The following is a 142,555-nucleotide window of genomic DNA, read 5'->3' as shown; positions in this document are numbered from 1 at the left end:
TTTTACTTATACTATTTGAAAATATATTATAGATTAATAGTGTTATAAATTAATAAAGTATTATATTTCTAACATAATTTTACTTGAGTTTTATACCATATATTATTAAATAATTTACTTTGAGTGAACCAAACATAATTTAACCAAAATAAATTAAAAGTAGTGTAACCATTAATAATCTGAAAATAAGATGAACCAGACTGCGTATAAATATTTTCTGAAAATTATTTTTTTCTTAAAGAAATAACTAAATCCTTTAGTCTTTCTAGTGTTGGCTTTATTGAATGAAAGTATATAATTCCCATCTAATCAAATATCTTCTTAGTTTCCACATAGTAGCAACGATAACATCGTAAAACATATATATAATTACCTAATTAAATGGAACAAAACAATATGTTGGGTTTATATTCCAGCCCAAAACAATCAAAGAATATGTCACCAAGCAAACAATTATACACACCAAAACTGCAGTGTTTCTTGTTTTGACGCTTAGAATGATTTTTTAAAGATTTAAAGAGAGCTGTGAAAATCAGAAGCATACCCTAGTTTCATATAACAATCCCCAAAAACAGAGGAGAAATCCTAATTGGCTTTCACAATGATGACCTCGAATGTTATTTTCTCTCTTTTTCTGATCAAAAATAAAAACTCATACGATGATGACAACGAATGTTTATTTCTCTACACACAACAACTCGTACACTTGGGAAATTACAGTAAAAATGACCACTATTGCAAAACTTATTTATCTCTATATTCTCTACTATAAATAGAGAAAGTTGATCTGAAAATAACAATCGTTGCATAAAAGTATCCCTTATTTTTCCACCTGATTCTTCAACTGCTTATTTTTTTCTCTTTCACATACACACGACTACGATTTCGATTTTACACATATCGATCAGTGGCTGCTCATAAGTGGAATACTGGTTAAAAAACATCGTAAAATAGTTAACTTTTGTTGGAGTCCAACACCACATGTTTCTTCTCTTTACCGCCATTTCATCTTATGTCATCGCCACCATCTCTGTCAACATTCTCCTTGCAATCCTCCAAACCCAACGTTGCGGCCTATTCCTCGGCCGAGTCCTATAATTTATAACCTAAGTGCACATCCTCTGTTCCAGCTAAGAGACATGTCTTTCCAGAGACATAGATATAAGAGCCACCTGAAAAGTCCAAGTTGGCATTTCCTTTCTTGTATGAGGTCGTCTAAGTCATTATTGGCTACAAATGTTCGGAAATAATTCACTATCATTTAACTTATATACGCTACCAAAATAGTGTCATATGCTTAAAAATAAGTGCTAATGTGGCAATAACCTGTTATTGCAAATTCCTTCACCGCATCATGTATCCGATTCTGAATATCTTCGAAAGGCCCAGATTCTAAGCTTTAGGGATGAAAAGTAAGAGGTTATTAATTTAAAAGAAATATACGTAATGACGACATAAGCATCTAACTTTAGGAAATAATAATGTGATTCCAACTATAGTGACTCCATGTAACTTTAAAAAAAAGTATCTTACCACACCAAAGAATCGTTGAGGAACCCCTAGCCTCTGAGATGAGGGTAACATTTATTTCTGCTCCCATGTTGTCTATGTCCCCTCTGGAAAAAAAGGAACTAATTACTAAGTTCATATGTATAAAAATGACTCTATACCAAATGTCTATTTGATACAGAAACTGTTGCAGTATGTTTTAGTGATGGTGTAATGTAAAAAAAGAAACAATACCTTTGGTGAGAGAATCAATAACTCCACTGAACTCTAAATACTTCATGAAAGCTTCTTTCTTTGCTTCTTTCTCCTAAGTCATGTAGAAACAAAAAAAAAAGTCTATCAAAAACTAAAAGAAACAGAGCTTTAAGGCTAAATCATCCTCTTCTTCGATCTCTTTTGAAAAGTGTTTACCTTTTCGTTTCCAGCGATGTCAGGTTACTGTTACGGCTGTGGAAATCAACAGCCACCTCCTCAGCTACCTTACTCCTCCGACGGAAACAATCCACCGTACAGTCATCAACTTCCTCTCCTTACGCTGTTCCCTATGACGCACCAAAGCCGCCATCCTCATCCACGCCACCGTCTGCTCCATCCTACGGCGCACTGGCTCCTTCTTCTCTTAAGAAAACAAATTGTCGGTTTGCATGTTAAAATCAGCGAAGACGGCAAGGTTGAAAGGTCGAAGAAAGAGAACAATGAAACCCTTAATCTACTAAAACAATACCTTTGGTAATTGCAGTATGTTTTCAGTTGGGTTTCATCGCCATGGCTTAAGTTTACTGAGAGGCGGTTTTCGAGTTTAGATTTGTAGCAAGCTAAGAAGAAAGATTTAGAAAGAATGAAGAGAGGGAGGTGAAAGGAAACGATTAATTGCAGAGGAGGACGGGTAACGGAGATGGAAGAAGGTGAAACTGAGAAAATGATTCAATGGAATGAGTTAGTAGACCGATGTTTTAGAGGATTAGGGTTTGTCAAGTGTTTTTCACTCGGGCCGTGTATGAGGCACAGAGAATTGATTTCCGGAGATCCAAGATCCTAAAAGCACGAGGCCTGATTTCTTTTAAGAATTGGTAAGCATAGATGACGTGGCAGAAAAGATTTCTCTTATTGGTTGATTTAATTGGCTGACATGGACACCTTCTCTTTTGAACATATTCTTTTTTTATTACTTATTTGATTTTCTGCGAAAACGAAAAATGATTAAATCTGAATTCATATATCCTGGATAATGCATAGAGATGGAAGACATTAACGCCAAATAAACTAAACATTCATTGGGTGACCAATCTCAAACCATTGACCTAAATTTCAATAGAGAATCTCCAAGTTGTCTCTTAACTTCTTTCTTCGATTGTTTTATTTCAATGTCTAAATCCAAACCATTGACCTTAGGTCAGTAGTTGTAAAATCTATCCGCGAGTTGATGGCACAAATATTATTTATTAGAGTTGTATTTCTTGTTGAAGACCATCATCATATATACGAACTCTTTGCTAGCATATTAAAACATTTTATACTAACAAAGGATATTATCAAAGGAAATTACTACAAATACCACATCTATACTACCACTTTTCATGTCTACATTAATCACTTTTATTTTCACTTTTAATGAAAGGTAAAAGACACTTATATCTCTAGGATTAACTAATCTAGACTTAGGAGGTGGTATTGGATTCGGGAATTTGAAAGAATTCACAAGTAATAACTTTTGTAGTATTTTAAAAGATTTTATGAGATTTTAATGCAATTGTCTTATTCTTTTTTTTACTTTTTATCATAGAATTTAAAAGAATGTAAATAAATTTGATGGATTACAAGTGATAATACATTAACGCTATGAACTAATGATGGCAACAAAATACAAAACTAGTAGCTAAATTCTTGGGCATTTCTTTTACCAAAAAAAAACTTTTGGGAAAATTTTACCTTTTATAGATAGATTTTTTTTTGCTTTGAGAAGTGATAGATACATGATAATATATATAGGAGAAGTAATCTAAAAAAGTTTATACAAAAGATAGATAAGAACTAGTTTATAATTGTTTTATGATTGTGCTTGATTGGAATTTATTGTAGAGAATCAAACAAAATGTTTTTTAAAAAAAAGTTACGTACTATTCTTGATGACAAAAATGAGAAATGTGAGAACACGTTCACGAACATGCCAAGTATTCACGAACATATGGTTCGGTTGACAAGATTAATGCAAGCACGGTTGCATGCCAAAGATGTTGCTTGATGATGAACAATTTCATCAATATTGACAGTCTCCGTTCTTTGAAAATAAGAGAGAGACAAATCTCATCATAAAAGCAAGGAATTGATTCTTTGTTTTTTTACATTACATTTCCATTAAATTCTTTTCAAATAACATTCCTATTAATTCTACCAAATATTGAATAACATTAGAATTTAAATGAATTGATAAAATACATAATATACATAATTGAATAACACAAGAATTTGAAAGAATTGGTAAACTACACAATTGAATAACACTAGAATTTAATGGAAACTATAATTCCTTCAAATTCGATCAAATCTCTAAATCCAATACCCCCACCTTAGGGTTTATAGTTCAGGGGTGGGGTAAGATTTTTGGAATGTGAAATTTAGGATTCTAATAAATATATAAATAAGTACTTAAAAATATATTAAAAAAATTAAAAAAGTAGTTTCAAACATAATTTTCGATTTTCAAAAAGAAATTTTGAAAAAAAAATCAAAAAAAATTCAAAAAAAAGAAAAAAAGTTCGAATTTGAAAAAGTATAATTCAAAAACATAAAAAAATTATTACTTATTTTATTTTTTTATTTATTTAAATAATGATTTATTATATATATATAAACAATGGTATAAGAGTCTTTTGTCATTTAATGAAGAAGATATTTTTGAAAATGTTTATTTAGTGATAGTAAAGATGAAAAGTGGTAACATGAAAGTGGTAAACATGAAATTTTCCCTATTATGAAGCAGATATATTAGCATTTTCCAAGAATTTAGGGTTTATCATATTTAAAACTCCTTGTAGAAGTGTGAATATTGGTTTTTTCCAGTTATATTTTGTGTTATATAGATTGTTACTTTATTTGTTATTAATAGTTTTAAAAGATAAGGAGTTTTTAACCAAAACTCATATATTCTTTCAAGTTTAGAATCAGAGCATGTAATATATTACGTCTTAACTCTTAAGTAATTCTCAATCGAACCATCACTAACTTTCGTTCTGGTTTTATAATTGAACTAACGATATAATTAATTATTATTACTTTAATTATTCAACATATTTAAATAATTAGGTGTTTTCCTGCACCATGTTCAGTAACAAAAATTTTAAATTTAAATTATATTTAAAAATAAAATAATTATTATTTTGTATTTTATTATTTTTACCCATATTTTAATATAAATTTGATTTAATTGAACACAAAATTATTTTGCTTATTTTAAATTATATTTAAGATGAGATATGTATATATTTAAAATTATAATGTTAGATAGATTTTATTATTTATTTCTTTTGGATAAAATATTAAATCAATTTATATATAATTAATGAAAAAACTGAAATAAAAGTAAAAGTTGTATAATTATCAAAAAGTACAACTAAACAGTATTTCTAAAATTGGTAGAAAATATAAAAGAAGCTAATAATATTAAGATTAAAAAATTATAAAAAAATTGAATTTTTTTAGTAATAAATTTGTATAACTAAAAATTTATTATTCGATGTCATATTTGAATATATTTATTTTAATGATATATAATTTATTACCATAGTCTAAAAAATTTACCAAAATATAAATAAATATTAAATGTAATTGTCTATGTCATATTTAGTTATAAATCATGTGACACGACATAGTAGAAATGGTGTAAAACACGTAAAAATGATTGTCGAAAAAATATGTGTTAAAATCACTTTGCAAATAATGTCTAGACTAGATAATTCATTAATTATTTTGACATATATATATACCAGTAATTAAGAAAAATATATTGTAGATATCATTCAGATTTACATCAGAAGTAATAAAATCAAGAAGGTCGTTTCTAGTTATATATTGTTTTGTAAAATATTATGGAATGTATTCATATATAGTTCTGAGCGTATATTATATATAAACCGTTATTAAAAAGACTAATAAAGCTCGTCAATATCTCTGATCTGGTTTTACAGAGACATGTTAGCTGACCTTTCTTCTTTCACTCGTTTTCTGAAAACATGTAAAACTTTCTTCTCCTTCCTTGCAAATTTATGGAACTGTTGTGTTTCTAATATTATTTAACTGTGCGGCCATATGAACATAACTAATTACACTGGAACTCAAATAAACAAACTTATCTCAAATTAGAAGAAAATGAATTAATACAGCTGACCAAAGACTTTTATTGTCTAAATAAGACCAACGTTTAATAATCTTCCTTCGTCTTATTATAGATGACTAAGCAATCATATCAATTTTCCACATCGAAATATTTAAATTTCTTCACTAGTCTTTGAAAAGAAATTCAAAGATACTAGTTATCGCAAAATAAGCAATTTTACATACAGGGCTGGTCCCATAGTAATCGAAATGACTCGAGAAAATAACAAAATTATAAGAAAGAGCTAACTTTATCATTTCCATGTATAGTAACTACTAATTAGTTTTTCTTAATCATGTGAGACGTGTTAATTTTATATCTCATTGCTTACTGAATTAAAAAATAACCACATTGCGACCACGATTGTTTACTTAACTATATAATGGAACTGTACACATATACTCCCTCTATTTTATTATAAGTATCGTTTTAGGTTTCTGCACACGGATTAAGGAAACAATTAATTTTGTACATTTCCTATAAAAAGCACTATTACCTATACATCTAACCATATTTCAACCAATAGAAAAATAAATTTTGCATAAAATTAATAAATTTTGCATTGAAAATCAAAAACGACACTTATTTTGTAACGAAATTTTTTTTTAAAATGATATTTAATACGAAAGGGAGGGAGTAGTAGTTAACCAGAAAGTTTTTTTTTATTAAAAAAATTAATGAATGAAATGATGAAAGTTGAGTTGATCAAACGTTTACTAAGATTTTTTCTGTAATATAAAAAGCTAGAGGAGCTCGGATCCCGAAGAGAAAAATAAAAGTTGGAAACTTATTAGATCGAGACCAAATTAATTATTCAAGATTGAACCCCATGAAATAAAAATGATTTAATATTGTGCGATCAAAATAAATAAATTTTCTTATAGTTATGTACGGCACCACAAAAGAAGTATACTACTATTGATTTGAGAGAACTAATAAATTGTTTGGTTTGGAGAATTGGAGACTGGAAAGACGACAATTTGCTAGCTTATGTATTTTTTTATAAAAGAATTTGCTAGCTTATGTAGATCTTATTATATAAAGCTTTATTAATAAAGTGGACTAGCTTATTAAGATATACTGTATCTAATGTTTTCTCTTTGTGATTTACCGATAATGGTATATGAGTAAAGCTCGTATGTATAAATTTATAATCATAAATAGTAAAAAATATTTCATTATATATTTATTAACATTTTACAAGAAAATAGAGTAAATAGTGCATGTGTTTTTTTCAACGCCATGCAGCGTTACGTCACTGATGAAACTTGGCAACTATGTGAAGCATTTGACATTTGTATATATGTTTGGTTATAAAATTAAATTAAAAATGAGATTGGAAAAAAGGATTTTTTGTTTTTGTTTTTAACAAAGTCCATAGTTGACAAAATCATATAAACACCGTGTGTGGCCTGCGTATTGACCGGTATACGCACCCTTTGGCCTACCATATGAACAAGGTTTACACATATATATACAACACTACAATTGAATGCCTAGTATTTTCCCTCTCTGATCATGTTACATGATTTGACTTTAATTTAAGATTTTCTTTTTGAATTATTAATTAGTATCCTATAAATTTTGTTTCTATAGCCTTTTTGTTGACGTCATCTTGTTTTCTTCTAATTAAGATTCTATACGAACTTGAAATTTATGAAAATGAATACATTGGATAACATGCATGTTTGAAACACCAAGTGAGGAAATAACTTAACTAACAATGGATGTATATTTCTGGTTGATAATATGATTTATCTAAAGGTCTAAGTATCCAGAAATATTATTTATACAGACTTCAATAAATTGAAGGCATTGGTGACGGTAAGCCTAGGAATAACCACATATTTGGACTACATATGTTTTCCTGTGGCAGGGCAATAAACACACTAATTAAACAAATAATAAAAGATTAAACAGTTGACGAATGGTCATGCGATGTGAGGCCAACAGATAGGAGAAGTCTTCTTCCATGAAGCTTCAAAGATATCTCCCTTCAGGCCTTCACATTATACAATCTCTATTTCACGCCGTACAATTAGGCTCTTTCTTATATATATATTAGTTTCATTTATTGCATTTGGACATTTTAACAGTACTCCTATTAAACAACCAAGGTACATGTAGACGCTTATCTATTGTTGGTTCAATTAATAAAAAGGAAGTATACTTCATGTGAAAAACATCATTTTGATAACGATTCACTAAATTTGATCAATTTTACACTTGTAATTTTACTTAACTATTGGCGTAATAAAATTTACTGTAAACATTATGGGGTCTTTTTTTCGATTTTTTCATAGTGTTAAACATATAAATAGGATATAATTACAAAAACTCTACTAATTTGAATTTTCATTGTATTCTAGTTGTAACCATGTTTTTTATTGTCCCTAGTAAAACGGAGAAGCAGTGTTATCAACAACAAAGTCAGGAAATAATTAATTGATATTTCGTTAGTTACTTAATAATAAATAACACAGGCATGATTGGAGGAAAAAGTCTCCGAATTCAATAAACAGAATAAAAAAGTGAACATGTTGAATTGTTGACGCTTTGGGTCCTCTCCAAGAAACTACACAAATGGCTATAAGTAAAGGGTTTTCATAAGGCTGTGAAAGAAACAAACAGACAACAAAGGAAAAAACAAAATTCAAAGAGGAAGACAAAGATCTTCTTATATTTCTAAAATGGAGGTTATTCTGAAATTACCTACTTCTGATTCTCTTCTTAAGGATAAAGTTCTTGGATCTGCTCAAATCCATGAAGCAACTAAGGTAACCAACTCATATGTGTAATAAAGTTCTCCATGTATACGGAAGACACTCAGATTTGTATTTTGTTGTACGCTTTTATGTAATTCTTGTATCTTGAGATAAATATTATATTCCATAATTACTTTGCTTATATCGTAATTAATAAAAATAAAACTCAAATACTTATTGTTCATTTTTTTTTAACGCTAGATAATTATGCTATTACAACTATGAGAAATATTACAGAAGATTCTACCGCCGATAATTATATCTGTCATATGAGAAATTATATATTAGTTCTAAAGATCATTTCGCACAGGATTGAATAATTCGGTAGTTAGGGTTAGTATGGAATCTACGGATCACCATAATTTATATATGTAACAAATAAATTCTTGGAACAATTTATATTTATTTGGGAAATTAATCCGTTTTTATATTCGATGATCTTAGGTTGAGGAAGATCATCAAGAACTTGAATCTGCCAAGGCTGAGATGAGAGAGGTGAAGGAAGATAACGAAAAGCTTAAAGGGATGCTCGAACGAATTGAAAGTGATTACAAAACTCTCAAGCTCAGATTCTTCGATATAATTCATCAAGAAGAACCTTCAAACAACCAAACACAAGATCAAAACATGATTGATCTTCCAAAGGCGACGACAGATTTGAGTTCTTTAGATCAAGAACGCGAGCTTGTGTCGCTTTCACTCGGAAGAAGAAGTTCTTCCCCGAGTGATAACTCCTCGAAAAAGGAAGAGAAAACAGACGCGACCAGCAATAAAGTCAACGATGACGAAGAGTTGACCAAAGCTGGCTTGACCTTAGGGTTCAATAGCGGCAACGGACCTGACCCCAGTGTCGCGAATCCAGCCAATTCTAGTCTGGAAAATAACTTGGAGGACGCCCCAGGAGAAACATGGCCGCCGAGTAAAGTTAGCGGGAAGAGAAGCTCTGCTGCACCAGCCTCCGGTGGCCATGTTGATGGAGAGGGCGGCCAGCAAAATCCTGTAAAGAGAGCTAGAGTTTGCGTTAGAGCGAGATGTGACACACCAACGGTACGTCCTTTAACCTATATATATACATTTTAATGATCTTTGTTTTTTGTCGGCACCCATCTTCTAAGACCAAGTGGTAGGCGGATTTGAGTCGTTCCGAAGAAACGCGCTCTATCCGACTGGGTCTGATTTATATGGGAAAAAGAACATCGCTACATTTTAATGATCTATAACTAACTTATTATTGGATGCCAAAAAAGAAAAAAAAAACTAACTTATTATTGATTATTTTTTATATGTCACCACTGATTAGGAAATGTTTTATTATACTTTGTATAGATGAATGATGGTTGTCAATGGAGAAAATATGGTCAAAAGATTGCGAAAGGAAATCCTTGTCCACGAGCATACTATCGCTGCACGGTTGCACCTGGATGTCCCGTTAGAAAACAGGTATATATCTTTTTTTTGTACATATCTACAGAATAATCAAATTCATCTATCGTTTAATCTTGATTTTCTAATTTTAAAAGAATAATTAATAATGAATTTGTATAAATCTATTTGGTCCTGTTTTAGTTTTAGTTTCATATTCCTTATAAAATCTATTTTAAATTGTGAACATTCCTAGACAAACCAAAGCAATTGCGCATGTGCATATACTAAAACAGATCATCTGAGTACTAACTATTTGTCTTAAACTATTTTGATGTTTTAGGTCCAAAGATGTGCAGAAGACATGTCCATATTAATCACAACCTATGAAGGAACGCACAGTCATCCTCTTCCTCTCTCAGCTACCACCATGGCCTCTACTACTTCAGCCGCCGCCTCTATGCTCCTCTCCGGCTCCTCCTCATCATCAACCGCAGAAATGATCGGAAACAACCTCTACGACAATTCAAGATTCATCAATAACAACAACAAGTCCTTCTATTCGCCCACTCTTCATTCTCCATTACATCCCACCGTCACTCTAGACCTCACCGCACCACAACATTCTTCTTCTTCATTGCCTTCTTTAAATTTCAACAAATTTCCTAACTCTTTCCAAAGATTCCCATCCACAAGCTTAAATTTCTCCTCTAATTCATCATCATCAAATTCTTCTCTTCTCAACCTACCTGCGACTTGGGGTAATGGATATTCTTCTTATACTCCATACCCTTATAACAACGTCCAGTTTGGTACGTCCAACCAAGTAAAAACAGTTCAAAATAACCAGTCCTTAACCGAAACCCTAACGAAAGCCCTTACTTCTGACCCAAGTTTCCACTCGGTGATCGCAGCTGCGATCTCATCAATGGTAGGATCCAACGGGGAACAACAGATGGTCGGTCCACGGCATCCTACTAGCGACAGTGTTCAAAGAACAGCCGCAACGGAAAATAATAAAGGACGTGGAGGCTATTTTAGTAGCTTATTGATGTCTAACATAATAGCAAATAATCAAACGGGTGCGTCATTGGATCAACCATCGTCGCAACTTACTTCGCTATCTATGTTCAACAACTCGTCCTCTTCGTCTTCTACGACTAGTTTCGTGAACAAGGAAGAGAAAAGCTAGGAATTGTATCAAAAGAACCTCCATCGTTTATTTTTTGGGATGAATTTTTTCATTAGGTGTTATAGTATTGTATCATGTTCGTCGTTTAAGTGTTTTCATCTCTTTTTTTTGTGAGTTAGGACGCTTTGACGTTTCTGATTAGGGAAACTCAACCTTGCTAGGCCTAAAATAATGGGCCAAATATCTTTGACATAAAAAAAGAAAACGTCCAACTGATTACGTGGTGCAACATACAAATGGTGTGTACTGTGTAGTGCTTATCTTCTAAAGTTTGGTGATTCATGCAGCTTTAGCTGTAAAGATATACGTGATGTTATTTGTGATTACAAACGAAAATCTAGAACACACAATCCGGTTTTATCTCCTAACTTCTTTGACGAATCACAAATTCGTTAAAATTTCCTATTTTTGTCTTATAATTTCTAATAACAATCAACCTATAAATACTCACCAAAAAATCCATCTTACTCATTACTTTCAATTCTTGTTTTTTCTTTCACCATGGCGAGAGTTTCTCTTTTGTTATGTTTGGTTATATTGGTTACATTAGGAGTTGTGGTAACTTCATTTGCCAACAACGTTGAAGTGCAATCGGAACACGTGGAGAGCAGCAAGAAAGTTACTAAAGCTCATCATATTTGTAAAGACAAAGAGAAAGGAGGAAAAAAAGTAAATGGTGATCACAATGCCGGTTCTGATGGCAAAGAGAATAAAAAGGACGAAAAGAAGAAGCATGATGTGCATAAGAAGGAAGGTGAGCATAAAAAGAACGAGCAGGATGTGCATATAAAGGGTGTTCAACATGAAAAGAAAGACGATGATGATGATGTGAAGAAGCATGGGGATAAGAAGAAGAGTGTTAAGCATCATGAAAATGATAATGATAGTGATGATGATGAAAAAAAGCACAAAGATAAAAAGAATGGTGAACATGATGAAACCGATACTGACGATGATAAAGATGATGACTCCGATGATGATGATGAAGATGAAGTTGATGGAGATGATAAAGAAAAGGAAAACATTGGGTTATATGAGCTCAAAAAGGGAAATCTAACCGTCAAGTTCACAAATTGGGGTGCTTCAATCATGTCTCTCCATTTCCCGGATAAAAATGGTTAGTGAACTAATCATTTTGAGTGTTGGCAATCAAATAAAAACTCATATTATATACATTTTAACTAGATTTTATTATGATGACTTTGACAAATTTTCAGGAAAAAGTGGCGATATTGTTCTTGGTTATGATAGCGTCAAAAGCTATGAGGTGCGTAGAAATTAGTTTCCCTTTATGTTTTTCTGTTTGATTTTAATTACTACTATTACAACAAATTTATTTTGTTTTTACTATGCTAAATTAATATACTAACTTTGTTTGCAAATCAGACCGATAAGGTCTATTTTGGAGCAACCGTGGGCCGAGTAGCGAATAGAATAGGAAAGGCCCATTTCAAATTGAACGGAAAAGAGTACAAGACTGTTGCCAACGATGGCAAAAACACACTTCATGGTAATTAGTTACGAGTACTATAAGTTCTATAACATATTAGAAATCAGTTAATTATGATTATTTGAATATAATTTATGTATAATTTAGGTGGGAAGAAAGGGTTTGGCGATGTTGTGTGGGCAGTTACAAAGCACAAGTATGATGGCAAGAAGCCTCACATTGTATTCACTTACACAAGTCCTGATGGTGATCAAGGTCCCCTTTCTTTTCAATTGTTTTATTAATTTTTACCCGATTTAAAAAAAAATATATATATATATATATATATATATATATCTGTAAGGAAAATTTTATGATTACTAGTTTATTTATTTCTTTATGTAACAATAGGGTTTCCCGGAGAACTCATTGTCACGGTGAAATATAAACTTGTCAAAGACAATGAATTAAGTGTAGTAATGGAGGCAGAGGCTAAAGATCAAGCAACTCCGGTGAACTTAGCTCATCACACTTATTGGAATCTTGGTGGTCAAAACTCCGGAGATATTTTGTCCGAGGAAATACAGATCCTAGGTTCAAGTTACACTCCTGTCGACGGCGAACTCATTCCCACAGGAAAAATATCCCCGGTGAAACGAACACCGTATGATTTTCTTCAACCCCGTCCTATTAAAGATAATATGAAGGATCTTAAAACAGGGTGAGTACATATACTTTTCTCAAGTTAAAAAAAAAAAACTTTTCTCTAAGTTATCTAATGGTAAACATCTTTGTAATTGTTGATTTTTTTCTTTGTAGATATGATATTAATTATTGCTTAGATGGTAAGGCGGATAAGATGAGGAAAATAGTGGAACTCGTTGATAAGAAATCGGGAAGAAAAATGGAGTTATCCGCAAACCAACCCGGTTTGCAGTTCTATACCGGAGGAATGTTAAAGGACATCAAGGGGAAGAATGGAACGGTATACCAAGCTTTCGCGGGATTATGTTTAGAAACACAAAGTTATCCAGACTCAGTCAATAATCCGAAGTTTCCTTCACAGATTGTTGAACCAGGGAAAAACTACAAACACAATATGCTCTTCAAGTTTTCGATTGTTTCATAGAGTACCTTTGTAACTAACCAATAATCACGAAGAAGAAACTAGATTGGAAGTTAATAACAGCTCTCGATCTTTCAAATCTCATCAAACTATGACGAATGTGCATAATTCATCTGTTTGTAGTTTATGCACAAATTTGAAACACTTTATTCTTGTTTTAGTATGCAATTCTGATTGTATATTTCATATGTCATAGGTAAAATGTGGACCGCAATTTGATATTATTATGTTCAAAATATTTATTTTCTTCCCGTAACCGTATAAGATCATAGAGGAAAACCCATGAAGACCTCGAAGGATTTAATAGTTTTTTTTTTTGTTAAAGGGTTTGGATTTAATAGTTGTGTCTAAGAGCCACATTGCCATCACGAAACAAAAACAAAAAGAGGCACATTAACAGCTATCAATCTTAAGAAGATTGCACCTACAGATCCCTACTCCCATTTTTCTTTTCAAGGTTAATTCATTTATTTCAAACTATATGCTGAATGAGGATGTCAGAAGTGTGCATAAGATTTTGTCATAAAATGGTGTTAAGAAAGAAATATCAATATTCGAATGTGATCTTATACTTCAAGTTTCAAGATCATATTAAAGTGCATTTAAATGCGATTATGGCGGGTCAATCTATTCATAAATAATGACGGTATTCACTAAATCAAATGATAGAAAACAGAGAATTTAGGAGTTGACATATCCCTAATCCATCAACATAAACATGTGCACTTCACCAAAATTCTTATACTACCATATAAAACATATGATGACTCCATGGTCTCACATGCCATCATCTAGCTATATATTCCATTAATTACGTATGTAAGTACGTACGCATATCGAACAGTATCTGAATATATTAGTGTAGTTGGCATATGAGTTTAGGATCTGACAATAAATTTATAATTTTTCAGTAACTTTGGTTTCGCACAAAACAGTGCGTTTCAGATTTTTTGGTGAAAGGTTTCGCTCCAATGTTTATCATACTATTTATTTGAGTATTGCTACATCATACGAACACTGCATGAATTTATAACTTATATGTATATTGTATTGTTTTAGATGATTCACTTAAACTAAAACTTTCACGATCTCAAGTCTGAGTAGTTTCTGTTGAAGTGAAGTAGTGGTGGCAGTGAGGTCACATGGAGAGCCCACGAAGAAAGAAATATTTGGTACTCAATTTGTTTTCTTGTGTGATACTGATAAACAAGTATATGTACATTTTATTGTATAATTTAAATTTATAAATACTTCAAATCCAAAAGCATCCAAAGATCCGAAAAGCTAGCTAGATGACTGAACGATTCTCCTAAACACTGTTTCGAATCTGTTCTCTTTTTGGATTTTTCTTCTTCGTCTTTGGAATGTGTGTTTCCAATAATCTTCCTCATCTACCGGCTACCACTATTATTATTATCTACAATATCGTTAATGCTAACTTCCATTTTACAGGTTCCTTTTTGGTCTTGTAATAACCGGTAGAGATTCATAAACTTTACTAAATTGTTTTTAGTTCAAATTTTTACTAAAACAATTAATAAACTTAGTATCTATAAAGTTATTTTTGTTAGAAATGTTTAATTGTAACCAATAGATAATCCTTCGATAACCTACGAAAATTATAAAATAATGCGTCTTGATTTGTAGCCGTAATATGGGATTATTTACAGTAAAATTAGCAAAAAAAACGTGCCTGATTCATGGTGCATGGATCTGAAGCAATGTTCCAATGTTTTTTTTCCACTTATAGTTGATACAAAAATTTAAAAGGCAATAATTTCAGTTTCAGCTCGCCTTTTATTAAAACAAAAAGGTTAAATCAAGTTACGAAAGTACAAAGGTACTAAACTGTGCTTGAATAAAATGTAAATTGTACATTGGGTGTATTGAATATTGAGTCTATCTACCCGACTGACTACGTGAAAACACATTACATAATGTTTGAACTTTAAATATTAGGTTTACGCCTAGTTCATAAAAATTATATATAGTGACATAATAATTCGTTATGAGTTTGTTCTTTCAAGTTTGCAATTTAGAAACACTGTAAGAAAGGGCAGAGCACAGAAAATAATATTGTAACTACAAAAATATTAATCAAGCACATCATGTACTTAATGATAGACAATTTACAGCGTTATTAAAATTAAAAGTATGATCTGATGAATGAAATTATTTGATATGTTTATGAATCCATATTGTCTCTTTGTAAGTCGTATTCGTTTTTGTAGTTTTCACCAGTTACCAAAGAAATCCTCGTTTGTTTTTTATTCATTTTTTTCTAAATATGTGCTAGTTTTGATAGATTATATTATGATTGCATGGTAACTATCTACGGAAATATTACTTTATATATCTGATAAAAGAATACACGAGCACACGCGCGATTACTTCAAACAAATTAAAAGGTAGATGGAATCATGGAATGCATGTATATGTATATATATATCATGGCTCATATTGTGTCAATAACAGAGCTGGATTCCCACTCAAAGGCACATGGATCTGAAGTTTTTATTTTTGTATCAAATCTTCTTGTCAAACATGTATATGCAATTTATCATGTTTTAATTTTTATTTTTAGCTATGTATTCCAACCTAGCAAAATACTCCCTCCGTTTTTTTATATAAGTCGTTTTAGAGAATTTTTTATGTTCCAAATTATATGACGTTTTCGGTTTTTTATGTAAAATTTATTAACACTTAATGTTATATGACCAATGAAAATATACCTTCTATTTTATTATTGGTTGATTTGTGGTTAGGTAAATAATTAATGATGTTTTTGTTTAGAAAATATAAAAAATTAATGATTTCTTAATCTATGTGCACAATTCTAAAACGACTTATATTAAAAAACGGAGGGAGTATTATTTTTTTTATATATATATATATATATATATATGTTTTGCTGTACTTATAGAAAGAAATAAGAAGAAAATCATTTTCGTTTGACACATCCACTTCGACAAAAAAAAAAATCTTGGCAAAATTAGAGGATAAAAAAGATGTTATGCGATCGACAAAGCCTTTTTGTCAAACAAATTAACTTGAAGCTATTAGTAAAACATAATCGTCGCTATCCATCACAATAACTTAGCAATGAACTTTAATCATTACTAACGAAAATCTCTAATTAATATATACACACATTACATATAGTACTTGATAAAATATTCGGAAGAAAGAAATTTTATTTATTCCAATTAAAGGAACAAGAAATTATAATTGTAAAATTGTGTTGAATATTCCCTATACACCAATTTTCTACAAACCCAAAAGAAAGAGCAGAAAAAGGTAAAGAACCGACGTAATTTAAATTGAAACAGTACCAAGTAATTTTAACATACACAATTAAAAAAATCTATGAAATTTCTTTTGAAGATGATAATGATATCAACATGAGTATGATGATGATGTTGATCAGGATTATGATGTTCCTCTTGGAGTACAATAGAATCAGTTGAAATGATGATGATGATTGTGATGTTGCTGCTGCTGGTCAGGCCATGTCCAATAACTACCCGACGTCGTTTCATCAATACTACTGAACATATTGCAGAATCCTTGATCTTGAACCATCTGATGATCAATATGGGCCGAGGTCGTGGTCGTAGTTGCGGATCGGATTGAAGAAGGGAAAAGATCTTTGATCATGTTCACATGATTTATATCTGAATTGTTATTATCATTTTCTGTGCTTTCATTGTTGCTCCATGACGCTTCTGCTATTTCTCTCTTGATCTTTGCTGATTCTTGACGGTCTTGTTTCTTCAATGCCACTAACTGTTTTGTGTAACAATATCATCACACGTAAACCAAAGTCAAAAAAATAACTTATCATAAATGTCAACTCTACAAGCACATGGGAATTCTATTGATTATAAATATATGTACACATGAATCTTTATCAAATAATTAAATGTATAATTAAGAATAATTAATGTCTTTTGAACAAACATCTTTGCGTTGGATCAAGAGCCAATCTAATTGAATTTTATTACTATATATATACTATTATACTAAAGCGACTCTAAGATGGGATGCAAACTACGTGTTAATCCATGAATATTTTCTTTTTGTAAAACCCAGTTACAAAAAAAAACCATTTTCTTTTTGTATACGCTTGATGAAGACAATAATTCATCACTAAAATTCGACAAATTTTTTTTTTCCTAGGAAAAATTCTACAAACTATCAGCACACCTATCTATATTCATGATTAGTGTTGTTAAAAATATTCGTATTAGTTTAACCGAAAATCGTTCGTTAGCTTTTAGAAAAAACGTGATGAAATACTAGGAGAACTTCAGTTATAAGAAAATATTAGGAGAATTAGTTTGTTTATATTTTTAAAATATACCTCAGCGTGGAGTTTCTTGTTGTTGGCTAGAAGAGAATCATTGTCCGATTTCAAAACATCGAACTGTTTCTTCAGAGAATCGTAGTCTCTTTCGAGCTGCTTTGTCTTCCACCTAGCTCTCCTGTTCTGGAACCATATCGCAATCTGCCTAGGCTGCAACCCTAAAGCCTTAGCAAGCTGCATCTTCCTCTCTGGCTCTAGCTTGTTCCCTAGCTCGAAGCTCTTCTCTAATGCCATAACTTGCTCTAAACTGAGCCTCTTCTTCTTCTCTCCTAACATCATATGGGACCCATCATCTGATAGATTGTCTTCCTCGCCCACCTGGTCCTGATCATGCATGTTCGTCGTGGTCGGACTTTTTTGAGTTAGATGATGGTGATCTGATACTCCCGTGAACGACATCGATCTGTTCATCATGTAGTTTCCTCCTCCTACACCGAACAAGGACAACAAAATTTACCAACCCTTTTCACACTATTATGTACGTGTGTGTGTGTGTAGAAAGAGAGAGGAAGAACTTACCATAAAAGAGGTGTGGAGGGCAAGAAGGGAGAGAGGTAGGGGAAGGTAAGTGATGAGTATTGTCTTCATGGAGTTGCTGAAACATGAATCCATGCTGTGGAAAGGCCATCTCCAATCTCAGTCTTTCTTGATTATTAGCAATATTGTTCCTTTCCTCCTCATACATATACATATAAATGTGTGTATACACACACGCAAAACCGACCACTGATTAAGAATTGCTAGCTGATCAATCTTAGTAATTTAGGTTAGGAACACAAGATCTTGAAGTTTTCTTATGAGAGAGAATTTAGCGAGAAGAATGAAGAGATCAGTTCATGAGAGGTTTGTATAGGACCCACCTTTTATACCATTTAAGCTTTAGGGCGTATGCTGATCTTTCTTTTGATTTAACTTGTATAGGACACTTGGGAAATTTAAAATTTGAAATATTAAATACCACATGGATCTTTGACATATCCCACATACATGTGTATATATATTGTGTTATTCTTTTGCTGTTAACATACAGCTTAGCTTATACATATATACAACTACAGAACCATACTAAACATTGATTTAACATTTATCAATTGTATTAATTATTTTATCACCCAATTACTACCCTGATAATCATTGTTAGATCTTTAGTTTCGTCTAAATATTACTCTCTCCATTCCCGAAAGTAAGATTTTTTAGAATTTATTTTTGTTCCACAAAAATAGATTTTCTATATTTTTAAAGTGTTTTTGTATATTTTTGAGAAATATTAATTGTGAATACTTGAATTGATTAATTTTTATTGGTAAATAGTTATTGAAAAGTGTATTGAAAAATAAATTGTAAATTAAATTGTAAACATTTATTATATTTTTAATAAACGTGAAACTTTAGAAAATTTTACATTCGGGAACGGAAGGAATAGTTCGAAAAATCTAACTAAATAAACTGAAATCATGAAAATAATCAATGCACGTTGGAACCTTAAGAAATTTATGACACATATTAGTTTCAATCCTTGAATATAGGCGTAGCATGAGAAAGAGTCATCCACTAGTATTGTTAGATTGTACATCAGGCATGGATTTTAATTTTTCAGGTGTAATCAATATTTATAAATTATACTCTACTCCCCAAATATCTAACTTCATTTTTTTGGAGAATATCTAACTGTAGTTGTCTGTTTTATAATGTTTGCTAGTGTGCGTAGTTCATCGGTTGTATATTCTTGAATTTTTCAAATTTATTATTAGTTTTTACGTACTATTGCTTACATATATTAATTTTCTTAATATGACTGAAATTTTTTACAACCGGCAGACTCATTGGTTTCTGAAGAACATTCCACAGTACAGCTTAAACACACATGTGTTCTTCATCTCGCCAGGTGCATGCTTTCACACGACGCACCAACCAACGTATTTCCTAACATAACTAAACGTATAGTCTTTATTTTAGATTCAAGGTAATATATATAACTAATTAAATTTTATCGAAAAATAAATACATACAGCATTTCAAATATACGAGTTATAAAATGTGAAAACTAAACTATGTTTATAAAATTTGGATCAAAATAAGTATATTACTTTTTAGAAATCTCTTTGTATAATACTTTTTTAGTCGTTACCTAAACACTCTTTAAAAGTTTCCTTCTAACTCATAAAAATAGGAGCCTTATTGAGTATATTGAGTCTAATACTTGTATAGAAACAGAGGCTCTCTATATACTGTATACTTGTGTATAAACAAACCCCCCCTGTACATTCTCATTAATCTAATATACATACATTTTAAGTTCTTGTTCTCTCGTTCTCAATATCCTTGATATGGTATCAGAGCATAACAACTTTTCCGCCATTTTTCTTCTTTCTTGAGCTTCGATTCATATCATGAGTGCTTAGATCTCACATCTCTTCTTCGATTTCGTCATCTGTTGGTGCTTTGTGTTCTGGATCTGATTGCTTTCGTTTGTCTCGTCCTCGTGATTCGTCTTGCGTGCTTCTGAGCTTCGATTCATCTTCGTCGAGCTTCGATTCGCATCGCCTTCGTCTCATCTCTTTGTTCGTGTTTCCGATTCAGCTCAAATCCTCGACCTTGTCATCGTCTTGCTCCGTTTCTTGATTTCATCTGATGACGACTGGAGATTCTTCTCGTTCGATTGTGGATCAGTACGAGAACCCTTACTATCTCCATAACTCGGATCATGCCGGCTTGGCACTTGTTACGGATCGTCTTGCCTCTGGAGCTGACTTTCACTCATGGCGTCGCTCTGTTCGTATGGCGCTGAACGTCTGCAACAAACTCGGCTTCATTGATGGTACAATCTTGAAACCTCCTGCTGATCATAGAGACTCTGGTTCTTGGTCTAGGTGCAATGATATGGTCTCTACTTGGTTGATGAACTCGGTTTCCAAGAAGATAGGTCAGAGCTTGCTATTCATGTCAACTGCTGAGAGTATTTGGAAGAATCTCATGACTCGTTTCAAGCAGGACGATGCTCTTCGCATCTTTGAGATTGAGCAACGTCTCAGTACTATTCAGCAAGGCTCGTTGGACATTAGTACATACTATATGGAGTTGGTTACACTTTGGGAGGAGTATCAAAACTATGTGGATCTTCCCGTCTGTACGTGTGGCAAGTGTGAGTGTCATGCAGCTTCGTCTTGGGAACAGTTGCAACAAAGGAGTCGTGTTATGAAGTTATTGATGGGTTTGAACGAGTCTTATGAAACTACTAGGCGTCACATCTTGATGATAAAACCTATTCCCCCAATTGAGGAAGTTTTCAACTTGGTTACTCAAGATGAGCGTCAGAAGAACATCAAACCATCTACACGGGTTGATAACATTGTTTTTCAGAACTCAACGAGTGAACTTGATCAGTCTACGTACTCTGGACCAGTTGAGAATGCTGCCTATGCTGCTGTGAACAACAACAACTATCGCTCTAGGCCACGACCTATCTGCACTCATTGTGGTATAGCAGGACATATCGTGCAGAAGTGCTTCAAATTGCATGGATATCCGCCTAGACATAGGTTATACAACAGTAATTCTCAGCGTTCTAATACTCAGTCTGGTTCTTCACAACGATCATCTCAATCCAGGCCTACGCAATCACTTTCACAGCAGAACAATGTTGCTAATGTCGCGACTGCTTCTTCGGTTGCTTCTCCTGCAGGAACTTTGAATCTGAGTGCTTTTCATCCTGATCAAGTTCACCAACTCATTCAACAGTTACAGTCTCATCTGCGACTTCCTGAACCTGTTACTTCACAGTCATTTGTTAATGCGTCAATCACATACAACAGTTTCATGGCTGCTCAATCTTCAAGTGATACTGTCTCTCATACTTTCCCTTTTCCTTCCACTAGTCTTCGTTTTGAACATCATTCTTTAACTTTCCAACACCAAACACTTTCCTCTTTATCCACACATTTGCTTTTGGGTTCTTGGATTATAGATAGTGGTGCCACTACACATGTTTGTTCAGACTTAGCTATGTTTAGTTCAGTCTCTCTTGTTTCAGGGGTCACAGTTTCTCTTCCAAATGGAACGAAGGAACCGATCACTCATACTGGCACAGTGCATTTGTCTGACACTCTTGTTTTGCTTAATGTCTTACATGTGCCTTCTTTCCGTTTTAATCTCATTAGTGTTAGTAGCTTGTTACAACAACATCGTCATTCTGCTCATTTTTTATATGATTCTTGTCATATACAGAAGCATACTCAGGGCTTGATGATTGGTAGAGGTTCTGTGATTCATAATCTATACATTCTTGATCAACATAATCATTCTCCGTCGTTGAACTTCTGTGGATCCTTGAAGGTTGATGGTTTTCTTTGGCATCAACGCCTCAGACATCCATCTTCTGCCAAGTTACAACATCTCTCTGCTGATATTGCTTTAGATAAGTCCTCTCTTCTTAAGTCTTCTAGTTGTTCCGTGTGTCCATTAGCTAAACAACGTCGTCTTCCATTTCCGCATCAGAATAACATGTCTGCGGAACCATTTGATCTTATTCATATAGATACTTGGGGTCTCTTTTGTATTGAGTCTGTTGAGGGTTACAAGTATTTTCTTACAATTGTAGATGATCATACCCGTGTAACATGGATCTATATGATGAAATATAAAAGTGATGTTTCCGTTATCTTTCCTTCTTTTGTTAATCTTGTGTGTACTCAGTATAAGGACAATATTAAAATGATTCGAAGTGATAATGCTCAAGAACTTGCGTTTTCTAATCTGATAAGAGAGCATGGCATATTGCATCAATTTTCATGTGCTTATATTCCTCAACAGAACTCTGTTGTTGAGCGTAAGCATCAACATCTTTTGAATGTTTCACGAGCTTTAATGTTCCAATCTCGTATGCCTTTGCAGTACTGGAGTGACTGTGTTCTTACAGCAGTTTTCTTGATTAATCGAACACCATCTTTACTTTTAAACAAGATTTCACCTTATGAGAAACTCACGGGAAAGAAACCTGATTACAGTTTTCTTAAGTCTTTTGGGTGTTTGTGCTATGCATCAACTTTACAGAAGGATCGTCATAAATTTTCTCCTAGAGCTGAGCCTTGTGTGTTCTTAGGTTATCCATCAGGTATCAAAGGTTACAAAGTTCTTAATCTTGATACTAGAACTGTTTCTGTTACTCGTAATATTCTTTTTCATGAGACTGACTTTCCTTTTATGAAACTTGATAGTGATTCTCAGCCTGAAAATGTCTTCTCTAAATTAATATTGCCTTTACCTGTTCCTGTTGCACTTGATTCTGTCATTCCTGATGTTCCTGTGCATTCTCATGCATCATCTTCTACATTACCATCGGTTTCTTCAAGTGTTCATGTGCCTGGAGATGTTGTGGCTTCTGGAACATCAGCTACTGAACTTGACAGAGCTAGGCCAAAACGAGCAGGTAAGGCACCTACTTATCTCTCTGATTATCATTGTTCTTTGATCTCTATGGACTCCTCTTTGCAAAATCATTACGTTGCTAATGTCATTTCCTCACCTTCACATGAACCACTTTATCCTCTCTCTTCTGTCCTTTCCTATGATATTTCCTACAAAGATGATGGTCTTACATGTTCTCTTGAGACAGTACCTACATCCTTTAAGCAAGTCGTGAAGTCTAAGTTCTGGACAAAAGCGATGAATATAGAGTTTGAGGGAATGGAACGTAATGAGACTTTCTCTGTTGTTTCTCTGCCCCCGGGTAAAAATGTTGTGGGTTGCAGATGGATCTATACAATCAAGTACCATGTTTATGGCACGGTGGAGAGACCTAAGGCGCGTCTTGTTGCCAAAGGGTATACACAGCAAGAAGGGCTGGATTATACATACACTTTCTCTCCCGTTGCCAAGATGACTAGCGTGAAGCTTCTTCTTAGTCTTTCTGCTTCGCATGGTTGGAGTTTGGATCAAATGGATGTCATTAATGCCTTTTTGCACAGTGAACTTGATGAAGAGATATATATGAGCTTACCGTTGGGTTATACTCCTCCACCTAGTGTTGTCCTGCCTCCGAATCCGGTTTGCCGTCTTCACAAGTCGATTTATGGCCTTAAGCAGGCGTCTAGGCAATGGTATAACTGTTTCTCTTCAGTTCTCTTTGCTAATGGTTTCTCACCATCTCCGGGTGATCACTCTCTTTTTGTGAAGACCTCTGGATCGTCCTTCATTGTGTTGCTTGTCTATGTTGATGATATCCTAATCACCAGCAATGATCCTCAAGCTGTTCTTGACGTTAAGAAGGTTCTTCATCAAGCATTCAAGATCAAAGACATGGGTCCAGCTCGGTTCTTTCTTGGACTCGAGATAGCACGAAACTCTACGGGCATTTCTGTTTCTCAACGGAAGTATGCTTTGGATCTTCTTGCTGATACAGGGTTGCTCGCTTCGAACCCATGTGCAGTTCCTATGGATCCATCCATTCCTTTGAGTGCTACTACTGGTGTTTTGTTGACTGATGCTACATCTTATCGTGAGCTAGTAGGACGGTTACTATATCTCACGATAACTCGGCCTGATATAACATATGATGTGCATCGTCTGAGTCAATTCCTCTTGGGTCCTACTGATGTACACTTTCAGACTGCTCAAAGGATCCTCCGATATCTGAAGTCCAATCCAGGGCCAAGGTCTCTTCTATGCAGCTAATTCAGAGACTTGCTTGAATGCCTTTGTTGACGCAGATTGGGCTTCCTGTCCAGATACTCGACGTTCTGTTACTGGGTTCTGCGTTTATCTTGAAAAATCTTTGATAAGTTGGAAGTGTAAGAAGCAACATATAGTAAGCAGAAGTAGTACCGAAGCAGAGTATCAGAGTATGGCTTTGGCGACTTGTGAGCTTATCTGGTTGCAGCAGTTGCTTACGGATTTGAATATCAAAGTTCAACACACGGCTAAGCTCTTCTGTGATAACAAGTCAACGATCCACATTGCCACAAACCCTGTGTTTCATGAACGAACGAAACACATTGAGATCGATTGTCATACTACATGTGATCAGGTCAAGAAGGGATTCATCAAGCTTATACACGTGATCAGTGCTGACAATCATGCGGATATCTTCACCAAACCGCTTCATCCATCACCTTTTCATCACATCCTTGCTCGAATGTCAGTATCAAGCCTCTTCTCTCCATCACTACCATCCATTTCATCATCTTCACCTTCCGTTTCATCACTTCCACCTTCCGTTTCAGAGGCTTGAGAGGGGCATATTGAGTATATTGAGTCTAATACTTATATAGAAACAGAGGCTCTTTATATACTGTATACTTGTATATAAACAGACCCCCCTTGTACATTCTCATTAATCTAATATACATACATTTTAAGTTTTTGCTCTCTCGTTCTCAATATCCTTGATAAGCCTTTAAGAGCATCATCCCCAAAAGACACTCTATAACTTCAAATATGAGGTTTTTTGCTCTCCAAAAAGAAGGGTTAAAACCTCTAATTTGAAGTTTTGAGAAATGAAACTCTATATTTGAAGTTTCATTTCTCAAAACTTCAAATTTGAAGTTTCATATTTTTATTTGTATTTTGGTCCTTACAATTACACATCACGTTCATTATTCTTAAATATTTTCTCGTTTATCGTATTGATCCTAAAAAATTTTATATCTCATACAAATTTCAATTTTTTTTTACACATATTTAAAATATTTTTAAACTAGATTTAGACAACAACAATACAAAAGAAACTTAACAACAAATAATCTTTTCAAAAATTACATGAAGACATAACTACTACACAAATTTAAATATTACAACACTAGTAGTCATGTAAATTTGATCCAGAACCTCCATAATCTCCAAAATATTGTCTAAACAAATTTTTTGTAACCGAATATGGTTGTTGTTTTGATGTCTATTTCGTACGATTCTTTTTTATTAGATCGAATGTATTCACTGAGTTGTGATATCATTGATAGAAGTTAAGTCTTTTAGCAATATTTATTTTTCTCTTTTACTTTTTTGTTCAGATCTAATATATTTACAAGTTTAAGATCACTTAATTTCAATAATTTTTAGTTTATGATCTACAAATTAAAAAAAATAACGAGAGTCATTTTTTACTTAGAAATACACTAGTTGATCATATATGCATTACAAAAATAGTTTTATGAAATAATATGGTATTTTTATGAAGTTTAATATTAATTATGTTATTTATATTTAAATTTGTATTTTAATAAAACATTTTATTAGTTAATACTGCTGTAATATTTTTATATATGTGCTTAGTTATTTATGAATTTTTATGAATTTAAATTTAATTATGATAAATATAAGGACCATAAGATAAAATGCAAATAGTTTTGAAGTTTTGCTTTTGGAGAAAACACTTTTGAACTTCAAATATAGAGTTCTGAAAACTTCATAATAGAGTGTCTTTTTGTAGATGTTCTAAGCCGGATTTGGCTAAGAAAAAAAACACAAGTTTTATGTTCAAATACAACTGAGTCTGCTATAAATGGATTTAGGTTAAGAATTAATTATTCAACTGATTTTGATTTACACAAGACCACTGATATATATATATATTGTTTTAGTTTTCAGATAAGATGTCAAACTTTTCAATTTGGATCAGACTAATTTGGATTACGTAAGAAAAGCTACCAAAATAGATCAGATAGTATACATATATTTTCTGTAAATATATGCGTTATTATAAATGTTGATTGGCAAAATGATGATGTAGATGCTCTTTCTTTCACTCTACTATATTTTGTTGGTAAGAGTTTTTTTTTTTTGCGAGTATCCAAGGTAGATGTGAAATTCTGAAAGATAGAGAGACCCACCATTAGTGTTTCCCAATTGTCATATCTGTGTGGTGGCTTTCGCAGTATCAAACAATTAAACTAATATTATTCCTTTATTTGTTAGTATATGGTACACTATATTATAATATAGTATTTTAAATATAAATTTAAGAATGGGTCCTACAACATAGTGCTACAGACCTGTCCTACAACAAGGTCTTTCACATGCTTGTATTGGGAAGATTTGAAAAGAGTATTAACACCTATCTATCTCTATCTATCCTCTTTGGCAATATGCTTTTATTGCAGAAATTATTGAATGTTTTTGATTATCATATAAACAAAATATAAATATATGACCTGAAGCTTCTCCAACTAGCTCCACTGCTCCCATGTGCTCTGCTTCCTTTCCTTCGCTCTGCCTCTTTCTTGGGATACTTCACGACTCCACTCTTTAACTTTTAAAATATTTAATATTTAACGGGTTTATTTACTTGGTTATATTATATGAAACGGGTTTTTGTTTCATCTTCTTTTCTTGTTTTATTTATTGACCCAGTCATAAGTGGTTTATATTTAAAGGCAGTTTCTGAATTTTTATTACACTTAAAAACAGTTTAAACTACTCAGGTAGTTTATCTCAACTAAAACAGAACGAAAAACTGGATTTTTCAACTAGTGGGATCCATCAATTTCTCTTTCTTCTTCTTCTTTTATCGTTGTTTTTTTTCTTTCTAGCCAAAAATAAATTTTATAATCTCTTAATCTTCCCAAACAAGGAGAAGAAGACACGAAGATCTCAAACACTTCAGACCCGTTATAATATATACCGCCAAAGCCCTTGTACTATTCAGTTCATCTCTCTTTGTGCTTTTTAACTCATCTCCCTTGACAAAAAACTCACTATTTTTAAAATCTGAATTTGAAAAATATTTTATAAATGATAAAATTAGGATCTTGAAGTGTGACATATTATTAAAATGTAAAATAATGAAAGATTATGTGAAAGAAATCAATGGCGGCTGTAAAATTTTTGGAGAAAACCCTAAAATTCTGGGGAAGACGAAGACATATTTACTAAAATGCTATTAATTAAAAAATTTGAAAATAAACAAAATATGTACACATTCACGGGTCGTACACATGCATAATAATGTGTATGTACACTATTATATTAATAATTTGTAAACACATCTAAAGGTGTTTGCGTATTTAACATTTGTACATGTGTACATAGTGAGTAATCTTTAGATATGGTGTAATATTGGTAAATTTGTACATGTATTTGGTAAGTGTCCATATGGACAACATGGAAACCTCGTACATATGTACATGGTGCTAAACTTGTAGTTGTGTTTTACAGGTGGGATGTACATTACATATGTGTATATGTGGACAGTAAACAACGATGTTGTGTAATATTAGTAAATATGTACGTGTACATGTTCAGTGTCCATATGGACAACGTGCAAACAACCATTTGTACATGTTTACATTGTATATTACTAAGGCAATGTGTACATTATATATTACAAAGACAACTTGTGTACATGTATACAAAGACAACATGTGTATATTGTATATTACAAAGACCAAATGTGTACATGATTACATGTGTACAAAGACAACATGTGTACATTAAATATGAATAAAACACAAAATCATGTGTGCACCTATTGTCATGTACACCATTTTTAGTTTGACTTGAACTATTTATTATGTATTTTAGTATTGTTGTAGTAAGCAACCACCAATCTACCTATATGTGTACAACCTCTTCACATATATTGGTTCATTTTCGATGTACCCGTGTACTCGTCAAAAAGTGTACACAAAAATAATCTATATGTGTACAATGTTTACATGTGTACATTGTATATTACTAAGGCAATGTATCGTAGAATCATGTATTCTCATTTTGTTTAAACTTTCCACATGTACAATGTTTTAATGCTATATATGTGCTTTACATATCCAGTTTAAAAGTAATGTACACACGAAATTAGATGTACACATATACATTTTAAAAGTAATGTACACACAAAATTTTTATTTTGTTTTTTTATTAATAATAAAAATTTACGAAAATGCCCTAGTCTTCTTCCTTGGTCACTGTCGACCAGAAAACCTAATTTCCGTCTCTCTCACCTATTTTTCTCAATTATTTACATTCTTCACTTGTTTTTTTGATGTATTTTGTCCAGATTTGATAGATTTCAATTATGATGTATGGTTTTACATTCAAAAGTTCGAACATAACTGTTTTTTTTTGTTTCTGATTTGTTGAACATTTTGTTTCAAATCGCCACGGCTGAGTACCACCATTAGAAATATAACTTGACATATTTCAAAAGACAGATATAATAATAGAGATAAGAACTAGCTAAATTTTTCTTGAAAAAAATAATCCGAAGAAACAGATTTCATTTTACAAAAAATGGTTGAGAAATTAAGATGAAGAAGATGAAGAACAAAGATACGTGGGATCCACTTTGTTTTGTTTGTTAATAAGAGTTTATGTTAAATAAAGTAAAAATAGAGTATTATATTTAGCTAAAACAATAAATACTTAAATCGAGACTAATTTAGTTAGTTTGTAACAAGAAGATGAGTGTGGTTAAACAAAACTACCCTAGTAGCAACAACTGTCTTATGTTAATAAAAACTTACAACTGTAATGTAATATTTTCATATATTTATCATCTCTTATTAACGTAGTGCTATTAATCGTGTTTCTTATCTTAATTGACAGAAAACAAATTGATTGGGATACTATATAAAGCATTCATGATGTTTGTTTAATTTCTACTCTCAACTTCCATTTTGTAAGAAAAAAAAAAGTAAACTCCTTAATCCGAGTTCAAATTCGTAGTTGCCTGTGGAAGCAGTGGGGGTCTCGAAGGACGAACAAACAATTAATATTGCTTTAAAGTTTATTAAACGATGCTAACACACAATTTTGGCCAGTGGGCTTGATCGTTTGTGTATCTCTCCTACTAGTATTTCGCTACTTGGTGGCTTTAGCTGCGAGACCCATAAAAGTTGTTTAGAGCTCACCGCGTCGGTACGCGCCTTTTTTTTATTTCCTTATTTGCATTTGAAATTACGCGAGTTAATGGGCCTAATTATTTGGACCCTTATGCGACCCCATAAATCATTAATAATTTACGACTTCTGTTTTGTAGCCCAGCACAATGTATAACACATCCTTGTTTTTAAAATTATCATCGTTAAATTTGTTTATAAGCAATTCTAATCGAAATTTTGATTTTTTTGTTAATGTCTTTTTTTTTTTTTTTTTATTAACCTGGAGGGATATCAACCCTCAGGGGACTAACCCCTCGGCGCGAGACAGCTCATTTGTTTCTATGGGAATTAGATACCCAATTGCCTGGCCAAACACTTGGACATATCTGAGGGGGAGGATCGAACCCGCGGCCCTTAGGAGCAACGAACTCGCTTCGCGCCACTCAACCACAAGCGCTTGGTTGTTTTTTTTTTTTTTTTTTTTTTTTTTTTTTTTTTTGTTAATGTCACCGTTTATTTTCTTAAAGAAGTGAACTAGTAAAATTTAGGCATAGAATAAAGAAAAAAATAGACAGTTTTTTTAAAACAAATTTTTTTTACTCGTCATTCATATATAATTTTTTTTTGAGCAACCATTCATATATATAATTAACATCTGACTAACATCAGTTTTAGAGGGGTTCTATTTGCTATTTGCTATTTGCTATTTGCTATTTGCTATCCAATCGTTCGTAAATCGTAATTAATTTGTTTATTGGATATAATTACAAAAAATAAATTAGGTTTGAAAAAGTCAAATAACGCGGAAAATGTGGGAAAGGACAAAGAGGTACTACATCGAATGACCTTTTTGACAATACCGTTAAACAGTGATAACGACCTTAACCGTGATGTAAGTTCTGTTCATCTCCCCTTTCTCACCTTTTGAGTTTTAAATTTTTACTTTTCATTTTTTGTTATTATTTATTTAAACTGAATCAAAGGAGTAAACACAAAAAAAAAAAAAACAAACGAGAAATTTAGATGTTTCCTTTGTCCAATGGTAAGAATTATGTCGGTAGTTACAATAAAAGTGTAGGGCAGAGCAATATTCACTATTTTATGATCCATAAATTACGTATACATATGTTTTGAAAACTTCAAGCCAATGTTTTTCAGTCGGATACCATAGTATAATTCAGTGTCTATATCTTAACATTCCGCCTTAGTATTCATATTATATAGTCGCCATTGTAAGTTAACTATGATAAGTAGATCTTGATCCGCGGGTGTTTTTATCAATTTTGTATATATAGATATTTTCTTTACATCATTATAGGTATATATTTTTAACGCTAATTATATACTTATATAATTATTTCAAATACAATAATTTTGTAATTTACATGTTATAAATAATCAATTGTTTAAAACCTTCACATGTATTTATCACTTTTTATTATATATTTATCTTATTGTATTTGCATTTAGTTATTAAACAAATTAATATATGCATGAAAAAACATATTTGAAAATTATTTTATATTTAATTTATGTTTAATTATAATCCGCCCTTCAAAGCTGAATTTCTTTTTACCAATATTTTTACGCTTATTTATTTTAGATAATATATTATTTTATATACAAAGTCAAATAAATGTTAATGTTTAGACATGTATTATATAGTTTGCTAATGTTAAACTGTTCTATCATCGTATTATACCTTTAACATAAATATTTTATATTTACCATATTTAGTTCAATATAATAATTGTATTTAACATGAGGATTATTATTATAAAGTAAATAAAAATAGGATAAATGTTTAAAATTTTCATTATATAAACGATAACTTAATATATATTAATACATAATAATAGTTCATTGCTAATTATAAAATTAGTGAAAATGTTTACATAAAAGTTTTGAAAATTAAGATATTATTAAAATATGTTTCAACAGATTTATTAGAATTTTTAAAATATAATATATAAATTATATTTAAAATGAAAAGATATCATGACTAAAGTAGTCACAAAGATTTTGTATTAGTTTAAATTAAACATATTAATTATACATGAATTATATAGTTTGCTTAATGTTAACCCGTCTTATTAACATATTATATTTTTATTTTTAGAGTCATATATTGATATTGTTTAGCTTAGGTTTTTGTTAGTTTGATTATATTTTAAATATTGAAAATAGTGTATAATTAGGATATGCGGGAATCTATTTTAAATATTTTTACATATAAACCTTAACGAATATGTTAAAAAAAATTGAATACCCTGGCACTAATTGTTAAGATTTTTACTCAAGTAATACAATTAAATTTTTTAAATATTTTGCTTTAATATGGTTAAAGTTTTTTAATTATTTTTCTTTAATTTAACCCACTGTTATTTATAAAATACAGTAAACTTTAATGTAAAATATAAGAAAATATACTGACAAACATGTATGTCAAAATAATTATAAAATACATATTATATATTCACAATGAGTTGTATGCATTGAGGAAAAAATAATGGTTGTGCTTTAACAACGAAAGATTAAATAAAATAACCACTTTAAACATATCATATGAAAATTGGTCCTAAATGTTTGTATAAAATACGGTTAGTATAACCACCTTGCAAAACAATTGTTATGCAATCGTTTAGATATAATGGGCCACGTGATGTATACATACAATTAAAGGCTCAACTTTCTGAAATAAAATTGTTATACACTTATTTAGTTAATTTTCTAGAGGACAATCCATTTTAAAATATCACACATGAATAAAGTCATGACTTATCTATTAATAGAATAGATTATTTAGCGTTTAAATCTGATACTATGAAGTCTGAACAAATATTCCAATATCTTTTTGATTTTTTTTGGAGCATATTGATTGTGCATGCACCACACAGTTAGTGTTAGGCTGTTTACTTTATTTAATAAACACTAGGATAAGACCTACGCAAAATTTTTTATGAAAATTATTTAAGAAATATCGTAAGGAAAAATAAAATTTATATTTTGATAGAATAAATGTTTTTGGCCCTTAAAAAAAATTTTGAATTTTTTTTGTCAATAACATAATTTGTTTACTAATGAACTGAATCCATTTTTAAAAATATTTTAGGTAAAAAATCACTTATCGAATAAAAACCTAACATTTAGGCCGAAAAAGCTCAGGCGTACTATTTGGTTACAATGAAACTATGTCACCTCGGTTTTATATCATGATTTAACAATTTAAAAATTAATTATGGTTATGAGAAGTTTACGTTCATGTGTCAATCCTATCTATCTTCAATATTTTTCTCATTTTTGTGTCTTTTTTTCATTTTGGTTATTGCTCGATATAAATATTGATTTTTGAGTTTATTTTCATGTCTTTATTTTGTTTTGACCTAAAATCTAGAAAAAATTTAAGATTTAAAATTATTAAAAAAATACATACTTAGGTTAAGATCTGCGTCTTATGCAGAATAATATTTTATAATTTATTACTTATTTTATGTTTTTTACATATTATGAAATAATAAAAGAGTAATTATATATTAAATAACTAAAAAATCAGTTACTATTATGCCCTGTTCGGGAACGCGCTAGGCGCTAGTCGGGCGGTCGGGTTGGGCCTAGCGCCTAAAGAGAAAATCGGGGATTAATCGGAAAATTATGCGGGGCAAAATTTTTAGATGGTTTACTATGTTATAAAACATGTTAATCTTTAATTGTGTATAACATTAACACATTTTCATGTTTAAGATTGTATAAAACACACAAATAGAATATATACACTTAATATAGTGTAATTTTCATCAAAATTATGAATATAAATGATATTTATAAAATTTTAGATCAAATAAATAAATAAAAATATTATTAAAAATAAAAAAAATAAAAAATAAATAAAATAAAATAAAAAATAAATAAAAAAATAGATTAGGCGGCCGCCTAGGAGGCTAGGCGGTCATTTAGGCGGCTAGGCGGTCATTTAGGCGGTCTAGGCGGAAAAAAATCGGATATCCAATTTTTTAAACCGATTTGGCATAAATCGGGGCGGAAAAGTGACGCGTAACGCCTAGGCGGCCGCCTAGGCGGCTAGGCGGCCGAGTTTTAGAACAGGGCTATTATGTAATAAATTAGCGTCGCATATAAATCAAACGATCGCTCTTGTTTATTCGCAATCATTTTAAGATAAATAAATCAAAATAATCAATCTTATTTGTGGTATATGATATATAATTAAATTTAAATGACATAAACATATAATATACTTTTAATATGGATATTTATTAAATGAGGTTTCTACTCATATGATTTTATGATTATTAACATATTTGTGTACCAAAATTTTACCCCAACGATTTTTTTTAAAATGTGAAATGTTTAGTGATTTCAATAATTTATAATCATTTAAAAAACAATGAAGATTTCAAAATTAAAATATTAACTTTTAAATATATGTTCAATGCATATATCAAAATATAAGTATCTATTTTCATGTGATGTATAAAGTAGAACCTCTATAAATTAATACTCGATAAATTAATAATTTTTATAAATTAATAAATTTTGCTGATCCTAACTTGAGCAGGTTCAAAATTTGACACAAATTGATAAAATAATAAGATAATATTTTTTAAAAAAATTTCATGTAAATATATGGTCTCATTCAAATTATAAATTAATAATTATATGTATACATATTTTATATAAGTAAAAACCTATTATTATATTGTTATTTTATATTCACAATGAAATTATCTTTATATTTTTTTAACACTTAATATATTTTTGATGGTATTTAGTAATATTATATCTAAAACCACATTTAAGTTCTAAGCAAAATATATTATATACACCAAATAATATGATAAAATTAATATAAATATCAAATTTTAAAAAAATAACAATTAATGTCTATACACTAAAATCAAATATATTTTATCTTAGAATAAATATATCTTAAAATAAAAAAATATAAATAAAGTAACTTTTGTAAATTATTGTCTCTATAAATTAATAAAATTTTAAAGTCTCAACATTATTAATTTATAGAAGTTCTACTATAGTTTAATTTAAACGATATGAAATATGTGAAATATATATATATTAACATAAACACCTATTAAAATAAAATTATTTATTCATATGATTTTATTATCATTGTATCTTATTATAGAAAAAAATTTAAACCTTGATTACAAAACGTTTATGTGAAACTTTTAATAGTTTTAGTAATTTATTCTAGTTTTGAAAAATTCAAAATACAACATATACAAAAAAAATCTAAATTTTTATTATATGATTAATGTAATTGTGTAATTTATTTTGATAATAAATAATTAAAAATGATAAAAAATATACAGATTGTTAGCAAATCTTTATTATTTAAAATCATTAATTGTCATATATATTTTAATCACATTAGGTAATTTCATATATTTTATTTAAGAAAAAATATATTATAATTTTCATTTGATAAATGAATGGTCTATAATGGACATACTATATAATATAACATTCTTTAGCAATTTAATTTTGGACTAACAAAATTCTCAATTGATTCTCAAGCCGCCACGTAAACAAAATTAGCATTCTAATTACATGATAATTCAGCAGAATATTTTTTTAATTAGTACAAACTACATATTATAAATTTTTAAATGTTTCTCTATTAATATATAGAGGATATGACTAACTTCTTTTAACTATACACTTTTTCTCTTCAATGCGGACATTTATCAAAGTTAAACCGTATACATTGGAAAATTATTAATTTTATTTTACGATATTAGTAAGGCATCATTATATTTATACGGTTCACCATTAATAACAGTTAGAAGTTCTCTTTGTTTTAGTATTGTACGCATAAAAACGAGCAAAACATAAACATAAATTTTCTATAAAAAATTTCACACTGAAATTTCATTATAATAACAGAGAAGGATACAAGGTTGGAACGGAAAATTAATCATAATATGATATAATTCATATAAAACTTTGACCCAAATAAATGATACAGTTCATGTATATATATATATAATATTTTTTATATAATATTCATGTATATATAAACACCTAAATATAGGTATAAAATTTAATGTAGGTTTCAGTTGAAAGGGACCATATAGGATTCCATCCCCACGCACACCAACTTTACTGTAGGAATTTATAATTTTGTTCGAATATCAGTAATTTTCAAAGCCTTTTCCATGATCAATAAAATAAAGAGCAATCGATATTAGTCGGTGTGAACAGTAGATAAATCATTTCAGGTATAGTTACTTTGATTACCCGTTGGAAAACAATAGGTCCAAATCTAAAACTTTATGTCCTTCGAAATAATCAAACAAAATTCTACTGTAGGTAATCTTTATCAAATATTTTAACTAACCTAGAAAGTCAAAGGTTCATGTCAGTAGGTCTCCATTTCCTATATTTTCTTGGTGAAGTTTCTCGTTCGTTGTTAAACTACAGAATCATATCCACACTCAACTGATTTAACCACTTTACCGTTAGGGCTTTTTGCAGAATTGACCTATAACTTAAAGTCAAACACAAAACTAACCTCTTTTTTTTTTGAAAATTGGTTTTGCCCTATTCACCCCACAAGTTCATATAATTTACGAAAATGCCATCAATTTTTTTTTTCTTTTTTTTTTCGAAAATGACATTTTTACTCTCTCAGCCTCATTATCTTCAAGTAATTACAAGATTGTCATTGTCATCAATGCCACAACCACCATGAACAACCAATTTGAAGCTCTTAATGCTCCCAAAATCGATTTACCCTTCTTCTTTTTCCATTCTTGTGAACTAAACACAACATATCTCTCACTTTCTCTCCACAATGAGCTAAAAAAACCCAAGATTTTGATTCTAAATTTTTTTTATGGTTCATAGAGTCATAGAAGCTAACGATTTTGGGTGGGTTACTTTCGTTTGAGATTCTGTGTGCTTGGAGAAGCCTTATGTATGCTAAGGAACTTATCTCACCAAGTTAAGGTATGACATCGAGTTTTTTTCCAGATCTGTTCGTTAGACGACTTACTTGGGAAGTCGTCTGGCTGTAGACAACTTACCTGGAAGTCGTCTGGTCAACGCAGAGGTTATTTTTGCAATTGACTTTGAAATCTGTAACCTGAGACGACTGAAAGTTAAGTCGTCTGTTTTTGTTTGGTTTCAAAAAAATTTCCAAAGAACCTAGACGACTTACATTTCAGTCGTCATAGGTTAGTTTTGCATTTGACTGGATAATTTCAGAAGTTTGACTTCCCCAGACGACTTACATTTCAGTCGTCTGGCGAAAATTAAAATAATAATATTTTTTTAAAAGTAGACGACTTACAGTTAAGTCGTCATAGGTTAGTTTTGCAATTGAAAAAAAAAACTTCAAAATTTAATTATACACAGACGACTTATACTTCAGTCGTCCACGAGACGACTTACTTGTAAGTCGTCCAGGATTTTTTTCTGAGATTCTGGTCAAACCTCGTAAATCCTGGACGACTTACATTTCAGTCGTCTCGTGGACGACTGAATTATAAGTCTCTGTATATAATTAAATCTTGAAGTTTTTTTTTCAATTGCAAAACTAACCTATGACGACTTAACTGTAAGTCGTCTACTTTAAAAAAAATATTATTATTTTAATTTTCACTAGACGACTGAAATGTAAGTCGTCCAGAAAAGTCAAACTTCTGAAATTATCCAGTCAAATGGAAAACTAACCTATGACGACTGAAATGTAAGTCGTCTAGCTTTTTTGGAATTTTTTTTTTAGCCAAACAATAGTAGACGACTTATTTTTCAGTCGTCCGAAATAACAGATTTCAAAGTCAATTGCAAAAATAACCTCTGTGTTGACCAGACGACGTATAGTTTAGTCGTCTGGACAACTTAGATTGAAGTCGTCCGTGTCTTCTCCGCTAGTTTTTAAGTCTTCTACGTTAGTTTTTGAATAACTTTTATTTTTAAGAATGATAAGTAACTTCAAGATATGTAAAACTCATATTTACAAAATATGTTCTCTCCCTTAGTTTTACTAAATTTGACTAAGTTTTTCAACGCAAACTTATAATAAAATATGATATGCTTTGACTAGTTACTATTGTTTGTTTCCATCTCTTAAGTATTATTCTTATAGACAATAATGATGACTATTGTTATGAGTTGGAAGAAGGGTTAAAATACTTCTTAAAATGTTGTATCAATATAAAGCTACCAACATTCTTGTTTATTAAGATGATAAAAAGGCCATTGGAGTTTATTATTGCATATGAGAGATCCAAAGATAAGAAAAAGGCTACTGAAGTCTATTATTTTATTGATTTGTAAATGTGTAAACACATTGTTAGCACATTTAATACATCTTGGAAAACATTATTACTGATTTTACAAAAAATTCACAACTAAAAGAGTAGACATGCAATTCACAAAACAGACCACAAACAAAACTATTATAGATCATTCCTCTACAAAGACAAGCTTGGATTCCACTTGAGTAGACAAGACCACACGACTTTTAAGAAGTCCAGACGACTTCCAAGAAGTTCAGACGACTTTGTCAGAAGACTTTTAGGAAGTTCAGACGACTTCCAGACGACTTTACAGGAAGTCCAGACGACTTTACAGGAAGTCCAGACGACTTTACAGGAAGTCCAGACGACTTCCAGACGACTTCCAGACGACTAACAGGTAAGTCGTCCCAGAAGTCTTCCAGATCTGAAAAGCCTGCATATTAAATCCAGATCTGAAAAACCTGCATATCCAAAAACGTTCAAATGACTTAGAAAAAATGAGTGAAAGATTAGATAAATCTACCTTTACAGAACACACAAAAATACATATCTAAAAATAATAGATCTACCTTTAAATTAGTGGAAGATGAGTACCATCTAATTAAAAACCTGCAAAAAAGATAGATTAGTAAGAAAGACATGAGACAAAACTGGAAAATTCATATAAAGTTTGGTGTTTTCAAGTCAAAGAGATTAGAGTGGGTTTGGAGAGTTTTAGTTTGGGAAAAAAGTAAGAACTTTATACAACAAGAAGTTCCCAAATGAAGAAAAATCAGACATAAGAACTTACCAAAACGCTCAGATCTATTATGAAAGGGAGACTTCGTCAGAAGACTTCCATGAAGTTCAGACGACTTCCTGGATGTCCAGACGATTTCCTGGAAGTCCAGACGACTTCCTGGAAGTCCAGACGACTTCCTGGAAGTCCAGACGACTTCCTGGAAGTCCAGACGACTTCCTGGAAGTCCAGACGACTTCCTGGAAGTCCAGACGACTTTGTCAGAAGACTTCCAAGAAGTCCAGACGACTTCCAGACGACTTCCAGATGACTAACAGGTAAGTCGTCCAAGAAGTCTTCCAGATCTGAAAAACCTGCATATCAAATCCAGATCTGAAAAACCTGCATATCCAAAAACGTTCAAATGACTTAAAAATAGAGAAAATGAGTGGAAGATTAGATAAATCTACATTTATAGAACACACAAAAATACATATCTAAAATTAATAGATTTACCTTTAAATTAATGGAAGATGAGTACCATTTGATTAAAAACCTGTAAAAGAGATAGATTAGTAAGAAATACATGAGACAAAACTGAAAAATTCATATAAAGTTTGGTGTTTTCAAGTCAAAGAGATTAGAGAGAGGTTGGAGAGTTTTAGAATGATGAACATTACATTTTTGTTGCAGCCATTTGAGAGGAGGAGAGAGAATGTGTAATTTTTTCTTTATATAGGGAGACAAAAAATCCACTTAGATTAAATATTTTTTACTCAGACGACTTAAATTTCAGTCGTTTGGTGAAAAAATTAAAACAGACGACTTACATGTAAGTTGTCCAGAAGAGTTTAATATTTTTAGCGGGAAATTAAATATTTTTAGCGGAAAACTAAAATAGAAGACTTTCCAGACGACTTACAAGTAAGTCGTCTGGTTTAAATTATTTAAGCGGGAAAATAATTTTTTTAAAAAATTTTAGGCGGGAATATTTGGACGTCATCTGTTTTAATTTCTTCACCAGACAACTGAAATGTAAGTCGTCCGAGTAAATTATTCAACAGACGACTAAAATATACGTCGTCCGAGTAAATTATTCAACAGACGACTGAAATATAAGTCGTCCACACCCTAAACATAACCCCAAAACTTAATTATCTAATTAAAGACTTCATAAAATCAAATCAAACTTGAAAAGTGTTTACTATACACATAAATAAACACATATAGGTGAAAACTAATTTTTGAAAAAAATATTTTAGTTTTCCAAAATCTAACCCTAACAATACATACAATACTACAACATATGTTTGCCAAACTCCTAAACCAAAGTATTTCATGATTCACTACTTCCACTCATCTATCTTCAAAACAAATCAATTTTATCATATCTTAATTTATATAACTTAAAACTGTTTATAATTACTTGATTTTTATTTTTCACGCATCAAAATATTTTTTTACAAGATTTATAAATTATTTTTAAAATAAACCTGTACCAGACGACTTCCAACATCTCAGACGACTCAGGCGATTTACTAGGGCTATATTCGTAAAAATGGCTTCTGTTTTTTTGTTTGGTCACAAGTGGCTGAGCTGTAATTTCACTAGGCTTTTAGGTTAGTTTTGCATTTGATTCAAGTTTGAGTATAAGTTTGGGGTTAAAATCAAGTTGTGGGTTAGTTTTGGCAAAAACCCCTTACCGTTATTATAACAAAAAACCTAAAAATAGTTGGTTTATGAATATTTTACGGCAACTACTTTGACGTTGCATCCCGTATATTTTTTTTAGTGACTTGATAATAAAATAAAATGTATACAGAAAGTGTAGATCGTATCAACGGCCAGATGGAAGTCCACACATTCTGTAAAAATTGGTTAATTATGAAAGAAGATCGTGTTACAGTCACACTTACATTCATGTCTTGTTAGTTACATGTATTCATGTAACTGTTTATGTAAGACTTGCGAAAGTAACTTAATCACTACGCTAATTTATGCAAAATTTGTGGCTCATGATCCCAATCCTCCGACAAATTTAATATTAACGTCATCTATATTTCACATCTGCTCACAAAAGACGACAAAGTCCTTTTAAGATTTGATTTAAGTTATTTGTAAATTTGTACTAACTATATATATTTGCTAAAGATCGCCTTACTTTATTATGTCCTTATTGCAGCATTAATAAGCAAGATTCTTGTGATCCTGTCACTTGATATTTCGACCAAAGAGCTCACACATCTTACTTTTGGTCGAGGAGCTCGCACATCTTGACTGTAGATTGTTTACAAATTAAATGAGAACCGCAAAAAGAAAAAGAAATCTACCTATACAACATCTGATAACTTTTTGACCGACAAAACTGCCATTCGGCCGATTGTTTTCTGTTCATGTTGTTATTTACGTTGTAAGTCGAAAATACTGTGTATATATATATTAACGAATTTATAGTGGTTTAATGGTTCAGATTTCTCTGTAAGAGTCTTGTTATGAAGGTACTTAGGGTTCGATTCATTCGACGCATGTTTTGAAGTTTAGTTTGATCTTTTGGTAGTGACGATCTCCCATTTCATTTGTCTAACAAGGTGATACGAACGAACACACGTACATGATACATGTAATATCAAATTATACGAAGTAAGCTGTAATATAAAATTAAACTAATAAATTAAAATGTGATTTATTATAATTAAAGCGTAATAGTTGCATGCGTGATGTTAATTACCAAAAGAGGGTCAAATATAAACCCTGGCTACGTTGACTTGTAATATAAGAAACATATAATAAGAAGAGACCCCGATGGATAACCCTCACAACGAGATTATAAAATGATATATAAAGCACAACTAATCAGGCGTATGTCGTAGTTATTCATTAATCAAGCTCCTAATAATGGCTGCTTGTGGGCTATTAGGATCAATGGTTTCCAGAAGCTGAGACAGACGATCACTGAGATCATTGGCTTCTTTGTTCAAGTTTCTTATGTAATTGCAAGTCTCTTGTAACACCTTCGATGCTGATACCTGTATATTTTAAAGAATGTACATTTTATAGTCAGAAATCTGATTATATATTCAAAGCAAGTCTTATCATGGAGTAATGATGTAGTATGATTTTTTTTTGGAACGACTTGATGATGTAGTATGATATAGATGATTATTGCTATGCATACTACAATATCATGCATTTTCATAAAAATAAGTTTAAGATGAATGCTCATAACTTATAAAATTAAAACAGAAACTAACACATTGTTTAGCCCTGACATACTAAACGAAAAAGATGCTTCCATTTATAGAAACAGGCCTCTTTCTTATTTTTCTCAAGTTCGTCCTTTTCTTGTTTTTATAGAAACCAAGTTAACCAAATATATAATTCGAAAAGAACAAGTCGGGGCTGTACATACATGTATTGAATTGATAGTCCGTGAACCGATATAGTCGTCTCACATTCAATGCATATAATCAAAAATATAGGTACAATTAATTAGAATTAGCTTAATGCTGAAGTTAGGGGAAATATGTTCCCCTTTCCTCAAAGTCCGGTTAATGGTCAAAAGTCTTTTAGAGACTTCAAATGCAATCTCCCACATGAATTACTATATTATGACTGTAGCTAGGGAACTGTTCCAACATGTTGTAAATGTGAGTGTCTATTGAACATAGTACGTAACCCTAAGTAAATTAAATATCATATCATAGTACGTAACCCTAAGTAAATTAAATATCATATCATAAAATTGAAACTTATATATGTACATGTATAGTACGTAACCCTAAGTAAATTAAATATCATATCATAAAATTGAAACTTTAATTACCGTGCTGGAACGACGGTTCTGGCGAATCTCTGGAATAGATTGTCGGAGCTTTGAGATAAGATCAGTGATCTGATCATCGCTAATCCTCGATGATGAGCTTGCTTGTCTCGACCTCCTGCTAGACGACATTTTCGTTTAAACTTTTTGCAGAGATTTGGAATATATGTGAATCCTAGAACACTCTCTTTTCTTGATCGTTGTGGGTTAAAGAAGAAGTATAATTGTTTGTGTTTGTTAAGAGAAAGGGAGAAGAAAGGAGGAGAAAAAACGGTGTTATATAGAGGGCTAGGACCACTTGTACAGAGAGAGAGAGAGAGAGATAAATAGAGAGTAATACAATAAATTTAAATTGGGACGTTGGTATGACGAAGACAAGTGCATAAGAGAGAGAGCAGTGGTTTAGAATTGGAGTCAGTCACGTGATTTGCAATTTATTAGATTGTGATGTGTATATGTGATAACTAACACGAGATCATTACATATAGAGCTAATTGGTAAATTGTCATCTGAAATCTGTTATAAAGCATAGAAAAACAAATGGAGTTAGAAAGTATAGAAAGACAAATATTTAGTGTGGAATCGATTTATAATTTCAGTCAATAAAACAAAGAACATTAATATATCATCACTTGAATTTATAATATTATACTAGTGTTAAGTGCCACAAAGAGAAAACACAATAGCATTTCAGGGGTTCAAGGCAAACATATTAAATTTTTACTATAAACTGTTTCTGAAAATATAATTACTATACCAATAAAACATATATCCAAATTTTAATATTTTAGAGAGGAGGCAAAAATATAACAGTAAAAAATTTATTATAAAACTATATAAGTGATTGTGAACATCGTCATCATATATATGTTAACTGAAATATATATATATAATGTAGATGTAAAGTTATAAGTGATAAATTAATATAAATGTAAAAAATATAATATTAACCAATAAAATGTTTGATAAAAATATAGACAAAAAAAAGCAATATCATCAAATACAAAGAAATTACAATAATAAGTAAATTTAAAATATAAAATATCATGACACAAGTATGAAGCAAAATAGATTAAACCAAATAGAGATAATTATCAGTAATTATTAATTACTGAAAATATATAAGTAAAATATATTTGATAACTTTTTCAAAAAAGAAAATATATATATTTGGTAAACTATTTTAATAAAATAAAAAATAAATGTCGGTACCCCTAAAATGTGTTATGTAAAAAAGGTCTGAGAGAGTAGCCTTTTTCTTAAGACATGGTGAGAGAATCAATTCCATGTTCAATCCATATACGGAAAACCAAGAAGATCTTGTGTATCAGTTATAGATATGGGTATAATAAAAACGAGGTTCACCTTTAAGAGGAAATTCAACTCATTTTCTCTGACCACATAGATCGTTAAATAAAAATATTAAATTAAAAAAATAGCTGAAAAAAAGAATGACGTCAATTTTAGCGACGATAACGCCCGCCTGGTAAACCCTAAATCTTAAATCCTACAGCCTAGACCCTAAATTCAAAGCATATATCCTAAACCCAAATCCTAGATCTTAAATCCAAACCGTATACCTTAAATCCAAATCCTAGACCATAAACCTAAATCGTAAACTCTAAATCCAAACCGTAAATCTTAAACCCAAACCGTAAATCCTAAACCCTAAACCCAAACCCTAATCCTAGACGCTATAAGGTTTGGTTTTAGGGTTTACGATTTGAGTTTAAGGCCTAGGATTTGGGTTTAAGGTATATGATTTGGGTTTAGAGTATATGATTTTGATTTAGGGTCTACGATTTGGGTTTAGGGTATATGGTTTGGATTTAGGGTCTAGGATATGGGTTTAGGTTATAAGATTTGGGTTTAGGGTCTAGAGTTTGAGTCTTGAATTTAGGGTATAAAATTTAAGATTTAAAATTTATGGTTTAGGATTTACCTAGCAGCGTTAGCATCGTTAAAATTGGCGTCATTCTTTTTTTCAGCAATTTTTTTCTAATATAATATTTTTTATTTAATAATTTACGTGACATTTTATAGAAGGTGATGTGAATTTAAAGATTCACCCCCGGAGAGTAAACCTAGGTTTTGTTCAATAAAAACGATCACTTACATGGGTCGCTTTAGACGAACGTACGGTATCTAACCACTAGGGAGGGGACGGGGGGGGGGGGGGGGGGGGGGGGGGGGGGGGGGGGGGAGGCTAATCTTTTTTTTTTTTTTTATCAGTGGGAGGGGCTAATCTTAGTCCAAGATCTATTTCACGTGTGTGTATGACTCAGGTATACTCAGTAGATGCTTAGGATTATTTATTTATATCTCTAATGAAATTACATCACCCCACCGAACCTAATTACCCCGAACTTTTCGTAAGACCGATAGTTTTCCTAAAACACATGGTGACGAACTGACGACGATGATATGCAAAATATGAATTATTAGCGATACAGTCTCGAATATTGAAAGTTGGAAAAGACATTTGGCGTGTTGATCAACTCTATTAATTTTGTCTCTTTTAAGTATTACCCTGCTAATGTAATGCGGCTGCGGATAAATTGGCCAAAGAGGCTGTGTTTCCAGAGGCAAAGCTAGGAATTTTATCTACTGGGTACATTATTAATAAGAAAAGAAAATGAGACATAAAAAGGATTCGAGCATAAATTATTGGGGGTGCACACCCTAGCGTTTTACCATCTGGTCTACCAAACTCTTAATGGTTTACCTTACAAAATTATCAAGGGTGCACATGCACCCATAGTACATAAGGTGGCTTCACCCCTGTTTGTTTATATTTTCAAATTCCTCCTTGATGGAGGTGTAAACTATAGTTCTGAAAAGAGAAATAAGGTTAGACGAGAAAAAAAAATATAAGAGAGATAAATCAATTTATTTATCAGAAATTAGTTTAGTTAAAATTTTATTTAATTAACATGGTATTAGAGTTCGATTTATGAAGTCTAACCAGATCCATAATTTATCTAAACCTAAATTTTATTTATTAATCTTTGTCTTAATATTATGAGGTTGATGTTCAAATGCTTATCATCTCAAAAGTGCGTATATAATATAAAAAATTATGATATAAAATATTTTAAATCAAAAGTTAGAAGAGGTCTTATGTAATACATAAGAGAAATTAGCCAATCCAATTATCATCCGTCGATTTACACTAGAAGTCCATCTAATTTAACATGAATGAAAGATGATGATGATGAGTAGATGCATGATACATATTTAGAAAACAAGGAGATGGTGTGATGAATTGGACATTAAAGAAAAATGTTTGCTGATGAGCATACAAAAGTGGGACTATTTCTTCTTCTTTTTTATCAAAGGTGGGACTATTTATATTTTAATATTTTGAAGTTAGTTTTGTTGTAAACAAAACAACTTTTAAGCTCCCATGCGATGACATGACACTCGTTTCTCCCCCTCTAATCAGGAGCATATCCACCCTTCACGCCCCTCCTCCCACATGACACTATTTTGTATATCAATCTTTTTTACAGTTACGAGATAACAATTTCAAAATCTCTACGTCTTTTTGGAAGACCGAAAGCTTTAGTATGAGACACATATTATAACTTATATATATTAGGGGTATATAAATAAATTTTAAGTTGATTTTATTAAAAAAATGAAGGTGTAGCACTATCATATCTCTTTTTCTCACCTGGGTCCGCTTCAAGTTAAGCGGACCCAGGTGGGGGGGAGGCTAATCTTTTTTTTTTTTTTTATCAGTGGGAGGGGCTAATCTTAGTCCAAGATCTATTTCACGTGTGTGTATGACTCAGGTATACTCAGTAGATGCTTAGGATTATTTATTTATATCTCTAATGAAATTACATCACCCCACCGAACCTAATTACCCCGAACTTTTCGTAAGACCGATAGTTTTCCTAAAACACATGGTGACGAACTGACGACGATGATATGCAAAATATGAATTATTAGCGATACAGTCTCGAATATTGAAAGTTGGAAAAGACATTTGGCGTGTTGATCAACTCTATTAATTTTGTCTCTTTTAAGTATTACCCTGCTAATGTAATGCGGCTGCGGATAAATTGGCCAAAGAGGCTGTGTTTCCAGAGGCAAAGCTAGGAATTTTATCTACTGGGTACATTATTAATAAGAAAAGAAAATGAGACATAAAAAGGATTCGAGCATAAATTATTGGGGGTGCACACCCTAGCGTTTTACCATCTGGTCTACCAAACTCTTAATGGTTTACCTTACAAAATTATCAAGGGTGCACATGCACCCATAGTACATAAGGTGGCTTCACCCCTGTTTGTTTATATTTTCAAATTCCTCCTTGATGGAGGTGTAAACTATAGTTCTGAAAAGAGAAATAAGGTTAGACGAGAAAAAAAAATAAGAGAGATAAATCAATTTATTTATCAGAAATTAGTTTAGTTAAAATTTTATTTAATTAACATGGTATTAGAGTTCGATTTATGAAGTCTAACCAGATCCATAATTTATCTAAACCTAAATTTTATTTATTAATCTTTGTCTTAATATTATGAGGTTGATGTTCAAATGCTTATCATCTCAAAAGTGCGTATATAATATAAAAAATTATGATATAAAATATTTTAAATCAAAAGTTAGAAGAGGTCTTATGTAATACATAAGAGAAATTAGCCAATCCAATTATCATCCGTCGATTTACACTAGAAGTCCATCTAATTTAACATGAATGAAAGATGATGATGATGAGTAGATGCATGATACATATTTAGAAAACAAGGAGATGGTGTGATGAATTGGACATTAAAGAAAAATGTTTGCTGATGAGCATACAAAAGTGGGACTATTTCTTCTTCTTTTTTATCAAAGGTGGGACTATTTATATTTTAATATTTTGAAGTTAGTTTTGTTGTAAACAAAACAACTTTTAAGCTCCCATGCGATGACATGACACTCGTTTCTCCCCCTCTAATCAGGAGCATATCCACCCTTCACGCCCCTCCTCCCACATGACACTATTTTGTATATCAATCTTTTTTACAGTTACGAGATAACAATTTCAAAATCTCTACGTCTTTTTGGAAGACCGAAAGCTTTAGTATGAGACACATATTATAACTTATATATATTAGGGGTATATAAATAAATTTTAAGTTGATTTTATTAAAAAAATGAAGGTGTAGCACTATCATATCTCTTTTTCTCACCTGGGTCCGCTTCAAGTTAAGCCGTTTGTTTAAGTTTGTTGTGCTTCAAATTTAACATAATAGATTAAAAAACATGTTATTAACTAATACCGAATCTTTACGGGTAGGTTAGGTAAACACTGTATACAGTATATTGCGTCTCACTAGTCATGACTCTTACCAAATATCTACAACTTCCAGAATCAAAAATGTCATGGGTTTCTTTATTTTGAAACTAACCAAAAACAAAACAAAAGAAACTTTAAAATATATATATAACTTATATATGATTTCTAAGAATCTCATATATAAAAACGTGTTAGATTTAAAATATCATATAAACATATGGTGAATTCGCTTGTCGCCTATTTTAAACGAAACATTCATAAAATTAGCATTGTATTAAAGTTTAGATTATGTATTAAAACAAATTGAAAACAAGTGTTAATATAACTTGCGCTTTGAGACATATTATATCATCCAAATAAGTTTTGCAAGACAAAAGAAAACATTATGAAAATTGCAAAATATAATTTTCATAATCAGGGCATCTCTAGTATGAACGATACTAGTGATGCATACATATATATGCCCTGATTATGAAGATTATAACCTATGAAATGTGAAAAGAAAAAAAAAAAAACTAGCTAAAGTTTAATAATGTTTTGTGACATTTCTCTAGACACTACTCATGTTCTAAGGCACATGGCACTGGAAAGTTATTCAAACTTCTGCTAGTTCTATCTAGGTCTTCAGGCATTACATAAAAATTATCCAAACTTTTGGATACTGACATGGCAAGCTGTGAATGGTCAGAACATAGAAGAAGGATCTTGTTCGATCAATTAATAAATCATGATTAGCTTCTCTCAAGATTTGAGGACTAATTTGGCAGGTCAAATAGAAATTGACTTATGAATCTTATTATCTTAATTACACCTATATCTTTTCGTCTTAAATTTTTGATAGATATGATATAGGCAAAATCATCAAGGAGAGGGACGGGTGTTCTTGGAAATATAGACATTGATTGTGAATGCTTGTCTTAGTCTGTTTGTAGTCTAAATGTCTATCAAATATGTGCCACAAAAAAAATTATTTTATTTAAATTTTTATTCTTAATCTGATGTCTCGAATTTAAATTTTTGTTTCTTGTAACCAGCGACACACTTCTGTCATAGGTATAGTAAGAAATATTTATGTCTCCAATTTCTGTCTATAATTTGTATTTGTAGTTCGTACTTGTTACTAATGCTAGTTAAGCATGTCTGAATTCAACAAATATATAGATGTAAGGAGTTCAATAACTGCAATATCTTCTGATAAAAATAGAGATAAATGTATTACAATATTACAAGAATAGCCTAACTTGCTTTAAACCACTAAACTAATTTATGTAAACTGCAAACTAAACAAATCAATTCGCATAATGGACAAGAAAGACGCACACAGAGCTGTGAAAACCGTCTAAAATTTTTCTTGTAAACGTATTTTTATAGTATCCTCCCATTGATATGTCATCAACAAATAGATTTGGGGAGACGTGCTCATCAACTTGTTTTTTTTTTCGTTCTTTTAGATGGGCCTCTACATGTCCAGTCCAGTGGACAATTCATGCCCGTTTCGTTAACCCTATATGACCACTTCAATGGGCAATGGGCAATGGGCAATGGGCAATGGGCAATGGGCAATGGACAATGGACGTTGAAATGTTAATATCAAGCCAGTACACACACAATAATTGCTGTGACTAAACAAAAGTCCAAAGCGTTCGTAAAATATTGTCAAAAGAATATTAATTAACTATATCAAATGTTGTTGTTAAGCTGTATTATTTTCTCCTACCGTATCATTGTCACTTTGTCAGTTTAGAAGTTCAGTTTCGCAAGCAAAATTTGTTTCATTTTTAATTCTCCTACCTACCAGCCATTGTATACGTGTAAATAAATAATTCGGAACGGCTCGTGTTGCGTTTACTAAACATAATATAGTTTTTCAACTTTGTGGTTTGCTTGTCAATTTCAAGTTAGTTAATATTGACAAATTACTATTCTTATTAACTATCAAACAATTTATATTTATTTTAAACACCTAATTGACGAGATGGCCTATAATTACCAAAGTTATATTATGTTTATACTGTTTTTTTTTTCTTGTTTGAGACTGTATTTGGCCGCCTTTTTCAGTTGGCAATAGTAAATATACATCAAGCAACCCAAAATCCATATACAAATGATATTCCACAAATAATAATTGATAAAAATTACAAAACGTTCCCATACAACTAGTGTACTTTTGTAACATCTATTGATAATTTAAACTACAATATTCACAACTCCCATGACAGTATAAACAAGATCATGTTAGTATAAGTAACAACACCATCATAGTCAAAATAGAACGCTTATAACGATATGGCTGCTTTGCATATGAATATCTCTTGTCTCATCTTTCTTCAAGTACTACTGCTCTTGCTCTCTTTGTTTGCTCAAACCAATGCGCAAGGGTTGAAAGTCGGGTTCTATGACAACACATGCCCGAAAGCTGAGGGTATTGTCAAGAAGTCTGTCCTCGATGCGATAAAGAAGGATCGGACAATTGGAGCTCCTTTGCTCAGAATGTTCTTCCACGACTGTTTCGTTAGGGTAATGTTCTTTCTTGATGACAACCCTAATTTCCAATTCATATTTTTAGTATTCTGTCGACCTAATGAATGAACCATGTTTAGGGATGCGAAGGGTCGGTCTTGCTAGAGCTAAAGAACAAAAAGGACGAAAAGAATGCGCCTCCTAATCTCAGCCTTCGAGGGTTTGAGATCATAGATAATGTCAAGGCAGCTGTAGAAAAGGAGTGTCCAGGCGTTGTTTCTTGCTCTGATGTATTGGCCCTTGTCGCTAGAGACGCAGTGGTTGCGGTTAGTATCAATTTATATCTAAATATTAAGTGACATATAGTTATCTAGTATATTTTTTTATTTTGGTTGGGTTCACGAAATCTATATGTCTGTTACGAAGTTCACATGGTGATTTTAAACTCTAGAAATTAGGTTTGGATACAAATTTAGTCGCAGATTTATGACTGATCTCAAAATAAATATACTCCAAAAATTGTAATATAGTAATATTTCTAATATGATATCCCAATCATTAATATATTTTCAGCTCAATGGACCGTCATGGGGAGTTGAAACGGGAAGAAGAGACGGCCGGGTTACAAACATCAATGAAGCCAGAGCGAACTTACCATCACCATTTGATAATATCATTAGCCTTATCGCCCAATTTCGTTCCAAAGGCCTCGACAAGAAAGACCTCGTTGTGCTTTCAGGTATGTTATATAATCAATAAATTCATAACATATATTAGAAGTTAGATTGTTAGAATAGCGTATCATATAATTAACAGTCCATTTTTCTGAACAAACAAGAAAAATATTGTGTTAGCAGGTTCAATTAACCAAGTTATAATAGAGCTGACCTGAAAATGGAAAAACTAGCTACAGTATAAAATATTTACCAAGTTCAGTTCAGGTCAACTCTGTTAGAACTAAAATAGATAGTTCTGATAGACAACCAAACTAAGTCTTACGGTTAAAAATATTCCATAACAAAAAAAAAATTATGCTGAATATGTATGTATTTACATGTTGATAGGTGGACACACGGTTGGGAACGGACATTGTCCTCTGATCACAAACCGACTCTACAATTTCACCGGAAAAGGAGACAGCGACCCGAACCTAGACACGGAATACGCAGCCAACCTCAGAGGAAGATGCAAGCCTACCGATACCACGACGGCTCTAGAAATGGATCCAGGAAGCTTCAAAACATTCGACAAAAGCTACTTCAAGCTTGTGTCTCAAAGAAGAGGGTTCTTTCAATCTGACGCAGCTCTTTTGGACAACCAAGAAACTAAGTCTTACGTTCTCAAGCAAACAAAAAGCTATGGATCTACTTTCTTTAAGGACTTTGGTGTCTCTATGGTGAAGATGGGTCGGATTGGGGTTTTGACCGGTCGGGCCGGGGAAGTTCGGAAGAAGTGCAGAATGGTTAATTAAGTCGAGATATTCTCGTGAAATTGTGATTATTTGTGAAAAATTGTTTGTGTATTTTCTCTGAAGAATCATATGTATGAAGTAAACGTATTGAAATGGGAAATAAAATAAAACTATAATAAATATTTTTTGACTTGAGTATAAAGTTTTTTTTTTATTAGTAAATAGCTTCTTCGCATTAGTCGATCTTATCTTCAACTAAAAGTATTTTTTTGAATTCAAACTCTAGTAGGTGGCCCTAATTTGTATCTTATTTTTCAGAGGGCTTAGTCATTTCTTTTTGGCCGATATAACACATGATATGTATGAACGTAGTTGATAATTACAGGCGTATAGAGAAAGATATGTAAACAAAAGTCTAGCATAAAGTTTCATGAACTCATATATACATTCACGGTTTATATACAAATGACATTATGACAAGAGAAAGGCTCTCTCTAAAGAGTTCTTCCAGTAACACAACGAACAAGAAAGAAAAAACAGAGAACTTAAAAAGAAAACGCATCAGGACAGAACACCTGCACACAACAAAACGATTAAGCAAAGTTAATTGGGCAATTTTCTCAAATAGACCTTTTTTTTTTGTTTATGTCACAAAAATAGACATAAAAAAACAAAATAACCAAAATAAAAAAATTTATTTTGAAAATTTTAATATATTTTTAGTTTTTAAAATTTGAAATCATACCCCCTACCAAACTTCAACCCTAAATCCTAAATCCTAAATCCTAAAAATACAACCTTAATTAAACATTTTGGTTAAAGCAAAAAAAAATATATATATATTTTGGTCATTTTGATATTTAGAGTCAGTATTTGTGATAAAAAAAAATTTAGGTCTATGTAGGGAATTTCTCAAGTTTAGTTTAGTTAATATCTGATTTGAAGAATATATTTATAATTAAACCAAAAAAAAAGAATATATTTATAACCTAAACACATGATCAGACGCATAGAGAAAAAACCGAGAAACATAGAGACGAACCTTTGATCGATGGGACATGGGAGAGTCATATCACTGAATCGCGTTAAGGGATTTCACTTTGCCACTGAGAGGTGAACACGGCAAGTTCGGCCTCGAGATCAAGAAGAAACTGAGACCATGTGGACGATGAAGATATCGACGATTCTCGAGAACGCAATGATCCTCCTCTCTGATCTTCAAGACCTGGCTGTGCACTCTCTCCTTAGCCGTCCAACGTCCTACGGATCTTGGAGACTCAGTCTCAGCTTCGGACGATCCGCTGCTCTCTGTTTCAACTTCCTCCACCATCTTCCTAGCTATCGCCTCCATCTCCGGCCACGCTTCAGCTTCTCCTCTCATACTCATCCTCTATATATAAAACAAAAAGAGATTTCGGGAAAGAAAGATTCGAAATTCGAAATGTGAAATTTATTGTGAACTGTGAAGACATGTGAAACAGAGCTTACTGGTACTATTTATATACCGAAGATAAGCTTGTTAACGGGATGAAAAGAAAACAGTTAGTGTTGACGTGTCGGTATTGATGACGTCACGAGAAATTTACACCGTGGAAGTTTTGGCACGTGGAGAATTAGTGAGCTGGTCGGTAAGAGAAATGGTATGGACCGGGTGGTCCGGATCTCTCTATGTGTTGTTTGACCGATTGAGACGAGACGTGTGGAAGAGGAGGAAATCGGATCTTAAAACGACCTAATCAGGCGCCGTTTTGTTCGGCATTTTCCCAAACGCTAGTTCGATAACTTCCAAAGGTTATTGCCATGTCATCCCCAAAAAATCTCTTTAGATTTTGTTATAATGAACATGTTCTAAGCTCAATGTTCCTTTAGGGTACAGATGGAGGTTAGTTCTGATATTTTATTTATTAATACCAGATATTTTCCTCTCATATCATTAAATTGAGTTTAGTTGTAAATAGATTTCTGAAAAACTAGTTAAGTAGACTTGTTCCGGCATAGATGGAATCAAACCGGAAGATTTTGAATTTTACTTTTAGATTATTTATGCAGATTTGTTGTTGTATTCGAAACGTGTGGTGATGTCAGTATAGTTTTCTTAGTATTGATAAAAGTTATAATGGTCGAATGATTGGTAATAGAAAGGTAATCAATCCATCGGCAGATATTCAAGTAGTGTAATAAAGTATATTAAACTGAGAAAGACGATACTCGAATGTTTAATATGTGTAAAGATGGGATTGATTTGGTTGTCTCCTGGCTCACATCGAAGGCTAAATGATACCACTATTTTCATTTACGTGTCGGAATAACCGACCATCGCATGAATCTTGAAGTATAAAAACAAATTTAACGGTACTTAAAATTGTTTTACTATGGTTAGATGGTCTCCACGTGGGTCGCATGTAACACGTGTGTTAAGACAGTATGCTGAGTGTTAGTAAACAAGCGTATTTATATAATACCGGCCGGCGATATCACTAAGATTTTTAAGAATAGTAAACTCCGGTTTAAATGAATTAAAAATTTAAAGCCAACAGTCAGTCAACTCTAACAATACAATGGATATGGGCCAAATATCTCAATATATGGGCTTAGTTTTAAAAGAAACCTTTAGCCCCAAGAGATATATTCTAGAAATAGGCGTTCGGATACCCTTTTGGATTCGGTTCGGGTCTATTTGGGTTTGGGTTTTCGAAATCATAGATTTCAACTCTATTCGGAGATTTCTAAATTTTGGTTCGGATCTTTTCGGTTTCGGTTTCGGTTCAGGTTCGAATACTCATTTTAATGTTTTTTTAAAAATGCATTATATACATTATTTTTTTAAAAAGTCATCAACAAAATAATATATTGCATATAATTTTGAATAACATGTCAAAATATGTAAATTTAACATATAAATTGATTTGGTTTGAATATTTGGATAGAGAATCAATAGATATTTTTGGTGTTTTGGGTGTTTTGGGTATATTTCAATCTATTTCGGATACATTCAGATACTCAAAATATTGTGATTCGGATCGGTTCTCTAAATACTTATCCGAAATCTTCAGCATGGCGCAAGGGGTACCGTTAGGAATGGATCTCATAGGGCGGTTCAGGGTGACACAGTCAAATGTGAATCCTCGTAAGGCAGATAAAATTGTCAGCTGTAATGTCGTCTATGTAATATTTCACAATGACAAAAAAATATATATACATATATCTAAATTTTAAACTATTAGGATATTTAATCAATTTCAAAGTTTAATATTACTTTTTTGGACCAGGTTTTTTTTTCAACAAAGAAGCAAAACTAAACTAAGTAGATTCCTGAGCCGATAACCATCTGGGAAGAACGGAGTCAACATATACCATAGCAGAAGGCTGAGTCCTAGCACCTCGTGCTAGCTTATCCGCCATTGTGTTTTGTGCCCTTGGAATATGCTGAATAGTGAAAGTGGAGAAGTATTCCTTACATCTTAGAAAATCCTCCATGTGAGTAGTGAAAGCCGGCCATTCTGTTGGAGTAGACACCATCTTTACCAACTGTGAGCAGTCTGTTGCAAACACTACCTCCGAGATATGTAGAGTCTTCATGCATTCCATCGCCAATATCAAAGCTTCACATTCTGCATGTAAAGGTGATAGACTCCTTGCCCTGTAAAAGGATCTTGTTCCTTCCATGCACCATCAATATAACATTCCCACCAAATGAAGACCCTCTTTTTATACCCTCTTTAGTCTGGGCCTCAGCCCATAAGGTGTCTTCTATCTCAGCAGTCGGACCAGGTTCTTCGAAATTTTTTTGCTGAGCCCTAGATATGCCATTAAGATATCATAGACCTATCTGATTTATTTTGGATACCAGTATAAAAGAGACTTATAAGACAAAACTTTTGAAGGGATGATGTTTGTAAGTTGTAACAAATAAATAAGCAGAAGTTCGACATTCGAGCGAAAGTAAAAACATAAAACAATCCACCGGAAAAGAACAGACTACATTGTATCATAACGCAGATTGCTTCATAATAGCTAAAACAGGTGAGAGTTGGATTTACTCTTCGTCATCACCGTCTGCATCACCACCAGAGGCTTTCTTGGAAGCAGACTTCTCATTCCTTCTCTTCACTCTACCGGGACGTCCACCACCGAAGGGACTGGTCAGAGCAAAGTCGATATGCTTCTGTGAGTCAAGTCTCACCATGAATGAAGGAATGTTCACCAACTGCTTCCCAACCCTACCGAACCAAAACCACCAAGATTAAGACAATGCCGGTACTGAAAAGTAACAAACTTAGAATTGAACAAAGACAAATACCTGATATGCCTCTGCCTGATGAGGACACGGGAGTGATGGATAGACTTAGCCATACCAGACTTGAACACAATGGTCTGAAGCCTACGCTCAAGGAAATTCTCAACGGTCAACGCCAAGACGTAATCGAGCTTGTTCTGGCTCTCATCAAGAAGACCGTAACGGTTCATCTTACGGAGGAGTGCCTCACCTTCGAAGATCCTCTTGGGATTCTTCTCGTCGAGAGTCAGAAGATCTCTAGCCGCGTTACGGATACGGCTAAGAGAGTACTGCACTCTCCAGAGCTCACGCTTGTTACGGAGACCGTACTCACCAACTAGCTTCAGCTCGGAGTCGAGACGCTCCTTCTCGAAAGGACGACGTGGGCCCTTGAATGTTTTTCCATCTATTACACAAACACACATTCCAAAATAAACAAAACTCTTAGCAACATAACAACACATCTTCGAAACGGATCTGTGATTCTTTAACTACAGATTCGCAAACACAATGACAGAAACATACGGTAATTAACAATCTATCAGTAAGTTCGAACATATAACACACTACGCTGATCGAATAGAGAATGAGAACTACAGAGGGAAGGGGAGGCTTACAGTTGCGGTAGTAGCAAACGTGCACCATGTTGTCGCCTCCTCTGTGATTACAACCGGCGGTGTTAGAAGCTAAGGCACGAAGAGAGAAATGGAGGTGAAAATTTACATACGGCTTTATAAAGGTGCTTGAAACCCTAAAGCTTAAGGTCTTTACTGGGCTTTTCTGACTATATGGGCCTGTTTTACTCGTATATATTTATTGGGCTTTTTTGCTTGATTTAGAGTGATGTATCTACTGTAAGTCTGTAACCCAAACCCAACATTGTTTGTGGATTTAAAGGCTTCACCATCTTATTTATATCAAAGTGGGTCTATTTATAAAAATCTTTTGGAGAAAGTGAAGGAAGGTCTGGTCAAACCGCTACAAAAGTACAGTTCAGTCAGTCGTACGTTGCGACTGTGGAGGACTATGTGGCTGCTGGTGATGAGAAAATTTAACACTCTGTATTTAAGTTTTTATTTGCTGTAGTTTTTCTGGAGCAAGTGATTGTGTTTTAAATGTTGTAAGATTTGTATGCTTTGGTTGTAAATTGCAGCTCTCTTCCAAATGACGAAAAAAAAACACCAAAATAATCTATTTAACAGCACAAGGTAATCTATAAACTAAAATAAATACATCTGCTTTCATGGATATCATGTTGTTATTAAAACTTTAGAATTTGGAGGTTAATCTTTTTATCTTTCTCGTATTCTGTCGAAAGCTACACCTCTCATATCACCACTCTAACAATAGTAAACTATTAAGAAAAAACACAAGACAGTTTCATGTGAACAGAACACACAGATCCGACCCGTTGACTAAAAATAAAATAAGCGTAAAGCAAAAACAAACAAAGAGAAACCAAAAGAACTAGCTACCAAACAAACGACGATGTTGCCATTATCTTACTTCACGTTGAAGTAAACGACCCGTTTGTCGGAACACTCTCACGACCGTCTCCTCCTCCTCCGTCTCCGTTAGCTCTTCTAGCTCCGCCACCGCGTCCTGGAATCTTGTTGTTATGCATCCACACTTTGAAAACACTCCTCTCAACTCCTATCTCCCGACAAAACTCCACCACATCCACGTCATCCGCTTTCGGCATCCTCCACCCAACTCTCTCCGCGAACTCGAACATCTTCCCCTTCTGAAACTCACTAAACTTCGTCCTAAAACGCTTCCTCGACACCGGAGCCGCCGTGGCTCCTCCGGAGAGTGCAAGAAGCATATAAGAGGACGAGATCGGCGGAGGAGAAGCAGGATCATCGTCGTCTTGACTTCCAACTCCCACCGGAGGTAGCGGCGGCGGAGGAAGCTGGTGACGGTTATGAGGACGAAACTCTATCCTCGGGACGGCAGCTGAAACAGCAGATAGATCGTCTTCACGGCGGTGAAAGTTACGGTGGCAACCGCAGGCGTCGCATGTTAGTGAAGTCGGGTCGCTGGTGTTAAACGTCGGCGACGGTATAAACTCGCCGCAACCGTCTAAAGCGTGACCGCCGATTCCAGCGGCGTGGTTCTTGAGACACTCTTTTTAAGCAGCAACCACCACTTGAGACGCATGATGCTGGTGGTCGTGGTGATGCTTCCCATTGGAGAAAGAAATAGGCTTCGCGGGCTGTATCCGGGTCGGAGCTTGGGTCACGGGTTGCTGCGAATCCAGGTGGGATACTATAGTAGCTGAAGTAGCTATTACATCCATGAGTTGAAGATATTTAGGGTTTTCAAAGTTGAAGAAGAAAAGATGAGAAGGGAAAGAAAATGAAGATTGTGCACTAAACCAAACTGTTTGCTTAATGTAAATCTGAATTTTTTTGGGAGTTTGAGATAAGTATTTGAACCGATATTAATCTAGAAAGTGAACTTAATAAAACTATATGTGTAAATCTACTCCCATGGGAGGAAGAAGAGATGAGATGTTGAGCACTGTTGATAATGAGAAATCCAAGTTGTGTGGTTGAGATTCATAATCATTATGGGTTGTTTTTTCTTTGGCAAAAAAACATTTAACTATGGTTTGTTTGTTGACCCCACCCTAGGGTTAATAATAAAGATAAGTGTAATAAATGTAGGCTAGTAAATAGGGTTCGTAGCACAGCATCTAATGTGAGTCATGTCTTTTTCTTTTTGCTAAATTTGAATCTACATGACGTTGACAACCAATTATAAAATATACTAAAATTTATATCAATACAGTATTAATCTTTTTGCTACCTTTCAATTATTATCGTAATGTACTACTGTAAATAAATGTATATTATTAATTTATTATACACATACGCTACAATGTATGTGCCCAAATGCATGTACAATGAAAGTATGGGCCGTATTCGTAATTATTTGTTTGGAATAGTCTCCAGATTTGAACAATGACATATTATAATTTCATGCCAAACGAAATAATTTATACTTTAAATTTTAATTTGCAATGATGAAAATGTAAAATAGCAGAGAAATAATTCAAGAACATATGTTGATGTGCGTGACAACTTGAGAAGAATTGGAGGAAACTGCTTTAATTGCTTAAACAAGTTGGCTCTTAAATCACATTATGCAAAAAAAAACAGATATACTACTGAAACTGAAAGCGATTAGATATTATCCCAGTTCAGGAACGCGGTGGGTGCTAGTCGGGCGGTTGGGTTGGGCCTAGCGCCTAAAGAGAAAATCGGGGATTAATCGGAAATTATGCGGGACGGAATTTTTAGATGGTTTACTATGTTATAAAACATGTTAATCTTTAATTGTGTATAACATTAATACATTTTCATGTTTAAGATTGTATAAAACACACAAATAGAATATATAAACTTAATATAGTGTAATTTTCATCAAAATTATGAATATAAATGATATTTATAAAATTTTAAATCAAATAAAAAAATAAAAATATTATTAAAAAAATAAATAAAAAATAAAAAAAAAAAAAAAAAAAATAAAAAAAAAATAAAAAAAAATAAAAAAATAGATTAGGCGGCTACGCAGTCATTTAGGCGGTCTAAGCGGTCATTTAGGCGGTCTAGGCGGTCATTTAGGCGGTCTAGACGGAAAAAATCGGATATCTGATTTTTTAAACCGATTTGACATAAATTGGGACAGAAGAGTGACGCGTAGCGCGTAGACGGCCAATTTTTAGAACAGAGGATATTATGGCACTGATTTTCGATATACATACAATCGCGGACTCGTATATGTTTATATTGCAAAAGCCTGGGGCTAAAATGTAGGCCCACTGCCAAATGGGTCGGAGATATCATTTATAACAGAGCATCTCTAACCCCAATGCAAAATTTACTCCAAAATGGGATGAATTATCCAGTTGTAAACAAAGAAAAAAATGCATTACTCCATATATTCAGTAATTTTTTCTTTTTTTGTTCACAGCTGCATAATCCACTCCAAAATGGAGTAAATTTTGATGTGGGACTGAGGATGCTCTCAGTAGAATTTCACCAGCAAAGAGATATTCCATGCAATTGCAATGTACTTGATAACAAAATATTTGATACCACCACCGTCTTTTAGTCAAGAGAAAGTATTATCTAACAAAATAAGACACCTTTAGATTGTTGAATCAACTCTTTTCAGGAAGACGAAGCTGTCTCCATCCCAGTCGACTTGGCGGCAGCAGCTTTAGTGTAGATAGGGTGAAGAACATGACCTCCCTTGGGATCAACATGAATCCACTTCCGTCCAGTTATCTTGTTTTTCTCGAACCTGACTCGTCCTTCCTTCAATGCAAACAGAGTATGGTCCTTCCCGATCCCGACATAGTCTCCCGGATGAAACCGAGTCCCACGTTGACGGACTATTATGTTTCCAGGTATCACATTCTGCAAAACCAAACACACACACACATACTGATTTGATTCTCTGAATCTTCCAAAATAGCTCATTATTGTAATGTTACCTCTCCTCCGAATTTCTTGACGCCGAGATTCTTGGGTTTAGAGTCACGTCCGTTCTTGGTGGAACCAGCAGTTTTCTTAGTAGCCCAACGCTTCAACACCAAACTCAACCCACTCGAAGAACAATCTTTAAACAAGAACAAGAACACAAGTGAGTTAGCCAGACAAGAGATGAAACAAAAACAGACATTTCAAAAAACAAAGGGTATTTATATACCGGAGATGCCACTGCCACCGTAAGCAGGAACCTCGGTGATAAGTTCCCTCAGACTAACTCTCCTGCATAAGGATGCTGCCGAGTTTATAAATTTCATTTCTTCAGAAACCTGCAACCAACAGAGAGAGAGAGAGAGAGAGAGAGAGCACCTCAAACACAAAGCATTCAAAGGATAATCAAATACAAATACTCACACTGTCGCACACAAATAACTCATTGACCTTTCTCTTCCACGATTGAGTAACTGATTAAAAACTATTACATCTCTGATTGAGTCAAAACCCCCAAATCGAAACCCTAATTATCTGAATTCGCGATCAAACCCGAGATTTTTGGATCTTCGTTAAAGAAACGTCTCGGGCGTCAAATGCCTAAAATAACCGACCGATTTGAGTCTACACGGACGATTTTTGCTACCCAGAAGATATCGACGGTACGGTGATAAGAAATGAAGATACTTACCGGAAAATTTTGGATTACGATACTCTGCGACGGCGACGGAAGCGCGATTAGTTGGACGGAACAAGAGGGAAAAAGGGTTGAACTCCAAAAACCTTATTTGCAAAAGTGTCAGCTAATACGCGGAGAGGGTCTTTACGTTTCAGTGTTTTTACATTTTGACCCCATACATTTTAATTTCGACAAAACTGAAAATTATTATCTTGGAGATGAAATTAGGACAACGGTGCGTTCATATGAACCACAAACTTGCCAGGCGTTTATCAATTTTTGTTAGTATACTAAACATAGATCTAGGCCGCATCCATTTAGTGGACAAATTAGATATAAGAGATTTTTTTATAACAGTTTTTTTACCACCTAAATGTAATAATTTTGAACATTGAATTTTATCATTACTCCACTCTGCGATAAATATTTCATGGTATTTATAATTCAAACAACTGGTAGCCTTAGACCAGGATTAACCCTGATTCTTAAAAAGGATCTTAAGATAAAAAGGAATTTAAATAAATGAAAAATAGTAATTAGCTTAAGAGTTAGATCTTAATTAAGAATGGGAAGAATCAGATATAGCGGGACACGTGTAAGAGAACCAGCGTTTGAAACACAAGTCTCTCTCTCTCCGGTTGAAACATGCACAACCCAATTCATTCCACCTCTCTCCTCTTCCTCGTTTGATTTCTCGACGATTCAACAGAATCAGTCGATTGATCTCCTCGACGATCCAAGACTCCGGCTCGCTGTCTCTGTGCATGTGATTGACGAAGAATCACTCCGGTTCTCTGTCTCTCTCGAGGAGGATAAACTCCGACTCTCTCTCTCTCTCGGTGGATCTCCAGTTGAAGCTCAAAAGCGACGGCGGCTCTCTCTGTGTCTCTCCCGACGAAGAATCACGCCGTCTCCATCTCCGCGGCTCTGATCGAGGGCGGATCACGCCGTCTCCATCTATGCGGCTCTGATTGAGAAAGATCACGGCGTCACTATCTCGGCGGCTCTGATTGAGGGTGAATCACGGCATCTCTGATTGAGGGTGAATCACGATGTCTCTCTCGGCGGCTCTGATTGACGGTGAATGACTGAGTCTCTGATTGAGGCGGCTCTGATTAAGGGTGAATCACTCCTCCTCTAAAGCTAAGTTATTTTGTTTATATGTTCATTCATCTTCAATGCATTCATGCCTTAGTTGTGATGGTTTATGTCTATTTGATTGAATTCTTTCATTCCGTTTGACATTGTTTGACATTGTTTGAGTAATTCTTTCCTTTTGTTTGACATTGTTTCAGTGTTTGTGTGTTAAGACGGAGTGATCAAGAGCGTGGATCAAGAGACATGTCTCGGTTCTTCAATGAAGAGGAGTACAACTTCAATAAAGGTACAACTCCTCCCTTTGATTTAGTTTTCGGTCTGAACTTGGCATATGGCACTACTTGTGTTAGAATATGGTTCGCGGTTGGTAATAAATGCTTGTTGATTAGCTAGAAATCGATAATGCCTCTGTTTGGTAATAAATATGGTTAGATATAAATGGATGTTACGTGAGATAAATGTGTTAGATAGTAGTCTAGTCTAAAGCGTTGGTTGTGGAAATGAGTTAAGCTTTTTTGTTAGATATATGTCTACTCTCAAGCGTTGGTTGTGTTGAATGAGTTCATATTTTGTGTTAATTGTTCATATCTTTCTCTCTTGTCTCTTCTTTAAAACACAAGCCTTCTTCTCTCCCATATCGTAAACACATTGAGCTTCTCTTTCTTTCTTCTTAATTCATATTCCAATATGGATTATAATTCTAAGTTTGTTGATCTGCTGACTTCTCAACAACGAACTGTGTTCGGTTTTGCTCAAGATAGTGTCGAACTATCTTCCTCTCAAGTCCCTTATTCTGGAACTCAAGCTCACGAAGCTTCAAATATCGCCAATATGATGGGTGTTCGAACTAGAATTCGTGATAGACAAATGCATCAACAACTGAAAGCTGATTTGGTTGAACATATATGGTGTAAATTCGGACGTGATGAAGACAACAACTGAGCTCCGATGTTTCTTTGAAATTGTTCTCGTTTATTGTACTAATCTATGTTTAAATGTTTTTTTTAATCTATGTTTTAAATGTTGTCTTTTAATATGTTTTATTTCATAAATTTTTTTTATCTTTAATAAAATTTAAAAAAAAAATTTAAGAATCACAAATTAAGAATCTACCATTGAAGCTCAAAAACAAGGAGTATCTTAACTATGGATTCTTAACTAATATTAATTACTAAAAAACCATTAAGATACCTATTTTGGTTCTAAGGGTTAATCATGCTCTTAGTTGCAATATGTAACTGACTAAATGTTTCGGGTAGCATAAAAACAATTATCATACATATATGATTCCTTAACAATTGGACCAAACGTTTGACCAAGAAAAAAGCAATTAGACCAAACAAATATAATATAATAACTAGATATCGATCCGTACAACCGCGCGGATGTTTGTTTGCAGTTTTATATACCTATAAATTTATTTTAGATCATTAGTAGTATACATTTTTAAAAAGCTAATCATATATTTAAATGTTTATATAAATATTTCAGATATAAAAATTTAATAATTTAATAGTTTATACGTTGTAGTTAATCAGTTGTTTAAAACCGTCATATGTATTTGTTGCTTTTTATTGTATTTGCATTTAGTTATTAAACAAATTAATATATGCATGAAACAACATATTTGAAAAATATTTTGTATTTAATTTATGCTAAATTCATACCCGCCTTTTAAAGCTATATTTCCTTTTAGCAATATTTTTTTTTACTTTTAATCATTTTAGATAATATATTATTGTATAAATTCTTTTTAACTTTATACATGTATTATATATTTTTCTAATGTTAAGTCGTTATGTCACCGTCTTATATTTTTAAATAAATATTTTATATTTATGAAAGTAAATTTTATAAATTTATCAATTTAATATAAATTTACCTTTTTATCTCAATATAATAATTTTATTTTAACATGATTGATTACGATTATAAAATAGATAAATAGAGGATAGAATTTTTAATTTTATAAACGATAGTTGAATATATATTAATGTATAATAATAGTTCATTGCTAATTACAAAATTAGTGAACATATTTACATAAAATTAGAAAATTAAAATATTGTTAAAATGAAAACATATCATAATTAATGTAGTTACAAATATTTTATATTATTAGCTTTAATGAAATACATGTTAATTTTTATACATGTATTATATAGCTTGCTAATGTTAACCCGTCGTACCAACGTATTATATTTTTGAACATAAATATTTATAATTATGAAAATTAATTTGATATAATTTTATCATATTTAGCTCAATATAATTATTTTATTTTAATACAATTGATTATGATTATATAATAGATAAAAATATGATAAGATTTTTATTTTATTTTATAAATGCTAACTGAATATATTAATGATAATAATATTTCAAAATTAATTACGAAATTAGTGAAAATATTTACATATAATTTTGAAAATTAAGATTTTGTTAAAATCTTTTCAAACAGATTTGTTAGATTTATTAAAATATAATTTTATATTTAAAATGAAAAGATATCAAAAGATATTATATTAAAGTAGTTCAAAAATTCTATGTGTTATTTATTAGCTTTAATAAAGTACGTTTAATAAAAGAAATTAAAGGATAGTCTAAATTAAAAAATCACACCTAAAAGAAGTCATGACTTTTTTTTTTTTTTTTTTTTTGACAGCAGAAGTCATGACTTCTATTTTAATAAAGTAGATGAAACAACTGTTAAAATATAAAATAAACTTAGTGTTTTTTGTTTTGTTTTGTAGAGGCTACTCTACTGAAATACAGTTGAAGAAATTTACGGAAAAAAAGAATTTCATGGGACATAGTCGGTTTCTCAAATTTAACCTAATAAGATACGGAATAAAAACAAGAACCAAATTTTAACCAGCTCAAACCATTAGAGCATGATTATTGGGGGTTTTTAGAGTGGAGTTTTTAGTGGAATATAAGAACCCGTCTCTTAGCTTTTAACTAAAAAAAGTTAAGAACCGGTTCTTAAAACTCTTATTTAAAAACAGTTCTTAACTTTTTTAATTAAAAATTAAGAGACGGGTTATTAGATAGAACTCCACCCTAAGAATCCTCGATAACCATGAAAGGCCTAAACTGTTTTAGCGACAGATTAAAAGAGTTTACAAATTCTTTGACCTAACGTGTTGAGCAGCAAGGATAATTATTTTTTTTTTTAACTCAACTTCAAACTTTCCATTAACCAAGGATAAATTATTTAAAGAAGATTATAGATTATTTTAAAATTTTAACCCTCTAGTTGGTAACTTGGTATATAATATAACATTGCTCTCTTCAGCCAACACCCAACACGTTGGATCCCCTCTTATAGCAGAAGCCCTCGCCTGTAGATCAAGCCTCCGACATGCGACCTCCATCGGTCTTGAAAGCCTTTCGGTCTTCTCGGACAACCAAACGCTCACACAAAGAGATCTTTGGTATCGTGGCTGATATCAAAGCCCTCGCAGCTTCGTTCTCATCTATCAATTTCTCTTACGTTTCTCGTTCAAAAAACCTGGATGCCGACTTGTTATCGAAGTCGGTTCTCCGTAACTCTTCGTGTACTGTTGATCCTGTCTTGAACTTCAACATGAACCCGTAATGGGCCGTGTTTCTTGGGCTGGGCCCCTTTTATATGCAATTATCAGTTGATAAAAAAAATTGGTCTTTTGTTTTTAAAACTGATTTATTATGATATTACAATTATGATTCGACAACCGACAATACTACATGCTTTATGAGGACTTACGCATAACTGAATCACCTGAGCCGTCCTATGAAAATCCACGTCTGACCAGATTTACTTGCACCATGTTGAAGATCTCATGTAAGTCTTTTTTCCGTAGTCTGCATAATTGTTTTAATAAATCGATATCTCTGGGACTTGAAACCTGGATTTCCTGTAATCTTCAAAAAATTACATAGTCTGGGATTCGAATTCCATAGTCTGGGATTCGAATTCCAGACCTGGGTGTAGAACCTTAACCACTAGGCTACGGTGCTTCAAAAAAAAAAAAAAATTAATCGTGAGCGATATAACATTGCTTTCGTCAGTTTTATTCTGATTTCCCCGTATCTGATGTATTAAACAACAAATTTAATATTTCACCTTTCATTTTCAAAATGTTTTAATATTCCATCTTACAATACTAAAAAGAGAAATATAAAGCCATCTGAGCTATGCCAGGTCCTTTAATTAAATCAACAAGCGAGTAATTTTTATTCTGCCATGTCATCCATGCTTTGGTCTAAATGGATATTTGTGGGCTGATAAGAAATCTAAGTGGCCCATATCAAGCCCACATCTCTTCTAACCTTAAGGATCGAACGTCACACTATCCCTTATCGTTTCGTGTAAATCGACGTTATCACCACTTTTGAAGTTTTGTCTCTTGCCGTTTAAGAAATTCTGACCCGTTACAAATCCATGGCTTTACCACCTTCTCCATTTATCGTCCTCATTTACTGCTTTCTTCAACTTAAAAAAAAAACACATACGAAAACCTCCTCACCTTCTCCCCTCTTCCATCTACCGAGAAAATAGCAATATAAATCCAAAAAATACCTTCTCAATCTACTCATACTGTGAAGAAGAGAGGCCTCTATCCCAAACTCAACATCGATTCCGCCAGAACTATCAATTATCACGAGGTTATCAACCGCTTTCCTGATTGTTTTGATTTTTGTGAACCAAAAACAATCTCATCTGATTTTAGGGTTGTGAAACAAAGATTGATTGGAATTAATATTTTCTGAATCAATTTTGATTGTGCTTTCATTTAAGGGAAATATAGCAGAATCAAGGACGAGAGTCAGTGTTGCAAAGCGTTCTGGAGCTGAGATAACATTCTCATTTAGACAATTAGAGAGAGAAAGACAAGCGATATAGAGGATGAGGCTGAGCTTTTGTTTCTTGATTTTGGTTTCTGGTCAGAGAAGCATTGAATACTGTTTTATCTCTGAACCTCAAGACCAGCGATTGGCTTCGCGTTATCATCGGAGTAGAGTCATGCAAGGCCATGCTGGAGCTAATCTGGTGAGCTATTAGGTTTTATCACTGTCCATTTTCAAATTCTCTTAGTGTCCTGTTTTAGAATTTCTTTGTGTATAACTTCTGTATGTAAAGGATTTTACAGGGACGAGAGCAATAGATGAAATGTATGTTGATAGCAGCCACATCCGCAGACTATTTATCAAAACTTCAATAGTATGCGTTAGTTTTAACAAGGCCTTCTCTATAACCGGATTCTTATCAATGGAAACAATGATAGCTCTTTCAATAGGTAAGGGAGTGTTCAAGTTCATGTGAAGTTTTTTTACAATAGTATTTGGTTTTGCTGTTTGTGTTAGATTTTTGATGTAGTTATGTGTGGCTTGAGTTGTTTTCTGTGTGTTTGAGTTTGCTTTTGGCAGTATGTTTGTGTTCTATTTATTTTATGTGTGTTTAAATAGCTTTGATAATGTTGCGTCTTAGATTCTGCTTTTGGATGGTGACAAGATACAAAACAGAAATTGTTGGCAGACTCAACCTGCTGATCAAACCAGAGGACTGGCTTATCCAGTTTGAAGTAAGAGAAAGCAGAGAGAGGTACATCGCCTTAAACATTGTATCACTGTATGCTTTTGGGTAGCAAATAGTTTCTGGAGCTTTTACTCTTTGAAGCTGAAAGACAGCGCTCTTGAAGCCAAAGAACCTTATCAGTTGAGTCAGTTAAAACAGAACGTAAATACAGAGGAATAAGATGTACAAGGCTAAACCAATCGTCCTTAGGGATGTTCAAGATATTCTTAAAAGAATTTTGAGAAAAATCTCTTTATCATTGATATTATAGGCTGATCAGCAACCTTTCTGTCCTCCTGTAAATTACAAGTATAGTTAACACTTACGGATTGTGGTCCTTGTCGACATTTTGGTTGTTCATAATTGTGATCGTGAGGCATAGACTAATGTTCACACATCAATTAAGAAATCAGCTCAATTATGGAAATATGAGTAAATACAGTGATAAAGAGTTACCTTTACATATTGTTGGAAGAAATTGTATTGGCTTTCCCATTGCCATAAAAGTTTCCATGTGTTTTGACATATCTGTGTGACCATCTCTATACAAGGTTAAACGAATGTTACAGTAATAATACATTTAATCACAGATAGTGGTGTGAGTTCTTAATGGCATTGAAGACTAATGAAAGCCAAAGTAGTAAACCAATGTTGAAAGCCAAAACAATGTCGGCACGAAAAAGGAAATAAACCACACATCACAATACAAGAAAACAAATATCCCGTTTTGGGCAAGAGAGGAAGTTCGCCTTAATTTTGTGGCATGCTACTTGGCTAGAGAATAGTCTTTCTTTTGTTATTTGTAGCTTAATGATCATATATTCATCTCTCAAAAGCAAAGAACCTTTATTAGTAAGTAAGCAACAAACAAAGTGTAAACAAATAATCTTTAGATCTTCGAATATGACCGATCGAAAAAATATTTAAGTTAAAAAAAATTAAGCTACTCATACTCGAGTAGTTTTGTTGTGTCACTCAAAACCCTTATTAAAATATAAGTTATTAGTGTGTTTTTGTTGTAAATGAAGTGTTGGGGAAAAAAATTCTGTTATAAATTACTGTCGACCAGAAGGTCCATATATATACAATTGTATTAGACCGTCATAAGGTCATGTTTATCCTAACAAGATAAGGATAAGGATAAACACTATGTTACAGATATACATGGAATATATACTAGATAAACACATAGTCTCTGGTTGTCTTTATCATGTCCCGGATTGGGCCTGCAGTACGGACTGGTCCATGGTCGATCATCATTTGGTTTATAACACTCCCCCTTGATCGACACACCCGGTACAGGTTCGTTGCATGCTTAATGTTGCCTCATTAAAACCTCTCCTGAAAAACCCCAAAACCAATGTGGCAAAATGGGAAACCAAGGACAGGAAAAAGAGTACAACACATGAACTCCCCCAGATGAATGCATCACTATAGTAGACGCATTCCCATCTGGTATCCGAGTCTTCTTGAACGTTGAAGTTGCCTATGACTTGGTGAAGATGATCAGCTGGATTCTCCTTGAATGAACTTGTAAGTCTTGGACGTTGGTATGTCTTTTGGAACTCCATTAAGATGTGGTCAGGATGTACATCTTTGCTGCTGATCACTCCATGTCTTGGTTGAACTGATGGTGCTTCAAACGGTGCTCGGATGGACTTTATAATCTGCAATAAAACTTTACTTGCAGGTCCTTTTTCATGTCCCACGGATTCTCTTTGGTTATATGGCTTTCCCAAAACGTGGACATTCAATATATATTGAGTCATAGACCCAGAACACATACGAACAACTTTACTTCATATCTTTCGTTCATTCGGACTTATATCTCTTCGTATGTGCCAATGGCTTTATCCATTGTAACCAATCATTCTTTATTTTCTTTTGTCGATCCATGTTGAGCTATAGACCTTGTCTATATTCGTTCATAATCATGAGTGTCTAAGGTCATACCATCAATAATTATTTGCTGCAATGAAACTCATCACACAATGAATTCGCAGTCATACACTCATGTCCTTTGTACATGGTTATCGATCTTTTCTTGCTTTAGCAATGCTTATAATCATTAAGCCACGACCAGACATCCTTCTGGTCACTATCCTGGTTTATGGTTCTCACTTAGACGTGCTGACTTAATCATACACACACACACACGGCTATGATTTTTCTACAGACTTTCCATATGTAAAACATAGCCTGTTTAATCAATCGATAACTTGTATTATTGAACCTTTGAACCATTAAACCTTTTTCTCTCAGTTGGTCTTTATTATGATCACAAGGAATTATAATATTTTCTGTATGGACTGACTGCACTAAGTAAATACTTAGTCTTTCATATTACTTACAGCTGCTGTATATTACAATCCATAAACAACTTAGGAACAAAGCTTGTTCTATGAGAATTTCTTTCTCATATTTCTATGGTACGTTGATACCTTTATCCAGTGATCCATTTGCTGCTTACTACACCATTATTTCTTTAGTAAATATCCAGACAAAATCAAACTTGATTTTCTGTAGTAGCATCCACCATATAGGAGCATATCTCTTTATAAATTGTTCCTTGGTCCTTGTGAGTATCCTTGTGTAATCAAGCTATACTTGAACGTTATTTAGAAGGAACATGGACACACTATACCATGTGGTCATGTCCTTTAATCTCACGGAATTTCTTATCTCACAAGATCCATTCACTGGTTTCTTTCTTAGATGGCTTTTCTGTATGTACATGGTTACTACGCCCATCTGTCTTATAATTACTTTGAATTCTTTGAACACCCCACGTCCCTATATAGGTTTTATGAGTACTCTACGTGGGTTCATGATCCTCAGGTTATATCCTTCAAATCCCAAGTACTACAATCTTTTATGAGCTCTTATGTATGTAAATACATCTTTGGTGTTAACACTCTTTATCTTTAGTTTCATACTGTTCCAGACATGATCTAATTAGATTTTGAGATCTTATTATCCAAGACCTTTATACCTTGCAGTTTGGCGTCCCAAACTACATGGTCTGGTACCTTAGATGTGTGGTTGCGCAACCTTATTTCTCTGTCTGAACTGGTTTCTCTTATGAACTCGGATTTGTACGATTCTGAGCACCTTTCATTACTTTCCGAGGTTCCTTATTATTTGGAACTTATTTGTCTATCTCTAATAGACATTGTAGCAACTTGATTGTGTCTCTTAGACATCTAATTCGTGGTGCTTAAGCTGGTATGACATAGTCATTTTTTCTTTTCGGGTCAGTGTGTCTGGCATATATTTCTGCTAGCTTTTATATCTTTTGATCATATTCTTTTAGAACGTCTAGATCATAATCTTTGGTCTGAGGATCTTGCCAAGACAACTATGGTTGATACCATTATATTTCTCTTTTACTCTTTACTCTTTATCAGCCTGATAACTTTCTCCTTTCAAAGTTGGATAATCAGATTACTATCTTTTGTAATCTGTGTTCTTGGCCACTTGATTAAATCATCCATGTTTGGCACAAGATACATTATAGTTTCGTGGAGGAAGTCTTATTTATCTAATATATATTCCCAATCCTCATCTGAGGTTCCATCTTAAATGGCACACATATATGTGGTGGAATATTCGTATTTTCTTAAGATGGTTTGTGTATATGTCTGGTTTATGACCCTTAATCATTCAGAGGTGGGAATGTCTATGCTTACATGTATGGCCTGATGTAAATCAATATTTATATACATAATGTCCTTAAGCTTTAGGCTGGACGTGGGTGATGTACCATTAGTGAGGGCTTTAAAGCTTTCCAGCCGTGTATATTATGGTTGTAAACCATGGAATCCGAATTTATGATATGATCATGGACTGTGGGTTTTAGTCCTCTCTCCCCCTCATGAACATACTCATAATTTCGTAGTGCTTAGGACAGTGGAGCCTTAATTATTTTAGTGATTTTCCTTTTGTGTACTTATAACACATTGTGAGATTTTATGGGATCACTTTTGTGCCTTAATTAATTTTTCATCATGTTTTGGATCAAGATGGCTAATCTGGTCATGCCATAAGTGTTTATTTCGTGGTGAACCATACTGGTTACCATGGCTTTATGCCTCTTTCATACTGATCCTTAGCATAGAATAAATCAGTAGAAAATATGGGTATAGGCATTCATAATGCTTTTAGGCGATTTTTCAAAAATCTGAAAGGAATCGTATTTTCTTTGCTCACTGGTTCAATGTAGAATGTTATAAATCTTTATAACTCAATGGGTCTGAATAATGTCGTGTCTTTTGCCATTGTCAGTACCAATTAATTGATTTCAAGTGATTGTAGGAAGGTAAAGTTGAACCTATACAATCAAGATGAAGTTAAATCTATGCGAGAAATCAATCTATCAGTGAACTGACTCATTAGTCTACACCCAACAATTGATTTTATGTGATTGCAGGAAGGTAAAGTTAAACCTATACAATCAAGGTAAAGTTAAACCATGCATGAAATCAACTATCAGTGGACTGATTATCCTTTTATTAAGGTTTTATTTGTTATTTAATCAAGAATCATCAAGCAAGACCAAGCAAGACCAAGCAAGATAATATATAAAAACAAAATCGTTTTTATTATTTCAATAACATAAATGAATAACAAATAAATCAAATCAGATATGAAAACATAAATCAGAATGTCGGAAAATTATTCAATGTATAATCCGACCTCATGGTCCATGAGTGTCCACTCGGAATCTTCCTCAGATCTCTTCTTATCAAATGTGGCTTTATTAGCTTCAGGGATTTTCATCTCACTGTCTAGTACTTCATAATATATCTCCATGATGTCATTAAACCGTCTGATGTTAACCATCCTTTTCTGCTTCTTTTGCTCAATGTCTAATAAATATGAGAACAGGTCATAATAGGTGGTGAGGTCATAATAGGTGGTGAAACCTTTGGCCTGATGTGATAACAACACTTCCTTTGAATGGAATGTGTCACGAGTTTTGTTTAACAAATCCTCGTTTGTTACCAATTCACCACATAGTCTAAGACTATAGGTGATTCTCATAAGATCAGAGTGATAATTGTCCACAGATTCATAATCCTGGAACCTTAGAGCTTCCCATTTTTTCTTGGATTAGTGCAACAATGGCTCACAGAATCTAGAATTCAAAAATGACCAGAGATTATGAGGATCATTAACATATCCAAACTCGTCTCTTAGGTCCTCACAGAGATGGTGTCGCATAATCATTATGGCTCTGTGTCTTTCACACGCAAGGGTGTCATTGCCATACTTGATGCACTTCCCAAGTCCTCTAGACTTCAAGACGGCTGAAGTGTTTATAGCCCAATCAAGATAATTATCTCCAGAGAGATCAAGGGCTTTGTAATCTGAGGGTATGAAACTCGACATCTGAAATCATTATTCAAAACAGGTCTTAATCAAGTAATCTTTTTGAAATTTTTCATGCTTCATATCAATGCCACACACGGACCAAAAGAATTTTTTTTTTAAATGATGCATTTTCTTAAAATCATACGGTTTAAGGTGTGGATCAATGTATTTTTCAGATTTAAGGTCCTCTTATTTCAAACACAAGGTTTCAAGGCCTTTAGGGATTCTATCTTAGATGATCAGGAAAATGTTCCATATTTTCTTCATCCCATTGGATCGGATCATTTAGTATAATGATTTTTTTTTTCAGTTCAGATCAGATTGCTTGAAAACTATGAATGATCTATATCCCTAACAGTCGAGATTTCATGTTCAGTATGCAATATTAGTATGCAAACAATATGCAATCAAGCAAACCAATTCAATCATGAAATCAGGTTAGAGTTTTTGAAAAATATACCATATATTTATTATTATTTTTTTCGAAAAATAATCAAATCAGAAATTATTGTGACTTAAAAAATAAATCAGGAAGATTTGATTTATTCAAGCAATTTATTATATACTTTTCGATTTAAAAATAAATATATTTTCTCAGATATATCTCTGATATTTCGATTTTAAATATTAAAAAAATATTTTTTTCAATCCTAATCAAGTTCTAGTCGTTATCAATCATCAGGAAAACAAATTTCTCAGACAAGAACAGGAGGTAAAACCTCGGATTAATTTATGAAACCATGATCAGATTTTCAAAAAAAAATTATGTAACATGCAGTCCTTAACAGTTCTAGTTGATTCAGATCAGATAAGAACATTAAACAGGACAATAATGATAAGTTTAAGCAAGTAACAGTCGGCTTCTTTCAACATATAGCAGTCAGGTTTTTTTAAAAAATTGTTTAATTTCAATCCTAAACAGTTCTAATGTGAAACTATCATCAGGAAAAGTTTTAAACAATTTTAAAATCAGTTTCAGATTAAGAACAGGTTCAAAACAAGTTCAGGTTCGAGATTTTAAAGAGTTTATGGTTTCTGGTTTTATTTTATTTGCAGAGACATGTTGCTAAATATAGCTACATGGCTGCGGATGGGGGTATTTAATACTTTATGGGTTTTAGATGAGTTTTCGATGATACCTGAAAACTTTTGATGGGTTGATCGGTCTATCAGTTAGAGATCTTCCTGGTTAGCTGATGGATTGCTCGGAATTATTTTTTTTGTTGCTGCTTGTTGGAATAGGAGACTGGTATATGGTTGAGAGAGATTTTGATTTCTAGAACAAATTTTCCGCTTGTATTGTAGCTGAGCGTGGGGGCGCGTCCGAACTCCGATTGATGCGGGGTTAGCGGCGTTGGCTTCGTCTCGTCAAGAGCTTTAATTTGGTATCTGGCTCTTCGTCTGGATCCACCGGAGTTGAGGGATAGAGCTGTTTGAAGTTTGTCGGGAATTAGGGTTTTTACTGCTCGGATTTATTTCTGGTTTTTAGGGTTAGGGTTTATGAGAGAAACGTCGTGCTGATAACGTGTTGTAAATGAAGTGTTGGGAAAAAAATTTCTGTTATCATTACTGTCGACCAGAAGGTCCATATATATTCAAGGTATTAGACCGTCATAAGGTCATGTTTATCCTAACAAGATAAGGATAAGGATAAACACTATGTTACAAATATACATGGAATATATACTAGATAAACACATAGTCTCTGGTTGTCTTTATCATGTCCCGGATTGGGTCTGCAGTAATTAGACCGTCATAAGGTCATGTTTATCCTAACAAGATAAGGATAAGGATAAACACTATGTTACAGATATACATGAAATATATACTAGATAAACACATAGTCTCTGGTTGTCTTTATCATGTCTCGGATTGGGCCTGCAGTACGGGCTGGTCCATGATCGATGATCATTTGGTTTATAACAGTTTTTTAATTGTAACGAACACTTTCTATTTCCCATTCATATTTTAACTTACTAATCTCTTCTTACAAAGTGATTCACATATTAAACCAAAGTTGTGATCCATTAGAAAAGAGAGAGAAATGTATAAAGAGTGACTATGTGTTGTTTAAAAAAAAAATGAGTGACTACGTATTGAATTGTTTTATTGAAACTATGAGGTGTGTGTGCGTACGTTTGGATTAGTAGTGATTAATAACATATTTTAATGAGAATCCCAATACGCCAGATAAATAGATAAATGAGAATTTGAATTATAACTACAGTTTTGTTAACATTTTATTCATTTTCACCTTCATTGTTCCATATATATTTTTGATATTAAAAGAACAACAATTTTAGTTTAATTTTCAATCATTTAAAATTCAATGGACAGTTTGTATTTGTATTTGTATATGTATTTTATATATTAAAGAACAACAATTTTAGTTTAATATTTTTATAAATTCATAATGTATATGTATTTTATATATTAAATGTAAATATATTTGTTTGAAACCCGGGCGTAACCCGGGAAAATCTCTAGTTGTTATAAAAACGTGATATTTTTGTATGAGTGGTCAATTTAATTGTCAACATAAGAAAGTCAGGATAATAGGAAAGCAAAAGGGTTTGTAAATTTTACCGGATCACTGGAAACTTTCATATAGAAAAAGTGGTCAATTTAGTGGGAAAAATAAATAGCTGTTATGAACAATGTGGATTGCTAGTAACCAAAGGCCCAAACCGTTGTCCATGGAGAGAGAGAGTCAGCGACCCAAAGGGAGAGAGAGAGGCCGACTTTAGACATAGGATAGTTTCCTTTTCTCTTCATGTTTATCTTTAAGTAGATTTTCCTTTTTCTTTTAGGATAATGATTTGTACTCTTTCCATTTATCTATTCCTTGTAACCCCTATATAAGGGAACACTTTGATTGAGTAATGATATACAGAACACACACGATTTTCACCTTTGTTCACAACACGTTATCAGCACGATAGCCTCTGAACCCTGAGACCAAAATCGAAACCTAAAAGCCTAAACCGGCGACTCAAAACCTAAACCCTAATCTTGTTCATCCAAGAACTCAGAAGATCCATCTTGAATCCCAAAGCTTCTCAGATCACGTTCTAGCTCAGAAGAACCGCCATCCAGCTCGCGATCGAACCCGAAGTCCGCGATCGACCCTAGACGATCCGATCCCCGCGCAGCTCGCAGCCGAGACGCCTCCAGCCCGCGATCGACTCCATCCGCGACCCGATAGGAGGCAGCAAGCGTCCATTCTCCTCAGCTCGAAGTCTCATCCATTCTCAGGTGGTCCGGTTCTATACCTCTACGAAACAAAGGTATACACATAATCTGAGAACCTAGATTAATTAAGAACCCTAATTCCATCATTATGGAAACAATGTTCTTGATGAAACCCTAAAAGAAACCATAAGATTAAAATCGACAAGTCTTAAAACTAGAAACTTATGTGATTCCAATTAGAACCTGATTGAATGTTGGTTGATTAAATCTGAAATATGACAAACCCTAATCAAGGAATCGAAAACCCTAAACCCTAAAAGAAGCTAGTATCCGATTTTAAGATTGATCTTGCTTGTTTGATTTCTTGTTTGATTTGAGGTTTAGGAATGATTGGATTGCTTGAATTAATCTAACTGAGCATACAAATACTTAAGGCCTTGAAACCTTAAAACATAAGTTGATAGAATTTAAAGATTGAAAACCCTAGGTATCATAAGGAGAGTTTAAATCGCTTTACATGAATCCGAACATGATAAATGCATTCATAACTGATTGAAACAAGATCGGCCAGCATATAGATCACACGAGCTTAGGTTGATTGCATTAGTAAACCTATAGGGTCGTGTGGCTCATGATTGATAGCACCATGGTCGATTAGCATTGTTTTGAATATCATAAATGCATAAGACGTGTTGTGGCCGAGCTTGCTTATATCCTGCGGCCACGTGATCACATTACAAATCTAAAAATTTATATGATAATGTGAATCAGATGTCGAAAATAGCAAACAGAGACTACGCAGCCCTTAATCTCTCCGGAGACAATTACTTGCAGTGGGCGCTAGATACAAGGATTAGTCTAAAGTCCAAGGGACTCGGTGATACTATCATCGAGGACAACAATGAGAATGAAAAGAATAGATACATGGCCATAAGCTTTATGCGCCATCATCTCATTGAAGGTCTTAAAGATCAGTACATGACAATTGAGAATCCACTGGATCTTTGGAATGCTTTAAAGCATAGATATGATCACCAAAAGATGGTGTTGCTTCCAAAGGCAAGGCACGACTGGATGCATCTCAGATTCATGGACTATAAGTCGGTGGATGAATACAATTCAGCCTTGTTCAAGATAGTTTCAATACTAAGGCTTTGTGGTGAAGAAGTATCTGATGTGATGATGCTTGAAAAGACCTATACGACTTTTAATCAGTCGAATTCTGTGTTGCAACAGCAATATAGAACAAAAGGTTTTGCCACATATACTGATCTGATCTCATGTCTTCTCTTGGCCGAAGCAAACAATGAGCTCCTAATGAAGAATAGTGGAGCCAGACCGGCCGGGACAGCACCATTACCCGAAGCCCATGAGGTTGAAAAGAAAGATCCCAAAGAGACCTACTACATCCAAGACAACAGGAAACCATACGGCAATGGCCGTGGTGGGTACAAAGGGCGTAGGCGTGACAATCAGAACGGTCGAGACAACTACCCAACCGGCCGAAAAGGAAACCACAATAACCGTGGTCGTGGTTCCAATTACGGTCGGGGCCGAGGCAGTTATGGTCGTGGACGAGGTGGCATATCCAAACCATCTTACACGTCCAAGTCATTATGTCACAGATGCGGGATGGACAACCATTGGGCCAAGAACTGTAGAACTCCGAAACACTTGTGCGAACACTACCAAGAGAGCCTCAAGAACAAGAACCCGGAGGCAAACATGATCCAAGAAAACGGTCATGATGACAAAGAATATGGATATGATGCTGACAATGAATCCGACAAAGATAACAAAGATGACCAAATGGATTTTGAGACATCCGATTGTCTAAAGGACTAGTTTTCGAATCACATTGTCTTATTGCTTTATGTCTTTGATTTGGTGTTTTTATTTTATGTAATGACATTTATAATAATAAGAATTTCAAAGACCTTATAAAGTCTCTAAAGTTTAGAAAATTTTATTTATATAATGAATGATGAGATGAATATACTTGTGGTGGATAGTGGCACAAGTCATACAATACTTAGAGACAAAAGGTACTTTATGAATCTCACAATGCAAAGTGCAAAGGTACATACCATTGCGGGTGAGGCTAGCCTGATTGAAGGTCACGGCCAAGCATATGTGTTAATGCCCAAGGGCCCTCACCTAGAGATCAAAACCGCCTTGTATTCCCCAAGCTCTAGAAGAAGCTTATTGAGTTTCAAAGATATAAGATTGAATGGTTTCCATCTTGAAACATGGGAAGAAGGAAACAAAGAATTCCTTAACATAACTTCGATCACCAAAGGCAATAAAAAGATCCTAGAGACTATGTCCGCAATGTCTACTGGTCTATACTATGCAAGGATCAGTATGATCGAGGCAAATGCCTCCGAGCTATTCACTTTATGGCATAACCGGCTAGGCCATCCCGGAACAGGAATGATGCAAAAATTAATGATGAATTCACAAGGGCACACGTTTAAAGGAGTGATCCCACGAAATCTCACATGTACAGCATGTGCACAAGGGAAATTCATAACTAGGCCATCACCATCCAAGGTTAATAAAGAAACCTTAAACTTTCTGGAAAGAATCCAAGGAGATATATGTGGACCAATACACCCACCTTGTGGGACGTTTAGATACTTTATGGTCCTCATTGATGCATCGACCAGATGGTCGCATGTATGTCTACTATCCACTCGGAATCTAGCCTTTGCACGGCTGCTTTCTCAGATGATAAGGCTGAGAGCACACTTTCCAGACTTTCCTCTTAAGACTATACGTCTAGACAATGCTGGTGAGTTTACGTCCCAAGCGTTTAATGAATACTATATGTCCATGGGGGTAAGAGTAGAACACTCCGTGGCACATGTCCATACACAGAACGGCTTGGCCGAATCTTTCATTAAACGGATCCAACTGATAGCCCGACCATTGCTTATGAAGTCTCAACTTCCGGTATCAGCATGGGGACATGCGGTTTTACATGCAACGGAACTGATTCGCATCAGGCCATCTAGTGAGCATAGATATTCACCATCCCAACTACTTACGGGTCATGAGCCAGACGTGTCCCACATCAAAATATTCGGATGTGCCGTCTACGTTCCAATTGCTCCACCACAGAGAACTAAGATGGGACCACAGAGGAGGATGGGAATATACGTAGGATATGAATCCCCAAGCATTATAAAGTATCTTGAGCCAACAACCGGTGATTTGTTTAAGGCCAGATACGAAGACTCACAGTTTGATGAGTCCACATATCCGTCCTTAGGGGGAGATAACAGCCGGTTGATAACAAAAGATTTGGAATGGTTTAGACCATCAACATTTTGGCAAGATCCTCGGACTAAAGATTGTGATTTAGAAGTCCAAAAGATTATACATCTTCAAGAGCTAGCTAATAGACTGCCAGATACATTTGCTGACCCAAATAGAGTGACAATATCACACATCCCGGCTTGTAATGCACCTATAAGATTAGACATCCAAGATGGACAATGTCAAGTGGCTACAGAGTCTAAGCAACATTTAAAACGTGGTAGACCAATTGGTTCCAAAGACAAACAGCCTCGGAAATCCAAGAAAGGTGCTGGATCCGAGAGCATCAAGGAAACCGTCCAGGACATAGATGGATCAGTCGAGCCGACCAAAATGGTCGAGCCAAGCGTACCGACCACACCCGATGATCCGGCTGTTCCTCAAAGTGAGGTCTGGGACGCTGGGCTTCACGGGACACAAGAGCCGGACAATCAAGAGATCTCTATAGACCATGTAATGTCTGGAAAACAATGGAACAGAAAAGATATCAACGTTGATGATTTATTTGCATACAAGGTAGCACTTGAGATCATGGATAAAGATGATGATCTAGAACCCACGTCCATACAAGAATGCATGCTAAGATCAGATTGGATCAAATGGAAAGAAGGTATAAACGTGGAGTTAGAATCATTGAGAAAGAGAGGCGTTTTTGGCCCTATAATCTTGACACCAAGAGATGTCAAACCAGTGGGATGTAAATGGGTCTTTGTAAGGAAGAGAAACGAGAAAGGAGAAGTAGTGAGATACAAAGCACGACTTGTAGCACAAGGATTCTCACAAAGACCAGGAATAGACTATGAGGAAACTTATTCCCCTGTGGTGGATGCGACTACATTAAGATATCTAATCAGCCTGGCCGTGAAAGAAAACATTGATTTACGCCTAATGGATGTAGTAACTGCATACCTATACGGACCACTGGATAATGAAATACATATGAGAGTTCCAGAGGGTATTGAGCTCAAAGATAAGAGAAGTTCTCGAGAACAACATTGCATTAAGTTGAATAAAGCCTTATATGGTTTAAAGCAATCAGGTCGAATGTGGTACAACCGATTATCAGAGTACCTAACGAAAGAAGGTTATAAGAATGATCCAATAAGTCCATGTATATTCATAAAGAAATTCGACAGCAAGGGCTATGTTATAATGTCTGTTTATGTGGACGACCTGAATATAATAGGAACCCCTGGAGAGATTTCCCAAACCGTTGAATGTCTAAAGAAAGAATTCGAGATGAAAGACTTAGGGAAAACTAAGTTCTGTTTGGGATTACAGTTTGAGTATAAAGCAAATGGCATCCTTGTGCACCAAGAAACTTATACAGAAAAGATACTCAAGCAATTTAATATGGACCAGGCTCATCCCTTACCGTGTCCTATGGTCGTGAGGTCCTTAGACATAGAAAAGGATCCATTCGGACCTAAGAAACCGGACGAGGAAACACTCGGATCGGAGGTGCCTTATTTAAGTGCCATTGGGGCCTTAATGTACTTAGCTAGTCATACTAGACCGGACATAAGCTTTGCCGTGAGCTTACTATCTAGATTTAGTTCATGTCCGACCTTAAGGCATTGGAACGGAGTGAAACATCTGTTCAGATATCTGCAAGGAGCAAATGATCTTGGTTTGTTCTACACCAACCGGCCAGGAGAGAGCATGGTCGGATATGCAGATGCTGGGTACTTATCTGACCCACACCAGGCTAGATCTCAAACAGGATATGTGTTTACACATAGTGGAGCCGCAATATGCTGGCGTTCAACAAAGCAATCCTTAGTAGCCACATAATCTAATCACGCCGAGATCATAGCCATGTATGAGGCAAGCCGTGAGCTTGTCTGGTTGAGGAACATGACCGGCCATGTCTTAAGAGAGAGTGGTCTGGCCGTGGGAAAAGAGAAGGAGGAGACAATGATCATCTACGAAGACAATGCAGCGTGCATTGCTCAGCTCAAGGAAGGATACATCAAAGGAGACAGGACAAAGCACATCCTGCCCATGTTCTTCTTCACCCACGACTTGCAGAAGGCAAAGGAGGTTCAAGTAGTTCAAGTTCGATCAAGCGACAACTCAGCCGACCTCTTCACCAAGTCTCTGCCAACCTCAACATTCAGGAAGCTGGTTCATCAGATAGGTATGCGCCGGCTGGAGGATCTTCAGTGATGCCTTCATCAGGGGGAGTGTCATGCATTGTACTCTTTTTCCTGTCTACGGTTTCCATTTTTTCCCACCTTGGGTTTTTGGTTTTCCTAGAGAGGTTTTAACGAGGCAACATCGTGCATGATACGAGCTCATATGGTTATAGCATCCAAGGGGGAGTGTTATGAACAATGTGGATTGCTAGTAACCAAAGGTCCAAACCGTTGCCCATGGAGAGAGAGAGTCAGCGGCCCAAAGGGAGAGAGAGTGGCCGACTTTAGACATAGGATAGTTTCTTTTTCTCTTCATGTTTATCTTTAAGTAGATTTTCCTTTTTCCTTTAGGATAATGATTTGTACTCTTTCCATTTATCTATTCCTTGTAACCCCTATATAAGGGAACACTTTGATTGAGTAATGATATACAGAACACACACGATTTTCACCTTTGTTCACAACAATAGCCCTTCTCACACTAAATTACTGTTTAGTGCTAAAAATGCTATTGACCAAAAGTAAACATTAATAAAATTATCATGCGTAATCATCGGCTCTACTACATAAATACAACTAGACCCTGATCCGCGCTGCGCGGATATGAATTTTCAGTTTTTAATTATTTATTTTATTAAATGATGTATTTGTAATATTTTTTCATATTATATTCATTAAGTAAATTTTTTTTTGCATCTTAAACTATCTATTTTTTTACGAATGTGTGATATCATATAAAAAATATAAAAAAAATGAGTGTAGAGTTAATTAGATAATTTTAAAAACAGAAATTGTTTTTTCGTGTGCGATATCATATAAATAATGATCCGCCCAGTTAATAAAAATCATGATTATTTTACGTGTAATTTTTTTTTATTTTGACCATTTCCTTAAAACTATATTAAATTTTACATATTTTAATTAGAATATTTTTAATATCTTTACCTTTTTATTTGAAATGCAACTCAATATTTTTTTAACAATTATAACAAAATATTTAAAAAATATTTTTAGAATTTTTTTGAAAAATATGAAAATTACATTTTAAATTAAAATTATCCTAAAATATGATAAGTTTTGATGTAAACGAAACCTCAAATTATGTCAAAAATAATGATATTCAATGATAATAACAATTTTAATTGATTATTTTTTTTAAAATACATTTACAAAAATATTGTTTGAAAGAAAATTCGTTTATCTTTCAAATATAAAATAAAAATATATAATTAAATAATAAAAAATATAAATAAAAACCATAAATTTAGCAAATGACAACTGAGTTATATTATGCTAAAAAAATTTTCTAACAATTTATCAAATGACAAATGAGTTATGAGCAAATAATACCATATAATTTTTAAAAACATAGCAATTCTTAAATATTTTTTGAATAAATAATTATTTTTAAATTTAATCAACTGAAAATAATATCCGTACAATTGTGTGAGTCAAATTATAGTTTTATTGATGCATGTTATATATTAGTGCTGCATGTTTTAGGTAACATTTTAATGATGCACGTTTTTAAAAATCTCCATTATTAAAAATATGCACGTAAGGAACAATACTTGGGTTCACCCCTATGGTGAATCCTCTAATTCACCTCACTATTGATTACCAATCAAATTGCCATGTATGATTAGTCAAAAAAGATATTAAAACTAAAGAAAAAAAAAGGAAAATAGCTTTAAAAGAAAAAAAAAAGGAAGATGTAGACTTAACGACGTTCATCAAAACATCTCGTGTCTTGCTGCTTCTTCAAACTCAGAGGCTTCTTGACAATCCCTAATAAAACACAGATTGTAGTTTTCAAACAAAGGTTCGAGATCTGTGTTTTGATCGGTATGGCGCGTTACTCTCTTTTATCCTTATTCAAATTTAAGAATCGATGTTTTTAGATTAGGTCAATTCCCCAAAACAACATAATTAACCTCAAGTATAGTTATTGTTTGTTATCAACAAGGAAGAAGAAGATGGAGAAGAAGAGCATCTAGTTAAAAGATATGTTTTTTATTGGAATTGAACTTTTGATTAAATCTACAGACCAAGCGGATGTAAGAGAAGGGGAGATTGTTTGTTTCTAAAGAGTATGATGATCGTGGGAATAAAGGGGAAATTTTACCTCATCGAAATCAGCAGCAGAGCCAAAGGGAGCAGACAATGCGTCCTGGATCTGTTTCATGTTATCGGTTTGCTCATTGATCTCATCCATCGTCTTGTCAACATCGTCAATGTTTCTGCCAAAACACACATCGCACACTTAGTCTGCTGCTTAAATAAATAAAAAAGGGGTTAGGTATATATATAAAACACGTACGTAGCTTTCTGCATAGCTTTCATAGTAGCAGCACCAGTCCTCAAAGCATCTACAGTCTCTGTTGTTGCTTTGGCACCTTCCAACATAATCATCTGTAGTTTACAAGAAGAGATATAAAGTCATCGCTTAAAGTAGTAAGCAAACTTTCATCAAAAGTTAAAAAAAGAAAAAAGGTTACTTGATCATGGATACGGAGCTGAAAGTTGCCAAGCTGTTCAACTTGTTGCTCATATAATCTCTTTCTTTTCAAACATTGTATAGCCGCTGCACAATAACAAGATATTAAGTTCTCTTGAATCTTCTACTAAACAACAGAGAACACTAATCCCACAAGCACACACAGTCTCTTTAGTGACCAACGAAGAACAAACCAGACCCATTACACAAGCACACACAGTCTCTTTACTCCCTTGTTTCTTTTCTTGTTCTTGTAGAGAGAGAAGAGAGTAATCTTCTTCTTCACTCTTAGGTTTCTTGCGCCTCAAGTCTTTTCTTGTTCTTCTTCCTTCTTTGTAGCTTGTTCTCTGCTACTCTTCTTTGTTCTTCTTCTTGGGAACTTCTCTTACATCCGCTTGGTCTGTAGATTTAATCAAAAGTTCAATTCCAATAAAAAACATATCTTTTAACTAGATGCTCTTCTTCTCCATCTTCTTCTTCCTTGTTGATAACAAACAATAATTATACTTGAGGTTACTTATGTTGTTTTAGCGAATTGACCTGATGTAAAAACATGATTCTAAAATTTGAAAAAGGATAAAAGAGAGTAAAGCGACATACCGACGCAAAACACAGATTATACTTGAGATTGTTTGAAAACTACAATCTGTGTTTTATTAGGGATTGTCAAGAAGCCTCTGAGTTTGAAGAAGCAGCAAGACACGAGATGTTTTGATGAACGTCGTTAAGTCGACGTCTTCCTTTTTTTCTTTTAAAGCTATTTTCCTCTTTTTTTAATTAGTTTTAATACCTTTTTTTTGACTAATCCTATATGGCAATTTGATTGGTAATCAATAGTGAGGTGAATTTAGAAGATTCACCTTAGGGGTGAACCCAAGTTTTGTTTGCACGTAAGGATAACTCATGAGTTTTTTTGGTTGATTAAATGACATTATGTCCAAATTTATTTAAGGATATTTCATTAAGGTAACTGAAAAAGACAAACAATAAAATAGGAAGTTTAAATTCATTTAAGCATATTTCATTAATGTAACTGAAAAGACAAGTAATAAATTAGGCAGTTTTATTCGTTTTAGGATATTTCATAAATGCAACTGAAAAAGACAAGGAAAAAAAAAGAGTTTAATTAATGAAGTAAGAATATTTTTAAATGAGTACTTCTCTTTTAATAATATAAATATATTGCATTTTGCGTTTTCATTACTTGCAACGTTTATATCTCCTTGTCTACTCTTGATCTCATTTTCTCTCTATCTCGCAGACATTGAAGGAGAAGAGTCAAAGATAAAACAAATTATGAACGAGAAGGAAGATTTCATATCGGAGCCATTCATCGTAAAGACAATTATTGATGAAGAAACAACGCTTCATGATTATGAGTTCAATAATAATTCACAGGGCAATACCTCTTTCTCCAAGACTTGTTTCCATGCCATTAACGCTTTATCAGGTTTGTTTTTGCTTTTTCTTTTGTGATTTTGTTCTAAAGTGTTGAACAAGTCTTGGAAATTTCGAAGTAAAGAATTTGTTAACAGTTTCTATTCTTATTCAAGTTCTATAACTCACGACCAAGGATCCAACACTTAGATTTCCAGTTGTCGACATGTGTTGATATACAAATAACACATATATATGCATCTAAACATGTTATGTTTTGTAGTTTATTTCATTATAACATAACTCATAATATACTTTATATAGTCTGATAGAAAATAAATAAATTTAGCAATATTCTAGATTCTCTTAACTCAAGCTTTTGACTTTATCTTGTAGACTTGTATCTAGATTGGTGCGTATGTGTTCAATCCTGTACAAGCTTCTTAAATCAAATCATATCTTGATAACGATCTTGAACACAGTTTCTTTGCGTGTGTATTTATAATTTGTAAAATACTTGTAATATGTTCACATATGAACACAATTCCAAATTACAGTTGCATGTGTGCTTTAGACAATCAGGCCTTGTTCGTTTGTACATCTGGAAGATACATCCAGATGGTCCATCTAGATGTCTTATCCAGATGCTCTATCTGGGTGTTGTTCGTTTCTTCATTTAGTCCATGCATCCAGATGAATCATCTGAATGCAACTATGTTCGTTTGCTTTTCATTTTTTAACTTCCACCTACATCCAGGTGTACTTGTTAATAAAATGATTAAAATATAATTTTTTACGATTCGGCGGAAAAATAGCATTTTTACGGTTTTGGCGGAAAATATTTTTGCGATTTTTAAGGAAAATGTGTTTTTGGCGAAAAAGTGCATTTTTGTTGTTTTGGCGGAAAAATACGTTTTTATGGGTTTGGCGGAAAAATACGTTTTGCGGTTTGGACGGGAAAATTGTGTTTTGCTGTTTTGGCGGGAAAAGTGTTTTTTGACGAGAAAAGTTTTTTTCGCGATTTTGGCGGGAAAGGTTTTTTTTTTCGCGATTTTGGCGGGAAAAGTTTTTTTTGCGATTTTGGCGGGAAAAGCATTTTCGCGATTTTAGCGTGAAAAACATTTTTGCGGTTTCGAAGAGAAAATACATTTTCCGATTTTGGGTGGGAAAATACATTTTTCCGATTTTGGTGGGAAAATACATTTTTCCGATTTTGGCATGAAAATGCGTTTTTCCGATTTTGGCGAGAAAATGTGCTTTCCAGTTTTGGTGGGAAAAAAGCATTTTTCCGATTTTGGCGGGAAAATTCCATTTTCCGGTTTTGGCGGAAAATTGTGTTTTCCGGTTTTGGTGGGAAAAGGCGTTTTTCCGGTTTTGGCGGGAAAATGCGTTTTTCTGGTTTTGGCGGGAAAATGCGTTTATCCGGTTTTGGCGGGAAAATGCGTTTTTCCGGTTTTGGCGGGAAAATTATGTTTTCCGGTTTTGGCGTGAAAATGCGTTTTCCGGTTTTGGCGGAAAAATTCTGTTTTTCCAGTTTTGGCGGGAAAATTCGTTTTTCCGGTTTTGGCGGGAAAATGCGTTTTTCTGGTTTTGGCGGGAAAATTCCATTTTCCGGTTTTGGCGGGAAAATTGTGTTTTCCGGTTTTGGCGGGAAAATTGTGTTTTCCGGTTTTGGCGTTTTTGGCATTTTTCCGGTTTTGACGAGAAAATTGCGTTTTTACCGGTTTTGGCCGGAAAATGCTTTTTGGAGTTTGGCGGAAAAATGCATTTTTTGGGTTTTGACGGGAAAATGCGTTTTTTTTGTTTTGACGGGAAAATGCGATTTTTCGGTTTTGGTCGAAAAGTGCGGTTTTACTGGTTTGGGCGAAAAATGTGTTTTTATGGAAATGTGTGCTTTACGTTTTTTTGCGGAAAACACATCTTGCGGTTTTTGGCGGAAAAATGTGTTTTTCAGTTTTTGCGAGAAAATGCATTTTTTGGTTATATCAGAAAAATGTCAATGAAAAAAAAATTGAATTTCGGGTTTGAAAATAATATTTTGATTTTAAAAGGTCATTTTTGTCATTTTTCTTTTTGGACTGAACTAGATGCATCTGCATCCAGATGCACCATCAAGACTCACCTTCATTTGGATGAGAATTTGAGATGACTTTTTAAAAATTCAGCTGGGTGATCCATCTGGATGTAGCATTATAATGCACAAAACGAACATCGATTCGCATCTTCACCCAGATGATCCATCTGGGTGAGCAAACGAACATGGCCTCAGTCATTTACTCGACCTTTGTTGTTTGTTCTTTCTTTAGGTGTTGGTATATTATCAGTCCGTTATGCATTAGCATCTCTGGAGGATGACTAAGTTTGATCATACTATTCACCATAGCCACCACAGCTCTCTATTGTGCCATTCTCATTAAGAGATGTATGGACATGGATCCACTTAATTATTAGATCTTACCCGGACATTGGCTACAAAGCCTTTGGAAACGCATGACGTTTCGTTGTCTCCATCTTCATGAACCTCGAGCTTTACCTTGTCGCAACTAGTTTCTTGATCTTAGAAGGTGACAACCTTAACAAGCTCTTCTCAAACATTGGATTCAACTTCATGGATATAGAATTTGGAGGCAAGCAAATGTTCATCGTCCTTGTAGCTCTTATTATTCTTCCCTCGGTTTGGCTAGACGATATGAGGATTCATTCTTATGTTTCCGCGAGTGGTGTCTGTGCTTTCTGTGTTGATTCTTGCTTCTATCTTTTGGGTTGGAGCATTTGAAGGAGTAGGGTTCAAGAACAATGACTCAAAGATCTTTCGTATTAATGGAGTCACTACCTCCGTGAGCTTATACGCGTTTTGTTATTGTGCTCAGCCGGTTTTCCCAACTCTATACACATCCATGAAAAACAAACGCCAATTCTCAAACGTAAGCTATATCAAAACATACCATTATATAATATGATGGCTATATTCTCAAACGTAGCATAGCTTCTTCCGTTTTTTTTATGCTTCTTCAGTTTTTTTGGTGATCTCATGAGTTTGGTCGGAGCATTCTTGAGCGCAACTGCGTCAATTATATTGCCATGTTTGTGTTACCTGAAGATCTCTGGCAAATACCGAAGACTCGGTTTTGAAACGCTGGTTCTCATTGGTATTATACTAATCGGAATCGTAGTTGTGATAACCGGAACTTACCAAGCGATCAAGGACATTTTTGGGCAGTTTTGAATATTTAATAGGTGAACTCTAGTTTGAGTTTGTATTATTATTATTTATTTACTAGGGGAAGTACGCGCGGAATTGTTGATAATTATTTTTCTTGAAAAAATGTTTTTATTTTATTTTTATGTGTGTTATTTTGTCATTTTAATGTCATTTTTATTAAAGGTGGTATAGTACACTATCAAAAAATGTTACAGGAATTCACTAAATTGTTCGTTTTGTAAAGTTCATATTATTAGATTTAAATCATATTTAAATAATAATATTTTAAAAAATAAGTCAAATGTAAATATAATTCAAACCGAAGAAAGGATGGTTAATAATATAATATGAAATATCAATATGGTTTTTTAGTATTTGTTCCGTCCAAAACCTAGCAATTATTGGTTTCAATATCACAATACTTATGTTTTCTATTTTATGTCAATAAGTTTACTGAGTAAATTTAAGTCAATAAGTTTACTGAGTAAATTCATTCTAGAATAAAATAAATATATAATTTGTAAATAGAATAATAGAAAATAGTAAAAACAATAAAATAATAAAAATTTATGTTATTCATTAGTTGTGAATAAATTAAATATTTAAAATATATTTCTATTATTTTATTTATTTCTTTATTCATCTTGAATTTTAGTGAACAATGAAATAGATTATCAAACTTTATATAATAATAGTTAGTGCGGAAAAGATTAGATAGTCCACAATTATTTTATTTTATTGTTATTAACAATATGATTTTTTGGATATTGTAATTTTGTGGTCGTTTATTTGTTAAGAGCATTATTTAGTGCTTTTAGTGTGTTATGTAGTAGTGGGTGATAAGTTAATATATTTTGTGTTTTTTTTCAAGTAATGTGTTGTTGTGTGTATAGAACTTGTTAGTAGTGAATTGAGCATATAATGTAAAAGCATATTGAATTTCAATAACTTTGCATTTAGGCATTTGTCGATTTTAAGATTAATGATTTCAACGTCAAAATTGTATTTTATTTTTTTCATATTTTTGAATATTATAACTTTTAAGATGTTTTTTTTCTCTCCCCATATTTTGATCTTGAGCCGTCACTATCTCTATTTTTCGTTTACCTTTCTAGTGTGTGGTGCTTCTCACCATCACCGGAAAAACTCATCTTCTGCTCTTGTTCTTCCTCGCCTTCTTTGTCGGTGAGATTATACAGAATTTGTTGTATATCGACTTTATGAGTTCCCAGTTGTGTGGTTATTTCTCACAATGTTGTAGGCTTTTCCAGTTAATCGGAATCGTAGTTGTGATAACCGGAACTTACCAAGCAATCAAGGACTTTTTTGGGAGGTTTTGAATATTTAATAGGTGAACTCTAGTTTGAGTTTGTATTATTATTATTTATTTATTTGTATTACACACTAATCAAATCTTTGATTCGAACTCTGTCACCGGTATTTAACGGTTTATCAGTGTATTCAAACAAGATTGCTCCGTTAAGGTTTCCTTGTGATATCAACAATCTTGTCTATGACTTCTCTGTTATTTCTCACGTGTTTATTGGTGATCACGTAAGACTTATCTATTATTTTCTTCACGCATTGATCAATTTCCTCGAGTTTCTCCGACATGGAGCTTCTCGCGAGCATCCTTAGAACGACGTCGCTTTGCATGGCTGCTAGATCGGTTAGAGCCCACATACCAATCTCCGACATACCAAACATCATCACCATCTGTAAACCAAAACAAGAAAATCCACTAGGTATTTCCGGTTTAGGAGATTATGTTATATATATATATATATATATATATATATATATATATATATATATATATATATATATGTACATGTCTTGCTGGTAGTGCACCAGAAAAAAATCAGATATTCGTAAACGATGAAGCTAGATTGTACTGGTAGTGCACCATACACAAGAGGTTTTCACTGCGATGGTGATTCCTTCTCGAAAACAAATCGCCGTTCGGAGTCAGCATAGTCGCTTCGGTATGACTAATCTCATCTCCTGCTACAGGTCTTCCCGATATGCAGTTCCTTCTCCTCACCTCATTCACGTCATCCTAATCGAAGTTATCTCTGAATCTACGGAAGCGATAAAGAAAGATACCTTCGTCAAGAGGTTGTGGCCCTAACCGTATATGGCTTATAGGGAAGGGGATAAGTGCATGTCGGTTGTAGATTGCCGGCAGATCATCTTGAGATAGCCAATCAACAGTGGATTGCTGGAAAACTTCTTCAATTCCATCATTGAAGTCTTCGTCTTGCAGATTGATCGCCATCTGAAAAGTGGAACTTTTGGATCCTTTTGTTTTGTTAAGGAAAGAAAACAGAACTTGTTTCAATTTGTAGCTGTAGATTCAAGAATTGGATCAATTAATCAATAGAGAGTCTCACTCACTCTACCTTTGTCAACATATTGATTGCAAGAGTTTGGTTGACTCCACAATAGCTTGGCAATGGATTGGGTCTTAGGTTTTGGGTCCAATAACGGGTTTGGATTTTGGGCCTAATAATTTTTTTTTGTCAGATATTAGAAAAATCTGACTTTATCACTACAAGCAAACATCAATTTTGATACTACTCTTGCAACTGCATTTGGTGGTTACAAGATTAGGTGACCAGTTTGTAACTAATTTGTAACTATTTTGCAACTACTATAAATAGGTTATATATTAGTTGCATATTCGCGACCAAAATGAGTTATAGCAATTTAGTCGTTTATTTGAGGCACATTTGTGACACTTTTGTAACTATTTAGCGTAGTCGCAATATAGTAGCATCATTATGACTAATTTACCACTATTTATGTAATTGCAAATCTGTAGTTACTAATTAGTTACAAAATAATGTAAATCCATAGTTGCTAAATTGTAGCTATAGCTTTGCAACAATTTTGTGACTAATTAGTTTAGGTAAAAACAAAATAGTCATGAATTAGTTGCAAATTTTCATACATATATTATCAGAGACAATTACATATAATACTTCAAATGATACATGTACATTATCTGCAAATTTTCATATATTTCAACCATGTAGTTGAGGTAAAATGTACTTTGAGGTTTAGTAGCAATATTAATACAAATACTTGATTTTGACCGGGTATTTTTTTCAATTTATATACATAGATATTTATTTTAGATCATTGGTGATATACAATTTTAACGTTAATCATATATATACATATTTATATAACTATTTCAAATACAATAAATCCATAGTTTATATGTTATAATTAATCATTTTTTTTAAATCGTCACATGTATTTGTCGCTTATTATTATATATTTATCTTATTGTGTTTGCATTTTGTTACTAAAAAATTAATATATGCATGAAACAACATATCTGAAAATTATTTTTTGTTTAATTTATACTAAATTCCGACCCACCGTTCTTCAAAGATGGATTTTATTTTAGCAATATTTTTTACGTTTATTTATTTTATATAATATATTATTGTATATACAAAATTTTAAGATATGTAAATTTTCTATACATGTATTATATAGTTTGCGAATATTAAGCCGCTCTGTTATCATATTATATTTTTAACAGAAATATTTATATTTATGAAAATAAACTTATCAATTTAATACAAGTTATCATATTTAGTTCAATATAATAGTTTATTTTAACATGATTTATTATTATTATAAATATATAAAAATAAAATATAAATTTTATTTTTTATTTTATAAAAGATAACTGAATATATATCAATGTATAATAATAATTCTATTTAAAATTAAACTATATCATTATTAAAGTAGTTACAAAGATTTTATATTATTAGCTTTAGTGAATATGTGGAACTTACTGACATAATTTCTGGTTTTATTTCTAAATTTAAAATTTATCTATGAAAATTAAATTAAATTGGACCTACATAATAGAGAAGAAATATTTTGAGATACTGTTAAGAGCAACAAAAAATATTTTTAAAAGAGAAACTATAATATATTGTACTTACAAACTAATTTTGTAGTAAATATTTTTATTTGAAACAGAAAGGATATTTATTTCTAACAAAATCTTTTAAAGATCTTTATAAAATGTATTTTGAAAATTAATCAATTTAAATTTTTATTATCGTTAAATTATAGTTAAAATATTTATATAATTTAATTTTCGTTCGTCAATCAAACATTAATTTAATTTGAAATTATAATTATATTTTATGATAATTAAAATTTAAGTTAATTAATTTTCAAAAATAAATTTTATCCTCATTCTGAAAAGATTTTCTTAAACAATATTTATTTGTATTTTAAATAAAAGATAATGATATTAAAAGATATGATGATTAAGTTATGTAAAATTTGATAAACTTTCTATAGGATGGTCCAAACAAAAAAATCACACATGAACAAAGTCATGACTTCTGTTTTAATATATAAGATTTGTAACTTTTTTGCAACTCGTAAATGTATTGTAGTCACAATATAGCAAAACCGTATCATTATTTACAATAATATAAATTTAATTATATAATATACTCCCTCCGTTTCATAAAGAATGTCATTTTGACATTTTTCACACAAATTAAGAAAATAATTGAAATGCATTAAAGTTTTTATTAATTATACATCTTCAACCGATACTATTTGAGATAAATGAAATTATTTATAAAATTAATGCATTTGTAATTAATTTTAAACTGAAAGTTGCATTAAAATTTTAAAATGACTTTTTTTTTGTAACAAAAAAAATGTTAAAGTGACACTTAATATGAAACAGAGGGAGTATACCATTAGTTAACAATCTAATAAACAAAAAAATAATGAATTTGAGTACTATCAGAATCAAATAAATGCAAGAAGCTAATCATATCTTGCATAAATTAGTCACTCATAAAATTTAAACATGGATACAAATGTTTGTAATGCATTCATGTGTTTTTTTACTTGGGTTAACAAAAAAATACTTAGGATATAGGGTATAAATTTGTCACTACATGGTAACCATTATAACTAAAAAAGTTCCAGTGGTGACAGGGGTGTTCAATCCGGATATCAGTTCGGTTTCGGTTCGGTTTTTTCAATTTTTCGGTATTTCGGTTAGTAAAATATAACTACCATTCTAAATCCATATTTACTTCGGTTCGGTTCGGTTTATATACCACCGGTTTTCGGTTTATTCGGTTTTATACCAAAACATAATTATTTAGTTTGAGATCATATTATATAAATTTTAGAGTCATATTGTCATCGCAGTCATTTATTAAAAATATATTATATTTTCAAATAAAAGAACAAAAAAATAAAAACACTTATACCTTCAAATGAAATAATCAAATCTAGAATTAAAATCAAAGCTCAAAATTTTGAAAAAAAAAAAAACAAAAGAGAAGTACGAAAGAAAATGTTTCCACTCTTCCGTATCCAGTGTTCATCAAAGTCATGCTTCATCGAGTGAAACTCTGTTAGTTTATAAATAAGAAAAAAATTGTGAAGATTTTTGTATAGTTATTATCCATCAAATTTATAACATTCACTTCAATTTAATCAATGATAAAAGAAAACAAAATGATTAAAAGAAGAAGACTAAGAAAATAAAAAGCCTCAGTTACGATGAATTGTTATTTAATTATATTTTAAGTGTTTTTCAAATTATGATTCTTTATTACTATAAAAATATGGTAATAATTATTAACAAAAGAATAACTTATATAACAAATATATTTTCATGTGACGTTATAAAATATGTACATATTTACATGTTTTTACTTTTGATCGGTTTTGTTCGGTTTATTCGGTTAATCGGTTATAAACCAAACCATATCCAAATCCTACGGTTTTTATAAAATCATATCCATTCGGTTTATATGGTATATACCAAAACCATACCATATTGTCTATTTCGGTTCGGTATGGTTCGGTTTTACCATATTGGAGAGGCCTAAGTGGTGTGGTGTCAAATCAATGTCATAACACGTTGTGGTCTTAAATTAGTCGCAAAACTTTACTAACGTGACACGATAGCGTTTTCACTCGAAAATTGTAAATTTAATATTTTCTTACAAGTGATTTCTATAATTAAAATTAATAAACTACTTTCTTTGATAATTATGCTAATCTTCAAAGATGGCAAGAACTATGTTTCTGGATCGATCGATCACCAGGTGAGCTGTGTTTCAAAGATGGCAACAAAGTCCACAAAGTCTTATGAATCATACAGATGTTCTGTAAGACACACTAATCACTTTAACATCTTCGTTTTATGGTTTAAAAACTAATAAAATGGCGCTAATCATCCTGAAAACTGTCTACATCGGTGCACTAGTCACCCTTAAAACTAATAAAATGGCGCTAATCATCCTGAAAACTGTCTACATCGGTGCACTAGTCACCCTTCTTGAAGGATCCAGACAGAGATTGGTACTATGATTGATATAAAAATCATAGTCTTGCAACAAATATCAACCCTTGATCATTTACAATCTCCTTTTCCTGTGTCTTTTTTTGTTCGGTATAATTTCATATATAAACCAAACACTTGGAGGGTAAAAAGGCAAACACACATGTCATAGTTTGATTGTTCTACTCGAGAACTATTAAAAGCATATATGATAAGAACCCCTAGACCTCTATGAAGAACCGAACTCTTTTTTACTTGAAGCGAAGTTCTTTAGTGAAAGTAACAGTCCCCATTTACCAAATATGATAAAACTCCCAACCAGATCATAACCAGAAATACAGAAATGCATAAGAACACAGAGTATAGATAAAGTGTTTGAATCATTAAACATGATAGCCAGAACAAAAAGCACACAATCAAGAAACACGAGAACACATTCAAAATTTTGAAATTGTTCTTCACTAGAAACCATTTTCTCTGCAATATCCCTCATTGTAAGGTCTTTTATTTAAACACATGGAGATTAACATCATATTAGTTTTGTGTAAGAAGTTCTTGTGAAAAATCACTAAACTCCAAAACGAAATAAAAAAACATGTTTATAAGCTAATCAAAGTATAATCATCATTGTCATCATCACAAACTGTAATGATACCATCTTTTATCTCAAAAAAAGATTAAAACCTTTTTATTTTTCATTTCTTGATCTTCCTTAGCTGCTTCTTAGGACCAGGAACCTCCAACCTCCCAACCGAACACCCACATTTCGCCCTAAAAACCAACACCGCCCTACCATTAATCGGAGCCATCTTCTTCAGCTCCGCCTCCAACTCACGGTGGTAATCACGAGGCAACTCAAACAACCCCTTCTTGCAAACCCGGAAGGTTAACCCTAACCCTCTGTATCTTTCTTAATGCTGGATTGGATATCTCTGCGAATATCTCTGCGATGGCAACCGTCCCATTCTCGAACAAGTCAACTTTCTTGACTTCACTTTCTTCAAGATGGTGCAGGAACCTCGAGTATGACATTCTGTTGGAAGCGGCTTCGATGGGAGCTTCTGGTTCAGCTTTTTCCGGATGAGCCAAAAAAGTTGCTAAAGGTGGCGTAGAACCCAAGGCAGTCATATCAGTAGGGCTCTCTTGGTGAGTTTACGGTCTAAAGTTTTTTTTCTTGATATGATGGTTATGCCTGTGGAGGGATTTGGATAAATGAGTAGGTTTTGGCAACTCTTGGGACTTATTATTGCAGGTTGGGATGGTAGAGAGAGGGAGAGACAAAGCTGATGATGAAGATGCCATTTTCATCATCAAAGCCACTGCTTCCGTTCTTTTGGAATTTGCTTCAAAGACTATTACGTTTTGAGGTTTGAGATTTACGAGGAGTGTCCTGGCTCCACTTATGTGGTCCAGACTAGCCACGGGGTAGGCTTAGAGCCTTTGGCGAGGAGTTACCTCAGACCACATGTTGTTCTCCTCGGGCCGAGGAATCCATGTGAAAACCTCGGTGGCCAGCGGAAATCGAACCCGAGACCGTATTGGGGCCGAAGCTCCCTCAAATACCACTAGGCTAACCCCGCTGGTTTGGTTTTTTGATGTTTTGGTTTGTGGGTATAATATTCGAGAATTTATAATATAAACATAAAAGATGATTTAGCTTACAAAAAAAAAAACATAAAAGATGATATGATGAGTGATGACTCAGACGAAGAGGATGTTTCTAGTTTCTTTTGTCTTTCTCAAGAATATATAATCGTCTTCCCGAATGATCCAGAGAGTGTACTATGGAACAAGAAAATCTTTATATCTTAAATCTCCAGGTATATTAAGATTGGGATACATCATTATAGTCTTGCAAAAAATCTCAACGACCCTTGACAATTTTCAACTTTTTCTCTTTTCTTTTTCTTTCAGTAGGATTTCATTTAAACTACACACTTGGAGGGTAAAAACACATGTCGAGGTTTACTTGATCTAATCAAGAACCACTAACATTCATGATAATACCCTGGACTTTTTTGAAGAACCGATCTTTATTTTTTTTACTACAGGAGAAGTTCTTTACTCCGTTTAGCATAAAACTATCAACCAGAAATACAGAAATGCATAAGAAGAGAATGCATAGATAGATAAATGTTTGTATCATTAACTAGGCATGAAGTCAGAACAAAAAGAAAATAATAAAAGAAACAGGAACAGATTCAGAACCTAAAATCTAAATCGTTGTTCTTCACTATAAACCATTTTTTCTCTGCAAAATCCTCACTGTAAGGTCTTTTATTTAAACACATGGAGAGTAACATCATATTAGACTGTTTAAGATATGTGTAGCACCAAAATTAGGAATGTCTATGAAATAGTGAAGCCACAAACACCAATCTTACTCCTTTAGAGTGATAAAACATTAGACAAAGAGAGGGCACTCATACAAACCTGCAGAGGTAAGAAATGAGTCTTAAAGGAAGATGATGTGAAAACGGAAGTCAAAATAGGGCAAAAAACATAAACAAGGATGAAAAACAAAAAAAAAAACTTAAAAATAGATGTGTTACGAAAGTCAAAAAAATGAGGAACCGTAATATTTGAAAATATAAAAAGATGTGGGGTCCGCTGCACTATTTGCATAGTGAATTTTTTCTCCATATAATTTCGATCGTTTAGAAAATCATCCTTCAACCTTCTCTTCTCTCTATAATAAACTCTTTCTATCAATGTTAAAAATTCTACGGGTATAAATTTTGCCCTTATTCAAATTCTCGCGATACAATAAAATTCCAGTTCTTTTTATAACACGTTATCAGCACGATCACTCTGCGATTCGGTAAAATTTATTTGTATCATTTATACCCTGTTATAATGGTCGGTATACCGCCTCTACTATTATTTATATCATGTTATAATAGCCGGAATACCGCATATATTATTTACTAGTAATTTAATTTATTTATTGGTCGGCCGAGCCGCCTTATATTCTGTTTATTATTAATTGGTCGGCCGAGCCGCCGTATAATTTATTTATTACTCTGCATTGATCGGCTGAGCCGTCGCATGATTTGTTGTCATAACATAAATATTTCATTGCCATAATTTTTACTTTTATGAAATTTTATAGATTTGATTGACTGTTTAATACGATATTTTCAGACTGATTTTTAGTGCACTCGATTTAACCCCAACGGTCACAAAGAATTTTTTTCAAAAATTTCCCCTTTCTCCAACGGTCATGAACAGTAATTTTCATCTATAAATACAACTCATTTTCACTCCATTTCATCATCCAAAACATTTCATCTTCTCTCAAAAAATTTCAAATCGCTCTCCTCCGATTTCTCATTTCAAGAAAGATGATTCGCGCACTTTTGTTTTTATGTGCCATTTTTATTTGTTTTTCTATTTATGGTTTATTCGTTGGAGAATTTACTGCGAGTGAATTTAAGATGAATATCGGTTTAATTTTCTTTACATCGCTTCTCCTTGTAATTGCTTGCATGATTAATGTAAATGGTTCCTTTTAATATTAATAATATTCTAATAATTTTTTTTATTTATGTGCTTTAGAAATACAAATGGCAAAAATCGAGAAACTTCAGTTTCCGGCATTGGAAGTAACTGGGACAAACTACACGGCATGGGTTACAAACATGGAGCTTCATCTAGATTCCGAGGAAATACTCAGAACAATAAAAGACGGCAATATATCAACCTCTCATGAAAAGTCTAAGGCCGTGATATTTCTGAGAAGGCATCTAGATGAAAATCTTACGCATGATTATGCGAGAACCAAAGATCCCTTAGATCTTTGGAAAGCTCTGAAGGAGAGGTTTGATAACCAAATAAAAATTACTCTCCCCCATGCACTTGATGAGTGGAAAAATCTACGATTTCAAGATTTTGAAAAAGTGGAAACGTACAATTCCGCTATATTGAGAATAGCGGCGCAATTAGATTATTGCGGTAAGCCTGTCTCGGAAGCATAAATGCTCGAGAAAACTTACCAAATGTTCCACAAAAATCATTATGTTCTACAAGAACAATATAGAAATTGTGGGTATACGAGGTTCTCTGAACTCGTTGTGGCGCTTATGATAGCGGAGAGAAATAATGAACTCCTCATTAAAAACCACAATGCCCGACCCACGGGAACCAAAGCATTTCCTGAGGTAAATGCAACGGATATAAAAAATCCGGAAAAAGGAAATTATTCCTATCGTGGGCGTGGTCGTGGCCGTGGTCACAATCGTGGTTTTGGTCGTGGTCGTGGTTATCGATTTAACCGCAACCATGAAAGGAGTAACAACCCAAGAGGAAGGGGATCCAACACATGGAATCGATCTGATCGGGTAAAAGGGAAAGAAACCCAAGAAAACCCTACTCATAAAAATGAGAACGTCTGTTACAGATGTGGATCGAAGGGACACTGGTCTCAAGTATGTCGAACTCCTCGGCATCTATGCCAATTGTACCAAGAATCTATTAAAGGCAAGGCAAAGGAAGTAAATCTCAATGAACACCTTGTGGGTACAACATCGACATACCTCGAATCCTCTGACTTTATGGGAGATTTCGACGAGGCCACTCATCAAAATAATTGAAGTGCTTGTACTGATCAAGCTTAATAATGCCTAGTGATGCCATAAAATATTATGTATTTCACTTTCAAAATAATGTTGTATTTCAAAATATCTAATGTATAATTATTGTGTACTTGTTATTGATGAATAATATGTTTACTTATGAAAGTTTATTTTCTTTATTAATATTAACTGTGTGTTACAGAAATGGATAAGAAAGCAAATGGAACAACAACTAAACAAATTGGTAGAGAAGTTTGCATACCAGATAGTGGCACAACGCACACTATACTGAAGGATAAGAGATATTTCTCTACTTTAAAGTCAGTAAAAATGACTATAAACACAATATCAGGTCCTACAGACCTGATCGAAGGAATTGGCAAGGCGAACTTTATGTTGCCTAATGGAACAAAGTTTTCCATAGATAATGCCTTATATTCTCCAAATTCTAAGAGAAATTTGTTGAGTTTCAAAGATATATACCGTCAAGGGTATAACACTCAGTCTGCAACTGAGAATGGAAAGAAGTATTTGTATATAACTTCTGAAAAATCAGGCAAAGGCCTTGTACTGGAAAAATTTCCAGAACTTCCTTCTGGATTGCATCACACTTATATTGATGCTATAGAATCACATCTTGTGATAAAAAGAAATCCAGAAGATGTTACATTATGGCATGATCGCCTTGGTCATCCAGGCACTACAATGATGCGAAAAATCATTGAAAGCTCACATGGTCATTCAATAAAAACCCAAGATATATACCAAAGTAATAAAATGACATGTGATGCGTGTGCTCTTGGGAAATTAATCATAAGACCATCACCAACCAAAGTTGACAAAGAATCACCAAAGTTTTTGGAAAGAATCCAAGGTGATATTTGTGGACCAATACATCCACCGTGTGGACCATTCTACTACTTTATGGTATTAATCGATGCATCGAGTAGATGGTCACATGTTTGTTTGTTATCATCTCGAAATATGGCATTTGCGAGATTTCTAACTCAGATAATCAAATTAAGAGCACAGTTCTCAGATTATCCAATTAAAAGAGTTAGATTAGATAACGCTGGTGAATTCACATCCCAAGCTTTTAATGATTATTGTATGGTATCAGGGATTGAAGTAGAGCATTCTGTTGCTCATGTTCATACACAAAATGGTTTGGCAGAATCATTAATTAAACGGCTGCAACTAATTGCAAGGCCATTGATCATGAGATCAAAACTCCCAACCTCTGTATGGGGACATGCTATTTTGCATGCAGAAGCACTAATTCGGATAAGACCAAGTGCATACCATAGATATTCCCCATTACAGTTAGCATTTGGAAAAGAACCAAATATCTCTCATCTAAAAATCTTTGGTTGTGCGGTTTATATTCCAATAGCACCACCGCAACGTACAAAGATGGGACCGCAAAGACGGTTGGAAATATATATTGGCTATGATTCTCCATCAATAATAAGATACCTAGAACCACAAACTGGTGATGTGTTTACGGCACGATTTGCCGATTGTCATTTCAATGAGAAAGAATTCCCAACTCTAGGGGGAGACAATAAACAAGTAGGAAAAGAGATCAAATGGAGTGTACCATCGTTATTACACCTTGATCCTCCTACGAAACAGTCAGAACTAGAAGTTCGACGTATCATGCATTTACAAAATATAGCAAATCAGCTACCTGATGCATTTGCTGATACCAAAATGGTAACTAAATCACATATACCCGCTGCAAATACTCCTGCTCGTATTGAAATACCACAAAATGGTGGAACGGCAGTTGATACACGTGAATCAGGAACACGTTTAAAGCGCGGTAGACCTATTGGTTCAAAGGATAAACTTCCTAGAAAACGTAAGGAATGTGAAAAGCATGATACTCCCAAAATAACAGAAAATATTTTGGACGAAGAAAATTGTGAATCTAACGACAATATAAAGCATCTTGAATCTGAAGGAAATCATGAGATTTCTATCAATTACATCCATAATGGAAAGATATGGAAACGAAATGAGATGGATGATATTGATGACGTTTTCTCATACCTTTTAGCAAAGGAAATAAATGAAGAAAACGAAGATCCAGAACCAAAGTCTGTATATGAATGTCAAAAGAGACATGACTGGATAAAATGGAAAGATGCAATTCAAGTCGAATTAGATTCGCTTAACAAACGAAATGTATTCGGACCTATTGTGCTCACACCCAAAGATGTAAAACCTGTTGGGTACAAATGGGTGTTTGTCCGAAAAAGAAATGAGAAAAACGAGATTACAAGATACAAAGCTCGTCTCGTAGCCCAAGGTTTCTCTCAAAGGCCAGGAATTGATTATGAGGAAACTTATTCTCCTGTCATGGACGCAATCACATTTAGATTCCTGATGAGCCTAGCGGCCAATGAAAATTTAGAAATGCGTCTCATGGATGTCGTTACGGCATATTTATATGGATCATTAGATACTGATATCTATATGAGAATCCCAGATGGATTTAAAATGCCAGAAACGTTAAGTTCCAAACCTAAAGAGTTATGTGCAATAAAATTGCAAAGATCATTATATGGGTTAAAACAATCTGGACGAATGTGGTATAATCGTCTCAGCGAACACTTAACAAAAGAAGGATACACGAATGATCCTATATGCCCTTGTGTTTTCATAAAGAAAACAACATCCGGATTTGTGATAATCGCGGTGTACGTTGATGATCTTAATATTATTGGAACTCAAAACGAAATCCAAAAGGCATCAAACTATCTGAAAGGAGAATTTGAGATGAAAGATCTCGGCCAGACAAAATATTGTCTAGGATTACAAATTGAGCATTCTCGAAAGGGTATATTTGTACACCAGTCTACATATACCAAACGAGTATTGAAACGCTTTAACATGGATAAAGCAACTCCTCTTAGCACCCCGATGGTCGTTAGATCACTTAATGTTGAAAATGATCCGTTTCGACCATCTGAGGAAAATGAAAAAATACTTGGTCCTGAAACTCCATACTTAAGTGCAATTGGAGCTCTTATGTATCTTGCAAATTGTACTCGACCTGACATATCTTTTGCCGTTAATCTTTTAGCGAGATTCAGTTCGTCTCCTACGCGAAGACATTGGAATGGAATTAAACATGTCTTTCGTTACCTTCAAGGAACAACTGATTTAGGCTTGTTTTATCCTAAAAGTTCAAAAGGTCAAATGATTGGTTTTGCAGATGCAGGTTATTTTTCAGATCCACACAAAGCTCGATCCCAGACAGGATATGTTTTTACAATTGGAGGCACCGCCATATCTTGGCGTTCTCAGAAGCAAACACTTGTTGCTACTTCTTCAAATCACGCTGAGATCATTGCACTCCATGAAGCAAGTAGAGAATGTGTATGGCTAAGATCAATAAGCCGACACATCTGTTCAAGCAGTGGGATTGACGAAAATACGGAGCCAACTATTCTATATGAAGATAACGCGGCATGTGTTGCTCAAACGAAGGAAGGATATATCAAAAGTGATAGAACCAAACATATACCTCCGAAGTTCTTCTCATACACTCAAGAGCTCGAGAAGAATAAAGAGATTGAAGTAAGATATGTTCGATCATGCGACAATGCAGCCGACCTCTTCACAAAATCACTCCCTACCTCGGTATTCAGAAAACACATCCATAACATTGGGATGCGCCATCTGAAGGATCTATGACTGTTCGTTCGAGGGGGAGCTTACGTAGTTGTACTCTTTTTACCTTACTATGGTTTTTCCCATTGGGTTTTCCTGGAAAGGTTTTTAACGAGGCAACAAAGACGTTAAGCGAGAGCGGATAGTGACACCGGCCCCCAAGGGGGAGTGTTACGAAAGTCAAAAAAAGGAGGAGTTTCTTCTCTATATAAACGATCGATTTCGATCGTTTAGAAAATCATCCCTCAACCTTCTCTTCTCTCTATAATAAATTCTTTCTATCTGTGTTAAAAATTCTACGGGTATAAATTTTGTCCTTATTCAAATTCTCGCGATACAATAAAATTCCAGTTATTTTTATAACAATATGAGTATTATTGAGTAGTACACTAGTCTTTCGATGAGGAAGGAAACAAAACAAGTAAAATAAATAGGTGGGGGAGCTAATTAATTAAGTTGCACTAAGCTTGGAACATATGAGCAAAGAAATGCATCACAATAACGGTCTGCACATTCTCTGACATCTGCTGCTTCTTTCAAGGATCCATCTACTCCAATGATGTAAGCTACTTCGCGAGTGGGGTTTCGTATATCTGTGTCTTTATCAAAAACCACGGCGACTTTCTTCTCCTCGTCAATGAAGAAACTCGCAGATGCAGGAAACTACCACTGAGGGTGAATGAGTTGTTTGATATTGGCCGATAAGAAAAACTTGTTGTTCCAGGACACGGCGTTAGGGTCATCACCAATCTTAGTGGAAATCCAGATCTCAAACGTCAATATATCCCAGGTCTGGAAGAAAACCACAAGCTGATCTTCTCTAACACTAGATAGACTCACGGTATCTTGAAAATAAGATACACGCGGTAGAGACAAAGGCGGCCCGAATGTCTCTCTTGTGAAATCGAAACAGACTAAGAAACCATTGATAGATGGTCTTTCTGAAGCAAACCAGTAGGTGTTTCCCTTTAAAGATAGGCCATGTTCACCATAACTTATCATCCACGTTCGAGGAAAGAGGTCAAGAATCCTCCATGAATCAGAACTGAAGTCGTAGATTTTGAACTCGACAAAATGAGAGAGAAAATCAATAAATCTCAAGACTTTGTGGGACTTACTGTTACGGTCGTAACCGAGAGCATACGTATAAGAACACCTATACTTGTCCACTAAGTGGCAATTATGTGTGTGCTCGATCCACCTGATTTGCCCCCAATACGGGTTCCAAACCACGAGCCTGGAGTGACCTTTGGGGATGCATAACAATAAACCGTCGCAGTGAAAGATTCCACACACGTCGAGTTGATCTGAACCGTCTGGGCCAATAAGTCTAGCTTCACGCTCCACTACACATGATTTGTTGGAAAGATTGAATCTCATCAAAAAAAACCCTATAATCCATCATCATGACCACAAGACGGCCCTCCTTTGATTCTTCTGATTGATGAGCAAGGTGCTTCTTTGCAAATACGCCACATCTGGACAACTTGTTCCACTTTTTGCAAGTAGATCGGATAGGTCTCAGAGATGTCACCGGAATTCGACAGAGTACCTCCTCAGCCATATCCTTTGGAAGATCACACATCTTCATCTGAAAGAGAACCTTGTCTTAACCCAAACTTCCTTGTTGTCGGAACAAGTTAGGTCAACCTACAATTAAACCAATCAAAAAGCAACTTACTTGTCCTCGTTCTGTCCTGAGATTGCAGATTTCTTCCGCCTCTCGATATATATAACAATTGAAGACGCAGAAACTCTCAAGTAAATTGATTCGATTAAGACCGAAGAAAAAAACACAAACCCAAATTAATTAGGAGAGAAAAACTTTATTTTTTCTGTTTGTGACCGACACAGAACAAACAGACCCAAAAATCCCAATCCGGTTTGGTTCATGTCCTCTTTGGGCAGGTAGATTTTTATCTTACCACCATGAGAATTTACACTTTCTTGTCTTTGACACTTTAGTATGAAAATTTTATAGGTGAAAGTCTAGTTTAAGTTTGTAGTACCAATACTACCATAGTATTATTTTATTTATTTGTATTATTACACACTAATCAAATCTTTGATTCGAACTCTATCCTCGGTTTTTAACGGTTGATGAGTGTATTCAGACAGGATTGCTCGAAACTCGTCTCCAGTTAAGGTTTCCTTGTCCAACAAGACATCAACAAGCTTGTCTATGGCTTCTCTGTTATTCCTCACGTGGTTCTTGGCAATCTGGTAAGCATTATCAATTATTTTCTTCACGCATTGATCGATTTCTTTGGCAAGCTTCTCGGACATGGAGCTTCTCGCGAGCATCCTTAGAACGACGTCGCTTTGCATGGTCGCTGGATCGGTTAGAGCCCACGGACCAATCTCCGACATACCAAACATCGTCACCATCTGCGAATTGAAAACTAAGGATTAGAGAACCGACCGGTTATTTCCGGTTTATAAAATTATGTTTTATATTTCTTTACCTGTCTTGCGATCTGTGTTATTTGCTGGAGATCGCCCGCAGCTCCGGTGGTTATCTCTGGTTCTCCAAAAATTACATCCTCGGCGGCTCTGCCTCCTAGTCCTCCGACGATTCTAGCGAACAACTGCTGTTTAGAAACCAACGTGGGGTCTTCTCCCGGTAAGAACCACGTGAGACCACGTGCTTGACCTCTAGGAATCAATGTTACTTTCTGAACCGGGTCGTGACCCTCAGTCAATGTCCTGAACCGAATAAAAACCGATTAATTTTGACGTAAACTGACCAAACCGAAGACATTGCATTAGTAAACCGGGACTTACGCACAGACTGCATGTCCAACTTCATGGTACGCCACAATCGCTTTGCTTTTACCGTCGATCATCTTCGTCCCTTCCATTCCGGCGGCAATCCGATCAATGGAGTCGTCAATCTCTTTAGGGGTAATCTTCTCTTGTCCTCTTCTTCCGGCGAGAATCGCAGCTTCGTTCATGAGGTTCGCCAGGTCAGCCCCACTAAAACCAGGAGTTCTCATGGCGATCACGCTCAAAGACACTTCTTTGTCAAGTTTCTTGGTTTTGCTGTAAACTTTTAATATCTCCTCTCTTCCTCTGATATCCGGTAAACCAACGGAAACCTGTTCCAACCGATCCGGTTTGCTTTAGTTTTAGAATTTATATTCGGTTCAAAGGTCCCGACCATAACTAAATGAAACATTCGCATATTGCCTCCGAAATATTAATGTTTATTGCGAGCCCCAACTTAATTAAGTTAAAATATATGTAATTCCAAGACCGGTTCTGGTTCGGTTAATATGTCCAGCCTGTGGGTTAACCAAACATACCTGCCTATCGAATCTCCCTGGTCGGACCAAAGCAGCGTCTAAAATCTCTGGCCTGTTCGTTGCAGCTATCACGAGCACTCCGGTATTCCCCGCAAACCCGTCCATTTCAGTTAAAATCTGGTTTAGCGTCTGCTCACGTTCGTCGTTTCCTCCTCCTAAACCGGTTCCCCTTATTCTCCCAACAGCATCAATCTCATCAATGAACACTAAACAGGGTGAGTTAGCCTTTGCCTTGTTGAACAAGTCTCTAACCCTAGATGCTCCTACACCAACAAACATCTCTATGAACTCCGAACCAGACAATGAGAAGAACGGAACTCCAGCTTCTCCGGCTATGGCCTTGGCCAGGAGAGTCTTTCCGGTTCCCGGCGGTCCTGTCAACAAGACACCTTTTGGGATTTTAGCACCCAAGGCTGAGAATTTCTCTGGTGTTTTCAAGAATTCTACTATCTCTTCGAAGTCTTGCTTGGCTTCGTCTACTCCTGCAACGTCGTCGAATGTTATCCCTGTGTTTGGTTCCATCTGAAACTTAGCTTTGCTTCTGTTGCAAGAAAACATACATGAAAGGCTTAAACTTAGGGTTTAAATGTTTAATATCAGCAAATTGATTTAAAGGATGTTACCTTCCAAGGCCAAAAGGCAAGTTGGGTCCACTAGGGGTTCTAGGAAATGCTAATAGCAGAGAGCCAAGTAAGACCAAAGGAACCCCAAAATTCCCCAAGAAGTTGAGCAAGAAAGCTCCCCAGTTCACATCTACCGGATGAGCAGCGAAGTCTACGTTCTTCTCCTTCATCTTCCTGAGTAGATCAACCGGTAAACCTGGAAGGTTAACCCTAACCCTCTGGATCTTTCTTAACGCTGGATTGGAGATCTCTGCGATGGCAACAGTCCCATTCTCGAACAAGTCAACTTTCTTCACTTCATTCTCTTCCAGATGGTGCAGAAACCTCGAGTACGACATTCTGTTGGAAGCAGCTTCGATGGGAGCTTCTGGTTCAGCCTTTGCGGGATGAGCCAATACTAGAGGTGACGTAAGCCCCAAGGCAGTTAAGCTCAGCAAGGCTCTCTTGGTGAGTTTAGAGTCTGGAGTTTTAGTTTTGAGAAGAGGATTATGACTATGGCTGGATTTAGATAGATGAGTTGATTTTGGAAACTCTTGGGACTTATTAATACAGGTTGGGATGTTAGAGAGAGGGAGAGACAAAGCTGACGTTGAAGAGGCCATTTTCATCACCACAGCCAATGCTTATGTTCTTCTTTGGGATTATGCTTCAAGGACTCTTGCTTTCTGAGATTTGGTCTTCTGATGTTTTGGTTGGTAGGTTCAAGAATTTATATAAACAAAAAGTTGAGATGATGAGTGATGACTCAAACGAAGAGGATGTTTCTAGTTTCTTTTGTCTTCTCTGGAACATATTATTGTCTTCTTGAATGATCCAGAGATTGTACTATTGAAAAAAAAAAACTTTGCATCTTAAATGTCCACATACTATTGGAGATTGATATAAATCATAGTCTTGCAACAAATCTCAACCCTTGATCATTTCCAAAACTCCTTTTATTGTCTCTTTTTCGTTCAGTAGACTTTCATATGATCCATACACTTGGAGGGCAAAAAGGCATATACACATGTCGTAGTTTACCTGATCTCATCAAGAACCACTAATATTTATCCCAACCAGGTCATATACCAGAAAATACAGGAATGCATAAGAACACAGAGCATAGATAAAATGTTAGAATCATTTAACCATGATAGCCAGATAAAAAAAAGAAGCACACAATCAAGAAACATTAGAACACATTCAAAACTTCAAAATCGAAATAATTGTTCTTCACTAGAAACCATTTTTCTCTGCAATATCCCTCATTGTAAAGGTTTTTTATTTAAACACACGGAGATTAACATCATATTAGTTTGTGTAAGAAGTTCTTGTGAAAAATCACTAAACTCCCAAAAGAAAAGAAAAAAACATGTTTATAAGCTAATCAAAGTATAATCATATCATCATCACAACCTGTAATGATACAATCTTTTATCTCAAAAAAGATTTTTCATTTCTTGATCTTCCTTTGCTGCTTCTTAGGACCAGGAACCTCCAACCTCCCAACCGAACACCCACACTTCGCCCTAAAAACCAACACAGCCCTCCCATTAATCGGAGCCATCTTCTTCAACTCCGCCTCCAACTCACGGTGGTGATCACGAGGCAACTCAAACAGCCCCTTCTTGCTAACAACACTCGAGCTCGATCCACCTTTAACACAATCCTCCGTCTCCAGCTGAATATCAAACTCCGCATTAGCCTTCCCCAGCCCTCTGCAATCAGGCTTCCCACATTTATTCCGACTAGACACGAGTATAACAATCATCCAAGCGGACAACGCCGTGCACGAGACGCTCAACGCGATCAGCCCGTAGACAACCGGGTCGGGGTTGCGGAGAATCTCTTCCTTGACTATACACGAGACGTCGGAGAAGATCTCCACGGACTTGACCGCGATGAATCTGATGTAAGGGAAGATCAAGAACCCCGAGGACGTGACGACGGCGATCAAGATCAGGACGTCGATGGCTGCCGATGGAGATCCGTCGCAGCAGATTGATGATGATGATGATGATGATTTACGGCTGGCTCTTGGCTTGTGAAGGTCTGATGAGTTGGCCATGATCGGTGATTGTTCGACGACGGAGATTGAGCTCTGGAGATGTACCATCTCAGATTCCAAATCCGATTCGGATCAAATCGGTCCACCAACTCCTGAAGGAGGAAAAACAAAAAAAAAGAAAACTCAAATCAGATACGATTTGAGGATAAAAATAATTGGAGTGAACCTGATTGGATCGGATCGAGAAGTGATCGTTAATAATCAATTGAAACCCACCGAAACAAAAATTTAATCGGAAATCAAATCTTCGACTCTAGTTCATACGATTTTTTAGAATCGAATTTGTATACACCTCGAAGCAGTGACGGATGTTTAAATAAGAAGAGAAGTCGGTAACGTAATCGCGGTTGAAACTAGCGCATCAGAATATTAAAAAACAGACAGAACAGGGAAGCAATCTGGTGTCGGAGAATTCGATATGTAAGAGGAAAGAAAATTTCAGTTCGTCATCATTAAAAGTTTCACTCGTTACGGTCCGAATCGATGGACGGTCGTGTCGTATACGAAGGAAGAGAGGGGGAGTCACACGCGTTCAGATTTTGATCAAAGCTTGCCTGCCTAGGTGTGTGTATGTTATGTATCGTATTAAAATGTATCAAAGTTGTTTTAATTTATTGATTTTTTTTACTTTGTTGATTTCGTGGGTCACTACTACTTTACCAGACTTAACTTTCCGTAGGCTTCATTACATTATTTAAAGGTTTGTCTTAAAAGAAGAGCAAACCAATACTTTAATATTGAGTAGTAGTACTAATATTAAAGCCCAGATTCGTTTTTAAAGCCCAATACAAAGCCCAGATTCGTTCTGTGTGGGGTCAATAGGTCCGAAGCTACCTACCTCTACCATTCAAAGGCTATTTTAAAGAGTATCTTTGTCAAACTTGGCAAGGCACTGATTTTCATAAAAACCTCTCATAATCACATGCTTCGACACCATTTTTAATTAATTTTTCGTTTTTTATCTTTTTAATAACATAAGTTATTGATTCATTTATCTTGTTATGTGTTATTATTTCAAGTGGACGGCTACAATAGTAATAAGGCAACATGATATTCTATTCAACCTAAGTCAAACCTTGTTCCCTAGCTAATCAAAAATAAACACGGTAATCGATGTTTCTTTTCTAGTTTCAGCGTCTTGGTTTCTTGTTTCCTATCTAATAACCCAACATACATTTTATTTTCATATTTCAAAGTCCTTGCACTACAAGAAAACAGCAAGAATTCTGAGGAAAAAAATCGTCGGAATTTCGTCGAAATATCGTTATTCCGACGACATACCGACGAAACAAGTCGTCGGAAATAATTCCTCGGAATTTCTTCTTTCCTCGGAAATCCCTCGAAATTTTCCGACGGAATTCCGAGGAAACAAACTTCCGAGAAAATTCCGAGGATCACTAGTTTGTCGGAAATGTCCTCGGAATATACCGAGGGAGAACTTCGTCGGGATATTTCCTCGGACATTCATCGATCGATGCGTTTTTGGACATATATACATTGATCGATAGGAATATACCGACGGACATATTCCTCGATATATTCCGAGGAACAGGTCCCTCGGTATATTCCGAACGTTTTTTTGTAAACAGATCGATCGATGGATTTATGTCCAAAAACGCATCGATCGATCGAGTAAAAAATATAATTAATTTCCTCGGAATGTAAAAATATTAATTTAAAAAAAAAAAAAAAATTCTGAAATTTAAATTCGAAAATATGAAATTAAAATTAAAATTGAAATCATATTAATTAATATTCAAAGTTTCACAAATAAAAATAAAACATTCCGAGTTTTTGGAAAAAAAAAAAACTACGGGTCTGGCACGTCCGGGAACACCTCGTTCGGGTACATCCTCTACATCATCTCCATCATTTGCTGGTTTAGCCTCCTATGCGCCTCATAGCCCGCCTGTTGAGCCGCCATCTGGGTCTCCAACAAAGATATACGATCATCTTTGTCCTTCAACTGAGCCGTAAGTACTTCTGGATCAACAAAGGGCGGTGGTGCAGAAGAAGGAGGAACCGACCGGGTGCGACGACCCAAACCGACCAAATGTCTCTTCTTCTTTGGAACCGACTGAATAGAAAATAGCCAAATTTACAAATTTAAACCAAGAAATAAATGAATTGAACTTTAAAAAAAAAAGAACTTTCGGATTCAACGATTTCGTTGATTCGAAACCGGGACAAGTTGGTCGAAGCCGTCGAAGCGTCATCCTCGGTTTGAAGCTGAGACACTTCGTCTACCACCTGAGTTTGGACCAGGTCGACCACGTCCCTCACAAGACCGTCATCAATCTGGCCGGTCTTCTTGTTGGTATACGCCCTCCTCATTAGGGCGAGATCATCAACCGGCTCGCCATCATTTTCTTCCGCCTTGAAAAAAAACATAAATAAAAGAAACATTAGAAATTAGAAAAAATGCACAATAAATTAAAATTCTGAAACTCAAATAATTGAAGAAAAGGCGGTTGAACTTACCATGCGATCTCCCAGAGTGGCAATAGATTGAGCACCCAAGTTATGCTTGTAGATGTCCTTCCCTTTACGGTCGCTCCTGCTGTTGGTGGAGTTGGTGGAAGAAGTTTCTTTCGTCTCTTCCTTATCCCAATGCGCACACAACTCCTTCCAGACCGTGTCGTTCATCGACTTTGGGACCTTTTAATAAAAAAAAAAGAAAATAGTTTAATAAATTAAAAAATAGTTTAATAAATTAAAAAATTGTTTAATAAATTAAATCGAACCTTATTGATTTCCCACGACGAAGTGGTGATAGATAAAGAGCGTCTCATCGGAATTCCAGTTGAACTCTTGCTGGAAAAAAAACACAATTAGTAGAAAATTTATATTAAAGATTAAAAATATAAGTAAAAAATTAGAATACTTACCGCAAACTGACGAAACCACAGTACCTGCTTGTCGGTAGGGAAGTGAGTGAAAGTCGGATGTCCACTGTCGAGGGCCGAGTAATCCATGCGCTGATCTCGTTCCCGGATCGGTTGAACCTAATAAAAAGAATAAACGGTTAATAATGAATCCAAATTTAAAGAAAAAAAAATGTTTAATTACCATGTTTGACCCCGTCCATGTGGATACGGAGTGAGATACGGAAGATGGTCACGACCGGGCTGTTGAACCAACTCCGCAACACGCATCACTCCCGGAGGACCCGGAGGAACAGGAGCGGATGCAGCAACGGGAGCGAGAGGAGCAGGAGCGGGTGCAGCAGAGGGAGATGTATGGTTGGAGCTGTGGGGCGAAGTGGAATCCTGAAAACGGCTGGAATCCCGAGACTGGCTCCCCGTACCACCACGACCACGACGCTGTCGAGGCCGGGTCTGATCATCATGAGACCTGTAAATTAAAAAAATATATTTAACAAATAGAGAAATATATAAATTAATTTTTTTAAAAAAAAAAATCCCAAATAATTTAATCACAAAAAAAGATTTATATATATTAAAAATATTTAATAAATATATAAAAATAGTTCTAATAAACAAAAAATAGTTTTAATAAATAAAAATAGTTTAATAATTACAAAAAAAATAGTTTTAATAATATATATATATATATTAAAAATATTTTTAAATCCCAAATAATAGTTTTTAATCACAAAAAAGTTTTATAGATATTTAAAATGTTTTGTAAAATCCAAAAAATCGAATTTATATACAAATTTTTTTTTGTAAAGTCCAAAAAATCGAATTTATATAGAAAAATCGATTTGTAAAATACAAAAATTGATTTTATATACAAAAATCGATTTTATAAATACAAAAAAAATAAAAAAATTCTAAAAAAATTCTAAATCAATTTAACAAAACAAATTATTCAACCAAATCATAATTCTAAACCTATTATACAACCAAATCACAATCCTAACCAATCACCCTAACAAAAATCTATCAAAACTACACAAAAACCTAACAAATAGAACCTAAGAGAGTGGGATAGGGTCCTTACATGATTTGTGTAAGAGAAGGGGGAGATCGCCGGAGATATCGTCGGATTTCAGGGGGAAATCGCCGGAGAGAAGAGAGGAGTCGCACAGAGGAAGAAGAGAGAAATGGGGAAGAAGAAGGGGCTCGTGGTTATAAAACCTAGGGTCCGACGGACATTATCCGTCGGAATTCTAATTTCAATTTTCGCGAAATATTTGCCCGGTAAAATGAAAATATTCTGAGGAAATTCCGACGGATAGTAAAATATCCGTCGGAATTTCTTCGGAATATTCCGAGGAAATACCGAGTAACTAGTGTTTGGGGTTTCAAAACATCAATTTTTTTTGCCGTATTTCATTTCTTCTACAATTGTAATGCATACCATTGAGGATTCTTTGTATAGATGAGCATAAACCATGAAATAACAAATTTCAAAACTAATTGAAAGTATTCCCTTTACCGTTCATTAAAAGGTATAAGTGTTTCTCTTATGTTGTGGGATTTCGTTTATACAATCGGAAAAGTGTTAATTATACGGTAAGGAACAAATATTTGACTTCATAATGAACGTAAGACACTTAATAAGAGTTATATAGGTGTTATTCAAACCGCAAAACGTTGTTTTCGGTTTAAAAACTCTATTTCCTCGGAATTTCCTCGGATTATTCCGAGGGAACTCCGAGGAAACCCTCTTCTTCCTCGGAATTGCCTCGGAATATTCCGGCTACACAACTAGCATGTCCTGAGACGATGACAATATTGGGAATCAAAGCAGACATTGAAGGGCTGTTCCAGAACATGGGTCTAGGCCAACTATGCAACCTCAACGAACCCACTTATCCGGAGTTGGTACGCCAGTTCATAGCATCCGCATACGTCAGCCGTCCCGATGATAGCCATCAGGAAGGTTTTCTGGCATTCGTAGTGCAGAAAGTATACTATAAGGTATCTTTCACAGACCTCTGCGGACTATTTGGATTGAGTGCATGGGAGAGGACATCTGGTCTTTATTGGACTTCAGAGCTGTTGAACTTCTGGGAAACGATTGGCACAGGGGTTTATAGATCTTCTCAGGCAAAGGAGTCACTTTTCCGGAGCCCAATACTGAGATATGCCACACGCCTCATTGGCTCATTGCTATACGGGACAACCACAACCGCATCAGTCACGCAATGGGAGTTGTGCCTCATGTACCAAGGTGTGAGGCATTTGCTACCGGCATTTGGAAACTCTACATTCCCACCTGCTACTGCCTTCAACATGGGAGCGGTGCTGGCCGCAAACTTAGCAGGATACAAGGGGAAAGTAACCAAATCCAAGAGCAATGCATGTGGATTTGGTGCAGTGATTACTCGGATCCTTAGACATGTGGGTGTAGACTGCGAGAACCAGCAGGTAGCACTGGACAGATCAAACAACATTGCTTGGAACTACCTGGATGTCAAAAATCTTGTAAGTAAGGAGTTCATAGCTGGTCCCCACTCTAGGATCGATCGGGATGGTCCTTACGTCTACGTATTCCAGGACCGAGCGAAGAAAACACTCTACTGCCACCTGCCTCAGATCGGCCTGACTGCTCTACTTTCAGAGGCTGCAGTTGAGTTCCTACCCCCTGCTACCGCACTAGTAGACAAGCCATCCTTCTTCACGCCAAAATATCAGACCAAAGGCAAGGCCGTGGTTGATGAAGAAGGAGAAGATGAGGCTGCACAAGCCATTCCAGATGATTCACAACCCCATCAGCTACTCCCATCAGACTCCAGCCAGTACAAGCTGCAAGAGCTTCCACCGAACGCCACTTCGCGCCAGCAACAACATTGGAGAGATCAGAGCATAAAGACAAACAACGACATGCTACACAAGATTTGGGCTGCCATTTCACGTATCAGGCCGTGTCGTTGCCAAAAGGATGATGTAGTTCATCGGGACAACTCTCCATCCAGCTCTGGTTCGGGTTCGAGTGGTACACACAGGGTAAGAAAGAGGTCCAAGAGACCCAACGATGCAGGAACATCTGGAGCAGGAGACGAGGAGTAGGAGCTATCACCGGCCAGTATTGCCATTTGATTTCCGACCGCGCTATTTTATTTTCTTTTCTATTCTAACGTTTTATGGTCTTATTTTCTATTAATTTTGAACTTAGTTTTTTTTTTCTTAATTATGAGTTCGTATTTCTTTTACATGGTTTCTTCGTTTTATATGGTTGTGTTTTGAGTAGCTTTTCATTCGTATTCAGCTTTGCCTTGCTAGATAAACCAAATAACTAATATCCGAGGAAAGAGATTATATCAAGTGTTCCTCGGAATTTCCTCGGTATTTCTTAAAAAAAAAAAAAAAAAAAATCAATGGTAGTCTGTTTCCGAGTCATCATCACCAGATGAATCTGAATCTGGATCTTGGTGAAACTCTCCAATCACTGGTTCATCCTCTACGTGAACGACGGCTTCCTCTCCAAAGTCGGTTAAATCGACAACAAGGCCAACTCCAGCTAAATCTTCTGCTGCACTTAAGTTGCCGGATGTGCTTGGTTGTAGTGGGTCTTCCAGCTCAGAACTTCCCTGAACTCGGCCTCTCGGGTTGAGTCTTGTAACAGTAACCCATGGATCATATCTGTTCCTTACCCGGGGGTACTTGATATAACAAACCTGTAACATTTAGAAAAATTATAAATTAATACACATGATGATGAATCATTCTGAATAATTAACATTTAATTACCTGATCGGCCTGAGAAGCAAGAATGAAAGGATCATAATATTGCAGCTTTTGCCTCGAATTTACTGATGTAACACCAAATGCATCTGTTCTCACACCTCGATCTGGAGTGTTGTCGTACCAATCACAATAGAAAACAGTACAGCGCAATCCAACCATGCCCAAATACTTGATTTCCAAAATCTCATGTATGTGTCCGTAGTATACATCATCTCCTGATGCAGAACAAACGCCAGCATCATAAGTCGTACTCGAACGTCTCCTCTTCTGAGTTGTGAATGCATATCCTCGAGTACAAAATCTCGGATATGACTTCACAACAAAGTTTGGTCCAACGACCATCTCACGTATCCAATCGTCAAATGTTTCACCTCTGGCCAAACCAGCAGACACCTATTAATAGCACATATTTATATGTTATATCAATAAATGTGAATTAGTATAAATATGTGATAAAATATATTTTAATTTGTTTAAAGCACTCACATAAGTAAACATCCATCCAGTAAATTCTCTCTGCTTCATTTCTTCTAGTTCGTCCTCTGTGGCGTATCTATACTCGAACCGCTTTTCTGCCATGAAAATCCTGTATATGATGACAATAATGTAATAAATTAAGATTTAAATTTTAACTTGTTAAAATAAAAATTTGTAAGCTCATTTATTTACCTCTCATATTGTAGAACGTCTTCGCAGTTGGTGAGAAAATATGTTTGCAAATGACTGCGCTCCTGCTCAGTAAGTCGACGGTCCTTTGGTTTTCCGCTAAGTCGTCCAACGTCTGTGAAAATGTCTGGAACCGTAACATGATATGTTGCCCGTTCGCCTCTATCATCATGCCGAGCAGGTCTTCTGTTTTTGGTCTGAACTTCTGCTGGAAAGTAGTACTCGGCAAAGTTTGAAGTTTCTTCATTGATCATCTGTGCGACTATAGAACCTTCCACCCTACTTAAATTTTTCACCATCTTCTTCAAATGGAACATATACCGCTCATACAGATACATTCATCTATACTGCACAGGACCACCAAGTTCCAATTCTCTTGCCAGGTGAATAACAAGATGCTCCATAACATCAAAAAATGAGGGAGGAAATATCTTCTCAAGGTTGCACTGAATCACGGCTATGTTAGTCTTCAAATTTTCAATACCTTCAAGAGTCACTGATCTCGTGCATAAATCGCGGAAGAAACCACTTATCCCCGCAATTGCTTCATGAACATTACGTGGTAATAGTTCCTTGAAGGCGAACGGAAGGAGGCGCTGCATCATTACATGGCAATCGTGGCTTTTCAAGCCAGTAAACTTTCCTTCCTTTCTGTCGATACAGTTACGCAAATTTGATGCGTAACCGTCTGGAAATTCCACATCGTTTGAAATCCAATCAAAGAACGCATCTTTTCCTGCTGCATCAAGTCGGTATATGGGAAAAGGAGCCCTACCATTCTCATCAACATGAAGTTCTGAACGAGCACATATATCGACTAAATCCAGTCTTGACTTCAAATTATCCTTTGTTTTACCTTGAACATTAAGGATCGTGTTCATGAGATTGTCAAAAAAGTTCTTCTCAATATGCATGACATCTAAATTATGCCTTAGCAGATGATCCTTCCAGTATGGCAGATCCCAGAAAATACTTTTTTGTGCTAGTTATGTAGTTCTCCAACAGCATCTACCGGAAAACGCTCATGTCCACCGACGTCTGGCGTCCTTTCTGCACCAAAATCTCTTAGTTGTATCTTCAAATCTTTCCCACAAATTTTCGGAGGTGGACTGTCAAACACCCTCTTGTTCTTCGTAAACAAATTCCTACTCCTACGATATGGATGATCAGGTGGTAGGAATCTCCTGTGACAGTCAAACCAACACGTTTTCCTTCCGTGTTTTAGTTGGAAAGCATCAGTGTTATCTTGACAATATGGACATGATAGCCTTCCATGCGTTGTCCATCCAGACAACATACCATATGCTGGAAAATCACTTATTGTCCACATTAGTACTGCCCGCATTTGAAAGTTTTCTTTACACGAAACATCGTATGTTTCAACACCTTGAGCCCATAGTTGTTGCAACTCATATATTAGTGGCTGAAGAAACACATCAAGTGATCTCTTAGGATGCTCTGGTCCGGGAACGAGAATCGAGAGAAACAAAAACTCTCGTCGCAAGCACAAGTTTGGGGGTAGGTAGTATGGTGTAAGAATGACGGGCCATAGAGAATACTGTCTTCCACTCTTGCCAAACGGACTGAAACCATCAGTACATAATCCAAGGTAGACATTTCTTCTCTCATACGCAAAGTCGGGATACTTTGATTGGAAATGCTTCCACGCTTTTGCATCTGAAGGATGTCTGATCTCACCATCTGTTGAGTGCTCCGCATGCCATCTCATTGGTTGCGCTGTGCGTTCAGACAGATACAACCTCTGCAACCTTTCCGTCAAAGGTAAATACCACATCCTTTTATATGGCACTGGAACTCTTCCACTCGTATCTTTATAACGAGGCTTTCCACAAAATTTGCATGTAACCCGCTGTTCATCCGCCCTCCAATAAATCATGCAGTTGTCGCTGCATACATCTATTACCTGATACGATAAACAAAGACCAGCTACGAGTTTCTGAACCTCGTAGTATGAACCAGGAGCTACATTATCCTCGGGTAGAATACCTTTTACAAAATCAACAATCGCATCCACACAATCTTCAGCCAAATTATAATCTGTTTTAATGCCCATCAATCTTGTAGCAGATGATAAAGCTGAATGACCATCTCTGCAACCTTCGTACAATGGTTGCTTTCCAGCATCCAAAATATCATAAAATCTCCTAGCTTCTGCATTGGGTAAATCTTCCCCTCTAAAATGATCATTTACCATCTGCTCAGTACTTACACCATAATCTACATCCGTTCTAATTGGTTCTTCTAATCTAACCGCTGGCTGAGGTTCGCTAGTACTACCATGTTCATAATCAGTTTCCCCATGATGATACCAAATCTTGTAACTTCGTGTAAACCCACTCAAATATAGATGAGTCCAAACATCCCACTCTTTAATAACCTTTCTATTTTTACAATTAGAGAAAAGACATCTTAACATACCTGTTTTTTCTTCCGGTTGTCGGTGAACTAACCCCATGAATTCGGTTATACCTCGTTGGTATTCTTCCGTAAGCAATCTCGTGTTCGGATCCAAATGAGGTCGATCGATCCAAGAACGAAAATAATTTGAAGAAGACATATTTTTTATGAATCAAACTCGTGTGTAAATAGAGTAAGAGGGAGGATGAAGATATGGAGTGAATGAAGAGGAAGAGGAGTGCTTGTATTTATAGTTTAAATCCTGCCGACAGACCGAAGAAATTCCGACGGAATTCCGACGGAAAAGGCTAGTTCGTCGGAATTTCCTCGGAATTTTGTAAAATCCCCCAACGGCTCTCCAACGGCTATAATATTTCCTCGGAATTCATCGGTTTTTTCCGAGGAACCCATTTTTCCTCGGAATTTCCTCGGAATATTCCGACGGATTGATATTTCCTCGGAATTCCATCGGTATATTCCGAGGAAATTCCGAAGAAACCCAATTTTGTGTTTCCTCGGAAATTCTTCGGGATATTCCGAGAATTTTATTTTCCGTCGGAATGTCCGTCAGAATACCGCTGTTTTCTTGTAGTGTTACTTGCCAACCTCTTGGACAATAACCCTAAGTGCCTAACTTAATGAGAAATGGAGTATTTTTTTATCAGAAAATCAGGCATATTTCATATATTTATACAGATTTAATGAAATAGCTGACCAATTAATTACGCGGCAAATAACTTTTTCAAAAAGAAAAACAATAACTTATACAAAAAAGTCACTAATATTCTTTGCTTCTTTGGTAGTGGCAGACATGAGGAGCTCGACTACAGTTCACATCACGTGGAGTCATGGGGGTTACACGTGTAACCACACGTGCGAGTTTGCTTCATAATACTCCTCCGAGGATTAATTAAAGACATAAATAAGTTTTATTAGTTCTTTTATATAATGACCCAGCTATATAAAACAGGGTATAAAACTAAGTATTGTGATCAATCAATCAAATCTTTCTTCATTGGATCTAAAGCTGAAGCAGTTTCCAGGAAAAATGGAAAACCTTAAGTAAAGGTTCCCTTTTCTCTTTATTAAAGTTGTACTTATTATAAATATGAATGGATTAATAACTAACATATTATTAAAATAATACAATACAGTTTACTATAAATAAGATCCTCAGAACTTCGAACAGCAACAATGGGTCAATCTTGTTTCTTCAGAGTTTTCCTTGTTTCCTCTCTTATACTACTTATATTCTTCTCCACTGGTAATCTCCGTTAACTAATGTCATTTTCTTCTTCGTCTTCATCACACTGTTAGAATACTATTAAGTGTATCCTTTTGACGCACATATATACTGTGGTTTGAATTTACGCCTGATAGTGTTTGTTTGTGAATTTTTAAGCCATGGGGAGAAACTTGCGAACTACAAAGTTGTCAGGAGTTCACAGCACTGCTGAGCTATTTCCTTCCAAGGTACTTCATTGTTCCCCACTTCTGTTTAGTTAATTCAATTTATTCTGGTTAAAAAATGTCAAATAGTAAAAAATAACGATTCTTAGGAAGTATGAACTTATACTGGATGTAAAGAAAGAAGAACAAAATTCTCCCAACAAAATATTACGTATGATTTCTTTTCTTGTTAAATGGTATTTGTGATTCATTGTCTTGGTGTACTTTTAAATTTATAACTAATGTAATCAAGAAGCACAAAAAGAAAAACTAATGTAAACAAGATCGAGATGTCTATTAAACATTTTTCGTTGCAACAATATATACAAAAGAGTGCAAGTCAAAAAGATCCGAACGAGACTTCTGAACCATTGGTTTACGTTTTGGACTTGGCTTTTGTATTCCAGTTTTGCTCCAAATTTAATTATGGTAAAACACACCTTTTTTTTTAACTTGTGGTAAACACACACGTGCTTTCATGATGAGTTGTTTCATGGAGATCACTGTTGAGATGAAAAGGTTAACATATCGAGACATATAATATAAGTAGTCCAGTATAATTTTTCGAGAACGTCAGATCTAATTTCATGTCAGTTACCTCAACTCGAAATAGTCAATAAAAAGGATTTTTAATTATATTTCATTAATAAACAGTTAAAACACACATATATATATATATTATATTTAGGTATATATGTTGCACTAATTAATAGTTTAAGTGAAAAATACAGGATGGCATTGTGCGGAATATGATTGAGCTGATGGACTACACGCCGCCGGAGTCCAACACCAATTGGAGTGGTTTCGTCGCCACTCCTCCTCCCCAATCTCCTCCACTTCCATAATTTGTCCAAACAAAGAAAAAAAAAACTCTCTTTTCAGGTTTACTTTTCGCAAGCAAAGAAAAAAAAAACTATTTTCAGGTTTAGTTTTCGAAAACCAAAGTTTGATGTTTGAGTATTTTGGCAATAAATAACGGTATGTAATATTTTAAGCTTTACTCTCTCAGTTGTGGAAATTATGAGTTCAAAGTGTAACATAAATTGGTTGGTGGACGCATGAAATATGCCAATTGAAAATATATATTTCGGCGTATCAATTGTTGTTCTCTTAATTACTTTTTGCACTTGAAATATATGTCAACGTTTCAAGATTTATATACCGTTTTAAGTAACAACCACTTCAGACACATGATGTTGGTGGTCGAGGCATCGTTTCCCGTTGGAAAAAGAAATAGGCTTTGCGGGCTGGATCCGGGTCGGAGTTTCAATCACCGGTTGTTGCGAATCCAAGTCAGATACTGTAGTAGCTGTAGTAGTTATTACATCCATGACTTCAAAATATAATGTTACTATCAACTGGTTACTATCGTTTAGTGCTATTTCTCAACCATAGTAACTTATAACTGTTTCACCATTTACTATATAAAATATGTATGGTTTTGTGTCACTACTGATAAAACAAAAAAAAACTTATCAGCCTTTGAAGATTATGGTCTAAGCAGTGCCGACCCAACACTTTTAAATATCGTAAGCAAACTTTTAACAACATATTTTTATATTTTTTCCTAATATTATATATATATATTTATATAATTTAAAATCAAAAATTTTAAACTAATTCAACTCCATTAATAATTATAAAGATAATTTTATGAATTCAATTGTATAGCAATATTTATTAATATTGTCACGAACATTTTGACTATAACAATCATACTTTACTAAAATCAATTGTTAATACAAAATCTCACATTAAAAAATAATATTTATTTGTATTTTATCAGTTTTTACTTATATTTTTATTAATTTTTACTTATACTTTTATATAATTTTGTTAAAATTTATATGTAAACATAATTTGTATTTATTTGATAATAATAATAATATTCATAAATACATTAACATTGTTAGTACAACTTTTATTAACAAATATATTATACTCTTCCGTATTATATATCCTCTTTTTTTGTCACAACCGTATTATATATCCTAAGCGAGAAAATTTGTGGTTTATCCTCTGGACCGGCTTCAGGACTTTGCAACAACTTTTTTTTTTTTTGTTATCTATGAATTGCATTTAACGAAAGTTGAGGTACAATTTGTTACAAACCTCGATAAAAGAAAAAACTTCCTTCCCATCCTACTTGACAACCTTTTGAACTTTAGTATACCCACAAAAAATTATACGAGACTAAAAAGGCATACCAAAAAGTCATGAACACAACAATGAAGAACCATAACTAAGAAGAGGGCAAGTGATTCTCATCAATCCACCAGAAAATGTCAAGCTGCACACAGACAACAATCCAACATTTGGTTTCCAAAGAACCTGAATAAGCACGGGTTGAGACCATAAGAACATAACAGAGACCACAATCCAATATAAGCCAAAACCACAATCTCACAGGAACCAAATCTGACAGAAACCAACGCCAGACTGAAGTAGACATGGAGCCAAAATCACAAACACCACATCTGAAACGAGCCGCCAGCAATCAAGAGAGACCAAGGCACAAGGTCTAACCTTGAAACACGAAGAGGGGGCAATAACTAAAAGGACAGCTCATACAGGCGGACCTTCGTGTTCCCATACTCCACCATCTACAAGCAAAAAGATGGTCACGTCCTCGCAAGAGATGAGCTACAAATCGAAACCACTGCTTCGTCTTAATACTTCACTCTGCAAACCAATCACAGAGAAGAAGCAAGTAGATGGCTCCACAGCGGTATACCATCCAAAAGTCAAACCCCAACCACAAGACCTTGACTAACATGAAACAACAACTGCTCAAAGAGACATGAAGAAGCAGAGGTTTCCAGGAACAGAACAGCATCGCCTACCGAGCCAAACGAGCACGAAATACACCAATCCCGGACTACAAAGTCTTTCCATCTAATAACCCGTCAGAAAAGGCTCCTACTGCTACTAGTGATTGCAACATGTAAACAGCCTTTTACATTAAAGGTCCAAATAAGATGAGCGATGATAAAAAGGAGGGGGCAATAATGGCAATAGTTAAAACATTGGGGGCGTATTAGTAAAATCCGAAATCATAAACACTTCCCTAACTGAAATATAGTGCGAAACAACCAACCAAACCGATTAAAGTCCGCGCGAACCCTAACCCCCAAAATCCGAAGAATCGATTCGTCAGCAGAATCAAAGGTTCCTACTTTCCGCTCGGAGCTCGTAATCGGAATCTGAATCTCTAATCTTTTTCACCTATTGGGCTCCTTCTCCACCTGTTGTTCTCCGTTTGAGAGACTAGACTACTAGAGTCCCGAGTTCAAATTTGATTTGTTTGTTGAGTCTTGTGCGATAAAACTGTTTGATTATGAATACGTGTTAGATAAATAGATGACAAAGTTGCATACTTGCATGTTTGTTTGAATGGTTGTGAAGTGCTACATTGCTATGGATTCAAAGTTCTCATTATTTGATTTATATTGTGATTGAAAGGTACAGACTTTCCCTTTTGTCTTTGAACAATGTCACCGGAGCATAGAGATACACATTGGAAGAGGTCTCGTCCCCAATCTGACGACGATGACAACGGTGAAAACAAAAGGAGACATCGTGGCTGCGGTGACGACAGAGACTCTCCTGCGATTGACACTGTGTTCCGTTACCTCTGCCCTGTTAAAAAAATTGGGAGTGTCATTGGGAGAGGAGGAGACATCGTGAAGCAGCTGAGGATGGAGACTAAGGCGAAGATTAAGATAGGAGAGGCTGTTCCAGGGTGTGATGAGCGCGTGGTTACGATCTTTAGCGCTAGTGATGCGACCAATGATGGTGGAGATGGAGAGAGAGTTCTTTTTTCTCCTGCGCAGGATGCTTTGTTCAGGGTTCATGATAGAGTAGTAGCTGCGGATGGTGGAGATGGATCTGATGGAGAGAGGAATGTTACAGCCAAGATGCTTGTTCCTTCGGATCAGATTGGGTGTGTGCTTGGGAGAGGTGGACAAGTTGTTCAGAACATTCGGAGTGAGACTGGTGCTCACATTCGTATAATCAAGGACAGGAACATGCCTCTTTGTGCCCTGAGTTCAGATGAGCTTATTCAAGTATGTGTGTTTATACTTTTGATTGCCTTTTCTCATGTGTCTGTCTCTATATAATGTCTTTCTCTTTTTTTTTTTAGATATCTGGAGAAGTGCTGATTGTTAAGAAGGCTCTGCATCAGATTGCTTCCCGCCTCCATGAGAATCCTTCACGCACTCAGAACCTTCTTTCCTCTGCTCCTCCACTCATGAGCCATTCCGGTGGTCCTCGAATTGTGGGGATAGCCCCGCTGATGGATCCATATGCGAGAGATTTGTCACGCCCTTTATACCAAACTCTTAGAAACGAACCACCGGCGGCTACAGATTTTTATATCCGGCTAGTCTCGCCGGCTGATAATATTGCAGGTGTTATTGGTAAAGGCGGTGCTCTGATCAATCAGCTTCGACAGGAAACGAGAGCGACCATTAAAGTTGATAGCGCTAGAACCGATGGAAACGATTGTTTGATAACTATATCAGCAAGAGAGGTTTTGACCTTTTTTTTTTCTTTTAGGTAAGAATAGTTTGTTCTAGTTTTGGTTCCTTGAACTGTGTCTTAAATCTGTTTCAGGTTTTCGATGATACTTATTCCCCAACCATCGAAGCAGCTATGAGGCTGCAGTCAAAATGCAGCGACAAGGTGGAGAGAGACTCTGGACTTGTTTCGTTCACGACTCGCCTTCTTGTGCCGAGTTCTAGGATTGGTTGTCTTCTTGGTAAAGGAGGAGCTATCATCACCGAGATGAGGAGAATGACCAAAGCTAACATCCGCGTACTAGGGAAGGATAATCTTCCTAAAGTTGCATCTGAAGATGATGAGATGGTTCAGGTAAAAATTCACAATAGCATAGCTCCACTCCTCTAATTGCTTCTAACAGCAGAAGCAATTTTGATATTTCAGATTTCTGGAGAACTTGATGTTGCCAAGGATGCTCTCATACAAATTACATCAAGACTAAGAGCCAATGTGTTTGACCGGGACGGTTCTGTTTCTACACTCATGCCGGTCTTGCCTTATGTTCCTGTTGCGCTAGATGCTGGTGATAGATTGGACTATGATAGGAGAGATAGCAGAAGAGCTGAACGCCCGAATCATTATCCTGGTGGTTATGGCTCAAGTGGCTTGTCTGAAGGTTATTCGCGTTATGGTGCACCAGTATGTCTGTTTAAAGATTCCATTACATGTTGTTTTTCAACAAATCAGTTCTCTGTGAATGACTCTTTGGACGTGTTTTTGTAGGTTGGTGGTAGTAGTAGTACTCAATATGGAGTGTATGGAGGTTATGCATCTGGACGCAGTGGCAGTTCTGGGTGAGATTATTTATTTATGACATTTATTATATTTAGTACTTTAGCGTTTAGAACTTTGGTTATCAAGTGTTTCTAATGTCGATGCACTGCACAGACATTTGTTTTTCATTTGCCTAACAACTTCTTGTGGTTTCGTCATCAGGTTATCCAGCTATTCCTCTAGCCTTCGACGCAGAAACTATGATTATTAGAAGCTATTAGTGGGTGATTAAAAAGGTAAGATTACGATATGATTTGTTTAAGTCGTTTTAAACTTAGTTTACCTATCCAGGTTAGCCCCCAAGTTCATGAGATAGTCTGATGTGATCTGTCCCGGTGTTAGATTCTGATACACTGCTTGTTTCCCTTTGTGACCTTTTTCCCCGTCCCAATAAAAACAGTGTGAGTTCCTGAAGCCTGAAGCCGACCTCACAGCCCACAGCTGAAGCCTTTTCAACCAAACAAGATGACAAAGCTGAAACCACCTAATTGTACCTAGGAGAACCATTATATATGGATGGGATATTTAAGTTTGTTTTCATTGTCCACTTGTGACCAAAATACTGCCAAGTTCCTACCCAGTTAAACCATATCTAGTTGCATGTAATATCTTTCAGTTTGCCTTGTCTTTCCTCGGATCACAATCAGAAACCTTTAGTTTGGTTGTGCGTAGTTCCATTTTTATGAAATTATATAACTTATGTTCGACCCTCTCGTTTTACAGCATGCTTAAGCATCTATCTGACATGTTATCGCCAATCATTACCTTATAATCAATCTTTCAGAGTATTTAAAGATCATATGCAGGTAAAAAAAACACTTGGGCGATGAGTGAGAATATATCACAGTTCTCGCTAAGACGACGTTGTTCAGGTAAATAAACCACTTGGAAATCAATCTATGTTCATGTCCCTTTTGGTCCACATGAAAAGGTATATGCATTGCTTCTTCTCTTTCTCTCTGTTATTTCCTTGCACAGTATGCTTCTCGGCAGCAGTCAAGTACATGTTGCTATTTCTGGAAGATTCTTGTCGTTTGTGTAAGTAGAAAGACTTATCAAATCAATGGTTGATAAAATACGTCAAATCTTGCCTAGGCTTCTCTCAGAGATGATGCAAAAGTCTGGCTATGAAATTGATTTTGAGACTCATTGGTCTTTGATTAGTAACATGAGCTCTTGTAAGGAGAAGGAGACAAGACATCTGGTCAAGGATTCTTGCCTAGGCTTCTCTCTGGGAATGGGGATAACTTTTAAATGTAAAAAATTCGTGTCCTTCTTATGTAATTTTACGATCATGTAGAGACAGACGTATTATTCTTGTCAAGTTATGCGTTATTTGACGTATTATATCACTGTTAAGTATAATCAACTAATAAGCCAACTCAAAAGCGTGAAAATCATATCTTCAAAATTCAACACATTTTTGTAAATATTTTTATTTGGGTTTGGTGTCCTGCTTCAGTTTGATATAATTGTTCTGATGATTATAAATGTATATTTTGATATCTTTTTTTACTAATCAAAGTATGTGTTTGCCACAACCATCTGAGTTTCAACATCTCCCATCATTTGGGGGTTTGTTAAATCATATTCTAATGGAGACATTATTCTAGCTTATCACTCCGCATCAAGTAATAATGTTTAACTACTCCACATGTATCCTCCCTTCAACAAGAAAAGCTTTTTTTTTTAGTTGAGATCAAGATTTTTATACAAAAATGGACAGAGTTTATGTTGTCCAAGTTTGGAAACACTTTAATGGTTTGGTGGATTAGGAAGGTTGAATGCTGTTGTAAGTGGTTACCTTATCTTGTCTCTACCTCTGGCCTTTGTACACATCGTCAAGAGCAAGACTCAGAACAGTAGAGTTCTTCTTATCATCCTTGATGTGGTAAGCGATCATGAAACCGAACTTTGTCCTGCTCTACAAGCATGTTCGGTTTAATCTAGAAAGTTTAATCTAGAAAGTAGAGAGAGAGATAGAGTAAATAAGGAGAATCTTATTTGCTTGATTAATTTGATTATGGGAACATCCCATATATATAGGGGTTACAAGTATGACAAATGGTAGATGAAATATGATAAACTAATAATCCATTGTCTTGAGACTTTAACCCACCATACATGCTTGTCCCTTGTAATGGCATCTCCATTGTCTTGAGACCTTAACCCACCATGCATGCTTGTCCCTTGTAGTGGCATCTCCATTGTCTTGAGACCTTAACCAACCATGCATGCTTGTCCCTTGTAGTGGTATCTCCATTGTCTTGAGACCTTAACCAACCATCTTGTTTCTTATTGCTTCATCTTCACACTCCCCCTCAAGCTTGACCATAGGGACTGGTCAAACTTGGAAACCATGAAGCATTCCCTCATTAAAACCTTTAGCTTGGAAAAACCTCATGGGATAAAAACCAAGCCAAGGAAAAAGAGTAGAACACTTCATGGCTAAGAGGATTAGTGTGATGAAAAATCTACGAGTCCTAACTTGGAATGTATGAACTCGCAAACCTTGGTGCTTGCAGCCTTGGTAAAGATGTCAGCTAGTTGATCCTCACTTCTTGTGTAGCAGGGTAAGATGATCCTTTGTTCCACTGCTTGCCTAACTTTATGACAATCCACCTCAATGTGTTTAGTCCTCTCATGGAACACACTGTTGGAAGCTATGTGTATTGCTGCTTGATTATCACAATGCATGGTGATTGGAGTTGATGTCTCTATACCCAAGTCTCGAAGTAGGTTTCTGATCCAAATCAACTCACTAGTGAGCTTCCTCATTGCCCTATATTCAGCTTCATCACTTGAGCATGACACTATCTTCTGTTTCTTGCTCTTCCAAGTGACAAGATTGCCTCCAATAAATGTACAATAGCCGGTAGTGGATCTCATATCCACTCTGTCTCCTGCCCAATCAGCATCACAATACCCAACTATCTCTGTATTTTTGTTGCATCCCATCCACACTCCTTGCCCTGGCGCCTCTCTTAGGTATCTTAGGATCCTTTCAACCATGTTCCAATGGTGTATCTTGGGAGCTTGCATATTCTGGCTTACTTGGTTAACTGCAAAGCATACATCAGGCCTGGTGATGGTGAGGTATATCAGCTTTCCTACAATTCTTCTATAGTGTTTAACGTCAGTATAGGGCTTGTCTTCAATCTCCCCCTCACGCAGAACCTTATACCCATCTTCTAGTGGAGTCTTGGCTACTTTCGCTCCAAGATTTCCTGCCTCATTCAAAAGATCAAGTGTGTACTTCCTTTGAGATAAGAAAAGCCCCTCTTTAGAGCGGCATATTTCTATCCCTAGAAAGTACTTTAGCTCACCCAAATCTTTAATATCAAAAGTAGACTTAAGAAAGACTTTGGTTGAGATAATACCTTTCTTGTCACTTCCTGTGATGATAATATCATCTACATAAATAAGAATCACCACAATTCCTTGCTTGCTTGTGAGTGTGAAGAGTGTATGATCAGCTTCTGACTTTACAAACCCTCTTCCATTGAGAGTTGTACTCAGTTTGTGGTACCAAGCCCTTGGTGACTGTTTTAACCCATATATTGCTTTCTTCAACCTTAGGACATTCCCTGGCTTGACCATGTCTTCCATACCCGGAGGTGGCCTCATGTAAACCTCATCCTCCAGCTCTCCTTGAAGAAAAGCATTCTTGACATCCATCTGCCATAAATCCCATTCCAAGTTCATTGCCAATGAGAGTAGAATTCTTATGGTGTGGAGTTTAGCTACTGGTGCAAATGTATCCAAATAGTCTTCTCCATAGACTTGGGTGTATCCTCTTGCAACTAGCCTTGTTTTCTTTCTTTCTGGTTTCCCATTGGCAAGGTACTTGATGGTGAAGAGTAGACGGCTTGTAACAGCTTTCTTTCCTTTGGGGAGCTCAGTTTCATACCAAGTATCATTCTTGATCATGGCACCAACTTCATCCCCAACTGACGCTCTCCACTCTTCATGCTTCATGGCTTCTTCATAAGTCTTTGGTACATACTCTTGATCTAGGTTGCTGATGAAGACTACATGCTCTTCAGATAGTCTCGCAAAAGAACATGTTGCTTGGATAGGATGAGCTACTGCATTGTTGTTGAAGTATACTTTGGTGTCCATCCACTGAGATGGTTTCTTCACCCTTGTACTCCTCCTTAATGGTTGAACTTCTTGTTGCATTCCATCTTGATCATTAACAACTTCTTCTTGGATAGCTTCTTCTTGGATAGCTTCCTCGTGGATAGCTTCGTCATGGATATCTTCTTCAGGGATAGCTTCCTCATGGATAACTTGCAAATTAGGTTGGTTTCCCCCCTCATGATCAGGATGGACTGCTTCTTCAATTGATGTAGCTTCATCCACAACTGGAGGTATATGTGAAGTGCTCGGTACGCCACTTGTTTGAGGCTGGCTGATGCCTAGGTTTTCCAGAATGATTCTCAAGTTGTTTGCCCTATCTGGAGATTCTTGTGAGAGATCCTGAAGGCTTTCCCAACTCTTCTCATCATAGTATCCCTTTGATTCCACAAACTTAACATCCCTTGAGACCATAACTCTTCTTGATTCAGGTATGTAGCACTTGTACCCCTTCTGCGCATGAGTATATCCTATGAACATGCCTTTGACACTCTTGGCTTCAAGCTTGTTTCTCTGTTCCCCTGGTATCAAGACATAGCACACACACCCAAAAACACGCAAGTGATCAATTGGAGGTTTTATTTTGTTTAATACCTGAAAGGGAGAGATATCTTGGAGGACTTTGGTGGGGATCCTGTTGATCAAATAACATGCTGAGACCACAGCATCTCCCCAGAACCTCTTTGGAACATTGGTATGGAACATCATGCTCCTTGCAACCTCCATAAGATGGCGATTCTTCCTTTCAGCAACTCCATTTTGTTGTGGTGTGTATGGGCAACTTGTTTGATGGATTATGCCATGTTTTGCTAAGTGATGTTTGAAAGCAGTGCTTGTATATTCTCCGCCATTATCAGACCTAAAAATTTTGATCTTGGAATTGAAATGGTTAGATACATAGTTTTGGAAGTTAATAAAAGCTTCTAAAACTCTATCTTTAGTTTGAATCAAGGTGAGCCATGTATATTTTGATTTTTCATCTATGAATGTAACAAAATATTTATGGTTCTCCCTAGACATACAAGGTGCTGTCCAAACATCAGAGTGCACAAGATCAAAGCAATTTTCATAAATAGTCTTAGAATTAGGGAAAACAGATCTCTGATGTTTACCAAGAATACAAGCCTCACAACTTCCACTCTTTAAAGATAGATTAGGTAACATCAGTCCTAAGGCACGATAATGAGGATGACCTAATCTAGCATGCCATAAAACATCACTAGCTAACACTAAAGCAGAATTGAAAGCACAAGATAAATTTGAAAGCTTGGTGTTTTCAAGCAAGTAAAGCTCTCCCTTGCTCACACCCTTTCCCAGCATCTTCCTGGTCTTAATATCCTGAAAGCACACATCATTAGGACTGAAAATAACATTGCAATTTAGATCATTGGTTGCTCTCTTAACAGATAATAAGTTGGATGTGAAAGTAGGCATATAAAAAGCTTGAGACTCCTTATCAAACAGTTTCAAGTTTCCTACTCCTTCAATTGGAATTCTATCACCATTAGCAATCACTACACTCCCTAGAGCAGGTTTAACATCACTAATCAGTCTAGCATCCCTAATCATATGATGAGAAGCTCCTGAATCGATGATCAAAGGTCTAGTAGTATGTGAAGCACTGTGAATAGAATTTAAAGCATTGACACTGATGTTACCAGAGTTTGCATTGATAGCCTTGATAAGGGCTTCAATGTCTGACTTGCGGATGAAGGCATCATCAGGGGATGACTTGGACATGGCATGGGATGTTGATCCACCAGTGTGGGTGGTTGAGATCATAGCTCTTCCATCTTCTCCTATGCGCATGGAGCCTGGTATTGTGGTTTCATGAGCTATTGCTTCATGTGCTGTGGCCTGGTTGTATCTGTTGGTTGAAGCAGGTCTGAGGTGAGGATGGAGGATCCAACAATTGGTTTTGGAGTGGCCTAGATTCTTGCAGTGCTCACAAGTCACAGACTTGTCTCCTCCTCTTCTTGGTTTGAAGTGTGCTTTGTTGACTGAAGCACACTCCATCTTCTCAGCTTTGTTTGCCATAGACAGTTCCCCTTTTCCACCAAAGAGACCATCTGAGCCTAGCTCCTTCCGAAGTTGAGCACACACATCATCATAGCTTGGAAGCTCTTTAGCTCTCAATATGTGTTTAAGTACATCATTGAAGCTTGGGTTGAGTGTGAGAAGCAATCCAAAGACCTTGTCTTACTCACGCCTCTCTTCTAGTGTACTAGGATCAGTGGTACTTGGTCTCAGCATCTCAAGTTCAGACCACAGCTGGCTGTACTTCCCAAGGTGCTTGGTGAAGTCCATCTCCTCTTGCTGTAAGTTGTTGATTGCCCTCTTAACCTCAAAAATTCTGGTGAGGTTTGAAGTGTTGCCATATACCTTGTGTAAGGTATCCCATAGCTTCTTTGCAGTCTCACAATGTGAGTAAGACTCCATGATAGGAGTATCAAGTGAGCCTTGCAAGATAGACAGCACCATGAGATCCTCCTGACCCCATTTGCCTTCATCTACCACTACAACCTCCTTGCCATCTTCTCCTTGGGTGATTTGTCTTGGGGTCTCACTTGTGGTGATGTGCTCCCATAGACCTCTTCCTCCAAGAGCTGTCCTGGTCAATCTCGACCAGGTAATGTAGTTAGGACCTTTTAGGATGACTGGAATCCTAACTAGCTTGTGCTGCTCCATCTTTGCTTGCTATTTTCCAGCGGGTAAAAAATAAAAAATTCGCCAAGAAGAAATTTGAATTTCTGAGGCTAGGCAAGAGAGAAAACAAGGGAAGCCAAGATATGTTCTCTAGAAATGAAGAAAGTAAACCAAACAAGTGAAAGAGTAAGGTGAATAGAGTAAATTTGCGGAAGCAGTTTGGTATTCAAGAGCTTGGATGCTCTGATACCATGTAGTGGCATGCTTGGTGGGTTAAGGTCTCAAGACAAGCATGCATGGTGGGTTAAGGTCTCAAGACAATGGAGATGCCACTACAAGGGACAAGCATGTATGGTGGGTTAAAGTCTCAAGACAATGGATTATTAGTTTATCATATTTCATCTACCATTTGCCATACTTGTAACCCCTATATATATGGGATGTTCCCATAAGCAAATCAATCAAGCAAATAAGATTCTCCTTATTTACTCTATCTCTCTCTACTTTCTAGATTAAACATCTCTCTCTCTCTTGTTCTTCACTATGTTCTTCAATTTCTAACATGGTATCAGAGCATCCAAGCTCTTGAATACCAAACTGCTTCCGCAAATTTACTCTATTCACCTTACTCTTTCACTTGTTTGGTTTACTTTCTTCATTTCTAGAGAACATATCTTGGCTTCCCTTGTTTTCTCTCTTGCCTAGCCTCAGAAATTCAAATTTCTTCTTGGCGAATTTTTTATTTTTTACCCGCTGGACAATAGCAAGCAAAGATGGAGCAGCACAAGCTAGTTAGGATTCCAGTCATCCTAAAAGGTCCTAACTACATTACCTGGTCGAGATTGACCAGGACAGCTCTTGGAGGAAGAGGTCTATGGGAGCACATCACCACAAGTGAGACCCCAAGACAAATCACCCAAGGAGAAGATGGCAAGGAGGTTGTAGTGGTAGATGAAGGCAAATGGGGTCAGGAGGATCTCATGGTGCTGTCTATCTTGCAAGGCTCACTTGATACTCCTATCATGGAGTCTTACTCACATTGTGAGACTGCAAAGAAGCTATGGGATACCTTACACAAGGTATATGGCAACACTTCAAACCTCACCAGAATTTTTGAGGTTAAGAGGGCAATCAACAACTTACAGCAAGAGGAGATGGACTTCACCAAGCACCTTGGGAAGTACAGCCAGCTGTGGTCTGAACTTGAGATGCTGAGACCAAGTACCACTGATCCTAGTACACTAGAAGAGAGGCGTGAGCAAGACAAGGTCTTTGGATTGCTTCTCACACTCAACCCAAGCTTCAATGATGTACTTAAACACATATTGAGAGCTAAAGAGCTTCCAAGCTATGATGATGTGTGTGCTCAACTTCGGAAGGAGCTAGGCTCAGATGGTCTCTTTGGTGGAAAAGGGGAACTGTCTATGGCAAACAAAGCTGAGAAGATGGAGAGTGCTTCAGTCAACAAAGCACACTTCAAACCAAGAAGAGGAGGAGACAAGTCTGTGACTTGTGAGCACTGCAAGAATCTAGGCCACTCCAAAACCAATTGTTGGATCCTCCATCCTCACCTCAGACCTGCTTCAACCAACAGATACAACCAGGCCAAAGCACATGAAGCAAGAGCTCATGAAACCACAGTACCAGGCTCCATGCGCATAGGAGAAGATGGAAGAGCTATGATCTCAACCACCCACACTGGTGGATCCACATCCCATGCCATGTCCCAGCCATCCCCTGATGATGCCTTCATCCGCAAGTCAGACATTGAAGCCCTTATCAAGGCTATCAATGCAAACTCTGGTAACATCAGTGTCAATGCTTTAAATTCTATTCACAGTGCTTCACATACTACTAGACCTTTGATCATCGATTCAGGAGCTTCTCATCATATGATTAGGGATGCTAGACTGATTAGTGATGTTAAACCTGCTCTAGGGAGTGTAGTGATTGCTAATGGTGATAGAATTCCAATTGAAGGAGTAGGAAACTTGAAACTGTTTGATAAGGAGTCTCAAGCTTTTTATATGCCTACTTTCACATCCAACTTATTATCTGTTAAGAGAGCAACCAATGATCTAAATTGCAATGTTATTTTCAGTCCTAATGATGTGTGCTTTCAGGATATTAAGACCAGGAAGATGCTGGGAAAGGGTGTGAGCAAGGGAGAGCTTTACTTGCTTGAAAACACCAAGCTTTCAAATTTATCTTGTGCTTTCAATTCTGCTTCTGTGTTAGCTAGTGATGTTTTATGGCATGCTAGATTAGGTCATCCTCATTATCGTGCCTTAGGACTGATGTTACCTAATCTATCTTTAAAGAGTGGAAGTTGTGAGGCTTGTATTCTTGGTAAACATCAGAGATCTGTTTTCCCTAATTCTAAGACTATTTATGAAAATTGCTTTGATCTTGTGCACTCTGATGTTTGGACAGCACCTTGTATGTCTAGGGAGAACCATAAATATTTTGTTACATTCATAGATGAAAAATCAAAATATACATGGCTCACCTTGATTCAAACTAAAGATAGAGTTTTAGAAGCTTTTATTAACTTCCAAAACTATGTATCTAACCATTTCAATTCCAAGATCAAAATTTTTAGGTCTGATAATGGCGGAGAATATACAAGCACTGCTTTCAAACATCACTTAGCAAAACATGGCATAATCCATCAAACAAGTTGCCCATACACACCACAACAAAATGGAGTTGCTGAAAGGAAGAATCGCCATCTTATGGAGGTTGCAAGGAGCATGATGTTCCATACCAATGTTCCAAAGAGGTTCTGGGGAGATGCTGTGGTCTCAGCATGTTATTTGATCAACAGGATCCCCACCAAAGTCCTCCAAGATATCTCTCCCTTTCAGGTATTAAACAAAATAAAACCTCCAATTGATCACTTGCGTGTTTTTGGGTGTGTGTGCTATGTCTTGATACCAGGGGAACAGAGAAACAAGCTTGAAGCCAAGAGTGTCAAAGGCATGTTCATAGGATATACTCATGCGCAGAAGGGGTACAAGTGCTACATACCTGAATCAAGAAGAGTTATGGTCTCAAGGGATGTTAAGTTTGTGGAATCAAAGGGATACTATGATGAGAAGAGTTGGGAAAGCCTTCAGGATCTCTCACAAGGATCTTCAGATAGGGCAAACAACTTGAGAATCATTCTGGAAAACCTAGGCATCAGCCAGCCTCAAACAAGTGGCGTACCGAGCACTTCACATATACCTCCAGTTGTGGATGAAGCTACATCAATTGAAGAAGCAGTCCATCCTGATCATGAGGGGGGAAACCAACCTAATTTGCAAGTTATCCATGAGGAAGCTATCCCTGAAGAAGATATCCATGACGAAGCTATCCACGAGGAAGCTATCCAAGAAGAAGCTATCCAAGAAGAAGTTGTTAATGATCAAGATGGAATGCAACAAGAAGTTCAACCATTAAGGAGGAGTACAAGGGTGAAGAAACCATCTCAGTGGATGGACACCAAAGTATACTTCAACAACAATGCAGTAGCTCATCCTATCCAAGCAACATGTTCTTTTGCGAGACTATCTGAAGAGCATGTAGTCTTCATCAGCAACCTAGATCAAGAGTATGTACCAAAGACTTATGAAGAAGCCATGAAGCATGAAGAGTGGAGAGCGTCAGTTGGGGATGAAGTTGGTGCCATGATCAAGAATGATACTTGGTATGAAACTGAGCTCCCCAAAGGAAAGAAAGCTGTTACAAGCCGTCTACTCTTCACCATCAAGTACCTTGCCAATGGGAAACCAGAAAGAAAGAAAACAAGGCTAGTTGCAAGAGGATACACCCAAGTCTATGGAGAAGACTATCTGGATACATTTGCACCAGTAGCTAAACTCCACACCATAAGAATTCTACTCTCATTGGCAGTGAACTTGGAATGGGATTTATGGCAGATGGATGTCAAGAATGCTTTTCTTCAAGGAGAGCTGGAGGATGAGGTTTACATGAGGCCACCTCCGGGTATGGAAGACATGGTCAAGCCAGGGAATGTCCTAAGGTTGAAGAAAGCAATATATGGGTTAAAACAGTCACCAAGGGCTTGGTACCACAAACTGAGTACAACTCTCAATGGAAGAGGGTTTGTAAAGTCAGAAGCTGATCATACACTCTTCACACTCACAAGCAAGCAAGGAATTGTGGTGATTCTTATTTATGTAGATGATATTATCATCACAGGAAGTGACAAGGAAGGTATTATCTCAACCAAAGTCTTTCTTAAGTCTACTTTTGATATTAAAGATTTGGGTGAGCTAAAGTACTTTCTAGGGATAGAAATATGCCGCTCTAAAGAGGGGCTTTTCTTATCTCAAAGGAAGTACACACTTGATCTTTTGAATGAGGCAGGAAATCTTGGAGCGAAAGTAGCCAAGACTCCACTAGAAGATGGGTATAAGGTGCTGCGTGAGGGGGAGATTGAAGACAAGCCCTATACTGACGTTAAACACTATAGAAGAATTGTAGGAAAGCTGATATACCTCACCATCACCAGGCCTGATGTATGCTTTGCAGTTAACCAAGTAAGCCAGAATATGCAAGCTCCCAAGATACACCATTGGAACATGGTTGAAAGGATCCTAAGATACCTAAGAGAGGCGCCAGGGCAAGGAGTGTGGATGGGATGCAACAAAAATACAGAGATAGTTGGGTATTGTGATGCTGATTGGGCAGGAGACAGAGTGGATAGGAGATCCACTACCGGCTATTGTACATTTATTGGAGGCAATCTTGTCACTTGGAAGAGCAAGAAACAGAAGATAGTGTCATGCTCAAGTGCTGAAGCTGAATATAGGGCAATGAGGAAGCTCACTAGTGAGTTGATTTGGATCAGAAACCTACTTCGAGACTTGGGTATAGAGACATCAACTCCAATCACCATGCATTGTGATAATCAAGCAGCAATACACATAGCTTCCAACAGTGTGTTCCATGAGAGGACTAAACACATTGAGGTGGATTGTCATAAAGTTAGGCAAGCAGTGGAACAAAGGATCATCTTACCCTGCTACACAAGAAGTGAGGATCAACTAGCTGACATCTTTACCAAGGCTGCAAGCACCAAGGTTTGCGAGTTCATACATTCCAAGTTAGGACTCGTAGATTTTTCATCACACTAATCCTCTTAGCCATGAAGTGTTCTACTCTTTTTCCTTGGCTTGGTTTTTATCCCATGAGGTTTTTCCAAGCTAAAGGTTTTAATGAGGGAATGCTTCATGGTTTCCAAGTTTGACCAGTCCCTATGGTCAAGCTTGAGGGGGAGTGTGAAGATGAAGCAATAAGAAACAAGATGGTTGGTTAAGGTCTCAAGACAATGGAGATATCACTACAAGGGACAAGCATGCATGGTTGGTTAAGGTCTCAAGACAATGGAGATGCCACTACAAGGGACAAGCATGCATGGTGGGTTAAGGTCTCAAGACAATGGAGATGCCACTACAAGGGACAAGCATGTATGGTGGGTTAAAGTCTCAAGACAATGGATTATTAGTTTATCATATTTCATCTACCATTTGCCATACTTGTAACCCCTATATATATGGGATGTTCCCATAAGCAAATCAATCAAGCAAATAAGATTCTCCTTATTTACTCTATCTCTCTCTCTACTTTCTAGATTAAACATCTCTCTCTCTTGTTCTTCACTATGTTCTTCAATTTCTAACAATCTTGTCTCTACCTCTGGCCTTTGTACACATCGTCAAGAGCAAGACTCAGAACAGTAGAGTTCTTCTTATCATCCTTGATGTGGTAAGCGATCATGAAACCGAACTTTGTCCTGCTCTACAAGCATGTGCCTTCTGGTTAGCTTTAACAGTTAAACAAACAGTTGAATCCTCCTAATGTTTTAGGCAATGTTGGGTCTTATAACTGCTGGAGCATCCTCAGCAGCAGCTATTGTCTACTTAGCACACAAAGGGAACAACAACACAAACTGGTTTTCTATTTGTCAACAGTTCAACTCCTTCTGTGAGCGTATCTCAGGGTCTTTGATTGGATCTTTCGTTGCCGTTGTCCTCCTCATTCTTCTCATTCTCCTCTCAGCTATTGCTCTTTCCCGACACCATTAAAGATCTGGTCTTAACCTTATATATATGAGTTTTCTTTCCCCCCGATTTATTACATGATTTGGTGTGTAAGAATGTGAGCTTGAGCTTCACTTGCATCTCCTCTGTGTTTCTTGTTTTTCTTTTCTCATATCCATTGTAATTTTCTGTGTGGTTTATGTAACCATCAGGTTCCACAATATCAAATTCTCCTTTTTAACATTATATAATCTATGCTAAATCCAGAATCATGAAATCAACATAATAGATGATGATGACAAGAACAACACCTATTTTTTATGATGAGAGTAGATATTTCATCATCAATTTATCATCATCCTCCTCGACCAAACTGAATCCACTCGGTTTTTTCACTCCTGTATCATCAAACATCTTCCTTACTTTCTGCACTCTCTCCCACTCACCTGTGGAAGCATATATATTTGAGAGCAACATATAGTCACCACTCTCCCCTTTTCTCATACTGAGCAGTTTCTCATTTGCATACTTCCCTAACTCCACATTCCCATAAATCCTACAAGCACCCAAAAGAGTTCTCCACACAATAGCGTTAGGCTCAATCTCCATCGACTCAACAAACATGAACGCCTCCTCTAACAGCCCCGCTCGCCCCAACATATCTACCATACACCCATAATGCTTTATGTTCGGTTCAATCTTGTACACATCCTTCATAAGTCGAAAATACTGACGCCCTTCATCAACTCTCCCAGAGTGGCTGCAAGCTAATATAACTCCGATGAACGTCACCTCGTTCGGCCACACTTTCAACCTCTGCATCTCTTCAAACATTTCGATCGATCCCTCTGCGTGATGCAGAGCCAAACCAACGATCAAAGTGTTCCAAGACGACAAGTCTCGCTCTTTCATCGCTCTGAACACTTGGATCGCGCTGTCTATGCTTCCGCACTTTGCATACATGTCGATCAAAGCATTCCAAACGGGAGTGCCTATATACATGGACCTCGAAACCGAAGCCGTTTCCAAGACGTAGAGATGGATTCTCTTCCCGGTCTCAGAGTCTCCCAAGTCCGCACAAGCAGACAACAAACTCAGCACCGTCACAACGTCTGGATGCTCACCAGCATCCCTCATCTCCTTGAATATACTCAAAGCCTCCTTAGGGCACCCGCAACTCACATAACCTGATATCATTGCGTTCCACGTCACAACATCTTTCTCCTTAAACCTATCGAAAAGCTCTCTCGCTCTATCCATCTCCCTACACTTCAAACAACCAGTAATCATCACGTTCCAAGCAACCTGATCCTTCTCCGGCATTTCGTCGAAAACCTTAATAGCCTCATCTATCTTCCCTCTCTTAGCATACCCAGAGGTCATAGAAGACCAAGCAACCTTATGAGCTTTAGCAGAGTCATCAAAAAGCTCGCTCGCAATCCCCAAATCTCCGCAGTTAGCGTGAAAAAGAATCAAAGCGTTCTTGACATACTCGTTGGAAGCAAACCCATGTCTCATTACTTTCCCATGAAACGCAAAACCGTTACTCCTCCACTCAAGCCTCGAGCAGGCCTTGAGAACGAACGTGAACGTGTACCTATCAGGCCTCACGCCACGTTTCTCCATCTCTTTATACAAAGAGACAGTCTTTGCTGGTTTCATGCTCTGAGAAGAGCCGCGCAGCACGTGGTTGCATATGGATACGTCTAGTTTTGGAATTACGTCGAACAGCTTGTGTGCATACGTAAGCGCGCCGGGGACAGACAAGGAGGCTGAGTAGATTAGCTCTCCGACAATGGAGAGATCGGACATGAGTCCGTTAAGGATCATGAAAGCGTGAATTTGCTTCAAAGGTCGGAGATTTGTGCAGTTCTGCCATAGTTTTGGACGGTGACGAGTAGCGGTTCGGTCGTTGGTTTGCTTCCTGATCATCGCCGTTTCACATCACTCCGTTTCGCTCGGTATGATGAATATATGATTTCCGGTTTAGTAAAATCGAACCGGAACCAAAATCAATTGATGTAATTTCCATTCATGCTAACCGGTTTGTAGACTAGTCTGGTTTTCTTGTTGAGCGGTGAATAAAAGACAGTTAAAACACTCGTACCGTAGCTGCTCCTTGTTGGTGGTGGAACCACTAATGTCTGTATTGCTCAGTTACTAGTCTTGGTGAGTTTGTTCGTATCTTCTTGGTTTGACATGTCTTCAATTGTTGCTTAACTCTTTTGAAAGTGACTTTTGACAATTGACTCTGTTTTGTACAAGTTTGTATGATTGATCGATCATGATTAAAGACGAGTTGTATGATTGCTTGATCATGATTAAAGACGAACTTATGGATGTGAGCTTAATTACTAAGAGATGATGTGACTGAGACCATCAAGTTAGTTTAGATTAACTTAATGAAGCATGGAGAGTTTGTAAATAATTGGGAGTTATGGATATTTAATTATCATGAATTTCAGTATTAAAGAAAAGCAAATTTGTTTTTTTTTACTTTTTGCATTGAGAGAGTTGCTTAAGGTAGTGATCAGTGACTTGTTTTCCACGCGGACCACGCCTTTAATTGCTATCGCTTGTCAGGGGGGTTTTAACTCCAAATACTGGAAAAATTTTCATTCTTCTTGTCCCATCTCTGTTCTCATTACCCATTTGTCTTTGAATTTCCTATACTAACATTTCTTTTTTTAATATATTTCTTCTCCACTTCATTAATTCATTTAATTTTTCAATTAAATACACTCAACCAAACACAACAACCAAATGGAGTCCACAAACAACCTTAACCAATTAGATTTACCTTGGCTCACATGTCTTCATGTTCCTCTCCTCTCTCCTCTCTCCGCGTGAAGAGCTATTCTTCCCCACCCTTCATTGGCGATTTTGAAGCTAAAACATCAGGTAATTCTTGTCTGTTTTTCATGAAATTTTATGTGAAATATCTTTTAAATGTTTGTGTAAACCATGGGTAACCTAAAACAGTAAGAATTGATGAAATTTGAGAGAGAAAAAACGAATTTGAAAACTGTGTATATGAATTTCGGGTTTAATTTATGTCCGTTTTTTATGAAATTTTTGCTGGAATACTTATAAAAATAAGTGTATATATCGGCTAGTGTAACAAAAGAAAGGTTGAATGCAAATTTTAAGAGATTTAAAAGGATTTTGTAAAATGTATTTATTGGTTTTAGAGTATATTTTATGTACGTTTTGAGCACGTTTTGATGATTTCTTCGGTGTAATTTCATTAATATGAATTATATAACATGGGTAATGCAAAATCCGAACAAAATCGGACTAAAAAGTTGATTAATTAGTGCACGGATAATTTCTGGGTATTACTAAGATAACTCGTTTTACTAAGGCAAAGTGGTATTACTGATACTACTGGTGTTACTATGTTTACAAATATTACTAGTATTACTGGTTTTACTATGTATATAGTATTGAAAAAAATTAGGATTAGTAAGAATGTACAGCC

General features: G+C 35.0%; 15 protein-coding genes, 1 long non-coding RNA gene and 3 pseudogenes across 32 annotated transcripts; 8 read left to right on the top strand and 11 right to left on the bottom strand.

The window, feature by feature from the left end:
* The first annotated feature begins 8,508 nt into the window (after window positions 1-8,508).
* LOC106387304 (probable WRKY transcription factor 72) lies at window positions 8,509-11,338 on the top strand. Its single transcript, XM_013827134.3, has 4 exons — window positions 8,509-8,658; window positions 9,091-9,693; window positions 9,973-10,086; window positions 10,352-11,338. The coding sequence occupies exons 1-4, from the start codon at window positions 8,572-8,574 to the stop codon at window positions 11,198-11,200; spliced, it is 1,653 nt and encodes a 550-aa protein (XP_013682588.1). The 5' UTR covers window positions 8,509-8,571; the 3' UTR covers window positions 11,201-11,338.
* Window positions 11,339-11,625: 287 nt separating this feature from the next.
* On the top strand, window positions 11,626-13,993 carry LOC106386287 (galactose mutarotase). The gene is made up of 6 exons (XM_013826153.3): window positions 11,626-12,317; window positions 12,418-12,467; window positions 12,587-12,710; window positions 12,798-12,905; window positions 13,041-13,350; window positions 13,449-13,993. Exons 1-6 carry the CDS (start codon window positions 11,702-11,704, stop codon window positions 13,756-13,758), a joined length of 1,518 nt encoding a protein of 505 aa, XP_013681607.1. The 5' UTR covers window positions 11,626-11,701; the 3' UTR covers window positions 13,759-13,993.
* Window positions 13,994-16,929: 2,936 nt separating this feature from the next.
* Window positions 16,930-19,079, bottom strand: LOC106385101 (homeobox-leucine zipper protein HAT7). Its single transcript, XM_013825059.3, has 3 exons — window positions 18,641-19,079; window positions 18,119-18,549; window positions 16,930-17,541 (listed from the first exon to the last, which is right to left on the bottom strand). Exons 1-3 carry the CDS (start codon window positions 18,810-18,812, stop codon window positions 17,215-17,217), a joined length of 930 nt encoding a protein of 309 aa, XP_013680513.1. The 5' UTR covers window positions 18,813-19,079; the 3' UTR covers window positions 16,930-17,214.
* A 22,519-nt stretch (window positions 19,080-41,598) lies between these two features.
* Window positions 41,599-43,062, bottom strand: LOC106385100 (transcription factor PRE2). Its single transcript, XM_013825057.3, has 2 exons — window positions 42,755-43,062; window positions 41,599-41,957 (listed from the first exon to the last, which is right to left on the bottom strand). The coding sequence occupies exons 1-2, from the start codon at window positions 42,881-42,883 to the stop codon at window positions 41,802-41,804; spliced, it is 285 nt and encodes a 94-aa protein (XP_013680511.1). The 5' UTR covers window positions 42,884-43,062; the 3' UTR covers window positions 41,599-41,801.
* Window positions 43,063-50,257: 7,195 nt separating this feature from the next.
* On the top strand, window positions 50,258-52,099 carry LOC106385873 (peroxidase 56). The gene is made up of 4 exons (XM_022715387.2): window positions 50,258-50,561; window positions 50,645-50,830; window positions 51,078-51,243; window positions 51,569-52,099. Exons 1-4 carry the CDS (start codon window positions 50,331-50,333, stop codon window positions 51,973-51,975), a joined length of 990 nt encoding a protein of 329 aa, XP_022571108.1. The 5' UTR covers window positions 50,258-50,330; the 3' UTR covers window positions 51,976-52,099.
* A 218-nt stretch (window positions 52,100-52,317) lies between these two features.
* Window positions 52,318-53,407, bottom strand: BNAC05G19980D. Its single transcript, XM_013825056.3, has 2 exons — window positions 52,958-53,407; window positions 52,318-52,490 (listed from the first exon to the last, which is right to left on the bottom strand). Exon 1 carries the CDS (start codon window positions 53,300-53,302, stop codon window positions 52,988-52,990), a length of 315 nt encoding a protein of 104 aa, XP_013680510.1. The 5' UTR covers window positions 53,303-53,407; the 3' UTR covers window positions 52,318-52,490; window positions 52,958-52,987.
* A 2,365-nt stretch (window positions 53,408-55,772) lies between these two features.
* LOC111213594 (40S ribosomal protein S9-1) lies at window positions 55,773-56,961 on the bottom strand. Its single transcript, XM_022715388.2, has 3 exons — window positions 56,809-56,961; window positions 56,216-56,597; window positions 55,773-56,135 (listed from the first exon to the last, which is right to left on the bottom strand). Exons 1-3 carry the CDS (start codon window positions 56,834-56,836, stop codon window positions 55,952-55,954), a joined length of 594 nt encoding a protein of 197 aa, XP_022571109.1. The 5' UTR covers window positions 56,837-56,961; the 3' UTR covers window positions 55,773-55,951.
* Window positions 56,962-57,427: 466 nt separating this feature from the next.
* On the bottom strand, window positions 57,428-58,769 carry LOC106385946 (annotated as a pseudogene).
* A 1,466-nt stretch (window positions 58,770-60,235) lies between these two features.
* On the bottom strand, window positions 60,236-61,581 carry LOC106385940 (50S ribosomal protein L27). Of its 2 annotated transcripts, XM_013825841.3 has the most exons (5): window positions 61,376-61,519; window positions 61,108-61,284; window positions 60,914-61,022; window positions 60,699-60,823; window positions 60,236-60,621 (listed from the first exon to the last, which is right to left on the bottom strand). In XM_013825841.3, the coding sequence occupies exons 3-5, from the start codon at window positions 61,008-61,010 to the stop codon at window positions 60,373-60,375; spliced, it is 471 nt and encodes a 156-aa protein (XP_013681295.1). In that variant the 5' UTR covers window positions 61,011-61,022; window positions 61,108-61,284; window positions 61,376-61,519; the 3' UTR covers window positions 60,236-60,372. The 2 variants fall into 2 exon arrangements, with proteins under 2 accessions (XP_013681295.1, XP_013681294.1); XM_013825840.3 differs by lacking the exon at window positions 61,108-61,284 and having other exon boundaries at window positions 61,376-61,581.
* A 199-nt stretch (window positions 61,582-61,780) lies between these two features.
* On the top strand, window positions 61,781-63,562 carry LOC125593113. Its single transcript, XR_007329039.1, has 2 exons — window positions 61,781-62,747; window positions 63,223-63,562. It is a non-coding gene; the product is annotated as an uncharacterized LOC125593113 (long non-coding RNA).
* Window positions 63,563-77,510: 13,948 nt separating this feature from the next.
* LOC106383425 lies at window positions 77,511-78,431 on the top strand. Its single transcript, XM_013823533.1, has one exon. It carries the CDS (start codon window positions 77,511-77,513, stop codon window positions 78,429-78,431), a length of 921 nt encoding a protein of 306 aa, XP_013678987.1.
* A 5,520-nt stretch (window positions 78,432-83,951) lies between these two features.
* On the bottom strand, window positions 83,952-84,745 carry LOC106383424 (vacuolar protein sorting-associated protein 32 homolog 1-like). Its single transcript, XM_022710943.2, has 4 exons — window positions 84,742-84,745; window positions 84,544-84,629; window positions 84,366-84,457; window positions 83,952-84,285 (listed from the first exon to the last, which is right to left on the bottom strand). Exons 1-4 carry the CDS (start codon window positions 84,743-84,745, stop codon window positions 84,129-84,131), a joined length of 339 nt encoding a protein of 112 aa, XP_022566664.1. The 3' UTR covers window positions 83,952-84,128.
* Window positions 84,746-87,719: 2,974 nt separating this feature from the next.
* LOC125593112 lies at window positions 87,720-90,182 on the top strand (annotated as a pseudogene).
* Window positions 90,183-104,035: 13,853 nt separating this feature from the next.
* Window positions 104,036-105,325, bottom strand: LOC106385230 (annotated as a pseudogene).
* On the bottom strand, window positions 104,036-108,690 carry LOC106424637 (ATP-dependent zinc metalloprotease FTSH 6, chloroplastic). 2 transcript variants are annotated; one of them, XR_007329038.1, is made up of 6 exons: window positions 107,663-108,690; window positions 107,040-107,580; window positions 106,519-106,832; window positions 106,200-106,440; window positions 105,416-106,122; window positions 104,036-105,325 (listed from the first exon to the last, which is right to left on the bottom strand). XR_007329038.1 is itself a non-coding variant. In XM_013865403.3 (5 exons), the coding sequence occupies exons 1-5, from the start codon at window positions 108,268-108,270 to the stop codon at window positions 105,781-105,783; spliced, it is 2,046 nt and encodes a 681-aa protein (XP_013720857.1). In that variant the 5' UTR covers window positions 108,271-108,690; the 3' UTR covers window positions 104,036-105,780. The 2 variants fall into 2 exon arrangements, 1 of the variants encoding a protein (XP_013720857.1); XM_013865403.3 differs by having other exon boundaries at window positions 104,036-106,122.
* Window positions 108,691-108,906: 216 nt separating this feature from the next.
* On the bottom strand, window positions 108,907-110,304 carry LOC106424780 (uncharacterized protein At5g19025-like). 3 transcript variants are annotated; one of them, XM_013865531.3, is made up of 2 exons: window positions 110,002-110,304; window positions 108,907-109,801 (listed from the first exon to the last, which is right to left on the bottom strand). In XM_013865531.3, the coding sequence occupies exon 2, from the start codon at window positions 109,755-109,757 to the stop codon at window positions 109,095-109,097; it is 663 nt and encodes a 220-aa protein (XP_013720985.1). In that variant the 5' UTR covers window positions 109,758-109,801; window positions 110,002-110,304; the 3' UTR covers window positions 108,907-109,094. The 3 variants fall into 3 exon arrangements, with proteins under 3 accessions (XP_013720985.1, XP_022566004.1, XP_013720984.1); XM_022710283.2 differs by having other exon boundaries at window positions 109,876-110,301; XM_013865530.3 differs by having other exon boundaries at window positions 109,926-110,297.
* Window positions 110,305-119,984: 9,680 nt separating this feature from the next.
* Window positions 119,985-122,271, top strand: LOC106424718. 2 transcript variants are annotated; one of them, XM_013865464.3, is made up of 4 exons: window positions 119,985-120,520; window positions 120,607-120,716; window positions 120,855-120,925; window positions 121,633-122,271. In XM_013865464.3, exons 2-4 carry the CDS (start codon window positions 120,647-120,649, stop codon window positions 121,744-121,746), a joined length of 255 nt encoding a protein of 84 aa, XP_013720918.1. In that variant the 5' UTR covers window positions 119,985-120,520; window positions 120,607-120,646; the 3' UTR covers window positions 121,747-122,271. The 2 variants fall into 2 exon arrangements, with proteins under 2 accessions (XP_013720918.1, XP_048625117.1); XM_048769160.1 differs by having other exon boundaries at window positions 119,985-120,716.
* Window positions 122,272-123,968: 1,697 nt separating this feature from the next.
* LOC106424771 (KH domain-containing protein HEN4) lies at window positions 123,969-127,590 on the top strand. Of its 12 annotated transcripts, XR_007329037.1 has the most exons (10): window positions 123,969-124,069; window positions 124,364-124,968; window positions 125,046-125,435; window positions 125,519-125,776; window positions 125,849-126,103; window positions 126,188-126,258; window positions 126,401-126,474; window positions 127,045-127,110; window positions 127,217-127,276; window positions 127,403-127,590. XR_007329037.1 is itself a non-coding variant. In XM_013865521.3 (8 exons), exons 2-7 carry the CDS (start codon window positions 124,393-124,395, stop codon window positions 126,447-126,449), a joined length of 1,599 nt encoding a protein of 532 aa, XP_013720975.1. In that variant the 5' UTR covers window positions 123,969-124,069; window positions 124,364-124,392; the 3' UTR covers window positions 126,450-126,474; window positions 127,045-127,590. The 12 variants fall into 12 exon arrangements, 7 of the variants coding, with proteins under 7 accessions (XP_013720975.1, XP_022565920.1, XP_013720974.1 ...); XR_001284943.3 differs by having other exon boundaries at window positions 127,217-127,590; XR_002661402.2 differs by having other exon boundaries at window positions 127,034-127,110; window positions 127,217-127,590.
* Window positions 127,591-139,295: 11,705 nt separating this feature from the next.
* LOC106424691 (pentatricopeptide repeat-containing protein At5g15300) lies at window positions 139,296-141,920 on the bottom strand. Its single transcript, XM_013865445.3, has one exon. The coding sequence runs from the start codon at window positions 141,004-141,006 to the stop codon at window positions 139,393-139,395; it is 1,614 nt and encodes a 537-aa protein (XP_013720899.1). The 5' UTR covers window positions 141,007-141,920; the 3' UTR covers window positions 139,296-139,392.
* Between the last annotated feature and the right edge of the window lie 635 nt (window positions 141,921-142,555).

The sequence above is a fragment of the Brassica napus genome, chromosome C9, assembly GCF_020379485.1.
Source record: "Brassica napus cultivar Da-Ae chromosome C9, Da-Ae, whole genome shotgun sequence".
NCBI classification, from domain to species: domain Eukaryota; kingdom Viridiplantae; phylum Streptophyta; class Magnoliopsida; order Brassicales; family Brassicaceae; genus Brassica; species Brassica napus.
Note: the sequence above shows the minus strand (reverse complement) of the source record. Positions and strands in the feature narration are given on the sequence as shown.

Bases quoted from the DNA above. Each gene is read 5' to 3' on its own strand.
- LOC106387304 (XM_013827134.3), top strand. From the start codon at position 8,572: ATGGAGGTTATTCTGAAATTACCTACTTCTGATTCTCTTCTTAAGGAT. The intron at 8,659-9,090 runs GTAACCAACTCA...CGATGATCTTAG, and splicing joins AAATCCATGAAGCAACTAAG to GTTGAGGAAGATCATCAAGA. The intron at 9,694-9,972 runs GTACGTCCTTTA...TACTTTGTATAG, and splicing joins CGAGATGTGACACACCAACG to ATGAATGATGGTTGTCAATG.
- LOC106386287 (XM_013826153.3), top strand. From the start codon at position 11,702: ATGGCGAGAGTTTCTCTTTTGTTATGTTTGGTTATATTGGTTACATTA. The intron at 12,318-12,417 runs GTTAGTGAACTA...ACAAATTTTCAG, and splicing joins CCATTTCCCGGATAAAAATG to GAAAAAGTGGCGATATTGTT. The intron at 12,906-13,040 runs GTCCCCTTTCTT...ATGTAACAATAG, and splicing joins AAGTCCTGATGGTGATCAAG to GGTTTCCCGGAGAACTCATT.
- LOC106385101 (XM_013825059.3), bottom strand. From the start codon at position 18,812: ATGTATATGTATGAGGAGGAAAGGAACAATATTGCTAATAATCAAGAA. The intron at 18,550-18,640 runs GTAAGTTCTTCC...TGTTCGGTGTAG, and splicing joins CCCTCCACACCTCTTTTATG to GAGGAGGAAACTACATGATG. The intron at 17,542-18,118 runs GTATATTTTAAA...TACACAAAACAG, and splicing joins ACAAGAAACTCCACGCTGAG to TTAGTGGCATTGAAGAAACA.
- LOC106385100 (XM_013825057.3), bottom strand. From the start codon at position 42,883: ATGTCGTCTAGCAGGAGGTCGAGACAAGCAAGCTCATCATCGAGGATT. The intron at 41,958-42,754 runs GTAATTAAAGTT...TAAAATATACAG, and splicing joins AGAACCGTCGTTCCAGCACG to GTATCAGCATCGAAGGTGTT.
- LOC106385873 (XM_022715387.2), top strand. From the start codon at position 50,331: ATGGCTGCTTTGCATATGAATATCTCTTGTCTCATCTTTCTTCAAGTA. The intron at 50,831-51,077 runs GTTAGTATCAAT...ATATATTTTCAG, and splicing joins CTAGAGACGCAGTGGTTGCG to CTCAATGGACCGTCATGGGG. The intron at 51,244-51,568 runs GTATGTTATATA...ACATGTTGATAG, and splicing joins AGACCTCGTTGTGCTTTCAG to GTGGACACACGGTTGGGAAC.
- BNAC05G19980D (XM_013825056.3), bottom strand. From the start codon at position 53,302: ATGAGTATGAGAGGAGAAGCTGAAGCGTGGCCGGAGATGGAGGCGATA.
- LOC111213594 (XM_022715388.2), bottom strand. From the start codon at position 56,836: ATGGTGCACGTTTGCTACTACCGCAACT. The intron at 56,598-56,808 runs GTAAGCCTCCCC...TTTGTGTAATAG, and splicing joins CGTTTGCTACTACCGCAACT to ATGGAAAAACATTCAAGGGC. The intron at 56,136-56,215 runs GTATTTGTCTTT...TTGGTTCGGTAG, and splicing joins ATCAGGCAGAGGCATATCAG to GGTTGGGAAGCAGTTGGTGA.
- LOC106385940 (XM_013825840.3), bottom strand. From the start codon at position 61,010: ATGAAATTTATAAACTCGGCAGCATCCTTATGCAGGAGAGTTAGTCTG. The intron at 60,824-60,913 runs GTATATAAATAC...TCTTGTTTAAAG, and splicing joins CGGTGGCAGTGGCATCTCCG to ATTGTTCTTCGAGTGGGTTG. The intron at 60,622-60,698 runs GTAACATTACAA...TTGGTTTTGCAG, and splicing joins TCAAGAAATTCGGAGGAGAG to AATGTGATACCTGGAAACAT.
- LOC106383425 (XM_013823533.1), top strand. From the start codon at position 77,511: ATGGCCATAAGCTTTATGCGCCATCATCTCATTGAAGGTCTTAAAGAT.
- LOC106383424 (XM_022710943.2), bottom strand. The intron at 84,458-84,543 runs GTAACCTTTTTT...TGTAAACTACAG, and splicing joins AGCTCCGTATCCATGATCAA to ATGATTATGTTGGAAGGTGC. The intron at 84,286-84,365 runs GTACGTGTTTTA...GTGTTTTGGCAG, and splicing joins AAAGCTATGCAGAAAGCTAC to AAACATTGACGATGTTGACA.
- LOC106424637 (XM_013865403.3), bottom strand. From the start codon at position 108,270: ATGAAAATGGCCTCTTCAACGTCAGCTTTGTCTCTCCCTCTCTCTAAC. The intron at 106,833-107,039 runs GTATGTTTGGTT...CGGTTGGAACAG, and splicing joins CAGGGAGATTCGATAGGCAG to GTTTCCGTTGGTTTACCGGA. The intron at 106,123-106,199 runs GTAAAGAAATAT...TTCAATTCGCAG, and splicing joins TAACACAGATCGCAAGACAG to ATGGTGACGATGTTTGGTAT.
- LOC106424780 (XM_013865531.3), bottom strand. From the start codon at position 109,757: ATGGTACATCTCCAGAGCTCAATCTCCGTCGTCGAACAATCACCGATC.
- LOC106424718 (XM_013865464.3), top strand. From the start codon at position 120,647: ATGGGTCAATCTTGTTTCTTCAGAGTTTTCCTTGTTTCCTCTCTTATA. The intron at 120,717-120,854 runs GTAATCTCCGTT...TGAATTTTTAAG, and splicing joins ACTTATATTCTTCTCCACTG to CCATGGGGAGAAACTTGCGA. The intron at 120,926-121,632 runs GTACTTCATTGT...TGAAAAATACAG, and splicing joins CTGAGCTATTTCCTTCCAAG to GATGGCATTGTGCGGAATAT.
- LOC106424771 (XM_013865521.3), top strand. From the start codon at position 124,393: ATGTCACCGGAGCATAGAGATACACATTGGAAGAGGTCTCGTCCCCAA. The intron at 124,969-125,045 runs GTATGTGTGTTT...TTTTTTTTTTAG, and splicing joins GTTCAGATGAGCTTATTCAA to ATATCTGGAGAAGTGCTGAT. The intron at 125,436-125,518 runs GTTTTGACCTTT...AATCTGTTTCAG, and splicing joins TAACTATATCAGCAAGAGAG to GTTTTCGATGATACTTATTC.
- LOC106424691 (XM_013865445.3), bottom strand. From the start codon at position 141,006: ATGATCAGGAAGCAAACCAACGACCGAACCGCTACTCGTCACCGTCCA.